Here is a 109,668-nt window from a genome sequence, read left to right on the forward strand (position 1 = left end):
GGTGAGCGGCCAAGTTATGTTAGCCTGTCTGTTATACTTCCCTTTGCCGCATCCTGTTCTGTTCCGTTTCATTTCTTGCCAGTACACTTCGTTGGGCTTGTGACTTTTCGTTTCAAATTTCTCACTTTAATTTGCTTTGATTTTTTACACAAAATGGCAGAAATTTTCATGCCAATTGGCAGTTAAGTTAGACTCCTCCCTTGATAGCAAAGTTAATTTGCTTTTGCTGCCTTCCATCTACATTCGCGTACCTTTATTTATTTTATTTTGACTTCGTTTACTTGTATTTTTATTTTTTTTTTGGTTTTTCCTTTTTTTTTTTTTTTTTTTTTTTTTGTTCGCTGCAAGTCAAGTTTAAACGCGCCTGATTTCCGCTACCGTTTCCGTTTCCTGTCATTTATGTATGTGTATGTATGTACGTATGGCTTGCGGCTGTTATGTATGTATTTGTGTGTTGAAATGTGTTTTTTTTTGTTGTTTTTTATTTAGCTTGTGTGTGTGTTTTCTCCTTGTGCGGCATTTCATTTCATTTGCAATGCGGTTTTCATTTAAATTCATTTCAATTCCATTCAGCTGTCACAGAGCTAACTGCGGGCATGGCACTTTAGTCGGTTGAAAAGTTTGTTAAAGTTATACACACACACACACACACACACACACATATTTAATCATTTAGTCGATGGGGTTATGTGGCCCTTTCCTTTTTTTTCCTTAACTCATATTTCTTCCTCTTGGAATACCATGGAGAGAAATTATTAATGAAGTTATGCCAAGTCTGTAGCACAAATCAATAATTCAAGTCGAGTATGTGTGTGTTTGTGTGTGTGTGTGTGTGTGTGTGCGACATCCAACTAGTACTAATCGAATTTATTAGAAGAGCAGTAGCAGCATAGCCAAAGGCTCTTTTCTTTCTATCTCACTTTCTCTACATAAGCTACACAGCTCTAACAATGACTATAACATCATCGTCAATATTTATGTCCTTCACTTCAGCTTCTATGTCAAGCAATATCCTGCATTGTGCAAAAGACCTTATCGTCCCCGTCCTCATCATCATCGTCATCATCCGCATCATCCTCATCATGAACATCTACAACGTTGGCTCGCATTGATAGGAAATGTGCCTTTGTACTTCACTTTCTACATGCGAAAGCCATTTATAGTATAGTACCTAAATGCCATTCGATTAAAGTTTTCTTGTCCATTTGTTGGCAAAGGTTTTTCCCCATGGCATTAAAGGCTATTTTCTGCTTCAGGCCATTGCCAAATGTTGCTGGATCAGCTCATTATAATTCTAATCAAATTGAAATTGAAATTTTGTATATACCTTTATCATTAACTGCAGTCCCTGGTGCAATTTCTTATACCTACATATATTTCTCATTTAAAGATTGTAAAGATTTTCCATCACCTTGAGACATTAATCAATATTTAATGCCCACGAGGTAAAAAGAATTATGTTGCTTGCCAAGTTACCTTTATAATCAACCTCATGGCCGTTAATTCTCTTTGAAATCGTCTAATTAAAAGGTATATGGCCTTCTTGAGTTGCCAATCCAGAGGACCACTCTTCTTTGTCTAATCCTCAGCTACTTATGGACCAGCTCGGCTTTGTCGCTCGTTTTTGCTGCTGCCTCCTTTCACTTTTAGCGTATTTTAGGGCTTTTATATAAGTATTTCCTCACGAGACGTTTTATGGCCCAAGGCACTTGAAATTAGCGCGCCCGTCAGCAAGGACGCCGTCACCCACATGCCCGTCCTCACCCTCTGTTGCCTTTCTATTGATTTTTGCTCAGTGGGCGCCACGTCCCCCCGCTTCCAGTGCAGACTCATAATTGAGGACGCCTATCTCAGAACCGAGCTGCTAATTAATTTTTATTGCCTTTAAACAGCAAATTTTTTTATTTGTTTTTCTTTTTTGGATTTTTTTTTTTTGACTCTTACATATTTGGGTGTTTTCTTTTCCTGCCTGTTTTTAATTAATTCTCTTTTGCCTTATAAGCATGAAAGCTAAGTGTCTATATAATTGTAGCTTATCTTCCGTCTCTAAACATTTAAGACTGGAAAAAGAGAATGAAAATTTAATTCAACACATTTTGCATGCTAGAGAATGTTTCATCTTTTGGCCAAGATTCATATTGTCTTGCCTGCCGGCCTGTACAATTTGGGCAACGTGTCAAGGACAAGTTTAATTTTACTCTACCAACTGAAAGAGACAAGTTTTTCAACAACTTTGTTGTTAGATTAAAAGCATTTCCCCAGCAAAATGGTAAAAGTTTTCACAGTCTCTTGCTGCTACGTACATACATAAGTGTTTGTGTTTGTGTGTGTGTGGGGGTGTGTGGAGGTGTGTGTGTATTTCTGTGTGTTAAAAGACAGAAAGTCAGAAAATGGAAGTGGTGACTAGATGAAGCCAACCAATGCCTCCGGCAATAAAAATCTATTACATACATTTTGTTGAGACACAACTTTGATTTTACGAACTGTCAAACTATACAAATAAATGTGGACAAATATACGATAAATACAGCTACCTACATAATTATATGTACAAAAAGAAAAAAACATTATCATGGATAAGTACAAATACTTAGAGTGTATATACTTTTAGTTAGAATGAACTAGCCGATAGGCCCAACCTGGTCACCTTAATGGGTAAGAAAGTAAAGTCAATGCTGGAAAGTTTTTTGTCAACTCCCAAGGGAGAGAAAATAACTTTTTCCATCTGCCCAGGTAATTTAATATAATAAATATTTAGCAAGTCGCCAACAAATAAAAACTTATTCTCATTCACTGCTGGCCGGAGGCAACATCACAAAGAAATATTTGAAAACATATCCGAAACATATCATATCAAAAATATGATCTATATCGATCACTTCTTTTAAATATAACTTCTTTAACGTTAGTACTGATACTACTTGAACTACACTTAACTGAAGGAATTAAGAAGCAATTTCATCATCATTATTCTTCGATGATATCTTGAAGTTATGCTAATTTCATCTAAATTGACAATGAGCCTTGCAGAAGTTAATGCAATTAGTTAATTAAATGAAAACTGCAGCTTTTAGAAACATTTCGAACTTTATATATTCTAGTTATTTTGTGGGCAGTGAAGATGTCACTAAAGAAAAATACTTTCTATGCTTGGATTAGCTATTTTGTTGTTGCAAATGGAAGTATCTCGTTTTATTACAATTCAAAAACGGGCAATCTTGAAAGACCACGGCTACTTAAGCTCTACAAAATGCTTCATAACTTTGTAATGTTGATTTTTTTGACTTGTATTGCTAAAGTACAACTAGAAAAATTTCAAAACTATCGGTCTAATTCTTATTACGTGAGAGCTATTTGTGATGGCGCATATTTTTTTATATTAATTGTATCAACGGTTAGTTTCATTGACTGTGTGTGTCGTCGGCAGAGCAAACTCTATAGTATGTTTTATTTTTTGCTAAAACTGGAGAAGGAAATCAACAGAAAAGGCCATTTTCCATCAAAGGCTCAACGGAGTTATATGACATTATTATTGTCTATAAAATTTATTCTGTACTTCCTTAGAGCTGTTATCTTTCTTATTTGCCACTATATAAGCAGAAATTATGACCCCTACTTCACAGTGTACATCTCCATTAACGCGATATTTGCGAACCAAACTATTGTATTTTGTTTAATGCAATTGATATCTCAGTGTTGCGGTTCCCTTCAATCCGAATTGAAATATATTCTTGCTCAGCCCTTGCAGATGAGCTGCCGGGATCAGTTGAATCATCTTCAAAGGATGCAGAGAAATTTTCAACGTTTGATATCATTGACCGACGATATTTCATCTGTTTTTAAGCATGTTCTCTTCGCCTTCATTATGCGAACTATTTGGAATGGCATTCTGAGTACTTTTATGTTATTTCATTGTACTTTTGAAGCCGATTCGGATACCATGATATTCAGTATCGCATTTAATCTGACACTTTTAGAATCTTTTATCATATATACTATGGCAGAGATCATGAGTTCCACGCTTCAGTATACTAAAGTTATCCTGCGGGAATCTTTAAAACACACGCATCTGATCGAACGGAGCGTAAGTATAAAAAGTCATAGAAAATCATTTACTAACCCACATATGCTTACAGAACGAACTTTTTGGGCTTCAATTGAGCCATCAGAATACCCACATTCAGGTCTATGGTGCATTTACCATCAACCGGCGACTGGCTTATCAGAGTGCAGCTGTAATTCTACTTTATTCTATATACTTATTGCAATTTTCCATGTCACAAAAAAAACCAAGTCTTTAAATAATCAAAATCTTCTTTATAAAAGTGCACAAATTGTAGAAAACTAAATCTTTAATCACGAAATGTTTAAAGAAGTTTCATATAAATATGTTTGTGCCATGATCTTTTGAAGTAGAGGTTTTGATTAGTCTTGACTATCTATTCGACTTAGTAATAGTAATTATCATTATTCTTTGTGGATAGCTCACTGTGTTAGTAAATTCATCTAATTTTTCATTAACCCCTAAAAACTAATGCATTCAGTTAATTAAGTAAAGAGTTCAGTTTCAATATAATGCAACAAAAAAAGAACTTTAGAACTTTAGTTCATTAAAAGGAATAGTTAGTGCCGTCATAATGTCGCAAAAGAGAGATACTATTTACGCTTGGATTAGCTATTTTTTTGTCTTAAGTGGAAGTGTCTCGTTTTATTACAATTCTAGAACAGGTATCCTGGAAAGGCCACGACAAATGATGTGGTATAGAGTATTATATCAGTTTGTATTGTTAGTTTTAGCGGTTTTTGCTGCTAAACTAGAACTTGAGAATTTCATTCACCATCAGAGTGAACCTCATTTATTTACGATGAATTTGAATTATAGCCTGTATCACACAGGGAATCTTTTCACACTGATAAGTTCCATCGTGTGTTTATATCATCGGCAGGACGAAATTTATAATATGTTTAATTGTGTGCTACGATTGGAGAATCAAAACAACAATAATGGCAGCTTTGCATCAAAGGCTCAACAGGATTATTTGAAATGGTTGCTAGTTGTGAAATTAAGCCTACGATTTTCGGTACAAATCACCATGATTCTTTTTAATTTGCTGAATCCTGCGGTATCTAATTTGCCCTCCTGTTACCTCACGAGCTCTGTTGTGAATCCGACTGAAACTCTAGTATATTGCTTAATGGGATTGATTTGTCAATGCTGCTGCTCTCTTCAGTCCGAATTGAAACGAATTCTTGCGAAGCCCTTGTCAATGACAGGCCATGATCAGTTCAAGCAACTTCGAAGAATGCAGATAAAGTATTATCGTTTGTTATCCGTAGCCGACGATCTTTCATTCGTTTTTAAGTACATGTTCTTCGCCTTAATTGTTAACAGTGTTTGCCATGGCATAATTACTACATTTTTGTTAATGATGTTTAAGTTTTATACAAATTCAACGCTGTTCGTAGCATTTGGTTTGCTACTCGTTGAATCGTTCATGCTTTTTACCATGGCAGATACCATGAATTGCCTGCTCCAGCATACCAGAACCATATTGCGACAGCTTTCGAGTCAAACGCCTTTGATTCAGCGAAGTGTAAGTGTACCAAGTCCCGTAATATACATAAGTGTTTTGATAACTTACACATATTTCTTTACAGATTGATCTGTTTACTCTTCATCTGAGCCATCGTAACACACAGGTTCATATCTTCGGCGCCTTCTCCTTCAACCGTCGACTAGCTTATCAATGTGCGGCTGTAATTTTGATTCATTCTTTGTACATGTTGCAATACGAAATTTCCGAACAATTGGTTTGAGCTTGGATCACACCTGAGAATAGGAAGAACTAATCGGTCTTTGGTTAGGGTTAATTGTAAAAAAGAAATTACTATCACTTGTTTTAATATTTTTTATTAAATATCGATTTACCTAATACACAGACAACATCCCTAAGGTCAAAACCATAAAAAAAATTGTATAAACATATAAATCGTTTCATAAATTTATGTGCAAGACTTGACTTAAATCTCTCAAAAACTTTCAATTCAACTAAGCTGCTGTCACTCCATCAACAGAAGCCATAAATTATATACTGTATCTGAAGCATTCATGTAATGGACGAAACAAAAATCAAAAGCATGGGAAGTAAAAAATTGTAAAAATCAAGCCATAAGGGAGAAATTTGTAGCCCATTTGAGCATCATCAATTTGGCCGGTTCGTGGATGAAATAAACTTTTTAATTTGCCCATCATGGCGGCAAAACTGAATTATCATTGATGCTGACAGCAGCAGAAGGACAAATGGATAGACTGGCCATAATAATGAGCAGCACAAGCAGCAGCAGGTGGGTTAAGTTCAGTTGGGTTTAGGGGAAGGGGGCGTGACATTGCCGCTTTGCTGTGCAAAAGGCGGAAAATCAAATGGGGGAAGGTTTCTTTTGCAAAAGTTAAGGCGACATTTATGCAAAATTAACGTTAATTAGTTTGATTTTATGCTTCAAGTAAATAATAATTCAGATTGTCAAAACTCATTAAAACTTTGTGTCATCCAAGAGAATTGAACAGATTAACTAATGAGTCAGCTTTGTTGTTTGCCTAACCCTTCCCCCCGGTAATTGGTTCAATCGATTTTACACTAATTGAAATATTATGCTAAACAGATGCTAAGCAGGACAATAGCTTTCATCAATTAACAACAATCCATTTAACATCATTTTATAAAATGGCACAACTTTAATTAATGCCACAAACTTTGACATTTTTGATTGTTCAGATGAATGCCAAAAGTAAATGAATTACATTAAAGAGAATCTTTGGTTATAAGGAATCAGTTTAGTTAAGTTTATATCGATTATAGAGATTCAGTCATTCATATTGAAGAATCATAACAAAATAGTAGCAAATAAACCATATAAGACAACATGGCGTATACGTAATTAAATGCAGAAAAATGTTATAAACTTGGTTTATATTTGTAAAATTCGTAATTCCAATGTGGTAATTGGTTCTTAGACCATCAGCCAAGTGGGAGTAACAATGTCTATTGTTTTTACTTTTGCAAATATGTTTGCCACGCCCAAACATAATCGTATAATTAACCAACACTAGAGCCCAAAATGAAAACTACTTGAAACTACATACGTGATATGTTTAGCAACATGTAATTTTATGTGAGGAAGGAAGGCTAATGTGAATGTTGCCGGAGGGAAGTGGCAAAATGGTCTTTGGCCAAACACAAACCAATATATGTACATACAAACAAATGTTCTACACATATAATAATGCATGTCAGCACTTTGATGTGTGTGGGTGTGCGGTCATTCTTTCAATCCATCAATTCAATAGTTTACTTTGTTGTGCTATGCACATAATTCTCAGTGCTACAATGATGATGACTGTATTTTGATTGTATTGACAAACCGTTGACGCTGTCAACTCATCAAAATTGAAACCGTTGCTGGAGCGACGCAATGCGAAATGGAAGCTGCCTTTATCATTCTCATCCCCCCATTCTTGTCGTCATCATCATCATCATCATCATCATCATCATCATGAGCAGCAACAGCAGCATTTGTCGCCGGGGAACAATTTAAGCAAACTCAACTTCGAACTTCGCAATTCAGCTTCCTTCACTCATCTTGGTAGACTATAAATATTTGTACTTTTACCCTGGAGGGTAAAAATCAATACGTACAGCAAACACATTCACATATTTTCAGACCCAGAAGCATCTCTTAAATAATGTCGCTCCAGTACATACACAATCATATACATACCTACACACTTGTATTTATTTATATACAAACGTATTCATACATTAATGTACAAACGAATTTGACTTCATTTGCATATGCACTGGAAAACTCTGCAGAAAGAGATTACAATTATGGAAATTTTATAGAAATTGTGATTTGTTTCATAATAGTAATAATAATAGCACCTTGACAAATGCTTTCCCTGAACATTTACTTTCATCAACATATATTGTGAGATATCTGATTTGGTTGTCCTTGATGCCTATCAATACTTTGTGGGTAAGTTGAGGATCTTTAAACATCTTTAAGGAAATGCTTTTCAAATGGTAGCAATTAAAATAGATTTAAGGATAAATAGATTTCTTAAAGACGTTTAAGAAAGAATAAATAAAGATTTTGCGTTTATTTTTTGAGTTTTTATTGATTCAAGTTCTTTAAGAATGATTTTATTTTGTTTATTTTCTTTGTAATGATTCACCAAGAAAGCATTTTATTATGAAAATCTCACCTAAGCACTCCCAGCTCAGCTGTCATTGGTCCTACATCTTTCCCAGACACAGATACAAACACAGCCATACACACACACACACACTTACACAAAATGTTCAGAAAATAAACCCAACTCAATTTTTAATACAATACCAAAGGAAAATGTTAGGCGAACAAAAGGCAAAAGTAATTTCAGTAGCACTAAATCTGTAGCATATTACACCAAAACCACAACAATAACCAAGTTGCATGGAACATGTACACAAACACACACACAGACACACAAACAAACACCCACTGAGAAAAGCTGATCCACTTAGTTACAAGGAGAATGGATAGAGGAAAGTAGGGGGACAGGAATAAGAGAAGCCAATAAATTCTTATGAAAACAGTTAAAGCTGAGGGGATATGGCCACCATTTGTTTTTTCATCTTTTCCACCATACACCCTTCGTCGTTTCCCTCCTATTTTTCTCCCTCTCTCGTTCTCTCTGTTTCTAGCCATCTCACTCTTTCAAATTGAATTGAACTTTTGGTCAACGTGTGAAAATTATACCAATATTTTGGTGCCCCCAAGAATCAGTTGGGTCGTCAGGCCTGTCCAACTGATGAGCCTAGAGTTCATGTTGCTGCACGTTTGTTGGAAATTTATGACAGAGAAATTTCACCAAAAGAGAAAATCGCAAAATGCGTGTGTGTTTTTATATGTGAGCATGTTTGTACATAGAATGGTCAAAATGAAAATGAAGTGCAAAACGGCAAAGGCAACATCCCACAAGAACAGTTGACCAAATGGAAAAATATTTTCCCTTTTTTTTTTTTGTGTTTTTCTTCCATTTTTCTTTTTATGTATTTAAGTCCAGACTTTAAAGGAAATTATTTTTGTAGAATTTCGGTCATTCTCTTTGCATTGGTATAGAATTTCAAGTAAGAAGAAGATATATTGTTGGCCAATAGGCCAACAAGTCACTGGCAATGCAAACATATCAAAACCCCAGGGCATGGAAAAAGGTGCACATTAAATTTTCTCAACTTTTCTAAAGTATCTACCACAGGAACCCCATCTAAAGAAAAAAAGGGAAAAGGAAAATGGAAAAGACAAAGGCAGACGGATGAGTTGGGGCCTACTTTTTCATCCAAACACACACATGCTCGCTTTGGCAACCTTTTGTTACTGCCATTGCAATAAAAAGATCCAAAGACGACATGCAAAAAGGATACACGGTGTAAAAAGCGCATAAACTTTGACAAAAGTGACAAACTAAGAGCCCAGGTAAAAAGGTAAAAGGAGCAAAAGGCCTATGTGTCGAGTGTGTGACAAGGCTAAACAAAAGTTAGGCGAAATTGAAGTCGACTTGATGGCCTGGTAAATGGTAAACTTTTCTTGAGGATTTTCCATCAGTGATGTTCAGTAGTTCACCAAAAAACCAAAACGAACGAAGGCAGAAGTAAACGAAATGGAGACCCAAAAATGTTACTTCAAGAGGTATTGTTTTGACAGGACACTTTCTATTAGGCGGTTTTTCACCAACCTTGGATTATTTTGTAATAAAATATTGAATAAATTTCCATTCCGCAGCCAAACGAAATGCTTGAAGCTCCAGATCGCGTGAAAATCTTTGAAAAAGGAACAAGGAACTTTATTTCGCCAACACTATGTCCCGATAAAGCATATGTCTGTGTGTGTGTGCGTGTGTGTGGAGTCTGTGGAGTGGGTTTCCCAAGGTACTAAAACTTTAGTGGCATATGTGAAGGGGAACGTGCTGACAGGCAGAGAACGAGTGCTCTATCTATTGTGGACGCTGCTGTTGTGCCTTATCTTTGCATTTGAATTAGTCTGTTGCACATAAACAAACGTAATTGAATTTCCCCGCAATATTGCCAAAAACTTTTCACATACATCCTTATACATACATACATTTACATCCTTATGTATGTATATATACCCAGCATATATTTATATATCTAGGTGTGGGTGCCTCTTTAGTGTTACTAAGGACTTCAAGTTGAGAGAGTTCCAAGTTCAGAAAATTAAAAATCAAAGTATGTACAAAGAAGGAATTCAAGTCCTTGAAACTTTTGAAACTTTTCTTGTTGCCTGCCGTTTTTATTTTCATAATGTTTTGTTCTTCAATTGAAGTTGGCAAAGGTTGCACCATACCGCATAATGAAAGCCAAGCACAAACTAAACTAAAAAAAAACAAAAAAAGTGTCCTTACAAGAGGGCAAAGTTCTTCAAAAGCTTCAACTGGCCAAGGCTTTTTTAAAGCCATCCCACAAAAACAACAATAAACACAAAAAGCCCTTACAACCATGCCCCAAGAAGTTAAAGGAAATAAGGAAAAATATTTTGGAGGCTGCTTGTGGCATGTAAATGGTTATGGGTATGGCCTACCCGCAGCTATAGCCGTGCAGGATGCCTATGTAGGATGCCTGCAGGACGTTTTAGTTCAGTTCAGTTCAGTTTTGGTTCAGTTTTGCTTCAGTTTGCTACGGTTTAACAGGCACAAACACTTGACATGAACAACAGTGAAAGACAAAAATGCTGATTTTATTTTGTGTGCACATTGTCACATGATAATCAGGGCGATATATGTGATAATATAAGACCCGCACACAGACACAACAGAGACAAATACAAGAGCAAAGCAAGACAAGCTTATTGCCCATGTAAGTTAAGGCTCAGCCAAAGGCGTGACATGGCTTCAGCCAAGAAACAGCAGGAGAAGGTCCCAAATACACACTAAATACACTAGGCAACAGAAAAACGTTGAAACGTTGAAGCTTAAAACAATAAGGATATAATAAATATATCTTTATTTCTATTTTTTGAATTGATTAAATCATTCTTCTTTGGTGGATAAGCCCAAATCCCTTTCACGTTCATCATATATCATCTTTTCCATCATTTTACGCTCATTAGCATTTAATTCGTGAAGTTTTGATGGCTCTGGTTCAATTTTACTTAGGGCAATTTCTGGATCTGTCATCACCAAGCGATCCCACCAAGTGTTTTGATCAACCTTTTGCAATGTAATTAAAACAGTTTTAGTATCTTGCAGCACCCATACACACTCGTCCAGTTTAACTTCAGCGGCAAGTTCACCATTGATGACGGGCTCTTGCCCTCTAAGGCTAACTTCTAATGTCTTCTTGCCAAAGTGCACCTCTAGATTTTCAGTACGCAACTCGAATGAGACCTTAAAAGGGATTTCAATTTCTACTTCCTTTAGAGTTTGAGTCCACATGTACTTGTCTAAAGTACAACCATTGCCAGCATTTGGTAGAAATTTACCAAGATCATCTATATCTGCTATAGCTCTGGCAAGTTCATCACGATGGGCGTAATTTTTCATATTATTATTGTCAGCATCTTTGTCCTTATGCGAGGTGCTGTGAATTTTGTATTCCTTGCGAAAGACATTAAGCAGAAGACCCTCCCATCCTTTTTGCTCGTCTTTGATATAGAAATCGGTTTTACGTCGCAGAAAACTAGCCAAAGTTTCTAGGAATTCGGGCAACCCTCTACTATGCTTAACGGCCAAATTCATAAGAATTTCATCGAAATTTTTTTTCTCGGTAGACATTGTTGTAAACTAAACTGACATATTTTTCAAGTGTCGAATGTTCAAATCCAAATGCACTGCTTGGTTGTCTAGTGTCATAGTTGTAAAGACAGCAACTAAAGAGATGTGTTGTCGCACAAATATTTGCTGCCATTTCGGTTGTCACAAACTTGGACGGCGCCTGTCAGCCCGTCTTCGTCTGTGTGTCCTTGTTTCTATCCAATTTGCATGTGTTGCCAAATCCCTGATGAACCACTAACTACATAAGCTTGGCGCAACTAAGATACCCAGCGAGGACGAATGCTTAATTGAAGACATGGTCGACACCTGAAAATTAAGTTGGTGTTTTGTGTGAAAGGTGTGAATTGTCGCTGTCTAACTAAATGTCAAGAGAACTACTCAAAAATGCAGTTTATTATACAAATTTATGTTTATATTATAAGCAAATTGCATTGCCATGGCCAGACTAATATAGAATGAAACTTTGCCTTAGGAGTCAGGCACTTGGTCTGTCAGTCCGTCAATGGCCAAACCCCACAATATATGGCAAAATATACAAGTTTCTGGGGTGTACATTTTAACACTTGCATGGTAATTACTTTTCACTCGCCTTTGTTTGGGCGTCCCTTACAGTGTGTAGACAATTACAAACTTTTGCTTCTATTCCACGGTAACGCCTACACACAGACACACACACACACACTCACACACAAGCCATGCCAAAACTTTTTCCGTAAAAATTCTTCTCTGTTTAAATAAATGCCTGAACTTTCAGAAACATTCTCCTGAATAAGTTCAGTGTTGATTGAATTTGACACTGCTTGGTTATGTGGAAAAACTAAATACCTAAAGACAAATTTGCAAAAAGTGATTAAAGACTTATTGGCCAAGATATACTGATTTATGATTCAATTAAAAACGATTCAATTTCTATCTCGCAACTGTCAATATTTGGTCAACTCAAATAGCAAAAGATTTAATTTACAGACAAAGCAATTGAAATGTTTTCTCTTTCTCTTTGGTCTTGTGTCTCTATCTGTCTCTATCTGTATTATATGGCAGAGAAAAGAGAATGCGAAGGAGACAACATGAATATGCATATGATGAAGATGAAGATGGCATTTACATATTCACCCCCAACCCCCACCTACATCGGTGTGTATATGTACATTTTACTCTTATGAACACCAACACTTTTGTAGCTTCAAGATGGTGCCAAGCTAAAGCAGCCTGTATGTGTGTGTGTGTGTGTATGTGTGTGTGTAAACATATACCTCCTTCTCCTCCAAGCCACCTTCTAAAGCCAAACAGTAGAAGCAAGGTATTTAAAAATGTTAACTGCTTCAAGGCAGGAATAAGAAGGAGCAAAAGGGTATTCCATACATATACATAGAAATGTGTGTATATACAAATGGGGCGTACCTTTTCTCATATGGAATTTAAATTAAACAGACAGTAGACTGTAGTCAGCTTTTCTTAAATTTAAACCCATTGCAATTTGTCAATTTTCATATAATGGAACTTCCATTGATATTTTGTAGGCAAAGCTTGGCTAAGATGGGATTATAAGCCTAATTAACCATTGGTAAACATGTCCTATTAGTAGAGTAACTTCTAAAACCCCTAGAGAACATCATCCCAATCAATTGTGAATTCTAAAGAACGCCCTAAAGGACATACTTACGCACATAGAGAGACACATGAAAGGTAAGCCTTTGTAGAGTTTCCACAGCTGCCTCCTGCAGTGAGTGGTTTAAGTTGATGCTGCTGCTAATGCCCTAAGTAATCCACTTTTTACATCTGTCGTCGTGGCACTTAGCTTTTATCGATTTTATTTTACAGCAGTCAAAAGAGTTTTTAAAGTCTGCACATATGTAAGCCAAGTTAATTGAGTTGTTTTAAATAGATCTTCCAAAAGCTGTCTTAGTTGCGCATATATAAATCATATATTAGGGAGGCTAATCTGTCTAAATGTGCTCTAATTTTGGTGCCCTTCATCTGTAGTTTGGCCATACATGTATTTATTATTCACATTTGCGGTTTTATCTAGCCCAGAGCTTGCCTATTTAATAGCTATAAAAGCGCATTAATTATTGATATGCCATGTAATAAATTTGACTTGGGTTATTTCTAAATTAGATCAATTTATTCACAAACTAATAGAAAACATCAAATTGCATTTGGGCTTAGTCTTTTGACTAATGCTATGGCTATATATGCACTGCAAGACTTGTGTATTAAAATAAATTATTCACTTGGCAATAATGAGTGTTATGATTATCCTCCATTTATATTTCATCGGCAGTAATGAAGAGAGCAAACAGATATTTAAGAGCAAATTAATTGTTTACAGTAAGAAAAATAAAAAGTTCTTAAGGTCAGGTGAAAGTGATGACGTAGAGCAACAACAATAAAGTTATATACATATATTAAGAGGGAAGAGCTAGAAAGGTCAGACTGATACACAAAGTAAGGAAGTTAGACTCGAAATTTCAAATGTATTTCTTCTGTTCTTGGCGTTAGATTTGCTTCTATATATCAGCTATTCTTTAATCAATTCATATATATTCATAAATGGATGAGAAAAGTTCTATAAAGTTGGCATGGTAATACGTTAACTTGAATTAAATCATTTGATGGTACTTCTACAATCCAACCAAAGTACTCAGCAATCCACAATCACACAGATAATCCATTTTTAATGGACCCTCAACTCTTGTTGAGCCACTTGCGACTTGAAATCACACAACCTGGCGAAGCAAAGAGGCAGAGTGAGCATCTGGTTCATGTTCTATGTAGATACCTACATACCTAGCCCTAGCAACGTTGATGACAACAAGCACCAGGCAGGATCTCCTACGACCCCTTCAACCCGCCGCGGTTATAACTGTTAGCCATTTTAAATTGCTGCCGCTGCTGCTGCTGCTGCTGCTACTGGTAGTTTTAAGAGCCTGAGAGGGGGCCCAGCACTTGGCAGCATTTCAAACCCACACGAGGTCGAGTTGAGTCGAGAAAAAGGATTGTGGCAAAGCATGCTGAGTGCTAATTGCCTAAATCTATCCCACATGGCTCATGGCCGTTTTCCTTCTCCGCCTTTGGGCACAGATGAGCTGACAATTTGTAGGCCGTTTCTTTAATTAGCTGGCTAACAACCTGTCGGCTAATTAATGTAAGCTGCTGCTGCTGCTATTGCTTCTACCTCGGAATTGGTTACAACAACATTTACATAATGTGATGCGTTGCATACTTTGAGGCACACAAGGATCGTCGCAATGCTGCAGTCCTTTGCATTTTTAATCAATCACACTTTCAACAACCGACCCACTCAATCTGCTAGATGGCAGACGATGGCAAGCGCGTGGCATGAATAAATTAAAACGATTTCGTGCTACAGTATTTTTTTTCCACAAGATTTATTACAAAGAAAATTATGCACAGTGGGAAAGAACAACTTTTAATACACATGTTTGGCATTTATTTTGGCCACAATTGCATAAAATCTTTATAATACTCTCAAAACTAAGGAATGTAGATTTTTTAATCACCTAGATAAAGATCAAATTCGGTCAATAAGAACTAAATTTCAAACCACTGTGACTTCACTTCTTGTCTAACTTCTCCTTTGGCTGATGCTGATAATGATGATTATGCCGGTTTCCGTTTTCTTCAAATATTTTTTTTTTGCTGCTTCTGCTGCCAAAGATTGTTGCATATCAAATGGCGCCTAAGTGCTGGGCGTGTGTCTTGATGGGCGTCAGACACACACACACACTCATACAGACACACATGAACGTAGTAAGATGGGAAAAAAAAACAAATCAAATCAGTATTGAAAAACGTGTGCCATCGATTCATGCTCTTTTTTTCGGCTTTTACGACCTTCTCGACTCCATTTATTTAAATTCAATTTTATATTAGCCAGCACTCACATGTGCTAACAAAGTGGATTGAAGGAATGTATATAAAAAATGGGTCCACTATGAGCTTAAGGAATTAGTAGAATTCGAACGAGAAATTTGTTAAAGTTTTCTGTCAGTGCCGTTGATGTGACGTTGCCTGTCGATTTCACTAATAGAAAAGTCCTTGACAATGCCAAAAAATAGAAGAGTGCAACAAGAGAGGGGAGCGAACACTTAGCAAAAGAAACTTGAGGAACTTTTTGTGCACCGTTTAATTGACAGGAAGGCAGGAGTACTTTGCATATGGAAAGGAACTAGTTAAAGAAAATGCAATTTATAAAATATATATGTATATGTAGCATAACTTTTCCTCAAGAGAGAACTTTTTGCAAGGACTGACTACAAAATTTGATTTCCCATTTAATGTTGACTGATTTAGCTAGTTGAAACTTAACTGACATGACTAACACATGAATTATATGAGCAATTTGTATATCCTAAAACTAATGAAATGCCAAAAAACGGTCTCAAAAATCTTGCTTGAGATGGCTTATTCATTATCCAATCATTGAATTGTTCTTGGATTTATTTACAGAAACTCTCTACCGTTAAACATGTAGTTAATTAACGCTTAACATAATCAGTTATAATTATTTCAACTTTTCATTTTGAGCATGTGCCGGGAAAACTGGTGCATTCTCAACTTTAACCTTTGTCAGAAGCTTGCACCAAAGTGGAAATGACGCTGTTTTAATTGAAAATGCTGCAAAAGTTTGTTTTTCCTCAAACGGTTAATTAATTAAAAATGAAAGAAAAACTGAAAAGTAAATAATAACAGGCCAGTTTAATGAAAAACAGAGAGCAAGGCAAGAGGATAAACAGCAAAATCTACCCTAGCAAAAAGGATATAAGACTTTCGTCACGCAGTGGACTAGGAGTATGCTCTTTAGTTTTAGCTTTCTTCTGTTTCCAAATACAATTAAAATTAAATCTTTATATGTCATATCTTAAGTTTTTTAAGGTGGTTTGATTAAGTTAACTTCAGCAAAATGTTTTTAAGTAAGTGTGTAGAAATTGCGGTGTTGTTAGACAGTTGTGAAATCTTAATTACAGACCTAAACTGAAATTGGAACATTGCAAAAGGATTGAAATGAAAGTAAAAGTTTGCCTCAAATGTGGTTGCTGTTTGCGAGAGCAAATCTGCTGTAGTTTGTGAAGTAATATAAACACAAGGCAAACATAATTAGTTCCTTTTAAAAAGCTAAACTAAAATTAAGAAAGAAATTATCACTTTTCACCTGAATAATCGTTGGCCAGCCAATTTAATGAAAGGTTTTCTTTAAATTTCATCTGCTTCCCAACTTGCCTTATGCAAAGTTTTAGACATATTTCGGCAAAAAAGTGAAAATATAACTTGAATTTCAGTTTTTACCAAGTGTCAAATGCAACAAGCCAAGGTTGAAAGTCTTTTGAATTGCTCTGTGTCTGTGTTTGGACTTATTGCCCTTAAGGGAGACTGGACAAAAGTAGCCAAGTCAATTTTGTCTTTTGTATGTGTGAATCAAAGTGCACTCTCATGCAGAAGAAAGCTCTAACACCATAATATTTCACACACACACATGGTGGACCATTCACAGACAGGTGCTAATAATGTACTGCATACTTTTGGGAGCATCTGCTTGAAAAGCGCTTTTCTAGTTTAATTTAAAATAATTACCAATGAAAGCCAGAGAGTGAAGCAAATTTACCAGAGATGCCATAGAGTGTGTGTGTGAGAGGTATGTGAAAATTTATGGTGTGCGTGTGCGGAAAATTTGTTGGCCGCGTCTGCGTCTATGTACATTTATATGTGCATGTCTGTGTCTCTCTGTGTGTGTTTGAGCGCGTTATGTTGAAATTAATGAGCCAGTCCATTGCTCTACTTCATGGCCGCAAAGTGTGAGCTGAAGGTGATGGTGAATAGTGAATGTAAATGCGAATGTGAATGTGACTGCGTATGCTTATGCGACACACTCACACATGCACGTACATACATACGTCGAGAATGTGAAGACAAAAGCGGAAACAGGCACAACCAGCCAGATCCGGACCAATGTAAATATGGCCACTAACCAAAAAACCCCCAAACCCAAAAACCGGAGCCCCAAGATATGCATGATTATACAAACAAAGCACACACAAAGACATACACACTCACACACGCACACACACTAATAGACATTAATACACAGTAAGAAAATTCTACTAGCCATTAATATTGTTTAATCAAAATAAACAGCCCTAAAGCAAAAAGTTTCTGAATAAAAACGTTAAAGGAAATTGAATTCAACTAAGAAACTAAATTAAATGTTTTGCCTTTCTGCCAACAATAATAATATTCAAATGTAAATATAAGTAATTTTATATTATGCATTCCTAGAAAAAATATCTTTTTACTGACAAGTTTCATACACATCAAATTGATTCTTATGGCCAGGCGTAGCTATAACCTTTGCGAGAATATCTTCTGACAGTTGGCATTCAGCTATATTCAGATTTTATATCAAAATGTTCATTTCCGTTGCCATGCCAAGTTATTTTTTATCTCAAAAATCATTTCTTCAGCTGTAAAATTTCACTTAAATTCACGTCATTCACCTTGATGTTCCACTTTTATTTCACTCAATTTCAACAGAAGAGTACAGTCGTTTTGCTTAGTGTCTTAATATGCACTTGAAAGTAAATGCCTTTTGTTTTTCACCATGGATGGCTTTGACTCCAACTCATTTGGCAGGCCAGTCGAATACAATGCTCGGCTTTATCTGAAAGGACATGCGGCATTAAAGGACTCATAATATATAAATACCTCCATATACATATATATGTGAATATATACGTGAATAATATATGCGGCATCGCAGTTGTGTTATTAATGACCCTTGCTTTTGTTTGTTAAATTGTTAATATTCGCACTTTTACGCGCTTGCAATTTACATTTTCTCTTTCAGTTGTTGTTGTTGGTTTTCTTGTGCACTTTAACGCTGGTCAATGGCATAATAATGAATACTTTGTATACCCTTTTTAATGAAGGCCTCCATTTCGTTTGCTCTCAAGTTTGTTGTTTTCTGAGAGAAGCTCAAATGTTACTAAGAAATTAAATATAGTTTCAAGACTCAAATTAAACAGTTTTTTCTGCGACAAAAAGAAAAATCGACAAATACATATACTAATAGATATTTTTTATGAATAATTAATAGGGTTTACGATAATTGAACAGTTTAAGAGTATCGAATCTTCATTGCAGTAAAATTACCTCTTTTTTGTTTTATTTATTTGGTACTTTTTCGTTTAATCCTTTTTCTCTTTTGCTTGTGGGTAGCCAGGACCAGGTTGAAGAGAAGAACGAAACGAAGTGTTCTTGGCAGGCACATTAAGCGAAAATTCTCAACGGGAATTCGTTGAAAAGAACTCAACTATAAGCATTGGCATTTTGTTTGTCCTTACTTTTATTTTTGTTCCTGCCGACCACTGAAGGCACACAGAAGGCAGATGTTGGTGAAGACTCGTTTGAAGAAAAAAACCGACATAAATTATGCAGCTTTAAAATGTAAAGTCATTCAATATGGAATGTAATGGAAAATCACATGAATATTAACTATATGGAGTGCAAAGCCAAGTTTTGGGTCATCTTGTATTAAAGACATTAAATGGAATAGTTAGACAACTCTTACTGATTTCACTAAACTTGTCTAATATAGTATATACAAGTTTGATTTGTTATTTTAGACTCAAGAACCTTATAAATAACTAATAGGATAAAGTCTGTATTAGAGTAGACTATTGGAAATCGTATGAAAAGCCCTAAAAGAGACTAATTAAATGATTAACTAAAAACAAGACCGTATTTAATTTTTTAAAATCCAACTGTTTTCAATCAGCTGTTGAAAAGCTTGTCGGTTAAGCAGTGTATAGCCATTATCCAGTTTTTGCACCACTTAAAAGCTTGAAAGTCAAGTTGTAATGCAACCCTTAGAGTCCTTCGACAAATATTTCTTATGCTCTCTCCCTCTCAGCATCCTTTGCGCAGCTGTTCAAACTGTCAACCGGCATTTGGATGCTGCTGCCCACCCACATCAGCCCAAAACCTTGGCTCAGCAGCCTGCAACAGGATAAAAGAGGGCGAATTAAACGTTGCCTGCTCAGTGGATGTTTCATCCTCGTTGGCAATAGAGAGGACAAAGAAGAGAAATAGTCAAAATATCAGAAAAACCATAAACAAACGTCAGAATTTTGCCGCCTGAGTTAGTTATAAAAATCAAAAATAAATATTAAGCTAGTTCAACTAGCAAATTAATAGAGAAAAAGTCAAGTGTAGTGGCCACAAAAGGCAAATCTCAAAATGATATCAATTGGACGGCATCGATGGCGATTTTTGTTTCTACCGTTGTTCATTTTTCATATTGCCCACATTCCCAGAGAATCTCAGGCCTTACCCGATATTATAAAGATAGGTGAGTAGTCCTCTGAGCCAGTTACTTTCGCATCAATTGCCAAGAATAATGATTATATATCTCGATATTCGTAAAACATCTTCAACCGCATATCGATTTTTTTCCGTCATAATCACAAAATGTATGAGTGTGTTGGTATGCGAGAGGATGCTTTTGCCTGTGTGCGTGTGTGTGTGTGTGTGTGTGTGTATCCATATATTTGTATTGTTTGTTTTCTTTTTTTCCGCCCTCAAAAGTTTAACCACAACATTTAATTATAGTTTGTAGTAGATTGAATATTGTTAAACTTTTACAAGTTATCTTTATTTCAATTCATTCATATTGAATGTTGCAGGTGGCCTATTCCATCCCTCCGACGACCATCAAGAGTTGGCCTTCCGGCAAGCTGTGGACCGCATCAATGCCGACCGGTCAATATTACCGCGCTCCAAGTTGGTGGCCCAAATTGAACGTATTTCACCTTTTGATAGCTTTCATGCCGGTAAACGTGGTAAGTGTATCATTTCGACATAGATCTTTAAAAAATATATTAAATTTAACAACAAAATTATTTGAATTATGGACTTCCATAACTTTTTGAGTACTTATTTTGTGTTTAAAAAACAAAACTAGGCAGACAAATGTCTGTATAAAAGTAAAATTCCCTTAAATGGGTAATAATATTTTAACAAATTTTCAAATTAAGAACTCAGTTGATTTTATCTTGAAGCCAAAACCGGCAATAGTAGAGATTTAAAAATATTTAAAAAGTTCAAAGGATTTCAACTGGATCAATTGGATTTACAAACCGAAAAGAAACCGATAAAGTCTAGTCTATAACTTAATTATACTATATTGTTTATATAAAACATTATCCACAGGAATGGGAATAACTACCTTTATGTATTTGAAAGAGAGTGGTAGATATAAATTGGAACCAGATTTAAGTGGCAAAATTCCTAACAAACGAGAATTGTTTGATTCTTGTGGCATTTTGAATAAATGGCTGATTTCTGATACTTAATCCTTCAAGCATTTGCCTTTATAATCGGTCTTATAAATTCGATCTTTGCCAGTTATAAAAGACATGAGAGTTCTTAAGGTACACAGATTTTAGATTTCATAAAATTGAATTTCACAACAAAGCTTTTCATTTTTCTTTCATCTTTTCGCATACATACATATTTGCATTTCATTTGATTTGCGATTTATGTTATGCTAATAGTCGTCTTGGGATATTGAGCACTTTGCTTTGGTTTGCATATCACTTCGATAGCAATTTGCAATTTTGTTGCACTTTTTCAAAGCGCTCACACACACACACACACTCATACACAATGGAGGGAGGAGGGAGGTAGGAGTTGGTGGGCGACTCGTGTACAATAAATCCGCAAAACCCAAGAGGAGCCTGCAACTGACATTCGTTGACAATGAGTTATGGCCAGTTGCTTTTCAAATATTTCATACAGACATTTGTACAAAGTAAGTTTATACATATATAGATATATTTGTTGCGGAAGTTGAAAGTCACTTCCATTCCTTTGACATGCAGGAACACAAAGGACCAAACATTAATTGCCTTTGAAATGAAGTTACAACAGTCAAAGAAATATAAAACTAATTACTTGAATTTTCCTTTGATGCTCTGAAGACGGAATAGTTTTGCCAAGAAATGGCCAAGACTATTTTTAAAGGAGAGGAGAGGTCAGTCCAGTAGCTGGATTGCCTGACTCTTGATAATCGTTAAAAATGTTAAAGATAATCGTAAAATCTTGCCACTAAATGTCGAACACATTGTGTGATAAATGAGACACAAATGACATCAAAGCAGATGTCGAGAGTAACCACACATATGTACTTACACTTACCTTGTGAAAAGAAAGGAAAGAAAAAGAAAAAATGGCAAAGTAAAACCACTTTTCAGCAGACAGTAACGAGTTGGGTTGAGCATGTCACACACACACACACACACCTACACACTGAGAGGGGATTGCATTATTAACCACATCCACCTGTATGTTCGCCTAACTGCACCAGCACTTAAACGTGCTTAGTGAAATTTGATGAGGCAAAATGGGGATGTGCATGAGCCGAAAAGGCAAAATGGAATTATGTCATACTGAAGTGCATTTTATATATGCGAACGAGGCTGAACTGAACATTACTATGTACCTACCTAGCTACTAGCATCTATTACTGTACTTTAGGTCCTTTTTTTTACATTCCGTCTAGGTCGGGGAGAGAGAAAACCGTATTCTCATCCTCAGATAATCTTTTGCTCGTTGGAAATGGAAAATGGGAATGGGAATGGGACACAAAGCGCATTACAATGATATCAATTTGCAACTTGTTATAGCTTGAGGGACTTACTGAAATCCAAAATCTCAATTACAAAAGTTTTTTTTTTGTTTTTTGTCAGCCAGAAATAACTACCATATTGACTTCAGATATGATCTGGCTTTTAAACCACTGTAAACTGTAAACACTTCAGGGAAAATAGAATATATGTTTGCTCGTCTTTAAAGACATGTTTATGTTGTCGTTGGCGTTGTCGTTGTCATTTCATTTTGGATTCTCAATTCTCTCGATGTGCCCATGAATATACATTCACTACATTTATTTGTTTGTTTTACAGTTTGTGGTTTATTGAACATTGGCGTCGCTGCAATATTTGGTCCACAATCCTCGCATACCGCCAGCCATGTACAGAGCATTTGTGACAACATGGAGGTACGTACACACATACATATGTATATATATACATACATTGAACATAAGTGGAATGTCCTCATCCACAACCCACAAGCCAGAGCCACCGAGAGGCGACAGCTCGGAAAAACAAATAGGGGCAACATGGCAATAAAATCCTTTAAAAATACAACTTTTTATCTTGCACAAATACATTTTTAGATACCACATTTGGAAAACCGCTGGGACTACCGGCTAAGACGAGAAAGTTGCCTAGTAAATCTCTATCCTCACCCAAATACGCTATCCAAGGTACGTCTGACAATGAGTGTGTGTGTCTTGACTTTTGATTTTTGTTTACACGTTTTATATTTAAACTTAGGCTTATGTGGATATTGTGCGGCATTGGGGCTGGAAGACATTCACCATAATCTACGAGAACAATGATGGGATTGTGCGACTACAGGAGCTGCTCAAGGCACATGGCATGACACCGTTTCCCATAACAGTGCGCCAATTGAGCGATAGTGGAGATTATCGGTTTAGTATTTAGGTTTTTTACTCAGCCAAAAAGATTTACTTATAATGTTCTTCCCCCTTGAATAGACCGCTGCTCAAGCAAATCAAAAACTCAGCCGAGGCGCACATTGTTTTGGACTGTTCGACGGAACGCATTCACGAGGTACTCAAGCAGGCCCAACAGATTGGTATGATGAGTGATTACCACAGTTACTTGGTGACATCATTGGATCTGCATACTGTTAATCTGGATGAGTTTCGTTATGGAGGCACAAATATCACAGGTTTTCGTCTGATCAATGACAAGATCGTCTCGGATGTGGTCCGCCAATGGAGCATCGATGAGAAGGGGATGCTGCGTTCAGCGAATTTAACCACTGTCCGTTCGGAAACAGCTCTTATGTATGATGCAGTGCATTTGTTTGCCAAGGCATTGCACGATCTCGATACTTCACAACAAATTGACATACATCCCATCAGTTGCGATGGTCAGAGTACTTGGCAACATGGTTTCAGTCTAATCAACTACATGAAAATCGTGGAAATGAAGGGTCTGACAAATGTTATTAAATTCGATCATCAAGGATTTCGCACAGATTTCATGTTGGACATTGTGGAATTGACACCAGCGGGTATACGTAAAATCGGCACTTGGAATTCCACATTGCCGGATGGCATTAATTTCACACGGACTTTCAGTCAAAAGCAGCAGGAGATCGAGGCCAATTTGAAGAATAAAACATTGGTGGTAACCACCATATTGGTAAGTGGCTAAAACTCACTTTTCAGTACGCCTAATGACTATGTCAACGCTTCTTTCAGAGTAATCCCTATTGCATGCGTAAGGAATCGGCTGTTTCTCTAAGTGGCAATGATCAATTTGAGGGCTATGCAGTGGATCTGATACATGAAATCTCCAAGTCATTGGGTTTTAATTACAAAATTCAACTAGTTCCCGATGGCAGCTACGGTAGTCTCAACAAAATGACTGGGTAAATTTAGACACTACATTCTTCATTGAGATCGCTTTTCAAATGATTGTTCTTATTGGCAGTGAATGGAATGGCATGATACGTGAACTGCTAGAGCAACGAGCCGATCTGGCCATAGCTGACTTAACCATTACCTTTGAGCGAGAACAGGCCGTGGATTTTACCACACCATTCATGAATCTTGGCGTATCGATATTGTATCGCAAACCCATCAAACAGCCACCCAATTTATTCTCTTTCCTTTCGCCTTTATCCTTGGATGTCTGGATCTATATGGCCACTGCCTATTTGGGTGTCTCTGTGTTGCTCTTCATATTAGCAAAGTGAGTTACCCGAAAATGTAATCGAATTTAATAATCCTTTGGCTTTGTCTTGGACAGATTCACGCCTTACGAATGGCCTGCCTATACGGATGCCCATGGCGAGAAGGTGGAGAGTCAATTTACTTTACTCAATTGCATGTGGTTTGCCATTGGCTCACTTATGCAACAGGGCTGTGACTTTTTGCCCAAGTAAGTTAAAACTGCTTTTATTGAGTCTTTTTAAAAGAAAATTCGGTATATTCTAGGGCTCTGTCCACACGAATGGTGGCTGGCATTTGGTGGTTTTTCACCTTGATTATGATCTCTTCGTACACTGCCAACTTGGCTGCTTTTCTAACTGTCGAACGCATGGACTCGCCCATCGAAAGTGCCGAGGATTTGGCCAAGCAGACGAGAATTAAATATGGTGCCCTGAAGGGAGGCAGCACAGCGGCTTTTTTTAGGGTAAATATCAACACAAACTATTAAAAAACGCTTGACAATTATAATAATCTCTTTCCTAGGACTCTAAAATATCGACATATCAACGCATGTGGTCATTCATGGAGTCGGCACGTCCTTCAGTTTTTACAGCCAGCAATGGTGAAGGTGTTGACCGTGTGGCCAAAGGCAAAGGTAAATAGCAATAGCTTCTCCTGATCAATTTGATTTGCTCAGAGTTCAATTAACTTGCAGGTTCTTATGCATTCCTAATGGAATCCACATCCATTGAATATGTCACCGAACGGAATTGCGAGTTAACCCAAGTAGGAGGAATGTTGGATACCAAAAGTTATGGCATAGCCACACCGCCTAGTAAGTAAAATGGATCATTTTAGAAGTGTAAGTGTAAATCTTAATGGTGTTTTATTTTTTGTAGACTCACCTTATCGCACTGCCATCAATAGTGTCATATTAAAGCTGCAGGAGGAGGGTAAATTGCATATACTGAAAACCAAATGGTGGAAGGAGAAACGAGGCGGCGGCAAATGTCGAGTTGAGACCTCAAAATCTTCATCGGCTGCCAATGAATTGGGCCTGGCCAATGTGGGAGGCGTTTTTGTTGTCCTCATGGGCGGCATGGGTGTGGCCTGTGTAATTGCAGTCTGTGAGTTTGTGTGGAAGTCACGCAAAGTAGCTGTGGAGGAGCGTTTAAGTGCCATACTAAATGAATGAGAAAAGTCGTAAACCCATGACGAATGGGTTTAACTAAATAAAGGGCATTCATGGGAATGCGACACCACAATAGACAATGAATCAGATATGCAAAAAAATAGTATCGAAAAATTATAAAAAGAAATCTATAGAGTATATATACAATACATATATCAAAAATACTGGCAAACAATTTTGGGCAAATATTGTAGAGACTAGAACCCATATACAATGAAATACAATATACCTTTCGGAATCCACCAATGAAAGTTCTGCACAATGTTTATATACAATCGTATATATTATATACCTATATATAAATTTATATATATATATAGACAAAACCGATTATACTGCAATACCATTCGTAATTTAATCTAACAGCAAAAATCATATATGAAACACAACTTATACACAAATTTTAGGTGAGCTTACACTTGGATAATATCGTTTTGAATATTCAAAGATGGGAAAATTGGTATAAAGATATTAACTCTAATTCCAGTGTAAGCAGATTGTAAGCAGGAGCATAAAACAACCAAAACAAATCGTATGCATTTATATTTGAAAGCATTTTTGGGAATTGACCTAATAGACATAATTATAGATAATTCAAAAGTAAATAACACGAAAGGATGATACCAATCGAGTATATACCACTGACAACACACAATTTGAATCATAAAACATTTTCAACTTACCATAAACAGAAAATTATTAGCAAGTAAACCTTAACCTAAGTCAAAAACAAACAATTGTAAACTCTTAGTCTAGGTATTCACATCCCGGAAACATTGCGCCCGTTGTGCCCTTTCCTCTCACACCATCTATCTAATTTTTTCTTTTCTATCTATTTCCACTAGAATATAAGATTGTAAAATGTAATTATCGTATATACAGGCAATTTTCACAAAAAACAGAAACAGAACAGAAAACGGAAAGCAGTAAAACCATTTCTTATTAAATACATAGCTACTTATAATTATAAATAAAAACAGAGTTAACAAAAATACAACAGTAGAAAAACAATTGACTTTGTTGGGCTTTGTTGGACCATTGGCCGAAACTGGAATACTCTTAGAAACAATTTAGTTGAATTAAGTAAGTAAATTCAGTTAAAAATCTACGAAAGAAGTATTAACGATTTGTACTATCTAGGAATTACCTTTTTGATTGATTAAAAAACATACAAAAAGGTATCAAAACTTCTATTTTTATTCATCGACCTCGAGCAGGCTAAGGTTTTGATAATTTAATACACTCTTCTTGGGTTAACTTCTTTTAATCAGTTTAGGATCTTAATTCATATTATGTATATGTGAATCTCTCTCCTACTCCATTCGCTTTTCTTAATAGAACTCTCTTTTATGTAAGCTAACTAACCCAAACAAATATGCCTTCGTTTTATACAAGAGTATATAGGGGCCAATAGAACACCTGCATAAGAACACCTGTAAGCAATTTTCCGGCTCGTTCATAACATGACATTTGGTGGGATCTAAGTTGGTCTGGTTGGCCACATTCAATGCCTAACCACAAACTGTCAATCAATGGTTAGCCATATAGACCACCAGCACATGCATCGCATCGATGCGTTTATGGTGCGAAATGAATTTTTTATGGACAACGACTTTAATTGATTTTTGGTAGGGATAAAGTTAACTTCGTTGGTTGATTAAACTTTCGCTTTTCAGTTTCATTTTGGCTGTTAACCATAGAAGAAGACGTAGTTATTATGAGGTTAACATTAGGACTTCTGCTTATTTTTGGCATGCAGTTGAGTTTATTAGTTTCGGTCGATGGCAATGACTTTTCCTCATTTCTAAGCGCAAATGCTTCTCTGGGTAAATGAAAATTGAACTCAAATACTTTGAATTAATAGAGTTGTTTAACTTAAAGCTGTTGTGGTTGATCATGACTATATGACCATGCATGGACAAAACATTATGGCACATTTCGAGAAGATACTAAGCGATATAGTTCGTGAAAATTTAAGAAATGGCGGTATTAATGTACGTTATTTTACCTGGAATTCTGTTCGTTTAAAAAAAGGTAACTATCATGGAAAACTTCAAGTTAAACTCACTAAAGAGACTCTTATATACATACAAAGATTTCCTGGCTGCAATAACGGTAACTGATTGTGAAAATACTTGGAATTTTTATAAGAACACACAGGAAACTTCCGTCTTATTGATTGCCATAACAGACTCGGATTGCCCCAGATTGCCATTAAATCGAGCAATTATGGTAAAAATTTAGAATAAAATAGAGTTTCACGTTAATGCTGTGATCTTAGATTCCCCTGGTGGAGCATGGAGATGAGTTTCCACAAATTATACTTGATGCCAAAGTGCAGCAAGTACTTAAATGGAAAACTGCTGTGGTTTTTGTAGATCAAACCATTTGTGGGTATATTTGTAAACCGTTTATAAGTCTTTAGATTCATTAAAATTGTTTTTTTTTAGTGGACGATAACTCTGTGCTGGTGAAGAGCATAGTTCATGAAAGTACTACTAATCACATAGCTCCCATTTCATTGATACTCTACAAAGTCAATGATTCGTTGCATGGCCAACAGAAGCGAACGGCTCTGAGGCAGGCATTGGGCCAATTCGCCATGCCAAAGCATGAGCAGAAGCATCAACAATTCCTGGTGATATCGAAATTCCATGAGGATATTATTGAAATAGCAGAAACATTGAATATGTTTCATGTGAGCAATCAGTGGATGTTCTTTGTGCTAGAGGAACTGCGTCGCGATTTTGATGCCAGCACTGTGACCATTAATCTCGATGAGGGAGCTAACATTGCATTTGCTTTGAACGAGACATATCCTGATTGCCAGGACACATTGAATTGCACTATAACCGAGGTGAGTATGGCTTTAGTGACATCCATTTCCAAGATGATATCGGAAGAGCAGTCAATATATGGTGAAATATCTGATGAGGAGTGGGAATCCATACGTTTCACTAAGCAAGAGAAACAAGATGAGCTCCTGGAGTATATGAAGGTAGACATTTTTCCTCTTTCAAATTATTTCATAGACAAATGATCTTCTTGAATTCTTGTCAGGATTATCTTAAACTGAACAGCAAATGTGCTAGTTGTGCTAGATGGCGTATTGATACGGCTATTACCTGGGGCAAGACTCAAGAGAGTCGGCAGTTCCGCACTGGTAAGTACGGATTCAATTCGTTCACTCTGATATTTTCTGTTTCCCATTCGAAGCTCCAACACGCGATGCCAAGAATAGAAACTTTGATTTCATTAACATTGGCTACTGGAGCCCCTTGTTGGGATTTGTGGTCCAGGAACTAACCTTTCCCCACATTGAGCATCATTTCCGCAACATTACTTTGGATATTCTGACCGTACATGTGAGTCTTTGAATCAGGAATATATTATCATTATATATTGGTTCGAAATGCTCGTAGAATCCACCATGGCAAATCCTGACCAAAAATAGTCTGGGTCACATAGTCGATGCCAAGGGCATAGTTATGGAGATAGTACGGGAACTGAGTCGTGCCTTAAATTTTACCTATCAACTGCATGAAGCCAAGTCATGGGAGAATGAATACGCAATTAGCCAGACCAAGAACGAAAGTGTAAGTATGCAATAACTAACAGAAGCAATTTGCAATAATTTTTATATTTCTAGGAAACAGAACTTCTAGGCTCAATGACATATCGCATTCCCAGTCGGGTGACTGAACTGGCCCAAGGCAATCAATATTTTCTGGCCGCTGTGGCTGCCACCATTTATGATCCCGAGAAGAGATTCTTTAATTTCACACAGCCCATCAGTGTCCAGAAATACACATTTATTACCCGCCAACCGGATGAGGTGTCTCGCATCTATTTGTTTACGGCTCCATTTACCCAGGAGACCTGGGGATGCCTGGTGGGCATTATTATAGTGACCGCTCCCCTTCTGTATGGCATCAATCGTTTGGCACCGCTGGAAGAACTTCGTATTAGAGGATTATCTACGATCAAGAGCTGCTTCTGGTATGTACTCGGAGCTCTGCTCCAGCAAGGAGGCATGTATCTGCCCAAGGCAGACAGTGGACGCCTCATAGTGGGCTTCTGGTGGATTGTGGTCATTGTCCTGGTCACCACCTACTGTGGCAATCTGGTGGCTTTTCTCACATTTCCCAAATATCAGCCCGGAATCGACTATCTCAGTCAGTTGGGACACCACAAGCATATCTCCCAGTATGGCCTACGAAATGGAACGTTTTTTGAGAAATACACTAAGACCACAACACGGAAAGACTTTAAGCGGTTCATGGAGAAAGCCATTATCTATAGCAATGCAGAGTCCGAGAGAATTGATGCTGTGAAAAGTGGCCAACGGATCAATATAGATTGGCGTATTAATTTGCAATTGATTGTCCAACAACATTTCGAGCAAGATAAGGAATGTCATTTTGCCCTGGGCAAGGAGGACTTTGTCGATGAGCAGATTGGCCTAGTTGTCCCATTAAATAGCGCCTACTTGCATCTTATCAATCTTCACATCGATCGCATGTTTCGCATGGGTTTCATCGAGCGTTGGCATCAGATGAATCTCCCCAATTCGGACAAGTGCAACGGCAAAAGTGTTCTACGTCAGATAACCAATCACAAGGTGAACATGAATGACATGCAAGGATGTTTCCTAGTCCTAATCTTTGGCTTCGTAGCGGCCGTTCTAGTAGCATCCATGGAGTTCTGGTATTATCGCTATCATCTTCACCATCAAAAGCGCAAACAAAGTGTTTTTGTCAACTGAAATGTAAATTCGTATGATCCATTATGAATAAATTCTATTTATTTTCTTTTGCCTTTATTTAATCTGTTTTAAAATTACCGCCAACCCTTACAACTCAGAGCTGCCAACTTGTTTGCTCAACTTAACAGTGCACTGTTAAGCGCAAAATAACTGGTATTTTGAATTTTCAAATTTGTTGATCTATTCTGAATATAGGTTAGTAAATTAAATAAAAACGTGAGCAGGGCCAAGTGTCGATGGGAAACTTATAACTTTTATCAAGCAAAGGAAACCGGTACTAAACCGACCCCTGTACAAATTGTGACCTTAGTTTGTCGTTGCAGCCTGACCTCGACACCCTTCTTCCTTGTTTTACTTAGAATTTTCTGTGTTTAGCTAGGATAAAAACCTGAATTTGGTTTTTTTTTTTTACGTGTGGTTACAGCAAAAGACATACCTGAACAAAAACGTTTATATTGAGGAATTAATTCATTGAAAGAACTTGGAAACTAGATGAAGAATTTGCATTTTGTATGCCCACTTTGTGTAAGGACAAAGAACCAGCCTGGCTGACGCCCCGTTAAGCCCGTTACAGTGCACGATTACCTCAATCTACGTAAAAATGGGAATTACGATAATCCAGGCGGTGTCTAGTCCTCTCACCACTCGACTGTCTTGACCCAGTTTTTGGTATTAGTCGCATGCGCCTGCGCCGAGATGCGTGGGCCCAAAAGAAAGGACACTTACTGTGTTATTCTACGCCATTAGAATAAATATTGCCGCATTGTTTTGACAAACAGGACTAGATTAGTAACATAAACATTCGTTCATTGAATGCAAATCATAAGCCGATTTCACAAATTTACACGAATTATCTGCAACTAATGAGGTGCGGCTTAAGGAATACTGAAAAGCGCCATGGAAATTTTTGAAATGCAGACATTTTAGCTGACAATGAGCATATGCCACAACTACAAGATACTCCAGCCCCTCTGTTGGAAACTTTAATATCACTTTCATTCACATATCCATAAGTGGCCCCTGGTAATCCCATCTTCCTGAACTGGTTGTCCACTTATGGTTCCAGTTCCTGCCCATTCTTGAGGCAGATTAGTTTGGGGGGGGATTAGGATTTGCGTAAACTCTCTAAACTCAAGGATCTTCACATTAACATTAAAACAGTACACAAGAAAGAAAAGCAAACTATGTATTCGGAATTCAAAATTTTCACATTGCCTACCCTCCCCTCCTGCTCAGAATGTCGGCAAATACACAAATAGTTCTTTTTTTTTTTTTGCATTTGTAATCTGATATTTTTGCATGTTTGCCAACAAAAAGGCAGAAGGCGGAAAAACAAATTATTCTTGACCACGAACCGAGCAACAAATTGCAAAATCGGCTTAGCCCTTCTGCCCTCCTACCATCTCATTTTTCTCTGTTGCTGTTTTTTTTTCCGGCACGCGAATTTACGAATTTTCCATTCATACATAGATTTTCCCATATGTGGTATTTGGGGTTCCTTTGATCTTACTCAAGGGTATCTTGTGAAACAAAGTCAACCTTACTATTTCCGCAATGAAATATTGTATTACTTCAATGTTTTGTATATTATTTGCATCAGGTGAAATTAAAGGTAAATGAAGATTGAAAAATGTATCTCTTATAGGTTGTCGGCTTTCATTTTGTTTCTCTGTTGTACCCACTCGTATCTCTGTATGCTTCAGTTTTATTTTATGTTATTTATTTATATGATATTTTATAGTAAGCCAAAAATATCGCTCATTATCTTCTTATTTTTATGGTAAAAGTTCAATTGACATAAATCTTTTAAATCTTTGAAAGAATTTGTAATTACCATGGCTTTAACTCACTCAGTTTATAAACGGATCTAACACTTAATGGGGTTACCAAGTTTAAAATGTAGGACTATTGAATGTTTATAATATGAATCTGAAACGGTGATAAATTGATTGAAAAATTGTCCAAGTTCACATATGTATTTGAGTTTTATATTATGGAATTTATTAAATAATTTTTTCTGATTCTTTTATATTAAATACTTGCACATTAAATAGACTGTAAGATTTGTTACTAAGCTCTTTTAACAATTAAAATTCTATTTCTCTTCTTATCAGGATCAGTTCTTATCATTTAAAGTATTCTAATCTTTGGATTGTGGTTGTTTCAATAGGCAAAGTGTATAGAACAGAATAAAAATTGAATAATTGGTTTAATTATATTTACTTTTCAAAATTTTCCAATATATTTCGAATTTTTCAACATAAGTAATTGAAAATATTAATTCGACTGCTCTTTTCAAGGTAAGTCTTGAATTTGCATAGAGTAAAATCAAAAAAATTTCGATGAATTATTTGCACAATTTATTTGATTATTTTTTTTATATTAAGAATCGCTTATAACTAGTTAAATTATTTGTACATTAAGACACATGGTTTATGTATTTAGTAACAGCCATAAAAGAAAAAGTGATTGTCTTTTCTTTTTCAAATTTTCATCTAAACAATGACAATCATTTCCGGTTCCGGACTGGATGCATTGGATGAGAATGTGGAGTCGCAGCTTTCATCCTTTTCCCGTTTCTCTCGCCGTTCGCGAGCGCGCCGATTTTGAAACCAGATTTTTACTCGCGTATTGGTTAGATCCAAGGACTCGGCCAACTTATTTGCATCTTCGGCACTCAAATAGTTGGAGTCCTTGTAGGCCGATTCCAGAGCCTGCAGCTGAGCGGGTGTAAAGGGTATACGTGGCAGACGTCCAGGAGTTCGTTTGGCAGGTCCTCCAGTTTTCATGGCACGTGGCAACTTGGGCGGATGGTAGCGTGTATATTGTAGCCAATCGTACATGATGGGAAGCTGACCATCCTCGAGCACAGCTGACGAAGGATCAGTATTAGCTGGAACACTAGTTGGTGGTGATCTATCACGCTCATAGTTTGCTGGACGGGCATAGGGATGATGATGATATGGGAAACGGCTAACCCGCTGAAGATGCTGGACTACACCGACGGAAGCATTTGTACCGATATATCTATCGCCGGCACGATTCAGTATATATTCAATGCTAAAATCACACATTTTTTCTGCAGATCCTTTTGCTTGTGAGGTTCAATTGCTACTGTTTGCTGCCGTAAAGATTCATCGGCTATTTAAGGTCCTTCCGCCATTTTCCACAAACGAAATGGCCACACTATATCCATCCCACTCTTACAACCGCTTGACAGGAGACTGCCAGTAAGGATTCGTAGGCGCATCGAAGCGTTTAATAGGCGTTACCCAGGCAGGCTGTCGCAAAACCCTTATCAGAACAAGATTAGGGCAGGCCAGGCAGGCAGGCAAATAATTGAAGTTCCCTTTGGTTGGCCAAAAATCCTTGTTTTGCTTTGTTATGCCATTTGTTTTGTGGTTACTTTTGCCTACCTTCACCACCCCGAGAGTGCTTGGCCTAATGAACTCATCTGATCTGCCTCCGAACGATGTGGATGATGATGGCTCTGATGGGAAAACAAGTTGAGCCTCAGATTTTAATGCGCGTATGTTTTGATTGATTCGTAAATTTGTTTTCATTGCAGTTTCATAACCAGTTTGTTCTTCCTTTTTTGTTGTATTTCCTCATTGTCTTCAATTACTATCCCTTCCCAACTCCCCCTGTTTAGGGGTGGCTCAACAAAGTATCAATTACATTATTAATTGCAGACTCATAAGTAGCTAGTAAAACTTTCCAAAACCATTAAATCATTTCTTCTAAGCAAATGCTTTTTAACTTCAATTGACAACAAAACTCTAAGCCAAATTAGTAGCTTAAAAAAATGTATATGTAATGTAAAGTATTTAAGTCTTTATTGGAAATTTTAACACTAAAATCGCTGAAGTTATAATAAACGCTCCAGAGCCAGAAAAATAAGTTAAAAGCAAAAATTTTTCAAATGAAGAGTTTTTGAGAACTTGTCGGAGTAAATGACGGAAAAGAAACCTTGTTTTGATATCAAAACCATTTTTTAATTCATTTTCAAATATCTGTGAACTCCAAATGATTACAATTAGCACTTAGTGCAATCAGTGCAAAGGAAAGGATTATAATGAATCGCAAATAGAAACACTCCACCCCAGTATTTTTTATGTACGAAACTTTTTCTAATTCCTTTTCTAATGAAAATAGTCTTGCCATACAAGACGATAGACCTACATTTTGTTGTTGAACTTTGTATAATTTAGATTTTGAATATATGGAAGTGTAATTTTTGAGTTTTCTTTGAATCAAGTATGGAAAAAGAGACGTCAAGATGGATACTAATTAAACTATCCTCTGGATGAAATCTTCATTAGTTGCTGATTTTCTTTTTGATTACCAAGTTGTATTCCAACTGGGTCTGTTGTCGACTTCCGATGAATGTGGTATCTGTATTTCTTTGTAATTGATTCTCTGAGTTGAAATTGGCGCATTAAGTTCATTAGTAATTGTTTGACATTATCTTATCTGCAACGGGTCGATTTAAGGGTTTAAGTAATTAAATTTATTTATTTGTCAAATAAAATGAAATGTTCTTTTCTTGTACGTATGTTATATCATATAATGAAAGCGATCATATAATTAATTTGCTAAGGTGTGCTTTCTAAATAATAGGCAATTATATAGAATTAAGTATCAATGATTTGTGGTTATTAATAAAGGATATGAGAATTGCTGGGCAATTCGAATACTTATATAGATTATAACGTTTTAATTTATGACTATTTCTACTGTCTAATATATCTACTTTTAGCTGTTGGTTGTTTTTAACCATAACCAAACTTAACATGCTATAATCTAATCAATTTATGGCAAAAACTAAAATCACATTGTGCGATTATAAATGTTTTTAGTTCAGGTAAAAAGTACTTATGATATGTATCATATATACTCTCACTCGGCCTCTTTCGTGATGTCATCGAATTCAAATCTTATCAGTTAGAAAAAAGTCAATTTATTTGTTATACATTCAGTTCATTCATTATCGATTCTTGGAAAGTCCACTTTATTAAACATGGAACAAATGTCGTTGTTGTTGTTGTTGTTATATGACATGTTATTAGCAATTTTTATTTTGGCTTAGCTCTTGTCAAACATTTGGGCAAAGATTTCTTTATCACACCGCCTCATCACAAAGGATCCAGAGGTCCTACCTATGTATGTATGTATAGCAATTATGTTATTTAAAGGAGAAAAAAAGGAGTTGCTGGCAATTGCTAAACAATTGTCAACTAATTTGTCTCCTAAATTGCTTTGCGGAAGCAACTCACAGATCATTGTGAGATTGGCAGCACGAGATACGGAAGAGACACTGATACAAATGTTGTATATGTATGTACATTTGATACTTATCTTGGTGTATCTCATTGTGGTGGTGATCCTGTGGTTATTTCAGGGTTGATGTTTTTTGGGTTGAGGCCAATTACTGGACGCAGATGCAATACTTTTTGGCCGTCTCATCCTTTATGCATTTCGAATATTCTTTATAGAAATCAAGCCGACTGATATCGTATGCCTTTGTTGAGATTTCCTGAGTGGAATCATTCCACGAGCCCGATGCCTCGAGACGAGCATTTTGGAGACTAACAGTGAATTGCACTCTATATGCTTTCATATCTGCTGACCTATGGGCAGAACGTACTTCGTTCAATTTCAGGTGCTCGCAGAGATTTGACACATTTTTAGATGCCAGAAATGTGTTTATCTTATCGACAAGCTTTTCAGCGATCAATCTGACTGTTGTATCATTTGCTGCTATTTCGGCCATATGTTCACAGGCACACCAATGCTCCTCCAAGCCAGCTTTTTGGCAATCTCTCGCAAATGATACTTCCTCAAAGACGCTGTGGCAAGTGGGACAGCCCTCTGGTCGGGGCAATTGCTCTGATGGTGTGTCCAGCTCAAGAATATGCCTGAGAGTGGCATAGATGTCATAGGGCGAGGTTAAACGATTTTGATTTAGCACCAAATTTGTAACGAATCGCTGGTATTTCTCTCTAAACCATTTTGGAAGTCGTATGTACATGGTGGGTAAACGTTCCTCAAGGAAACCACTTGCTAAATTTCGCAATGGTCCAAAACGCATACCATGATCACTGAAGAATAGAATTATTGAATTCTCGAAGACTCCATTTCTATCCAATTGTCGCATGTATTCCACCATTTTGTCATCCATGGCCGAGGGCATGGAAAAATCATTATGGCTAAACGAATTTGTCCAGAACAAGCCAAATGTCGGCTGATCCTTGTAGACTTGTGTGAACTGCATAGCTGAATTGTATACATACTCGGCCGAGTGTCGCCGTCCCAAGCAGTAGGGTATTCCCGCAGCATAGACTGTCTTTAATTCCTTTTCCAGGGCTAAGATCAAAGGTCTCAGATAGAAGTCCGTCGGAACGTTGCGAAATCCTCTCTTGCGAAAGTCGAATGTCGAATAAGTGGCCCAATCCTCACTGTATGCTGTAGCATAGCCTTTATTTTTAAAGTCCTTCCACAACATGGGACAGGCATCCAAGCCTCCAACTTCCCGAGGGCGGCATTGATCATAGGAACGTGTATTATTCATTCCAGTCAAAACGGCCATTAAATTGGGAAACGTATTGTCAGCCATCTACATGAATGAATGATTAATCGTATTTAAGTGTGTGCAAGTATTAATGTCCCATTTCCTTATTAACCTTATTATATCCCTGAAGTTCGAACCAGTGTTGACCTCTAAGATATTCAAACATGTGCGGCATTGTGCGTTGAAAGTTCATTCGTGATATAGAATCGATACCCCAAAGCAAAACACTTGGCCTTCTCTCTGTTGCTGGCAAACTCTTAACATTGGGATGGACAAAACTGAAGGCATCCTTTTGCCATATATTAGCTTTCTTTTTCTTTCGACACTCGGTAATCATTTCCTCTACATGTCGTGGCACCACAAAATCCTGCTGAAACTCAATACATTTTTTTAATCTGCCAAAATAAAGAAAACCAAATTGAAAAACCCGACGGCTTAAACTTTAGGAATAACTCACTTGTAAGATTGATCGGCCATAGTTCTAGCACCAGCTCGAAGGATTTGCCGGTAGCAGCAAATCGATTTCGGATCATTCTTGTGTAGTTGATAAATTTTCTTAGCTTTATCATAGATCACCGTTATAGAATCGGAACTTTTGTCACATTTGGAGTACGATTTCTTTTCCCAAATCTTAAGAACATCAGCAGTAAAGGGATTTGGAGCGGACATTTTACATTGTGGGCTATCCACAAAATAGTTAGGGTCTCTCACCAGCAAACTGTCGGGTGTTATGCTTATCGTACTTTCATTTAACAAAGAAATTACACTTGAATGGGTAGAATAGACTTCCGTTTCTAGATTTTGTTGTTGTGTTGTGCTTGATATTCGGAATTCTGATGGTCCAGTGGTTGGTATCAGCTCCTCGGATTCTACGATTAAATCGTCTGGTTCACTAATCACATTAACACCCGATATCGTAGTGAGTTTAGCATTTTTAGGGGTCACTAAAATAAGTTCTTCTTCACTATTGGCCGAAGAGTAATATAAAACCACAGTCAGTAGCAATACACAGATTAAAAAGACTTTAACTGACGCATTTTTAGATGTCGTATTCTTTTGATGGGATAACTCTTCATTTGTGGGAATTAATTCATATTTAATACCCATCTTTCTCTCTCTCTCTCTAGAGATGTCTAAGCAGCCACCACCCGCACCATTCGCTATACAAAATTCAACTAATCCATGCAATATTTATCAACAGTTTCCCCGCAAACCGAATGGTCGCTGGCGGAGCAGCAAACACTTATCGCAACAGAACCAATGGACGTAGCAAAGGGATTGAAGTTGACAACCAAATTGCAAAAAATTTATCGGAAATAGACAAGAAAAAAAAGTAGTAGGAGTAGAACAACAGATTTTCTCGAATCTAAAAGTACATTTTACACTTACAATTAGTCAAAAATACTTTAATATTTAATGTAATAATAACGTCTCCATAAATCAGAACTTAAAATCTAAGTGCACCATCCATTTATGTAGTCTCGTTTATTATTACTTGGAGATATTTAGTATGAATATATACATATATATCATACAAATATATACAGTGACGGATTAGTAACATAGCAAATGCTATGGGCAGAATTTCTGCACGAACCGCGCTGCCCTAATCCGACGGCCTTTAATGCATCTTCTTAATCTTTTGTTTAAGTCTTACACAAACATAAACAAATTGTTATCTAAACAAACACTGAATGATATATAAAGTCTATTTAAAAAAAATCTTGGTTTGTGCCTGAAATGATTCTAGGAATTTATATAAATTTAATGTCTGGTTCTAAAAATAAAATAAAACTATAAGTAAAATCTATCAAAATTAGAATGTGGTATTATATATATACATATTTAATATCTACATATCTAAGATAAAACCCAGATATTTGGCTGTTTTTCAAAAAAACTATGCTGCCGTACCGAATACATGTATATATGTCAACCCCCCTTGATCGAATGGAAACTACGTTCATGTTAAATATGATCTTTAGCTTTAAGTTGGCTATGTGCCGATTAGCATATTGCTTGAATGTAAGAAGTGTTTTTGAACAATGCGCATCACGTTTCAAAATCTATTCATGACAAGGGCATTGCTTCATTATATTTTTGCATTGTAGTCGTGATAAACGGAAATATGAATGTAATAACTAAAGTCATTACGTCGACTAAAGTTCATTATTTAAAGAATATATATAAATTACACGGTATACAAAAGTGAGAATCATTTTCTCGTATCATTACAAATGCGTTTTATAGTATTTTATTCCAGTAGTATAGTATCTTAGGCGAGTATAAATTGTTATTAACAAGGTTACAAAACATTTAAACAAGAGATGAATTTAGTCGTCAAATAATTTCATGATTAGTTAAGTTTAGTTGGAAGAAGAAACCAACACAAATTTGGAATTCTACCTATTGATAAGCTTATTTCAATGAGCACATAAACATTATTATTTAATTTTATTTTCTTGTTTTTGTTTTCTTTTGATTATTTTACTAAATAAGCTTTTGTATTACTCATTTGACCTCAACATTATTTTCCCATTATATGAAGATTGATTGCAAAATTTATCACAACATCTTTGAATTAACTTAATGGAATATTCAACAAATCTGACTTATAATTTATGATTTTATCTAACATCAATCTTTCATAAATATTCATGATAGAAATTTGTTTATTTCCATATTATGATCCAGCATAATTAAGAGAGTTATTGCTTTGTCATGGCAAACACAGGCAATAAGTAGTTGAAAACTTTTTTATCCGTTAAGCAATAATTATGTCACAACAATTGGAACCGTTAAAACTGTAGTAAGTACATTCCATTCGGCAGTGCCCTCAAGAGATACTAAGCCCGGTTCATCCATGAACTGAACTCGATAAGTTATCTTATTCCTATTCTAATAGAAATTGACAAGTGGCACACGCTTAGGGTCGAGGCAGTTGCTCTGATGGCGTATCCAGCTCAAGAATATGCCTTAGCGTGGCATAGATATCATAGAGCGATATTAATCGATTTCGATTTACATTGGAGGTAAACGTTCCTCATGACAACCACTTTTTAATTTCAATCCATATACCGTGATCATGCCGAAATTGCCGGATGTAATCCATAAATTGTTCAGCCATGTACGGCATGAAAAAGTTGTTAAGGCTAAAAGAATACGTCCAGAAGAGGCCAAAAGAAGGTTCACCTTTATGAATTTGTGTGAACTGCACAGATGAATCGTACTTGCTTCCGTCCCAAACGGTATTCCAATCCTCTGCTAAGGCAGATAGATAGCCTTGTCGTTTGAAATCCTTCCATTTGAACGGATATACATCCAAGCGATGAACATGTTGGGGTTGATAGATTTACTCAGTTGGTGTTTCATTATTTCAACGAACAGAGCCATCAGATTCGGAAAAGTGATAGAACTTTTGTATCTACAAAATTAATATGTATATAAGTACACAAGGAAATCGACAAATATCTTAAACGTTTATTATACCTTACTGTATCCTTATCGTATCGACTTCTGACGGAAAATTTTATCTGCAAAGGGTAATAATTGCAGAAACATCAGAGGGAACTACCAAATTTCAAAAGAAAAATTTACAGCTCAACAATCTGTAATAAAAAAGTTTAAAGCACTTTCTGACAATAGTCGATTCAATTTTAAAAACTTACTCGATCTGTTGGCTTTATAGGTTTTGACTTATTACTCCTTTTCCTTACTTTTGCTAAAAAGAAGCAATTATAGTCTCTATTCTCTTGATGAAGCGCGTAGATTCTATTAAACATATCATAAATCATAGTGGTTATAAAATGATCCGATTTGCAGGTTATAAGTAGAATGCTTTAACCCTTTCTATATATAGATACATACATCGATACATAAGTAGCTTACCAGTAAAATTTTATGAAAAATTAGCAATGAGAACTGGTTTAACGATATAACGAGACAAAGGTAGATGACTAATTTTGTTAAAACCTTAGACAAACGTTACTTCATTTCTTATATTCCTTAATTCAATGAGTTATTTTTTTTTCCATGGGTTCTGTTTTATTTCAATAATTTAAGTCATTTAAAAATGTACATATACAATAATATACGTATACATAATATCTATCTATGTATGTATGCATGTATAGTATAGTTTAGTAATGTATGTATATAATAGATATACATAAAAACTTCATAATTATTAAAATGTTCAAGAAACGCATTACAAAAAATGCCACTAGAAGGCGTTTTGCTTTCAAAATAACCATTGTTCGGTTTCAGTTTTGGTGCTATACATTAGCATAAATTACATAATACATTATTTACGTTATTCCGATTTGTTTCTTTTTTGCATTTCTTAAAACAGATCAAACTTTTATACTTATTAATTCGATCTGATCTATATTTTATCTAAATTGGTTTTATTCTGTTGCTTAGAATGCTTCTATAGTGGGGTGAATTGGTTTATTTTGCTGTTGTTTAATTGGTAGGTTCTTAGTTTGCTCATCTTTTCCGTCTTCTTCTGTCTGATACAAAAATTCAATGCCTAATACATTAGATGTTGTTACTACTACTACACACACACACATACAAACATATACATACACAAACTATTCATATATATATATATATATATATATATATATATATATGTTGTGTATTTGAAGTGTGTGAGCAAGCAATTGCTCATAACAATTTCTAATACATATTATAATAATTTCATCAACACGACTGTTTACGTCTCTATTCTCGGTATCTACGCATCGATTTATCTGTATAAACGATATTCGACTATTTTACGAGTTAAATATCTCAACATAATTGGCCGGATACAGGCCAACGCGTCCATTCATGCGTCCCTTGCACCAGCCTTGTTCATCCTCATCTTCGAGCTTCTCAAACACCTCACCTGCAAGCAGATATGCAGAGAGAGAGAGAGTTAGATTTACGATATTCAGCAATAATTGTAGTGTTTTCTCTTCACGCACCTTGCTTAAATGTTAGCTCGTCGCTTTCAGCGCCATCGTAGTCGTACAATGCTTTGACTGGTACACCCGGCTCACCATTGTCGACCAGCACATTGTCGCCCTCATCCCACTCCTCCTCCTCTTCGAATGGATTTGCATCGACTTTGCCGTTGCCGTTGCCATTGCTGTGAAACACAAATTGAAATCAATTAGTTCAATGAAAATGAGCGCACTCAACGCGACGTGTCTGTCTCGCCATTTCTACATCTAGATATACACATATATATATGTATAAATATATATGTATGTACATATATCTACATATGTGTGACCGCCGACCACTCTCGGATGTAATCCAAAACAAAACAAACTGTTTCAACTTACGTTACGCTCGAATTGCGATTCGATGATGCCGCTGCCGCTGCCGCCGCTGTTGCTGCTGCTGCTGCCGCTGCCGCCGTACCGGTAGCTGTTGACGCTGATTTGGCTTCAACTGTTGTGGCAGAAGATTGCGTTATTGCTTGTTCACTCTTGCCACTCGCTTTGCTGTTGACGCTGGCGTTGGCATTTGTTTTCTTTAGACTATTTGTTGTGGAATATTCCTAAATGGGAATGGGGATAGATGGGGATGGTTGGTTAATCACAACAAAACTTATGTAACTATCAATGTCTCACATGCACATCCTCGGCCACCGGCCGCTGATTTATTAACGTTATGGGTGCGGCCGGTAATGCTTCTTTTGATTTGTTTCCCTTGGCTATATCACGGAATTCCTCGGTGTATTCCTTTATTAAAAAAGAAAAATACCCCAAACAAATTATTAGTTTAGTTTAAATGGAGGACTTGTTTGTTTACTAACCACAAATGACGGCCAGTTCATGGCCATGTTAATACCATGATTATTTGACCACCATTTCAAGTCCTTTTGTTGGTCCGCATTATTAATTGTATGATAGAATTCCTCATAGATTTGTGGCAGACTATAATTAAAATAAAGAAATTAAAAGAATATATATTGTAAGCTTTTAATCAATCGATTATACCTTTGCACTTTGGTGGGATCGAGACAGGCATGCACATTGAAGAGAATTTCCTTAAAGAATTGCAAACGAGTCTTCTCTATGGTTTGGCACTTTTCAAAAACTGATGTCATATCCTCAATATAAACCGAATTGTATTTGGTTATTTCGGAAATGGCTTGCTCATATTTCTCGCGACATTTTTGCACTTGATCTTTGGTCTTTTGCACGCGATCATGCATTTTCTTTACCTAAACAATACAAAAAAATAATATTATTGGAAAAGATTGAAGATAAATAGTTATATGCATATTCTCACCTGATCCGGTGATAGTGAACTGTCAGCATTGGCATTACGCTCTTGATTGGTGGCACTACGTTCTGTTTTGCATGCAGAATGATAGTCTGCTTTGGCCTTCTCCACTTTGGCTAACAGTTTGGCCCATGGTTTCTGTGCCTTCTTAAACAAATCCTCCAGATCCTTGCGCTCTTTGATCTGCATTAGTGTGTGATGGAAATTATCCTTTTGCCAGGTTTTAATCTGACTGTTAACATCATTGCATAGATTATCTTTGATTTTCATATGCACATCGGAGACGCGTTCCGATTCGGTAAGAACACCCTTCCATGCTGCTTCGGTGGTGCCATATTCGGGGCCTGCAAAATAGATAAGAGATTAGATATCTTACAAATAAATATTTAAAGGCAATTAAATGAAAGATTTATTGTTTCATATTTTTGTGGTTTTGTCGCCCAGGTTTACGTCATTGAGTAGAAGTAGTAGATACCCGCCATATTCGTACTTGTTTGTATTTTTCTTTATCTAATCAGAGCCCCAAAAGCCACCCGAGCCAGTCAAGAAGCGTGCTTGAGTAGCTATGTGACTAGGTATGAGTATCTCTAGATTTCTATACGTAGGTGTGTGTGTGTGTATGTCGCACATTTTTGGCATATTTTATTTAGCGCTAATAAAAAGAACAAATTGTAATAAAACAAAAATATAAATGGTATGCGACCACTCGTCTTATAATTGGAAATTGGGAATGCACGAAACTTGTTTCAAATTATCATTTGACTAACGACGATTCAATAGATAGGTAGGTAGGTGGTAACCCATCTACCTGTTGTGTTCTATCCCTGCCTCCACCCCTTTCCGATATACAGACATACACATACGCATACGTTGAAAATTGAGACGCTTAACATAGAAATAACTCGTTCGTTCTATTTTTCTCGTCGAATTGATTTTTGAAACCATTTCAAGCAACGCTTTGGTGCCGGTTTAGTTTGCTTTGCTTTGCCTCTCTGCTTCTAGCCATCTCGAACTCTGTTTTTCTGTTCGTCTGGTCTAAACTCAACTAGGCAAATTCCATGCGAAAGTAGTTGAAGAAGAAGCCGCTCGTTTTTTGTTTTTTGTTTTTGTACAATTGGTTATTGCTGGGTTACTGTGAAAGTGGATGGACATGACTGACCAGCAGAGACGTCGCGACGGCGGCAACAGTTCGTCAGTCACACCGTCCGTCCGTCATACAAACATAGCAACAGCAATGAGGCAAAGCGGTAACCAACTTTTGCAAAACTCGCACCGCTGTACTCGATTTCATTTCAAACAAACCCCAAAACCAGACCGGACCAGACCCCGCACACTGGGCCGGATGAGATACTATATAAATAACTGCCATTAGATCAAAAGTCAGGAATTCATGATCACTTATTTGGCAGACCAAACAAAAACAAAAAATGAGTGCATTAAAGCAATTAAAAAATAGAAAATTACCTACTCAAAAAGCAACTCACTTTTGAATGCTCAAAAGGAAAAAGAATTTTAATGAATATTATGCATTAGAAGAATATCTTCGCGTTAGTAAACTGATTTGGTTAAAGGTTCTATTCAAGAGTGGCAACATGAAAATAGGGGCCCGAAGAAAACTAATTTACATTTATAATTAGTTGTTTGTGTAGATTAGCACCACAGTGCTCTGCAATGCCTTTGCCTACCTTGGTTGACAGCGGCAGCAGAAGCAGCAGCAGCAGAAGCTGAATGGCTACAACAATGGGGCAGAAGAAGAAAACGAAGAAGAAGAAAAAGCCCATTAATAGCTTAAACCACTTATCGTACAACAATAACAAAAATAAGCAATGCCCAGAATAATGTACACAAACAAAGATATAGCGAATGTTGTAAATAAGAACATCTAAGTCATAAGACGACGACGACGACAAAGACCTGCTAGAGGGGAAACTGCGGGTCACCTGTTCTGTGTGCTCTACTGGCCGGAAAGCCTAGCCGGGCCAGGTCATTTCTCTATCTCTCTTCCTGCCCTCGTTTCTCTCCCCCATCATTCGCATTCGTAATCACACACGATTCACTCACCTTTCTCAATGAGTTCACCCCATTTCTTTGACCAGGTGCGCAAACTTTTTGCATATCCCTTCTCAATATCAGCTCGCTCCTGTATCAGTTGCTGTAGGTCATTGCAGAGTCTGTCAGAAAACAAAAATAAAAAGAAAAACAAGAGGAAACAGAAAAATAAGCAAATCATTTAATATCTAATAAGAATTTAAAACTACTTTTCTATACTCTACGTTTCTTCTATACTCTACATAAGAACTGTCCCATTTTCAACTCAGAATTGTGTTAATAAAATTTTTGTATCTTTGATAATCTCTATGGTTTACTATGGTTGCAGATTTAATGAATTTTACGAATAGAAATAGAAAATTTAACCAAATTTAAAGAACAACCATTAAAAAGTACAAATATTTTAGGAATATTCTCCTAATGTTGATCCAATTTTGTTTATATACATATAGTAATGTTTAATGGGTTATACGATCTACAGATAATACTTGCATTATAAACAATTGGCTAAATCTTAATTCTATTCCGATTTTATGATAGATTTGCAAAGCTAATGTACCTTTAGAGAGGGTATACAAATGTCTTAACCGGTTTCATTGCTCTGGCAATGACCCAACTGCTGAAGATTTTTACAGTTTTTTGTTTTCTTTTATTTCTCCCTCTTCCTCTCTACCTTCCTCTGGAATACCTATCAGATTTTTCCACACACTTACTTGTAACCATCCTCAATGCGCTTAGTAGTTCGTTTATAGTTGCCAGGTTCCCAAAAGGAATCACTTCCAGCCTGCAGAAGTTGATCATCGCTGTGGTGGGACATTTCCTGTACGAGAGCATTATTAATCAAAGAAAAGAGAGAGAGTGAGAAGATATTTCAATTGACAACAAGTGGCACATTGTGGGTGAAAATAAATGTATACATAAATGCTCCAAAGTGTAATAAAAACGAAAACGATATGCAACAACAACAAGGTTCTTTGTTTTGCTTCTCTCAGTCTATTGCAATTTATCAAAAGTTTAAGAGTTCTCTTACCATGTGGTAATTGTTTGTTAAACAATATTTGTATATGCTATACATATGTATATCGGTACAAACAAAAGTTTGCTTTTCATCAACAAATAAACAATCTCTTGCATTTATTTTAATTAAATTATATCATTATTTTAATTTATCAAGAATACTTGCTCATTTCTTTCTATTTTTTTTGTTATGTAAAACTTCCAATTTCAATTCGTTTTATCTTTGCATATGATAAAAGCCATAAGATGGTCTTAGCCTTTTCTTGTTATTTTTTTTTTATTAACTATGCTAATAAATAATGAAGCATTTCTATTTTAAAACTATGATGTTGCACATTTAATTAAAAACATGTACTTTTCTGCGTACACAAAGCACAAACAATCTGAGGCAACCTACGAGAAAACATTTTTAATTACCTATAATCTTTCGCAATAATTAATTGAAAGTGAAATTGTTTTTTTTTTTTTTTTGTTTTTTCTATTTTCCATAGAACACACAACGTTAGTTTTTTCTATGCATAGTTTTAATAATATCATTATTTAAATAAAAAAACGAAATCCTTTTCTCAGATAGATAAAAATTGTATTATTTTTGTGGGCTCGAATCTAGTCCGTTAATCCGAACATTACTAGGACCTAAGGCACCAGGCTTAGTAGTATCATTTTTTAAACGTTTTAAAATCTATTACATTAAGTAAATTTCTTCCTTTGTTTGATCTGTTAATTGTTTATTGTTAGGAGAAAAATGACTGAAATAAAGAACAATTAAAAAGGTATTCGGTAATCAATAATTCAAACAATATTCACCTCTTGACAAAATTATATGAATAGTTGACTCTCTAAATTTCTGACTTATCAATAGTTCAATGATTTGATTTGATTCTTATGATTTATGAGATACTCTCCTACTCTAAGAACAGAGGCGTACAGACCGCGGGACCATGGTCCCGTAAAACCTGAATGGAATTTTACTCTACTAAGGGGGCCTGAAATCCCTGCCACATAATATTCTCACCACTGCCCTGAATATATATATATACATACAGTAGTAGTAGATAGGTAAAAATTGATTCAATTTAGCTTATTTAAAAAACTCTTGCCTGAATTGAGGGGAAAGAACTGTGACTCATCTATAGCGTAGCAATATTATGTGATATTTTAGAATTAATGTAGCGACCTCCTTATGAAACCCCTATATAAATATATGCAACTAATTTGTCTTTCAAAAGATAACCACTTATCGCCGACAATGATAGTCTCTCCAGACATATTTATGGTACAACTTGGACCCAATCAGCTGTTTGTAAACAATGCAACTATTTCAGAGAGCGGGATAATAGAGAGCAAGACAGAGAGAGAGAGAGTGTGTTCTCACTCAGAGGGCCATCAGAAAGATAAGAGGAATGGACACCGGAGCAGAGCGAAGAAATGACTTTAACCATTGATAACTCTATATAATGTGGTTCCTCTTGCTGACTGACATTGAGTTGGCACTCTTGATTTGATTTTGGTTTTGGGCGTCGTCATCATCATCATGATTTTGCCGCTCTCAAAATTGGAAATTGTTGTCATCGTTGCTTACGATCGTTTACTGGTTTTTTTATTTCTCAATCTATGCAATTTATATTTAGCCGTATGCAGTCACAATTAACTACTTATTTAGCATGGGGTCGGTCTACGTTTTCGATTTCGCATCTGTGTGCGAGGTGTTGTAGAAAATTTCCAGCAGAAAGTTTTTTTTACTATATGTACAATCTTTCAAACAGGTTGACGCATACTCCGCATATTTGTCGCCATAGATAAGCAAGAGCCATCACACAAACACACTCATAAACTAACACACGCACACACACTCACACCAACTCGTTTATCTTGAAGATTGAACTTTTTTCCGTCTAGATCTAAAGGTGTTTTAATGCCGTTTTCTTGGCCCATTTTTCGTATTATTAAATTTCTTATTAACCAGTCATTCTACACTCTTATATAAGATGACGTCAAAAATTCCATATTCATTTCACCTTCAACTTTGTTTTGTTTAAATTTTAATGCGCGCCCACAAATTGTTTTCCCCTCTTATTTCTTTTTTTTCGACTTTTTTTTTGCACCAATTTAGCTAGCGAAGCGTAGAATGAAAGAAGAAGAGGAACACTTGCTGGCCACTGGGAATTTCGTTGATGTTCTTGCTGCTGTTCTTGTTGTTATTGTTGTTGCACACCTTCAACTCGATGTAAAAAAAAACAACAAAAGTTCTTGAAATCGGTACACGTATATTCATTCAGCACTCTCGGTTGGAATGTTGTTTTGCATAATTAAACACGACCCATTGTATATTCACGAATTAAAAATCAGGACGTACCAAAATAACAAAAAAACAGCGTAAAAACGTTGCGTCTGGGTGGAAAATCAACTTAAAAAAACATAGAGGTGGGAGAAGACATCGATGTTTTCTTCAATATTCCAATTATTTTTCGATGTATCGCATTTTCTATCGCAAAACGTCTTTAGTGTTGGTAAATTTCCTAGTGTTGTAAAAAAAAATTATTTCTCAGTGCTGGCGATAAATTATGGCCAGTTATCGGCGCTATTATGCGATAACTAATCGTAGCACACGCCGATAAGTTTGGTTGATTGTAGGCGTGAAAATTCAAAATGCATTTGATTTACTCACAAAATCGTGCAGAATCCTTCTAAGTATATATCCCATGTCCTTTTGTGAAACTTAAATTTTAAAATAAATGAAAATTTTCCAGATTTTGTGAAAAATAACATAAACTAGATAGAACTAGATATTTATGATTTTGGCAGAATACTCTCAGAGACTCTCCTCCCTCATCATTACATATGATAGCAAAAACTCAATTTTCTTAATTAACTGTGTCAATTTGGCCCGATTTAACTCGATACTGCCATTGGCCAAGGCGAAAATCTTCTGAAATTGAGCCTCGTCCGTATGGGCACGTTTACCCAACGCTTTGCTCTGCTGCAACAGGTGGAGAACATCACTTAACGCAGCCAATTTGTTGTCCTTTGACGACATTAACTGTCGTGCATCCTGCTGCAATTGCTCACGACTTTCAACCAGGAGATTAGCACCTGCTTCAGCTGAGCTCTTATTGCCTGTGGTAAGGGATTCCATTTCAACCGAGACAATAGCATCCTCGGCATCTTCAAAATTTGTGCCATACTTCAGTGTTGCACTAAGATTAACCAAATGGGCAGCAGCTTCACTTGCATTTGTCGTACGCTGCTCACCGCTGAAGAATCGATCCACACAAGCATAGGCACTTAGAATGTTCCACAGATTATAGTGCAGACACGGAGATGGTTCCTTTTGGCAAATGTCCGAGAATTTGGGAATATTTTTCGCGATTTCAGGCACTTTTGATTTATCATCCGCTGGCGCATTAATGATCACAATTTTGGAATTCTTTGACTTGCTCCACCATGGTTTATAGTCGGGCATGAGTTTCATAATGTCACCGCTGGTTATTAGTTTTTGGAATTCCTGTTGTTCTTCCACTGTCAGACGACTCCAGACCTCGTCAGCATCGTTGATGTCAATTCCCTTAAGGCGCGCGGCTATGTCCTCATCCTCATCGTATTCAGCATCTACATCGTTCTGCTCTTCAAGCACAGGATCTTGTTCTTCATCCTTATCGGCTTCTTCTCTTATATCTTCATCGTCCGAGTCCAGAGGATTGTCAAGTCCATCCGCATCGAAATCCTTGGGATTGAATCCAGCATCTGTTTCCCGCATGCGTTTCAATATATCATATATCTTTCTCATATCCTGTTGACTTTCAGGTGTAGTCGTTGCACTCTCCAATTCATCCTGAATGCAAGACTTGTAGAATGCCTCCGAGCATTTGAGATGCGGCTTTGATTTGTAGCATCCCACGCTGCAGTAGAGTGCATTACACCGGGGACAGGTGTATTTAAAGGGTTCGGCTTGACAACTATTAGCAAGAGACAGATAAATACAACAAACTAATTTAAATCTGTATTACTTACAAATTGCAATTTTCCGTGGCGGCTTCAGTCATTGTTTATCAGCTGTGGTAGGGTTGCAAGCCAATCGATGGCACTATTGATGGCCAAGAAATCGGTTGTTTTTCCCATCGATTGCTTAAAACATCGCCGATCGGACTATCGGACCGGAGGGCAAAAATTTACGGCGAGAGGGCAAAAATTTACGGCGAGAGGGCAAAAAAATACCGCGAAAAAAAAGAAGCTTTAAAAAGAAGAAGAATCACTAAGCGTCACTTTGGCTATATAAATATATAAAAAAATATATATAAATATATAAAGATATATAAATATATATATTTAAAGATGTCTTTCGCATACAAAAACAAGATATTTTATTTGGACGCCCTTCCTGGACTGGGGAATTTGGAGGAAAATGTGAAAAAGAATTTCGTGGCCACCATGGAGGGCCATATAAAAAGGTTGATCTATGGGGCCTATTTTCACCCTGATTTGCTTTGCGAAATGGAGGAATCGGTGCCATACAGCCTCAATATTGATGAGTTCTGGCACCACACCCTCCCCTTTGTCCATAAGGTAAGTCCAAACATTATCCAAGGATGCCAGGCTCCAAACTAATCAATTGTGTCTCACATACATTTGCAGATCTTTGTAGTGTTCCTCACAAATTTGAACACGGGCCACATGAAGCTGTTATACGCTGCCAACTGCTGCCTAAGCGCTGAGCCGGAGACAAAGAGATTTGTAAGTACAATTGACAAAATGTGTATATGTACATACATACATAGATAATATAAAATTTATTAAATTCTTTTTTTTTTTTTTGCTGCAGCTCACTGATTCGGAAGAGGTCGCCGTGACTTTGGTTAATGTCTTGTGTCAGGTCCCACCAAATCGCCTGAAAAATATTGTGGCGCTGGTGTCGGACCGGAATAAGATGAATGTGCGGGCTCTGGAGGACGCAGAGAAAATGTTGGGGCGAAATCTACCTCCTGTCATATTTGATTCGACACATATTGCCAGTAAATTCAACATGGAGAAGGACCCGTTCACTCGGGCCAGTATGGAGGAAATACTGGCGACTCTTTTTAAGAGGGAGTCTTATAAGAGCCAACTGGACGATATAGAGACGATGTGCAATGGTTCAAACTACAAAACCCTACAATTATTATGGGGGTTTAGCACTTCATTGGAAAAAATTTTGAAAAAGGTGTTCGACATTGATGCCAGCATCACCACCTTCAATGTCGGGCATCTTTCAAACGACAAGCTGGAGCCGTATGGAAGAAGTGCTGTCAGCCAGATGCCATTTGTAGAAAAGGAGCTATGTGCCGAAGTGGGCATAGTGCACTTTCTGGTATATGAGGTGGCAATTGGTCTGAGTTGTAAATAGTATATTAGTTCATAATATTTGTGAGTATATACTTTTAATTCATTTTTGTATTTTATATCAATGAAAACTAAATTGATTTTTATGGAAATTTTGATTATTAATGATAATTTGGTTTAACAATATTTGTAATATTCTAATATATGTAAATGTATACTTATATGTAAATTGATTATAATTAACAATTTTAACAGGAAAAAACTATTACATTTAATTTAAATACATACATAAGTTAATATCAAAAAAGAAAATGCCTGGAAAATGGTTGTTTTGGTGTATTTTTCTTTTCCTTTTTTTATTTACTTTTTATTTTTTATAAAATTAATTCTAATGAGTATTCCATTTCTTTCTTTACATTAGCTACAACGCCTCCCAGATGCTGTGACTTCGCTGTTGAATGAAACGTATTTGCGTTTAGTGAATCTTCAGAGATTGGATATATGTAGGTGGCAATGAGTTTACATACATAGCTGATAAGTAGAAGGAAATCAGATTCATCCATTAAAACTAATAGAATCATTTGTTTGCAGCCCCATTGAAGGAACTGTGGATACGACGTATATCTGCAAATATTGCCAAATTGCGGGAATCCTAAGGGTGAGAGTAATAGTTCTAAAGGTGCGAGTAATAGTCCTAAGGGTGCGAGTAATAGTCCTAAGGGTGCGAGTAATAGTCCTAAAGGTGCGAGTAATAGTCCTAAGGGTGCGAGTAATAGTCCTAAGGGAAAAAATTCTCGCCGCGAGAGGGCAAAAAGCTACCGCAAGAGGGCTAAAAACTGCGGCGAGAAAAAACATATGTTTTGAAAAAGAAAGATTCACATCTTGAATCTTCGCTGCGGTATTCGCACGTGTTCGCGTGTCCGGTCGTCTGTTTGAATTGTGAAAATGTCAACATCAAGCGCTGCTGTTAATGGCAATCATTACGAGCAATTGCATCAAGGACGGACTAAAATGTATAAATCAAAAGTTGATGTCGTCCTAGGAGCCCAGTGGGGCGATGAGGGCAAGGGCAAAGTGGTGGACATGTTGGCGTCCGAGGTGGACATTGTGTGCAGGTGCCAGGTGAGAGAAGAAAACAAATGAAAATGAAATAAATAAAGTCACATCATCAGCGCAGACACTGTGATAAGCGTTAAGAGTTATCCTTGCGCCAAGGACATTAGTTGAATGAATTCAAGTGCGTTTATTATTTTTGGACGGTTGCCGCCGCATGCTTTTTTTTCTTTTTCATGGGAATTTTTATCAATTTCAATCGCCAGACCCCGCGAGCTCACACTACCGCGTGCTGGCGTCGGCGTTCATGTCTGTGTATGTGTGTGTGTACATATGTTTGCTTAAGTGTTTTTGAGCGGCGCATGTGTGTGACGAACCATGTGTGTGTGTGTGTGTGTGTTCAGTCAGCGGGTCTGGGTCTCTAAAATTCGTCACTCATTCTCTCTCTCATTGCTGACGTTAATTCCTTTCCTCGTTTCTACACACACACATACACTCATGTATGCACAACTTTGCTAGCTCAGCGAAAAAAGACAACATCGTCTCTCCTAAGGCTTACATAATAATTATCTTCATCATCAAGTCACCCACTCATACATATGTACATTGACCAGCTCCATCTTCTATTACATTTTAGTTAATTCAAAATTCCTTAGAACAAACAACTTGTTGATATCAAAAAACAATGAAAATAAACTCATTTCAGTTCATTGAACACTATTTCATCTGACAGACTTGTTATTTCGTTGCTCTTATCTGGGTTTATATAATTTTGCTTCACTGACTCATATACAAAATCAGAGACACGCCTCCAAAATCCTTATCACTTACTGCGCAGTGACAATCGAGAAACCTTGTCTATTTCCTGGCTATCATATCATCTCTGGTATTGGGGCCCCTGGTCAATCGTAATTAATTGTAATTATTTTAGTTGTTTTGCATTAGAGAAATTTTCAAATTTCATTCCAGAATATTCCTATCATACTCATTTGATGGTGTGAGTTTATTTCATAATTTTGTATATAGAATGCATCATAATATATAGCTGCTTGATTAGCGAACAAGCTAACAATAAATTGTACAGTTGCCAAAAAAGTAAAAACAATATTATGACAGCAAATAAGAACAAGCAAGAAAAGCTAGAAAATGTTGTCTTAAACTTTTGATCCATTTTAAAATCTTTGTCATAGAAACTTGTTCCTTCTTCCTTTTAGTAACATTCAATGTCTTGGTTTAAATTAAGCTTTTAAAGGATATAGCCAAAGTGATTTTCGTCCTATTTAATAACTAATTTGGATAAGATAATTCAATATAAAGTCTTTTCATAAACTAAACCATAAAAAATGATCAAATATTGGCAATTGAAACTCATTCTTCGCATACTTATTCGGTTTCTAAGGACATGGAATTTAATTTTAGATTCCATCAAAATAAAAGAAACATTTACTTACGATCAGAAATTGAAAACGTTCAAATATGTGATTCACAAATATGAAAAATAATTTTAGATTAATCACATTTCTCTTTGTCATACAAATAATATATATTAATGATGGAGATATCGTTAACTTGTTATCTAAAAAACCCCCTGGATATTTCCCAATGTTTATATGTTACTCATTTTGTCAGCTTCCTCAATACAAGGTCAATGACCTTTTATATCAGATCTTTTAGAATTTATTCCCTTATCTATTGTCTCCTATAAGTCTGTTGGGAAAAAAAGTAGAAGATATTAGTTTCTTGGGACCCCAACTGTACATTTTTAGCATATTTAATTGCCTTTTAGATATGTATATACATTCATTTGAAGATATAGGCACGTGAAATCGGCCAACAAAAATTGTCACATTGTATGGTCGGTCTCGACTGTGTTATTTAATACAAAACAAATACAAATACTAAAGAATTCTATATATTATATATAGTATGTATATCTATTTATTTATTTTTCACATAGCGTTCGGTTTTCACGCAATAATAAACAAAAACAGAAGCGAAACAGAATATAAAACAATGCTAATTTTGTATATACTAAACACATACATATAAATGTATATATCTATGTTTTCTTTCTGATATATAAAGTCTCTTTTTGTTCTCTTTCTCTCTGCAGGGAGGCAATAATGCTGGACACACTGTGGTAGCGAATGGCACGGAATTTGATTTCCATCTTTTGCCTAGTGGCGTAGTGAACGAGAAATGCATCTCGGTCATTGGTAAGTCCTGGCCAATCAATTTTCCCCCTTCTCAATCAATGATGGACAGAATGGCAAAAAGCAAGCACCAGAGAAACGAGAGAAAGGTCCCCTACCATAAACACAAAAAACAGAATTCCAAGTTCAAACAGCAAGCAAGAATAAATTCAAAATATATTTAAAAATCAAAGCAAGCAAAGCGAATGAAAAACTTTTCAATGAAAGTAAGCAGCTATTTTTCTTTTCACTTTTCATTTCGCTTTTAAAAGATTTCTTTCTATATATATATTATATACACGTCCCATATGTATTTAGAACTATTATATGTTTGGGGGATTGAGCGAACACAGACAATAATATATAAAAACAGGGACGGATCTATAAGCTTAGCCATAGCGTTTCAGTTTATCTGAAAATCTTATGAATTCTCTAGCAGTCTATCATTGATTTGTGAGTTAAATACAAATATTAGACAGTTGCTTGAGGTGGAAATTTTTCTTTGGATTTTTCCAATATTTCGGTATTTAATTAAACACTCCACCCAATTAGAGACCAATCCTAATTATTCCACACCCTTAAATGGAAAATTTTCTAAAGGAAAAATTAAAGTAAATAAAATTTATAGACCCCAATCGATTGTAAAGCAAGACAAGCCCTTTAAATTATCATGAAGTAATAAATATCGAATCAGATTTGTTTTCCTTAGCTATCTTAATCCGGCCCTGTACGTTCCTACAAAACAGATATGTATATATACTTGTTTATTTCGCCAAGATTTTAGTGCATCATTGACATTGGCTTTTGACTTTGACAGTTTTCCCTCGACTATGTGCCCCTGACAGAGACAGCGAGGGAGAGATAGAGAACGATATATAACAACATTAAGAAATAAGAAAGGCTTTCTATTTTCGTAAATTACAAATTAACATAATCAAATCAAAGACCAAGAGAAGTTTTCGTGCCAGGCAATGTTCAAAAGTTAAATCGATGTTAAGGCTTCTGGCCAGGCAGGCAGACGGGCTCTGCTCTGCTCTGTTCTGTTCTGTTTTTGTGGCTTTTTTACCAAGCAAAAGTAACTATGTATATTTATATATAATAAATTCTACACTGTCATCGCTTGTCACAAGACTCATTTAGCTCTACAACAACGAGTTGAGGTATATATGAGATAATCACAATCTCTCACCCATACTGTAGGAAAGACTTATGGGGCAATGGATAGATTGTTGTGTTTGTGCGCGAGAGCTTTTTTTGCAATTAAGATATCGTTTATAACACGCACACACTACACACACACACACACACACAACTGCAAAATACACAAAAAAAAAAAACACAACAAATCCCAGTCAGTCTTTGTATGTGTAAAAAGTTATTGAAATCAAGTAATTAACTTATTATATTTAATTTGCGACTGTTTCTATACATATGTATGTATGTGTGTATATCCCCCCTCAGTCCTTGAGTTCGACTCGCGTGCCGGTTGAGGAGAGGGTCTATTATGAATTCGGAAATGTTATTTTAATACTTTTGTTTGTTGTTGATTATGCAATATTGTTATTGTTAGATAAAAATCAAACAGTTACAAAGTTTGCAAACTCAAATAAACTCGTGCAATATATAAAATTGCCTTCCTTAACTAACTACCTTTGCTTAAATATTCTGATTGCCTAACTAAGTGGTTATACAAACACATATGGCAATCAGTCAGTTTCAACTTGTAGAGGAAATGATATAACAACAATGTCAGCCAGCTTATGAGGATTAAATGCAATCATACTTAATGCAATCAGTCAGTAATAAATGTTCTCAATTCGGAAAATAAGTTGTTATAGATAAAATTGATTGTCTTCACTTGCGAGGAAAAGATTTCAATCTTTATAATCTAAAGAGCAAGTTTTTTAAAAAGCGATTACTTTAAATGAATTATAAGAAGTATAACGTTGATTACGCATACGACTAGTACCCATATATAGCTACTCGTATACTAGTCGTATGCGTAATCATATAAAACTTTACATATTCTGTTTATTGTAAAATTCAAAGAAGTTTTTTGTAATTAACACACTTGACTATAAGATATCTGAATTATGACCAATACGAATAACCACTGACAGTGTATATAGAAATTAAGGACTTATAAAGTATTGTTAAAGAAAGCTGCTTTTTCAAACTTATTAACTTTTATTCCATTTTTGGAAAGTTATTTCAAAAATAACTGCCACCCCAAAAATTTTGCTTTTATTGTAAATGCATTGCTACGTTTTAGTTGTTTGACATTAAATTGCCATAAAGATTCTTATAAATCATTTAGATGAACTCAACTTGCTCGGTAGTTCGACATGTTTAAAATAATTACCCAAACATACTTGGGCATATGAATGATGGTGCATCCAAGTCACGAGAACGAGAAGTATATATGTATGAGTAATAAACTTAGCCAACAAGATGAAAGTAAAACAGTTTATAGTATAGACATGTGATTGAAATTCGTGCCAAGTATTATATATAGTATATTAGTACGATTTGAATTATAGATTGAAGTAATTTGTGTAGACCGGAAAAAAATCAATTAGAAGAGTGCAATAATTTAGCTAAAATATTTGAAATCTCATTTTCAGGCAATGGTGTCGTCATTCATCTGCCGTCTTTGTTTGACGAGTTGTTGAAAAACCAAGCCAAGGGATTGTCGCATTTGGAAAATCGTTTAATCATTTCGGATCGTGCCCATTTGGTGTTTGATTTTCATCAGCATGTGGATGGCATGCAAGAGGCTGAGAAGGGAGGCAAATCCCTAGGCACCACCAAGAAGGGCATTGGTCCGGCCTACTCTAGCAAGGCAACACGCAATGGCATTCGTGTGGGTGAGCTGCTTGGTGACTTTAATCTCTTCAGTGATAAGTAAGTGCAGGATTCGAGAGAGTCAGAGAGAAGATAAAAATATTAAAATATTAATGCTAATTTTAATAATTTCTCTTAGGTTCAAGTCTATTGTGGCTACACATGTACGCCTGTTCCCATCGATCAATGTGGATGTGGATGCTGAATTGGCTCGGTACAAGGACTATGCGGAAAAGGTGCGACCCTATGTCAAGGACACAATTTGCTTCTTGCACACAGCTCTACGCAATGGCAAAACCATCCTGGTGGAGGGAGCCAATGCGGCCATGTTGGATATTGATTTCGGCACATATCCCTATGTGACCAGCAGCAATTGCAGCATTGGAGGTGTCCTAACTGGTCTGGGTCTGCCACCACAGACAATTGGTGAGGTTATTGGTGTGGTAAAGGCCTACACGACGCGAGTGGGTGACGGACCCTTCCCCACTGAACAATTGAATGTGAGTTGAGATTAATTTTAAACATTCCTACAGCTTTCTGATTATTACTTTGTTGCCTTGCAGGAAGTTGGTGATCTGCTGCAGACGCGTGGTTTTGAAGTGGGTGTGACCACCAAGCGAAAGCGACGATGCGGTTGGCTCGATATTCCCCTGTTGAAGTACACCTCTCTGGTGAATGGCTATACATGCATCTGCATCACTAAGCTAGACATTTTGGATACAATGGCCGAAATTAAAGTGGCAGTGGGATACAAGAGGAGTAATGGCGAGAAACTTGATCATTTCCCCGGCACTATTGCCGAACTGGGATCCATTGAGGTGGAGTACGCTAATCTGCCCGGTTGGCAGACATCCACCGAGCACATACGCAATTTTAAGGAATTGCCAGAGAATGCACAAAACTATGTTCGTTTCCTTGAGAGCGAATTAAGCGTGCCCGTGCGCTGGGTGGGCGTGGGCAAGGGTCGCGAATCAATAATAAATGTCCATTAGCCATTATCCACTAACACCACCCCATCCCCTTCCCACCCAGGGACATAAAACTATTTTACATGCATAACCCTTTTGTGTGTTATGTATAAATTAGACGAAAGAACGCTTTAATACCCTTTTTAGCCATGAATTCGGCGTTTTGACTATTGTAACTAACTAAACCAAATTCAAGCAACTATTTCTACCCACAACAGAATGATACTTACCTTACAACTAACATTATATATCGACACACACAAATTTGTTAGCTTATTGCTTCTTCATTAAGGCTTTAATTTCATATTTTATCTTACTATTACTTCTTTCAAGTTCATAATATCTCTTCTTGTATTTTTTTTAGTAAGCGCATACATACTTTAGAATATTTTGTTCTTATTTCGTTTTGTTGAGGCCGTACTTAGTTTTTAAGATCATCAGGTGCAGTTTAACAACAACAAGAAGAACATATACAAAATGAGAAGCAAATATTTTTTATTGTACAATAACGAAATAATGTTGTTTTAATATTTAAATACAACAATAGCATGGAGCATAATTGTACTCTTGTGTCTGTGTAAACAAATCATAATAATTTTGTCGCAAGAAAATACATTTTAAAAGTAAATACATAAACAAAACAAAAAATAAATGAAAAATTCATTTGTGGTTTTTCTCAAATAACACGGGGAATGAATTATTCAACCTTTAAGTGTATTTTAAATAAGAAACTGAGAAGTTATAGAACTATATTTTTGTATTTTGATGTATGCCTTGTTTATCGTATTAACGGTATTCCCGCTGATCGTAAGCAGTTCAAATTTTTGGCGATGGGCGGTCTGTCTATCAAAAAAATACCAGAAAATTGTTTACCTGCTTAGTGTGACCGTTTGTTTGGGCCACCGCCACACACACACACACACCTGTTTTCGTATCGTCGCTCGTTTATTTTATTTATTTTTGTTTAATTTATTGCTTTTCTTATTTAGTTTGTCTATTTACACATTATTTTGTTGCAATTTAGAGATCTTTTATATCAAAATGGTAAGTACAAAAGAGAGTGAAAAATGCGTAAAAATGTTCTTGTTCCAATTGTTACTTTCCCCAATACTTTCCACTTGACTGGCCTCAATAGCCATATAAATTTACCATTTTTAATGAAAACTTTTACGTTCTTTCTAATTACAGGCTCGCTATTTCAAAGAACAGGATATTGATGGTATTACTCATTTGTCTATTGATGACTTCATACGAAATCTATAAATGTTGCCTCTTATCTCTATTCCACAGAGTTCCGTGAGTGTTTTTATCTTTTTGCGCGTTCGGGTCAAATTAACAACTTGGACGAACTAACTGTAAGTTTTGTAAGTTGGCCTTTAACAGGTAGAGAAATTAATTGTTTACCATGGACAGGTTATCATGCGGTCTCTTGGTCTATCGCCAACCATTCAAGAACTGGTTTCGTATCTTAAGCAGAAGAATGGTAAAATGAGTTTTGCCGACTTCTTGGACATTATGCATCAGCATTCAAAGGTGGAGAGTCTACCGGATGAGGTGATAGCTGCATTTAAGGCCGCCGATCCCCATAACAAGGGAACCATATCGGCCAGGCAATTGAGAAATTTGCTTCAGAATTGGGGCGAGGGCTTGTCCATGCGGGAAGTTGATAACATTTTCCGTGAGGCCAATGTAAACAACAATAGTACAGTGCGCTATGCTGACTTTGTCAAGATCGCCTGTGCTCCAGTGCCTGACTACTACTAATTATAAATTTCATTCCAAGAAAAAAAAATCACTTAAATAGTGCACAATAAATCAATGCTAAGACACATTTTTTCTTTTGTAAAATTTGTTTCTGCGTTTTATTGAGAACTTCTTCTCGATGAAAAGTGTCCATTTAGTTGGCAATGGTAACCTCAACCTCTACACCGGGCTCGATGTTGATGGAAGTGATCTTCTTAACAATCTCCGAGGGAGAGTGCAAATCGATGATACGCTTGTGGATTCTCATCTAAAATGTGGAAGAAGAAACAAGGGTTTAAATGCAAATTCCATCATCAGATGAAGATAAAGTTTTGTCGAATTCGGAGAGCCAAATTGTGAAAATTATCAGAAACGATAAACTAACAAAGTGGACTATGAGAACACGTTTAATCTGGGCAAATCATGTAGATACTGTATAGCGGCAAGCACTTTTGGGCCAAAACACGATATCAGATCTGTCCATATATACGACACATATTCATTAAACTAACCTGGAAACGATCCCATGTCTTTGAACCCTCACCGCAAGGTGTCTTACGGGTGGTGATGCGTAGGGTCTTGGTTGGCATGCGTACGGGGCCCTGCAACAAGGATTAAGATCAGAATTACTTAAACAATTCAAATAAATCAGTTATTTTTGGGGTGTGTTGCTTAAATCATGTAGATTTTCACATTGAGACAATTTCAGTAGTGAAAATAATGTCCACTCAAGCATTTTCTTATAGCATTTATTAATGACTAGGTTAAGCATCTGGCAGCCATGCGAAACCTCCAGGTAAATGCAGAAGCAATTATGTTTAAGGGATGATTACCTTGACACGCAGGTTCTGGTTCTTGGCACCGTTGATCAAATCACGGCACACATTCTCCAAGGAGCGAACATTCCTGGAGGTCAGAGTGATGCGAATGCGGTGCACAGAGGTAGAATCTCCGGCATGGGGCTTCTCAATATCCTTGGGTGCAGCAGCCTGAATGAAATGGAAGAAAAACGCGGGGTTTATTAGATTGAGGTTAGGTCGTAGTGGGTGACACGTGTGAGATGAAAATTGGTTGGACACAAGGAAAAGTGCAAATCTCTAAGTTCCTTGAGCGCGCAGTTGGCCATAAAGGCAATAACTTACCATTTCTTAGCAAATTCTCTGGTCGAGGTATTCAAATCTTTTTATTTTGAGCAGCGCTGAACCAGTCAACTTGCTTCTTTGCGGTTTGTTGTTAGAAAGAGAGATTCATTGCGCTCAGTGTTGGGTAATGCATTCGCCACTAGTGTTGGTAAACGAACAAATTAATCGATAAATGTTATCGACATCTTGCGATATTTGGTCGCGAAAGGCGCCACCGTGCAACCACCAAGTGTGACCACATTTTTGCTTTAAAGTGTGGCCACACTTTAGGTATTTTTATGCTTTACTCACTCTGGTCGCACGAATTACCTGTGCAGTGGATTTGTGTACGTGTGTTTTCGTAGTCTGCGACGTGGTGATTACATTTAGATTATCTCCTGTTTTAGAGATAATCCCCTCCAGCTTATCCATCTAGATGCATTCCCCAAATCAGAGCCGAGCTGTGCAGCTACTGCTGCTGTTCCTCGTCTATGCGAGTGCTCAGCGAGTGGCGCCCGGTGTGAATCCCCAGCATTATGTGAGTTGGAATATTTATTTTTGTCTACCAGCTGGCAATTGAATTTTCTATTTTCCAAATCTTTATATAGCAACAAGCACCTCCTCAGCAAGTTCATCAGCAACATCCACCTCCTCCTCAATACCAGCAACAGGTTCATGTTGCTCCCGGAGTTCCACCACAACAATATGTAAGAGACAAATTTGAGTAGTCAAGGTTACCGCTATTTGGAGCATACCAACTAACAGCTCTAATTCCCCATCCCCCCACAACACCAGCAATATGAACAGGTGCCCGTTCAACAACAACAGCAATATCAGCAGGTTCCTGTCCAACAGCAGGTTCCCATCCAGCAGCAGCAGCAGCAAGTTCCTGTCCAACAGCAGCAACAAGTGCATCAGCAGCAGCATGCTGCTGGACACCATCATGGCCAACCCCAACAAGTCTTGAATACGGGCAACATTCAGCAGGAAAGAGCGTAAGTTGCCAAAAATTGTTTGCTACTCGTTTATGTATCTTATCAGTGCTATTTTCCCATCACAATTAATCAAAACAGGCTTAGTTATGTAAAGCATTGTTATCTTATCAACAAGAACTGACAGTTTGCTCACTTATTTATGACAACAATGTCAACAATTTTTTTATTAATGAGTTCGTTAAAAAGATAGTGTAATGTTTAATTGAGCTATGCAATTTAAAGTTAACCTTTTTAGGATTTTTTTTTCTATGAGACATATTTTGATAACTTTTTACATATGTAGACCCTTAAAAATCGATAAATAAGTAGTAAAGATGCTGAAGAAAGTTATTCAGTGAGCCTAGGATAGGGCTGACCTTCAGGGAAAGTTTTGATTTCAATTCGATTAAGCCTATATATAAATATTAATTGTTCTACATTATTTACAGTCATATCCAGGAACACATGCAGGTTCCCATCGATACAAGCAAAATGTCTGAGGCAGAACTTCAATTCCATTACTTTAAAATGCACGATTCCGATAATAACAATAAATTGGATGGTTGTGAACTGATCAAATCTTTAATCCATTGGCATGGTAAGCAGACTCAATCTCTTTATCATTATTATTAGTTGGAAGTCGTCTTAAATTTCTTGCGTATGACTCATGTGTTTTGTTTTATCCTCTTTTTGCATATGTCTAACATTTTGATTGGTTACCGGTTTGTTCTGGTTGTGGTGGTCATCATTTCGAAACAAACAAACAAAACAAAACAAAAAAACCGCATCTAAAAAAACATTCTGCTTAAATGCCATACAAAAATAATTCCATAATGCCTAGAGCAAGGCAGTAAAGAGCAACCTAACGGCGAGAAGCCGCATGTGGAGGAGAAAGTGTTCTCCGATGAGGAATTGGTGGCTCTAATTGATCCCATTTTGCAAATGGATGATACATCTCGTGATGGGTACATCGATTATCCAGAATTCATCAAGGCTCAGCAAAAGGCAGCCGAAAAGCAGCAGCAACAACAACATCAGGACCAGCAGCAGCAACAGCAACCTGTTCATTAACACTTAGCTTGATCATAGTTACATACATACATTCACACACACACACACACATGTCCTTGTCTAAGTCCTATTGACGAACACACACATAGTTACATACATACACACAGCCGAGATGTTCACATACTCCTTTTTGTATCCTGTCCAAAACATTTTGAAATTACGTCAATCTACTTTCCAAATTATCTCATAATCAGTTATGCTGCAAGCATTCCAATTGGTTAAAGGCTTTCATTGAACAAATTGTATGATCCTTCCGTTCAAATCAAATTCGAATAGATCGCACGAATCTCTGTGCAATTTGTTTTTAGTTATTATTATTATTATTTTTTTGTTTTTGATTATTATTTAACTTGAGAGCAGCAACAACTTCATCATAAAAACCAACAAACTGACTGATTGTGTAACGTTTGTTTTGTACAAAAAAAGAAAGAAAAAACCCCAAAAAAAATATAAGTAAGGGAGTCAAAAAGAAAAGCAAAAATTGAACTTTTTTTGAAAACTGAAACTGAAGAATTCACTTAAAAAGACGCATGCAATGACTTAGTAATAATAAAACGAAAAGAAAACAAATATAAGAAATTTACGAATATTTTCCAACAACTTCTCATCTAAACTTATGCCAAAGATTGGCCAAAAATGGTTTCAATGGCTTGCGGTGAGAGTTCTTTAAATTATGATTGAAAAAATAAAACAATTACTTTATAAGATATATACATACGTCTTACCATTTCAGTTGAGAAACCCTCAGCAGATCTCAATGAGGGAGAAACGGAGAAGCCAGCTGAACACAAATCGGGCAGTGTATATACGGACAAAGCTCTTGAGGATACCATTGACTATGTCCTCAAGAATATGGATTTGAACAATGATGGTTTTGTGGATTGGGCAGAATATCGCAAGACTGAGGGAAATATTGGCAAGGATTAATTCCAGCTACCGCCTCCCCCCCACCCACACACACACTTTTACATGACACAAACTAAGGGAAGTTCTAGGCAATTTAAACAATTTTTTTGATACGTTTTTCTTTAAATAAAATGAATATGAACAAAATATGTATATTAAGTATGTGCCAGAATACATTAATTAAACCCAGAGGGTCGGGGCTAACTTCGACCGCGATTTGATATACACACACTCATTATCAGATTTATTAATATATATATATATATATATATATATATATATATAGTCACCCGATCTTGATCAAATTTGGCACAGTCGTTTAAAAGTGTAATAAACTCTCGAATATTAAGTTTTAAGACAATAGCTCAGAAAATAACTAAGTTATTGAGAAAAGTCACTGCTCGTGACTTTGGCGTTTCTTTGTTTGAGCTATATGATATAGTGGTACGATCCGGCTGAATCCGAGATATACAACCCCTGCGTTATATATAAGACTACATGTGAAATTTCAAAATTTCTCTGTATCTCTAACAGTCTAACAGGGAGCGAAGCGAATTCAAGTTTGAATTCGTATTTTGAATTTCGCCCTGTCTGAGTTAACAGAATGTTCTGTTGGGAGCGAAGCGAATTCAAGTTTTATGGACAGTGCAGACAATAAGAAAATAAATTCAATTTTAATAAGTGCAACATAGCCCGGATATACATATACGAGAATACGTCTGGTTTGCTCAAGAATATTAAGTGCGAAAATATGTAAGAAAAAATAAACCAAAACTGTAATTATGCATGCCGAGGTCGGCCTCCCATTGCCTCGCTTTCGTGTTGATAGGCATCGCCCGTTTGCGGTCGTCTTGTTGTTGCCCCGGGAAATATTAAGTAGATTCTGTTGTTTACTGAAAATAAACAGCCGGGATATAGCAAAATGACCTCCCCCCGGCCACCCACGACATAAGCACGTGTTTGCGTGCAGCCAGGAATTAAGCTGTGTAAAAATATTTCTCGTTGCATAAATGATAAGTGCGCCGACTGCGGTGGCAAGGATTGGGGGTTGGGGGATGGTGAAGAAGATATCGATTTTACTAGCCCAATGGCATGTGGATGACTACCGGCCGGCATGTGCCGTGAGAATTTGAGATTTCTTAGTTATGTTTCTGAGTGGCTTGCAAACTGATGAGGTGCTCCTTTCGTGATTTTTTATTGCCTGTGTAACAGGAAATTAGGACATTGAACTTTTAAGTGTCAAGAAAAACGAAGAGACCCTTTCTTTTTGCATCTTTCTCTGGTAGTTATTAGTTAGTGCAAATGGCGCAGCATAGAAGTCATTGGTTTGTTTTCAATCTATTTTTATATATCTATATTTATATTTATGTACATTTTTAATATTTTGCATCTTTAGGGCTGCCCTGCAGTCATCTAGCAGTCGTCCAAGGGAACGTCTTCTTTATGCCTTTCGCGGTTGGATAGCTTTTGTTGCATTTATGGATCTAGGAACTGCCTTTCGCAGTTACATCGAACGGCGAAGTTTTCTCGGCGATCACAGTGAAACACAGTTTATAGAGGGTAAGATATTCAAAAATTAAATATTTCAAACTAGAAAAATACTGAATAACATATATATTTCAGGTGACTACACTATATCGCGCATAATTGGCATGTATTGTCTTTTGAAGGCAATTGCTTTGGTCCATTGCACTCTTTATATACACTACAGACCGTAAGTATTTGAAATTTCATAAGGTTTAAATAAGGTTTACTCCTGTGTGTGTGTGTGGGTGTGTGGGAGTGTGTAGTTGGCACATTTCATGACACAAAGGAATGTCGTTTGTTATTTTCGATATGGTTGTTATGGCAAATAATTATATTTACCTATGTAGGTATATTAATTTGTAATTAGAACACTTCAGTTTCTTACAATATTAATCTCTTTTCTAGTTGTTTTTGGACTAATTTCTCTTCCTGTATTTCAGCGTTGTCAGCATGGGTGGCTGCTCTTTGGCTCTTACCATGGTTTTCTATGCCACTGAGGCCTTATATTTTCGCTCTAGCACATTGAATTTTTATGTGATTTTTCCGTGCGTGTTGAACTGTGAGTCAAATAACTTTATATGTATATTACAAATTATAGTATTAAACGTATCCTTTCTTTTTTTAGCCATCACTTTATTGGGTTTGATATACATACCGAAACGCTTAAGGCTGTGGGAACCAAATATGGATTTGGATGATGAAAATTCTCAATTATTAAAGCAAATGGGTGGATTTAAGAGGCGTCGAGCGAAAAAAACCTAAGCAGTTTGAGTGTATTGAAGAGAAAACAGTATTGTTATTGTGTAGAACGACTGCGATTGGTGTGATATATACGACAAGAACAGTAAGAGAAAAAAATCATCAGAATTAATAGCAATATTGAAAACAACAACGCCAAATTAGTGATTTTCTAAATAATTAAGTCGCAAACAAGAGGTCAATTCCTGACATAATCATCTAATCAAATCAAAGATAACATTTTGTACTTCCTTCTTTTTAGCAGTTATCTATAAATTATATATATACAAACATAAAATGAAAACGTTATAGGCACTCAAGTTGATTTAGTTAAAAAATGGCTTTAAATTTATTCAAATGTAACCATGTGCAATATAATATTCGTTTTCCAAAAAAAACTAGCGCCAAATGAATACATTAGAATACATAACTCAATTAAAGGCCGAAAATTCTAGTCGAAAACGAATTGATGACTGGAAAATTGTTGCATGGTGTTATTTATAACTAATTATATACTCTTTGGAAATTGCTTCCAGTTAACCCATTTAAGCAAGCACATAAGTAGTATTTACAAGTTTTATATCAACCACATACAATATTAAAATATACTCAATAGATTCAAAAGCAATATAGTTAAAAATATAAATAAATAAAAGTTTGAATTCCTGTACCCACAATTTAAACGTTGAATTGGTGTTGGACAACGTAAATGTGTTGTTTCAAATTTAAATGTTTATTTTGTGTTGAACAACGCAAATGTGTGGTATTTTTTATAAAAGGTGGCACGGTCACACTGTTGCCACGGTCACACTGTTGGCGCCTTTATAGCTGCGTTTTTGTTTTTTGTTTATTTATGTATAATATTTAATCATGTATCGCAACCGCAAAAGGCGAAATCAAAAGCCATTAAATGCCATCGATGAAAATGACACCATAAAGATTCCGGTGAGTATTGTTGCAGCGTGATTCTCCAATTGTAAAATTGAAATCTTCTCTTTTACGGCAACAGCGTCATGAGGACACCAATAAACAGGAGGAGAAAACAGAAGTTTCTATTGAATCCATAAGCAGTGAGGAGAATATACCAGCATCCCAGGAGCACACTCAGCGTTTCCTTTCGCAGCACAGCACAATTTTGGCAGCCACCTTGGGTCGCACACAATCGTCAGGGAGAAATGGCTTGGGAACTTCTCGTCAGCCTAATAGCTTTTTTGAGCTTGTCCTAATTAGATCTGGCGTGCAATTGGATCAAGGTGATACCTTCGTTCTCTCTTGTGACCATGTTTCCATTGTCTCTAAGCTTCGGGATATTTTTCTACGCGCCCCGGGATATGCCGACAAAGTGGAAACATTTAAAACTGGCCTCAATTTGGCGCTGTCTCCCAAATCAAAAATGGCACAGAAGCTGCTCAGTGGCTGCACGGTGGATGCCGCAGGCGAGGAGCAAATCTATCAGTCACAAAACAGCATTTTTATGAACTTTCTAATGATTGATTTCTTGAGAGAGCCTTGCCTCGAAGTGTTACTAAACAAAATCGAAGAGATGGCCACATCAGAAGATCTTCTAAGTGGACAGACAGTTGGAGCAGGCATTTCATTATTGCCACTTATGCTTGCTCAATTGCGTTACATGACCCTCTCGCATAGCGAAGAAATCTACAAACGCATAGAACGGGTCTTTAACAATGCTAATCAATCTGCCCGATTGGACATTATAAATAATGCCGAATTTGTACTTGATGCCACCAAGCATGATGAGTTTGTAGACTTGCTTATGTAAGTAATTTAGTTAGAAGTGCAGAAGCCTTATTTATTTTATGTCTTCTTGCAGTATAAACTACTCATCCAATGAAGAACTCTTTCATATGACCACTGTGCAAACGTTGAGCAATTTATCTTTGAGTCCAGGAGTTCAGAGTAGATTATGTGGACGCATTTTGGAATTCATAACCAGTGGCTTTTGTCCAGAGACGGTAGTTTTGTCTTATATTTCTTCTTTCATCTACTTATTTACTATATAAATTTCATTTAGACAATGCCACATTGCATTAGGCTCTTGTTAAATTTACTTAAAACGGACACAGATGAAAGTGTGCGTCAGGTAAATATTAGACATGTTTCAATTGATTTGGAGAAAGTCTATAACTATTAATTATTATTCCAGTTAATCGTAACTCTGAGAGAAATTTTTAGCTGGTATCAAAGTGCTAACTCAAATTTGGCTAATGATAAGAAATCACAACTTGAGCTCTTCGAATTCCTAAAATTGGGCCTTATACGATCGCAACGATTCTATCAGTTATGGCAAAGATCTATATCTGGGTTACGTTCGAACGCATTCAAGTGAGATGATATTAAATCGATTGATTAATGCCAATTTAGTGGTTTGATGATCTTTACTTTCAGATCATTTGATTTGATTATGTTGCTTTTGCTGATAGATGTCAATGAGGACAATTCTATGTACATAGAAAATATAGTAAGTTCTTAAAACCCTATATATGAACATAGATATCTATTTCAAGTGTTTTTATTTAATAGCTTCGTCGACGCATAAAATTGGAATACATTACGGTGGAGATACTTGAGGAAGTCAAAATGCACTATCCATATATATTAGAGCAGAATATTAGCATATTGATGCATCTTCTTCATGGTTTTATGCGTGAAAAGAATCGTGCTGTATCGGATTTTGCAAAATCAGCTTATAGCATGCTTTTCAAAATATTCGATACCATACAGAAGAGTATACTGAAAAAACTCCTTGAATTAACGTGTGACAAGTCAGCGAATCATTTAACTACAACGGCTTTAAATCTACTACGAGAGCTTCAATGTAAAAATCCAAAGGGTGTTCAGAATTGTGCCATGCTCTTGATACCATTGCTCGATCGGTTGAGTGACCTGACATTATCACAAACGCGACTGGCCATGGATCTGCTTTGTCATGTGGCATTTCCAGATCCTAAACTAACGGAATGTGTCCAATTGCAAGAGCAAATCGATATGGTGGTCAAAAAGCAGCTAATCAATCGGGATGATTCTGTGAAGAAGCAGGGAATCATTGGTTGTGTCCAGCTTGTAGATGCAGTTGGACGCATTGAGCCACATGAAATACAGCCAGAAGATTTTGTGTCGCGTGTGGATAATATAGATATGCTGAAGGGGCGTGGCAAAATGGCAAGCAATTTGATCAGTGAGTACTAACAGATGTTAAATTATTAACTTATTAACATATTATTTTCTCTAGTCATTACTCAATCCTCAATAATTAATAATGCTGAATTAATGGCTCTATTCTTTGAGGAGTTGGCAAGTGTTTTCTACGATCGCTGCACCAATAATGATAATTCATGTCATCTAGACAAGGATTTAGTTATATGGCTGTGTGAGGTGATGACTTTCCGTTTTCAGAGCATCTTTGTGACGGAAGATGTGCCAGACACAATTAAGTGAGCAAAGAGTGAAAACATTTACTACTTTCTTTAACTAAAAGTATTCTTGCAGAGGTATACAGCTGGAATATCAAAAAAATATTAACGAATTGGATGATTCAAATATCGAAACTGAAACTGAGGTACTCAAGATTGGCATTAACATATCTAAGCTGGTCTTGGCCCCAACCAATCAGTGAGTTATGGTTAATTCCCTGTTGATAGACGAAAATGTTCATAATTAACCTTTACAGAGCCTCTGATTCTATATATGTGATGGCACCGCTATTTAATTTGGTCAGTGTACTCCATAATTTACGCTATCAGTATAGTTTGGAATCGATAAACGCTTTGCTCGGATGTGCCATTGTGCTGCCCAAATTCATTGATGATGGCAACTATTTGGCCATCTATGATAACTTTAGCGAGGATCAGCAGAAAGCAGTGCTAACTATCTATTTTCATACCATCAACTGGATGAGGGTTACTATCAGTGCATTCACATCACAAAAACATCCTGCAACCAGGAGTCGTGTGCTCCTTCGATTGGATGAACTAATACACATAGAACAGAAAGTGAAAACGCTTCTAAAACATGCCCCACTGGATTTTGTACCGCCACCATATCAGTTTTTAAGTAATGCCAAACAAATGGGAGCAAAGCAGACAAATGCAGGTGCAAGGACATTGCCCGCTGGTCAAGGTGAACACAATGAAACAGCCTTGGCCAATCAGTCTACATTGCCCGACATGACCATGAGGCTGGGTCCTTGCAAGACCATAAAGAACAAAATTGATTTCGAGCATCTTTATAGCCATCAAGAGAAATATAGACCGATGGGTGCTGGCATTATTATTTTGTTGGTTGAACAAAAATTCACCCTTAATTATCCCTTGGAGTCGGATCAAGTGGGACACTTTTTGGGTCTGTCAGAGTTTCGATTCCTTCTAGTGGACCTAGTGCAAAAACTGGAAGCTGCCGTTCTTGGACAGCGCACGGATACCACAGATGTTGATTGCCAATTGCTTCATGTTAGCAAACCGGAGTATCTCATTAATGATCTTCATACTTGTCTGCCAGAAGTTAATAAGAATTTAATTATCCTGGCTAAGGCAATCGATGAGCAGATGGCTCAGGTCAATAATGTATATAGCAATTTGGATTTGTTCAAGGAGAAATTTAATTATGTGAAAGCCTGCTTTGGTCTGTGTATACGTCTGTTTGCCTTATACTTTGCCTGGAACGAATGGACCGAGAAATCGCATGCAGATTTGCTGCACAGTGAGTTCACTACGCTACGTACTTCTATGACAAAATTAACTAAACTATGTTATATTTACTTGTAGAATCTTTATATACGCTCATGCCTGCAGACCAGTGGAAGACTCTGAGGAAACAAACTGTTTCAAAAGTCGCAACACAAATCTTTGACTATTTCATCAAGTATGAAAAGTCTGTGCTTACCTTGAGTACGACCGTTCAACTCCATCGACTTGTATGCAGTTTGCGTAAATTGAGCGATTCTGATGAGTCCAGTCAACCTAGATTTCAGCAAGCCGAAGAAACGCGTAAGTCTATAATGTAGGATGAAATCAAATGCATTTCATTTGAGTGTTTGTTTTTTATTTGACCCATTTAGGCGATCTTTGTGAAAAGTTTCTGCGTCGGAAGTGGTTCGATTTCACAGGACATTTGGAAAAGGGGAGTCAATGTAACATTTATTTGGATGAGCTGGTCAAAGGTTTCCTTAAAAGCTCTTTGTATGACCGCCAGAAGAACCTCTTACATGCCCTAAAACAAGAGTGCATGCTGCTTAATACAAAGGACAAGTCATTGAATTCATATCCCAACTTTAAAAAGTGAGTATGAATGTTTTGTGTGTAAGGAAATTAATTGATAATTGCATTTTTTAGAGCCAACTTTCCCATACTATTTCGCGGCGTGTGTGAGGTTCTTATTAACACTTTTAGTGCCCAATTGGGTGTGGATACTGATGGAGATCGCTTTAAACTCTGGGAATCAACAGTTGACCTCCTGAATGGCCTACTAAATATTGTCCAAAAAGTGGAACAACCTCGAAACTTTTCATTATTCCTCAAGCATTCGTTGATGTTTCTAAAGCAATTGCTCCAACATGGAATGCCATTGCTGGAGACCATTGTACGTGAAGATCCCACGCGCCTAACCAAATTTCTGCATGAACTACAGAATGTCACGAGATTCCTGCATCAACTTTGTTGCCATTCCAAGGTTATTAAGAACACCGCCATTATATCATATATACCCTCGCTGCGTGAAACTATCGAAGTATTGGTATTTCGAGTGAAGGCTCTATTGGCTGCTAATAATTGCCATTCGGCTTTCCACATGGGCAACATGATCAATAGAGATTTGCATGGAGATGCCATTACCACTCCGGTCGGCTCAATTATCAGCGAGGAGAACAGTGATGAGGAAATACCCGAAGATGATGCCAGTGTGGATGAGACTATAATGACCGATGAAATGGCTGGCATTACCACAGCAGACATTAGTTCCAGTTCCGTCAGACCAAGCACAAGCGGCGGCAGTCGCAGCAAATCTTCGTCGCGCAGTAAATGTTTCTAGAAACAATCTAACGTAATTTGTTAAATTTTCAATAAAAACAATGCAAATATTTGTTGAATCCCACACAATGTTCAAAATCTTTGATCGTTTTTTTCTCATTTTGTTATTTCTTTTTATTATTTGGATGCAATTTAATTTATTTAATTTTTCGTATTACAAATAATAACAAATGTATGTATATCAAATATTTGTTTAGTACAATATGCTTCATCTTCATCTATTTTCATCACTCCTCACACTTTTGTTCTCTTCGTTAACAATAATTGTTTTTTGTTTTTGTTTTTATTTTTGTTTTGTATTTAGACGTAAAAGTTTCTCCTCATTTTACAGATTTGTTGTTGTTGAAAAATTGTTTATTAAGTTGTTTTTGTTGTTGTTGGTTTTAATTGGCGACGTTACGTTACACGGCACATGAATCCCTATTCGAAATGTTTTTGTGATGTAATTGTGATTACAAAAAATCATTATAATATATCCTAAATAAAAGTAAAGGAAATACACACACACACACACACACACACATATAGAACACCTGCACACTCTCTCATGACAAACTAAATATATTTTGTAAAGAGAAACTTGTTAAAATTCAACTAAATTGTGTGTGCACTTAAACACTGGAAAAGTTAAAGATAGAAATAACAAATTGGAGATTCCATATAAATAGATTTCAGAACTTGAATCAATAATTCATGCCGATATGTTGTCAGACAAGTTCAAAACTTTCCTTTACTTTTGGTCTTTAAACAACTGCTACACAAAAATGTGGCCAATTGGTTTATAAGTCTTGAAATATAGCTGGAAAAAAAACTAAAAATTTGGAAAAGAATTCGATCTATGTATGTATATGTAGTATAATTGATTCAATTTGTTTTTTGATTTATTAATTTTTATTGTTTTCTTTATTTGCCAATTTCTCAAAACTTAAAACATTTTACACAATTTTTTTAATTTTAAAAATTTTTAATACGTACGCAGTCTGTTTAAAAGTAAAGTTAGATTATACACGCCTACATCCTACTACATCATATACAATATATATATATATATATACTCATATAGATAGAAAGTTATATATTTGTATATATATTTGTTATTTGTATATATAGATTTAGTAATTATGATTAAATCTTGCCTTTGCATCATCACAATTCATGTAAAGTATCTTTTATATCTCATTTTAATAACTCCGATTTTTCTGTTTCTGATGTTTCTCTGATGTTGTTGTTGAAGTTGTTGTTAATATTGAATTGATTTTTATAGTTTCCCTTTTCTGTCGATTGTTAAAATTGAAATGTAACACACGTATAGTTAATATTAGTTGAAAAATCAAAACGAAAACCAAACGGATTAATAATTTTTTTTGCTTTCTTTTACAAAGTACACTCGGGGTGAGGTGAGTTGGGGGAGGCGGAAGGGGCAAAAAAAACAATTAATAATGAAATATCATTGAAACGAATTAAAGAGCTAAGAGTTATTAGTTCGGTAAGTAAAATGGTTTAACATTAGATTCATTAATAGTTAAAGCATAAAAATATTTCACTAATAATTAATATTCATCTGGGTTTAAAATGTATATATATATATATGTATATATATATTTATGTATTATAATTCATATTTATAATCAAAAATTAAAAACTAATTTTGCCAAACGTTTTTGCTTTCCCGAAAAAAATTAATTAAACAAACAAAAAAATTACAATATTTAACACAATTAAATCAAGAAGAAGAAGAAGAAAGGAAAGTAAGAGTAAGAGTTAAAAAGAAAGCTAGAGAAATTTTAGTAGGTTTATTAGTTAGTTAATGAAACTTTCGTTAGGAAAAAACGGATGATTAAGAAAAGGGATAGGCGGCACTTTGTTTAACTTGTCGATTAATTTGATTTTTTTTCGTTTTTTCTTTTGTAACGGAGTGTAACAAGTTGCCAATTAATTTTTTTTGCTTTTGGTTGTTTTTTTTTTTTTTTTTTTAGTTTACAATTAAGACAAAAAACAGAGACATTAACAATTACAAAAAAACTTACAAATTAAATTACAAATTGAAAACAATATTTAAAATCAGTACAGTATCGAGAATTAAACAAAAAACTTTTAAAATTAATGTATTGTATAATATGTATATATTTGCATTTGTTTTTCTCTTCTTTTTCGATTTTCGGTTCACACAAAAAGTCACCAAAACAAAAAAATAAAAAAATTCACTTTAAAAATTTAATCAAAGAATGGAGTGGAAATAACAAATAAAAAAATAAAATATGTATAATTTAGCATGCGGCTTTTAAAACATTGTAACTTATATAAATTACTTTAATTATTGTGTGTGTGTGTGAGTTTGTTAAAAAAATTTCATAAAAAAAGAAGTAAAATAATAATTGAAATTTGGTTAAAAGATTTTCAATCAAATCTTAGAAAATGGCGTACTCTGCACTTTCTTTTCGACAGCAGTTTACTTGTGTTTGTATCTGTGTGTGTGTGTGTGTGTGTGTGTGAGTGTGGGTGTGTGTGTACTAATTTTAAGCTTAACTATGGTCATTTAGAATTTCTTTTTGTGTATATGGTTTTTGTTATTAAATTTGTTTTTTTTTTCTTCACTTATTGTTTGTGGCTAATAATTAAGTATTAAAGTTTTTTGCTGGTTTGCAAAATTTTGCGCAAGTTTTTTTTTTATATAAAGTTGAAATTGTTTAATATATTTGTTTTTCTTTTTGTTGTTTTTTTTTTTTGTGTTTTTAGGCAACTGCTTGGTGTGTATGTGTTTCTGGGTTTGTCTGTGTGTGTGTGTGTAACATAAAAAAATTATAATATTTGCTTTTGTTGCTTTGTTTTTTTGTTTGTTTTTTGCATCTAGGCTTTAGTGGTTAACAATAGTCATAGATACGTTTCTCATTTCTTTTACACACTTTTTGCTTACTTTTCAATTTTTTGTTTTTTTGTTTTTAATTTTAATTGCCAACAGTTTTTGTTTTAATATTATAGCTTGGAAGTAGGATTTTTCATTATTTTTTTTAGTTTAAAACTAATTTTTGTTTCTTTTTATACATTTTTTTTTTGTGTTTTGCTCTATATTTTGAGATCTAGATCAAGAAAACGGAAACGGAAATGAATTTAGGCAAGTAACTTTTTGCTTCCTGTTTTTTTTTTTTTTTTGTTTGAGTGTGACCAGATGTGTTTTTTATGAGCGTGTATAAGTATTTCTATGTGTATTAGGCATGGAGTTACAATTACAGTTCTTTACAGTACAGTTATGCTTTGAAATGATGGCCACCACCCTTGTCTCTAGTTCTGGTTCTCTTCTAGGCGAAACTGGCCAATCTTTCCCGTATATAAAAAGATTATTATGTGCGCCTTGTAGCAGTAATTTCTTAAATAAGGCAAAGAATTGCATGTAATTTATGTATTTTACTCTTCTTAAAGGGGGCGTAACTTGCATTATTATGGGTTTTTAGGGGGTTAGGGGTTTAGGGGGAGGTGTTTAAAAGAGCGCTTTAGCTACATAAGTGTGAATTCATAAGTTCTTCTGAATTGAATTTTTGTTTAAGACCTAAGCGGATTATATAAATCGTCATAGTATTTTTTCATTTTAGTTAAGTGTAAATATTGATTATTATTATTATCAATTTCGTTTATTTTTTTTGTTTTTAGTTGTTATTATTATGAAACTTTATAATCTGCTGATTTTGTGATGTCTGCGTTTAACTGTATCTAGGTTCTTTTTAATTGTAAGTAATTCGTTGTTAAGAATAATTTTTTTCTTTCTTTATTGTTTGTATGTTCGTCCGTCCGTCTGTCTGTCTGCCTGTCTCTGTGTGCAATCTTACTTAGCTCCCTACATATATACTCTCTATTTTGTTGTTGTTGTTAAAGTTGCCTAAATTTTAGTTGATTTTTAAAAAATAGTTTATATATCTGGTTTACTCAATGTTTGGTTTTTTATTTTTTGTTTTATATGTTTGCAGAAAGTCTTGCCATTTGCTTACGCTAGGGCATTATATAATAATGCCCTCAAAGCGCATATCTAGAATTTATATCTTTTTTTTTTTTTTGTTACTACTTGTTCTTTCTAATTTTAATGGTTTTTTTTGTTTTTGTTTTTGTAATCAGTCAATTTTTACTTAATGAAGCTTTGCTTTTTTATTTCAATTTGAATTGTTTTCTTAATTTTGTGTTTTTCTTTCAGTTTCTCGTTTTCTTTCAATCATCTGAGCTTTATATTTTTCGTATATATGAATTGTAAGTTATATTTGCTTCAGCATTTTTCTTTTTTTTGCCTTTTCCAATTTATATATATATATATATGTATGTGTGTGTGTATATGTATGTATGTATGCTTAGATGTATACAATAGCTTTTCCTTCTTGTCGTATTTGATTTCAAATTGTAAATATGGTAAAAGTTTTCCCCAATTTAATGCACTCCCCTCCTCTTCTTCTTATCCTCCTATCTGAGACACATATACACTTGATTTTTGCATATGTATATGTATGTATGCTTGCTTAAGTTTTAAAATCTTTTTTTAATCTTTATATAGGTTTACGATATACATATATATATTTGTTATTCACTTTTGCTATATTCGCTCAATTATTGTTTCGATTACAAGTTAAAAACGTTTCCTTCTCTCTTCTTAGCTTGTGTTTAAGTTAATAAATTTTAAAAATTGTTTACTTTTGAGGCTTTTTCTTTTCAAATTTACTCTTAAAAAAGTTTTGTGAAAAATACGTTAAAAATGTTGTTTTACTGCTATTGCTGCTGCTGCTGCTGCTGCTTCTGTTTGCAAGGCTTTTTCTTTTACTACTTGAGGTTGAGATTACATACATACATATTCCATATAACATATATATAGAACACACCTACATAATATATATATATATGCCGCCACCTTTTTCTTTTTAGAGGGGAGGACTGTGATGATGATAAAGATTATGTGTGTGTGTGTGTCTCCTCTTTTTCTTTCTTTCGTTTTGTGTGATAAGTAGAAAACGTTTGCTAATTTTGGAATTGATTAATAGAGGATTATTATCCTAAGTCATACGTTTTTCTTACTATACATATATAATATAAAAGAAAGTGGAAAAGGTAAAGGGGGGCGGGGAGTAGAAGAATTGCGGTGATTGCTGCATAATTATTGTTGAGGAAAATATATTGTTATAGTTGTTTATTGTTGTTGTTGTTGCTGCTGCTGCTGTTTGTGTCTGTGTTTTATTGTTGTTGTTGCTTTAACTGTGTGTTGCTGTTGTTGGTTTTTAACTCCATGCCGAAAACGTATCCATGTACCACTGTTCACCATTTGTGCCTAGAGGTTGCTGTGGTAGCGGTAAACTGCCCCAACTGCCGCCATTTCCTATTAAACCGCTTGGGTAACGTCGCTTAACATCTGCCGGATTTTGGTGACCTCCATCGAACTTACGTTTACCGACTACTGCAGATTTTGTTTTGTTTAACGGATCGAGAGTTGTGTGTGCGATGGGTGTGTGTTGGGTGTGTTTTTTTTTTTTTGGTTGGTTGGTTGGTTGTGTGCAGCATTTTCAAAAGAGAAAAAAGAGAAAAAGAATTAAAAATATTGTTAATACAAAAATGGTTCAATGTTGTTGCTATTTTGGTTTTGTTGTTGTTGTTGTTTTTTTTTTTTTTTTTTTAGACCGGGCTATGGTTAAAATGAGGATTTGTTGTTGTTGTAGAGGGTAGGCAGATATAGAGAGAGATAGAAATAATATTTATTTTTTTTTTTTTTTTTTTTTTTTTATTGATTTTATTTTTTATTTAAGGCATATTTTGGATTGTTTTTGCTTTCGTTTAATTTTCGCTTCTTTATTTGTTTGTTACAGATCGAAAATCAGAAATGTGTTTCAATTGACATAACGTTAGGGGACTTGGACATATAAGTTTGTCTGTTATTTTTTTTTTTTTTGTTTACATTGTTAGACGAAAAAGTAAATTAAAACAAAAAAAAAAACGAATTATATATGTGTAGTCAAGAATGAATGAATGTGAGGGGGCTGGTGAGGCGTGAGGAGAGGGTAGCTCTGTATGCTTGTGTGTGTGTGTGTGAGTGTGTCCTGTGTGTAACAATTCAGAATTCTTTCTGTTTGATGTCTGTGTGGGTAAAATATTGTATCTTTTAGATTAAACATCGTCAAGGACGATTGGTTGATGGGTAGAGATGAGAGGGAGGAGATGGGTTTTATATATATATATGATGATCCAAGTCGGTAAGATGAACTTGACATAGTCTTAAGCTTTCTGCATTGTCAAATCAGTAGAATCCAGGATATTTGAACTGAACTGATCTGATCTAATCTGCTTGTCCTTGGATAGGGTGTCACACTCTGTTTGCGTGAGGGTGTGTGTGTGTGTGGGACATACATATATAGATAGTGTATTACAAATTTCAATCGTTGCGAAAACAAAGACATTTTTTTTTTTTTTTGATAGGGGACAAAGAAAAAAAGTGAAAATGTAACTAAACTTGGCAACGACTGACTGTGAGTGTGATTGTGTGTGTGTATGTGTGTCTGTGATAGTGTGGTTATGGGCTTTTCTTTTGCATTTGAACTAGAGCTGCTCGTTTAGTATCTGTGAGATCGACGTGACTTGGATTTATGTGAGTGCTTCTTGGTTTTACGCGACTTGATTGACTTGTGTAATTTACGCTTTTTTCTTGACGGTCGAATCAATTCACTATCCAAGGAACTGCTGGCCGTAGATGCGCTACGTTTAGTGGCCCTCCATGAATGTCTTGAGTGCAGATCCAGCTAGAAACAGATTTGGTAGGTAGTTTTCTTTTCTTTGTTTTTCATTGGGGAGAAATTGATAAAAAAAAAGGCGCGTATGTGTGTGTATATTGTAAGGCGTAATCTAAACGGAAAATCAAAAAAAAAATCCACTACAATAATGAGAGAGAGAAGAGATAAAACAGACATAGACAAAGGGAAGAAGAAATACAAATAAAGCATTTGTGTAGAGTGTAAAAGCAAGAGTAAAATGGCGAAACAATACAGGACATCATGTACGGATCGCATATATATATGTATACATATATGTGTGTGTGTGTGCGTGTAGGTGTGCATAAGGTGTTCGTCTCACGCCTTTGCATTTGACAGGAAAAGCGTGCTACGACTTTATGCAAAGAAATCTTTTCTTCTGGCTGCATAAGGACGAATTGCATCATGGATAACAAATTATATGGCCAATAATATATATATATGTGTGTGTGTTTTGTGTTTGTGAGCATGTGTGTGTAGTAAACATAATACACGAATCGATTAGTATTTGTATAGTTTTGTTTTTTTAAATTATAATGGTAAAAACGATATTGAGTTGATAAAATGTGTTGATTTTGGTTATATACCGTATGTACATGGAAGGGGAGATTATATATTATAAGTGTATATATATAAAATGGATATACCTGGGTGGTGGAGGGAGGTAGGGTGAATTTTTTTCTTGGCATGATGATGAAATTTTCAATATACAAATCAATATCAAAAAAATAGTTATCGATTGATATAAATGAAATGCACATAAAGATTTTTATAGGTATATAAACATATATATGTATATGTATGTATGTATAGTTAATTGATTAATTTAGTTTATAGGTAGGTTATAAAATGGCGGTAAACATATCTATATACATATATTTATCTTTGTGCAATCGCAACTTTATCAATTTGGATGGATAAGTATATTATTATTATTATTTTCATTATTATTATCATTACTTAAGCGTTTTTGTTTACCCAAAAAACATAAAAAATTTGAAAACACAAAATCCGTTTTTAGGAAAAGAACAAAAAAAAAACAACAAAAAATTATATACACGTACGTCAAAAATTTAAGGTTTTTGGTTGAAGTTAATCTGTGATTTGAGAAGGGCATTGTGCGGGTTGATATGACGCAGGAAGGAGGCAGAGAAAGAGAGAGAGAGAGAGCGAAAAAGGGAAGGAAAATAAAAGGTTACAAACGAATCGTCGCCTTCATCTTTGAATCTCTCCTTATATCACATTCTGACGACTCTCTATGACGCTGGCGCTTACAAATTTTCTTTTTCTTTTTAGTTAGTAGTAATCTTAGTTACACTCTAGATGGTATAAAAGTAAGGATTAAGATAGGTGACAATTAAGTGTGAATATAAATACTAATCGATTCATAAAACGTTTACACAATGAGAGCAAGGAGAACTGACGACACATACAAAAAACACTATCGCGTATGTATATATAATATATTGGTATAATTTGTTATATGCTGCTGACTGTCCAAATACATATAAATAGGTGTTTGGGTAGTGTGTGTGTGTGTGCGTTTGTGTTTAAGAAGAGTTTGCGGTTGATTTTGCTGCTTACAGTGGTCATGCATAAAAAATGTAGCATACATTTGAGCGCAAAATTATATTGTGTAAGAACAAAACATTAATTCCATTTTATATATATATTTGTACAAAAGTTATTAAAAATCCCCACAATTTGTAAGCAGCAAGACCAGAACTACTACATTAATCAGGACACATTAAGAGATTTTATTTTAAAAACAAACTTGTTGCAGAGCAATGGAGAAAATAAAAAAGGTCAAAAAAAAAACACACAGGAAGGGTAGGGTCGGAGGAGATTATAGGAAGGGCAAATTAAAAGATTTACAACATTTAAGGTAATTACAAATTTTACGAGACACACACGACATAAAATTATGAGAGAGAGAGAGAGAGAAGAATTAGTGACTTTTTCTGAATCTTAATAAGAGAAAACTCTCGCGTTGTGTGTGTTTGGATGGATTATTGTCCTTGTGCGCTTCTTGAATACATATGCGTTTGTCTGGGTGTTTGTGTGTGTGTGTGTGTGTGTGAATAGGTGGTGTGGTGTGGGTGTTTTGGGGGGTGAAAAAGTGTAAGATTACAAAATTTGTTGTTGGCTTTTACATTTAAAGATTCATTTTTTGTTTTTTTTATACATGTATATGAAGAATTTTGTATTTTTCTTTGGGGGGTTCTTTCGCTTTGCTGTTTGCTTTTGTTGCAGTTTTTCTCGTTGGTTGTAATTTTTCTTTGGTGTTTGGTTTTGTTTTCTTTTTTCAGTTTTATTTGGTTTGATTGGTTTGTTTTTGGTTTTTTTTTTTTTTTTCATAAGCTCACCTGGTAAAGTTTGTAGCGGCTTAACGTGATGGGTGCCACGAGCGCTTGCACGCGTTGGTACCACCCCACGGACCCCCCGGTTGCTGCCGGCGCCCCCTGAACGGTGGCCCCCCGCTGAGCTACTGCCGCCACCACCTGTCCCGCCGCCGCTGCCACCGCCTGTGACGTTGTTTGGGCCCCCAGACGACTGATGCTGCCACGCTGGCCAACGACTCGGCCACGCTGCACTGTGATTCCATGCCCACGACCAACCCCCTAGGTTATTGTCAATATATATCATCGTTATCATCATCGTCGTCGTTGTAGTCATCGTAATCATCATCATTATGGCATCATCATCATCATCATTGCATGCATACATTTGTGTTTGTGTTGTGTGAGTGTTGTCGGTGTTGAGGCGTGTGTGTGTGTGGTGTGGTGTGAATGTGTGTGTTTGGCGGTGGTGATTATTCATTATTCATTCGACGTTCAATGTTTGTGGGCAATTCGATTTTCATTATCCATCATTATCCATCGGTGTTGATCATATATATCAGTTCATTTTTGGCCATTTTCGAATTCAGATTTTACAATTTTTCGTGGTGGTTTTTCGCATTACAAATAAATTGATAAATTTATATATATATATTTATATATATATATATATATATATGGATCGCCAAGATAATTGTCAAATTTTGTATAATTTTGGAGGTTTCAAAGACGAGTCGAATGCAGAAATTCAGAATATAACAAAGGATAGAAACGGGGTTCCCGGTTTTAGAATCGAACGTTTATAGTTTTTTGTTTTTTTTTTTTTTCGAGATGATGTCGGAGAGAGCGAGACAGAGAGAGAGAGAGACAGAGTGTGTTTGATATAATTTTTAAATTTTTTTTGTGGGTTTTTTGTTTGTAATTTTGGGGGTTTTGGTTTTTTGACGAACATATATATAAAATTTTGTTGTGGTTTTTTGTTTTTGTTTTTTGACCGAAAAACGAATGAATTGTTTGCATAATATATATATATAAGGTTATTTTTATATATATAATGTTGATATATATATATATATAAGTATATAACAAGAACACATAAAAAGAAAAGAAAGAAAAGAAAAAAATCGAAACAAACGCGTTAGATTCTTGGTGTAAAAAACTGCTGTTGTTGTTGTTTGGTTTACTTTTGTATTACATATGTATGTATATAGATATTTGTATTAAATATAGAAAATTACATTCTGATATTGCTAATATATTTTATGTATGTATGTATATATACTGTCTGTCTGTGTGTGTTGCTGCTGTGTTTCTTTCTCGTGGAAAATGAAAATAAATGTATGTATTTATATATATATTTATAGCTCAAATTCGAATTCAACTAGCATTTATTTGATATTTGATATTGAGATTTGTGTTTTCTTTCGATAATATACTTATTATGATGATATGAATAAAATTATAGTTTCTCCTCTTGCGATTGACACAAAATTAAAATTTAAATTAAATCATAAAATGATGTAATCATTTTCGATAACAAAGTTAAGCCAATACATATTATATAATAATAAAAAGCGAAATTAATTATTAGTAAAATTTAAAGCGTGGGATAATACATAAAATAAATGGTAAAGCAAAGCCTTAGAAACTAAAAGCGTAAGCCTCAGTTGGCTATCAAACATCAAATTGATCTGTCTGGATATGTCAACTATATCTTAATACCCTGTAGGCAAATGGATGGATTGCATAAGTCAAGTGAATTGTATATTGTTTGATATGTTTGGTGATGAAGTAGTACAAAAATATTGCAACGCTGATCAGAAATGTAAATAGTCGTACTTCTTTGTTGTCTGTAGCTGATCATGAATCTATAGTCGAGGCATTCCAATCAAAAGTCTTGCTGATCTGTAATCTATGGTAAAGCTAAAGCAAACAAAGCCTTAAAAACTAAAAGCGTATTTGAATTGGCTTAAAAACTAAATAAAAAGCAATTTAAAAATAAATCTAAGAAGCTTTTTTTTGGCGTAGACATTTGCCAATTTGGCTTGCCACACGCACACAACGAAATATAATAAGCATAGATTAATATAGGTATCCATTGTAAGGTGTGCAGCGTTTCGTGTGTGTGTATGTGTGTGGGTGAGTTTATTATGTGGATGTAGGTGGGTGGGCGTGGTGGCTTGGTGCGCTGTTGGTTGGGCGTGCAAAAATTTTGAAAACACCAAAAGAAGAAAAAAAGAACAAGACACAAAATTAATTTTGATCAAAAAGCGAAACGCGAGAATCAAAACAAAAAAAAAAAAAAAATCAAGGAATTATATCTAAAACTAAATGCAATTACTTTTCAGATGCAGCAACATTACAAGGAAATACTACAAGAGGCAAAATGAAATTTAAATAACATAATTTCGGGCAATGTTTCTCATGTGTTTCTGTGTGCGTGTGTTGTATTTGAGAAACTGTATATGTATCCGTATCTTGTGGTTATGGTGGTGGTGGTTAAGGGTGTAATTGACGCAATTCGATGGTTTGATTTTGTGTTATAGTAACCCACCATAACGCCTGGAGAACTGGCCGGATTATTGATTGGTTGATTGGGTGGTGCTCGTGCCAGACGTTGCGTACCCCCGACCAAGGGTGAATTGACCGTTGCCGGCAGACTGACCACCGATGGAGTGGCCACGCCCAGGCCATTACCGCCACCGCCCATAGCACTGGCGGCAACTCCACCCACATTGGTCGTATAATCATAGTAAGTGTAATCATTCTCATACTGCCGATAGACATCATCATAGAAGGAGGTCTCAGCAGCGGTATAGCCGCCGGTGGTAGTCGGCGGCCGGAAATCCGTGAAACCGAAATAGTCATAATCATATTCTAAACACACATCATATATATGCATCGGTTTAAAACGGGTTGAGGAACAGGATTGAGCAGGAAATGAGGATAATGAGATTAGTCAAAGAGTTAAAAAACAAATTAAAGGTTAATAATATTTGGAATATGAGTGTGGTTAGTGGTGTTATTGGAGGAGGCAAGGGGTGTGGAGGAGGCGGAACCTATCAACGTATCCCAATCTTTCTCGCGTTGCCAATTAATTCAATTGTCTTGTTCTTGCCAATATTAAATGGACCAATTGCTTCAATTATGAGAAGATGATGACGTTTCAACAAAGGATGTTATTGTTGTTGTTGTTTTTGAGGTTACTTACCGGTGATATAACATCAAACAGTATACAGGGTGCTTAACATTCGCTACACAGAGAACACAATTGCAACATTTAATTATCGATAAACAAACTATGTAAACTATAACTATTAAAGTAAACACAAAATAAAGACTTGAAGGAACTAACTAAAATTAGTTATTATTATTAATAAGTTGCTGATTTCGCACTTGGAGCGACATAGAGAGTTGTTGTTGTTTTACATTTTTCATATTGTTTTTGTTTTTTTGGAAATGGGGTAAAGGTAAAAGGGGGAGCAACAAGGAGCAGAGTCGAAGATAAAGACGAAGAGAGAAAAAAAGCATGCAAAACAAAAATTAAACATATGAAAGAGTGAGAGAGAGAGAGAGAGGGAGCAGGGGGTCGAAGGAACTTAAACTAACAAACAAACCAACAACATTTACAATTATGAATTAAAAATAAATTAAGATCGTAAGGATTATGCATTTTTATGTTATCCAATAGTATTTTTTTGTATTTCGATTAGTGGGTTATTTTTTTTTGGTTTTTTTTCTCCATTCTAGCTGGATTTACATTTCATTTTTATTTGGTTTAGTACTTTCTCAGTTAAAAGGGGCCTAAGGGTGGGGGGTGAGAGGGTGTGTTGGGTGTGGTCTAAAAGGGGTCAAGTGCTAAGCATGATTAGTAGTGAGTTGAGTGTGTGTGTGGGTGTGTGTGTGTTATGTGTGTTAGTTAAAGATTTCTTTTCTTTTTTTCGATGGTGAAGGATGACGAATGGGTTCAGCGGCGCTTTTTCTAATATTAACTTAACTCAGTAAAATGATAATACATGAAATAAATTAAATTTAAAACAATAAAGAGAACACAAAATAATTAGGCAGCTGGCCAATTAATAATCATACAAAGAGCCTTCTCGACAAAGAGAATGTAAGAGACACACAAATCGAGAAGGACAATAGAGTTAGAGTTGGTTAATTACTATGTTTAAATGATGTGTGTGTGTAACTAGAAAAAACACAAACCTAGCACAACAAAAACATATACGGAACAAGTATAACCAGATTTGATTTTCATTTGCTTTTGTGTGTGTGTGTGTGTTAATGTATGTATATAGTTTGTGTGTGTGTGTGTGTTTGTGGTATGTGCCTAACACAACTTGGCTAACTTGACCGCTACAAAAACTAAACCAAATTAACAGAGAGAATTCGTTTGCTTCTTTTTATAAATATTAACAATATTTTCAATTAATAAATGTACTAATTATATGTATACACAGAGAATTGCAATATGGCAAAACTCTATTTCATCCTTGAACTCGTCTTAACCTACACATAGTACATGTTTATTCTTTGGCCCATGGGCCAAGTTAGTAAACACATCTCTATGTATGATGATTGTATGTGTCATGTCAAATGTCACTTGGCGAATTTGCGAAACTTACCGTATTCACGTGGCATCGGTGTACGCAGCGGCATGCGAGCACCTGGAAGGCGCATTGGCGGCATTGACATCATGCTGGGATGTGTCGGCGATAGATTTCTGTATGGAGACAATGTTTCAAATCTAAATTTACAAAATAGGCCAAAAACCAGTAGAGAAGGTTGGTTAGGAAGTTGTTTCGATTACGCATTGTTGCGTTTTGCGGACATTTGTGTGTGAGTGTGTATGTTTGTGTGTGTGTGTTGGTTTAAACGGAGTGAGCGAGTTGGGCGAGCAAAGAAAGAAAATACAAAATAAAAATTAATTATGATGTTACATGTGAGCGAGAGAGATATGGCGACTTTGAAGGTAAATCAAATCAAATATTGCCGAAATCAAAGTTTAATTATATGCCCAATATAAATATTTCGCTGTTACTTTTAGAATTTTGCGCCAATTTGAATTAGAATTTTAGAATTTTGGAGGTTTATCTTAGTTAGCCTAATAATTGGTTTAGTCATCCACTTACCCCACTAAACCGGGACGCGTCTGCATCATTTGCATCATACGACGTTCACGTGCACGCAGAATTTCCTCTTTTTTCTTTTTATCTGAGGGAGGTTTGGCGAGAGAGACCTGTAAAATTAAAGGGAAAATTCATTAATTAACAATGGAAAATGAGAGTTAGGGCATTTTTTTGCTCACCTCAATATTCGAGGCGCCGATCTCCTTGCCATTAAGGCCACGCATAGCTTCGACGGCGCTATCACGATCCTCAAAGTGTATAAAGGCATAGTCTTTAATCTTCTTAACGCGTTCTACTTTGCCATATTGCTCGAATTGTTCCTGCAATTGAAAGAAACATAACCAAATTAAAGATCTCTGCATCAGAAAAGGACTTTTTCCTTTTTAATACCTTCAGTTTGTCTTCAGAGACATCCTGTGTTAGATTTCGTACATATAGCACTTTAACCTTGGACATAGTTTGTTCATCTGGCTCCTCCTGTGGATCGGCCCAGTCGACTATTATATCACATCCCCATACCTAAAAACACACAAAAGTCAAATAAACATGAATACCTCCCTAAATGTTTATATAGTAATCCTCTCTCGTTTTACTTACCTTAATTCTACCAGTGCCAAGTCTTCGTTTGGCCAAAGAAGCCGCCTTATGTGAGTCATATTCAAGAAAACAGAAACCGCGATTCTTTTTCTTATCATCTGGAGAACTGTATATGATTACCTCGTAGAGACCAGCTACATGAGCATTTTCGAAACGGAGGAAGGTGTTTTTTTTTTTTTTTTTTTAAACAAATGTAAAAGAAAATTGATATATAAGTACAGCAAATCGAAATTGTAGCATATACAAAATTTGAGTGAATAATTTTTATTGTTTGGTTAGTAATGCAATTTTTTTTTTTTTTAAGAATTTTGTTATTTAGCACTAAGAGTTGAATTTGCTTGCAAAACGACAAACAAAAACAAAGTAAAAAACATGAAATACAACAAAAAAGTATTTGTATTTGTATTATTAGGCCTGTGTGTATGTGAGTGTGTGTGTTTGTTCTGTTGGTGTGTGTGTGTGTTAACACATATACAAATATATTGTATGAACTATAGCGAACGGTTGAGAGAGACAGAGAGAGAGGGGAGCGAGAATAGTATAAAATATTTAAAAGATGAAAAGTTATTTGAATATTTTTCCAGGAAAATGTTATTGAAACTAATTTTGAATTAATTTCCCTTGATAGCTATGTAAAATTGCCAAAATAGGATGATTTTGAAAACCAATGCCAACAATTTTTGCATATTTTCAAATATTTTTGAATATTTCAATAGGCGCTAAAAGGTATTTCTTTGTGTGTGTAGGTGTGTGTGTGTGGTAGTGTATGGGAAGAAAAGGATTAGATAGAGATTTTGAAAAGGAGGTTGAGAATACAGAGAGATTCATGTGGTGGGTAGGTGGGTTTATATATATATATATATATATATGTATATATATTGTATTACAAAAACACATTAACGAGTAGGTGTGGGTAGTAGTAATTGTTGTAATCATACGAAACACACTTAGAAAACATTTAGAAAATAAACTGTGTTTGTTTTCGTAATTAAAATATTTAAAATATAGAGCACACATTGAAAAATATTAAAATTGGAATTTCTTGTTTGCTGTTTGCGGCTTTTGCTTTTTTTTTTTGTATAACACAAAACACAAGATACATACATATGTATATGGTACGAGTATATAGATTTTACACACTGAGGGGGGCGGGACAGAGGGAGAGAGCGAGAGACACAGATATAAAGAAAGTTAAGATAGATAGATAGAGATAGACACACAGATATAGAGAAATATGTAGATAATAGAGAGATAGAGGGAGAGAGAGACTAATTGTTTCTGCTTTCGATATTGAATTGAATTTTGGCTTTTGGTTTTGAATTAAATTGATTTTTGGTTTTAAATTTTTATTTGTTTGTATACATATAGAAATTTATATAACGGAAAAGGAAAGATAGAGAGGGGGGGAAGTGGCTGTTTGGTTTACACATTAATTATTTAAAATTGTGTATTTTCTCCAGTCATTAGCATATATACATATATATTTCAAATGGCATATATTTGTATATATATAAATCGGGCCAGAATCAATATCCATTTCATTTGACAAATTAGTTTCATCGATTATGGGGGAAACTTTCTACACAATTATATATATAGATTGTATCCTTTTTGCTTTTTGGGTTTTGTGTGTGCGCATTTTTGTTGTCTTGTCTAATAAAGGTTATATATGTATGTATGTATATAAGATATCTGCACTAAAATCAAAAAAATATATATATATTTAATGAGATTTTGTTTTTCAAAAATATTCAAAATGTGTCATTGTTTCTTTGTTTTCTTTTTGCAAATTGTTTAGCTACAGGTTTTCAATGTCAAAAAATTGGACACATTTAATAATAATAAAAAATTGATAAAGAAATAAGCGAGTTTCATATAGTATATGTTTGTTGTGTGTGTTTTGTGTGTGTGTGTGACAATTAATTTTTTGTTGTATTTATTTAGATAGAAAGAAAATGCGAGTGATTTAATATAGAGAAGGTGGAGGAAGGTTTAAAATTATTGAGATTAAGAGAGAGAGCAAGAGAATGTTTAAAAGTGAAGAAGTGAAATTTCAATTCTTCAACTTTAAACTTCCTCTTACATATTAATGGGCGGGGCGGGGAGAGTAGTGTTTTTCTTTTTCGACAATTTTTTATTGTTGTTGTTATAGTTGTTTTAAAAGCGAATATTGCAAAACAAAAATCCAATTAGTTACTTCAATACTTCATCATCATTATCCTTTTTTTCACATTCTGCAAATATCGCCCCTAAAAACCATTAATGGCCAATTTGTTACCAATTCGCGTTGTGCTGATGGATTTTTGACTGGACTGGACTGGGTTGGCTGGGTTGTTTTTTTGTTGGTTATATTTTTCTATAGATTTTGGGTTTTTTTTTATTTTTTTGGATTTTGGATTCTTTTGCTTTGGTTTGTTTTTTTCCTTTTTTTGTTTTGTTTTTGGATCACTTACGTGCATGTTTAGAAAATTCCTCAATTAATTCGTCGCGATCTCTATTCTTAGGTATATTGCCGACAAATAGCCGGTGATTGTTAAATGATATCGTAACACCAATCTTTTTGCCTTTCCGAATTTCAAAATCATTTAGCTGCAATTGTTTGTAAAAGTTCACACAAAACAAAAGAAAAATTTTGATTTGCTATGAAAAATTTGTTGATTTTTGTCCTTTTGGTGATACTGCAATTTTCATTTGGTTTTTGTTTTTGTTTTTGGGATGAATGTTTTTGGTTTGGTTTGGTATGGTATGTGTGTGTGTGTGTAAGATTGTGTGTGTAAGATTGTGTGCATAAGTTGTAGTCGAGTGAGGGGGAAACTATATTGCTAATAAAAAAAACTGGACTTAGTTTAGGTTTATCATAAGTTTAGGTTTCTTACGTGCCAAATAAAATTTAGTTAATACTTCGATTTGCATCTAGTTAAAGTTCTGTTACTAAAAATTTACATTTTATTACTTAAGACACTTTCAAATTTTATTCAGAATCATGAATTGTCGAATACACTTTAAAAGTGCCTGTAAATTCTAAAAGTGGCAATCAAAATAAACCAAAATTTTTTGAATGAGAAGTTTTCAAATGAAACAAAGAAAGAAATCAGTTACGTTCCCTAATGCCATATATATGTATAGCAGAAATATCTTTCGAATTGAACAAGAACCTCTATATATAATGACCTCAAATAGTCAATAATTTGCTCTTTCGAGTCATTTTGAAACGGTTTCTACTGCCTCTTTGTAAATTGTTTATAAAAATAATTTGCAGTATATATATTTATATTGTATTATATGTAAGAAATAATAGTAAATAACAAGAGATTTTGTTGTATGCATAATAATTTTGTAATAATTTTAAATAATTTTCTTTTGAGTTGCTTTTTTTCAAGTTAATGACTGGAGATATTATTTATATATATATATATATATGTATATAGTAAAAATAAGTAGATAGATCAGAGAAACAGAAAAAAAACATATTCTTAATAATACAAGCGTATGACGAAAAAAAATGGCAATGGCAATGGCGACGTCGACTTTTGGATGGTCTGTATGCCTCAGTGTGTGTGTGAGTGTGTGTCTGTGTGTGTGGTGTCATTGTCAGTCTGTGTGTGTGTGTGTGCTATAAGTTAAGGTGTTGTCTTTCGCTGATTTGTGTTATCTAATTTGATTGCATTTGAAAAGAGTCTCGAGATTGGAATCGCTTTTCAATGATTTTTCAATGTGGCATGGCATGGATGGTTGGATATGGTATATAGATAGATATAAGGAATGGCATGAGTGGCATGGTGGTGGTGAATTTGGTGATTAATGTATAAAAATAATAATAAGTTATAATAAAACAAAAAAAACCATAAACGAATAACCAGCATAAATAGAGAAACGGAAAATTATAATCCCCCGCTTGGTCTGATAACGAGATTTACTAAACTCCTTTCTTATTTTAGTTCCCTAAAGTTGTTTAGCTCCCACAATTAGCCAATTTAATTGTTCCATTGTGTATATTTAGCCAATTGGATTCTTGTTTTTCAATTTAATGCCGATTATTGAAGTTGATATAGAATCAATATTTCGCTTGATAACATCTCAACTTCAATTGTGGATTGAGTTTTCAATTTAAAATAAATTTGTTTTGTCAATTTTGTGTATCAATTTACCTGTAAGTTTACCAAATTCCTCTAAAATTTCATCTTTGCCCTTAGATTTGGGTATATTGCCTACAAAAAGGCGCAGATTCGGTACGCTTATATTTATTTTGAGACACTTGCCGGGTTTTATTTCGTGATTATCGAGCTAAAGAAAACAAAAAATATTGTGGGCGGGAAGGGGAAAACATTGTTGATTTCAGTTTTAATACCAATTCGCACATTAAGTTAAATAATCAAAAATAATAATATAAATAATAAATTCAAATAAATGGAATAATTTGTAATAAATCAAACAAGGGCGGGTGGGCGTTGGGCAAGGTTGAGGGTGGGGCTGCCGATGGTGGTTTAAACAAAACAACAAAATTAAAAAGAAAAACAAATAAAGACTTTTGTAAATAAATTTCACCAAAATATGTTTCATTACCAATTTGGAATATCAGTTTTAAAGTGGGCAGATAAGCGCATCAGGCCGCATTTTTAGAATTTCAGTATTTTGGAAATGTTAGAGGAAAAGGAATTAGTTCAATTGTTAGTGAGTAGTAGTAAATGGTTATAAGTAAAATTTTGATTTGGGTTTCATCACGTTGAGGTTTAGAAATATTTCACATGCTCGTTGTTTCAAATAATAAAACCAGACAGTGAAGAATCGTACGCTGCTTAGATGACACTATAGATTATATAGAAAGTACTAATTGCTACAGATCTAAAAAGTTGATTCTCTAAAAAGTCAGTCTATTGCAAGAAATGTTCAAATAAATAAAGATAAGATATAGTTGTTATATATGGTGCGTGTGTGTGTGTGTGGTATTCAAGGAGTGGGAAAATCAGCCAAATTGTTCGAGAGAGAGAGAGAGAACTCTTTTCAAATTTCATAGATCGATTTCAATTTTCCATTTTTGTATCTTCTTTTTTTTTTTTGTTGAAGAGTCAAAATTATAAACTAGAAAGAACGGGACATGCATAACAAGTTACAAATAGAAGTAAGAATAGCTTAAGGATATATATATATGCATATATGTATATATATATTAAAAAACAGAGAGAGAGACATAGAAAGAGCAAGTGAGAAAGAGAGAGAGAGACAGCGACAGATAGCGTTATAGCAGAGTAAAAAGGCATTTAAAAGCAGCATACTTTAAAAACTAAAATTGTAATTTTTCCTTTTTCTTTTCTTCTTTTTGTTTTGTTTGTTATTTTTTTTAGAAAGCACCGAATAAGAGGGAGATATATAGCAATATATATATATATATATTTATCATTTATATATATACATATATATTATTAATTTGGTTTGCTGTTGATGTAGTTGCTGTTGTCGATTTTTTTTTTTTTTTTTTGTGGGGGTGTTGATTTTTTTCATTTGCTCAATTTTGAGATGGCCGTGGGATTGTTCCTACATCACAATTATTGTTGTAAAAACAGAATATTGAAAATAGTTTATATATCAAATATATATATCATAATAGTTAATGTATAATATACGTAAAAACATTTAAGCAATTTTATATAATGGTTTGTTTTCCGTTTATGGGTTTGATTTTCTAGAGGGTCTGGGCTGGTGTTTGGGTGAAGAGGGGAGAGGGTTGGTAAAAGGAATATGTGTGTTTGACGTAGCTAGACTGAGGCTGAGTCAGTGGCTATGCAGGAGGAGTTTCATCGTCTATGGTTGGCATAAATACCTGTCGCACTGCATTGATGGCCGCATCGCGATTTGTGAAGGTGACAAATGCATAACCACGATTTGTGCCCGTCATCGGGTCCATCATGAGGCGTAGGTCCCAAATTGTGCCGCAGTTCTCGAATAGGGGTATGAGCTCATCTTCGAACATGTCTTTGGGTATTTTTCCGCAGAAAACTTCGCAGCCATTTCCCGGGACATTACCTTCCCAGTTTGGCGGCGGACCACCGTATTTGCGTTGACCTGCAGGGCGGATTTGGCGGAAAATTAGAAATCGAGAGTAAGTACCTCATCACACAAGAACTTACCTGTCGTCACATCCAATGTGTAGCCGGTACGTTCAAGAATTTTTTTGATTTTATCCTCATCCGGACCCTTGACTTGAACAGCAGGAGCAGGCGTCGGAACACCCTGCTGACTGGCTCGACTCTTTTGGCGGTAGGTCTTCATTACACCACATAAGTAGGCAGACTTATTTGATACATGTTCCAGATTCGATTCAAGGAACTGACCCAGCACATTCAAGGCACCATCAACGGGAAACTCCTTGAGCGCGTCCAAGGCGCGCTCATCAAGCTCGGCATGAGCAAGTTTGCCGGTTTTGTAGATTTCATCCAGTTTTCCAGCGACCTTTTTGTATATAGACGAATGCAATTTTCAATAAGCTAAGTGTAATAAGGTAGATATTTGAGAGCACACAATTACCTTTTTGTCCAGGCCGTACTCCAATAATTTTGGATAATCCTCTGTACGTTCGCCATCACCACGGTCATCGGCTTTCTGATTAATGTCATCTAGTAGTTCGCCATTACCTTCCGCCATTTCTGTAAACAATTTAAAGAATAAGATATTCGATTAAATCAAATGAAACCAAGATATAGTCTATGTAAAGAGAACGCACATTTTCACCTCCAAGTGAGGTCAATGAACGTTCCACAAAAATGGGTCGACAAAAAGTTTTTGGCGAATTTAAAATTTCGCAACTTACGCACTGGCGGCACGCATCTAGCGTTACCGAGAGAAGGAGAATACGTGAGAGAGTGGCCCTAACTAGACAACAAAGAGAGAGCGCAATGTATTGCCAAAAAGTTCAATGACTCCAAACAAAACATAAAGCGTCGACACGATCTAGAGAAGTGGGTGAGTACAAACGCACAATGTGCGTGAGAATGGAATAGAGAGAGAATACCCAAAACATAAACAATCAGAGAGGCGTGCGAATTACAAATTTCGCGATGCGTGCCGTGCCTACTACGCATAGTGCGTATACGCCGCGTTGTTCGCTTAATTGGCACAAAGATAAGCAAGTTGATGACGACACACACAAACACACACACACACAGATAGATAACGTATTCGATTCTCTAAATTACTTGCAAAACTGTGTGATTTAGGATTTTGTTTTCTGTATTAGACTTTGACATTGCTGCTGCTGAGTCGCTTTTAAACCAAAGTATATAAAAATAGAACTTATTATCTGCAACTTTATGACGAATGAGTAATAACTTTAAACTTTCGAAAGTAAATTTCCAAGAAATATGCAATTCAACAGGTTTTTTTTTCTTTTGATTGCAATCATATTAACAATTGGCCAAATACATATGTGAATTGAGAGGCACGAATGTATACCTACAATGAAATATGTATGTATATACACACAAGTGTTCTAAGATAAGCGCAGTCACCTCAAGCGAATGGGCGCCTCATAATGAAAATGCAAATTTTCCACTGTTGCCAAGACGCACACACACATACACATGTGTTTGTATACATTATATATGTTGGAATTATAGAAAATCGCAACTGCACTTGGAAATACACGTCGAATGAGTAATATGTAGATATCTGCTTGGAATTGAAGGAAATATCAATTTTGAAAAGTAAAACATTCCAATTCTTTAATGTACACATTAAGAAAGCGTCAACTGAGTCTTATTATCAGTAACAAATGTTGGAATTTGGTTTTGTTAGCTTATACATACAACTGACTAACACATACCTCCACATATATGTGCAGATTGTTCATCCATCTATATATATATATAGAAGTAAATATGTATGTAGGGTGATATTCATCAAACAAAAGTGAAATGAAAACGAAGCTGCAGAGCAATCAAAGCAAAAAATGAACAAAATTTTAAATTTCGACTGATTGATACCCTCCTTTGTATTTTGATCACGTATACGCACATGTGCACATGCACAGCATTCAGTCGTCGAAAATACCCACTCCTCCCTGCTTCGGTTCAACCGTTTTCTCTGTAGGGTACTATTCAGAACCAAAAGCAAAAGGCAAACGCAAACCGAAAGCGATAATTGCGTAACGTCAATAGAGCGGTCGGTCGGTCGAGTGGTGGTGGAGGTGGAGAGAGCATTGAAGAGAGCGCACAAAGAGATGGCGGTGGGGGCCCAGCTGAATTTATGGGCTGAGCGAGTCGCGCAGCACACATTGCTAAGATATTTTAGCGCTGCTTTTTGTTTGTTGCTGCGTTGCGAATTTTTACCTCTCTCTTCTTTCTGCCTCTCTAGCGAGCGCGTACGCTCACCCGCAATTCTCTTTTTTGCTGACATTGAAATACTTCTTAGGATGTGTGTGCGTGTGTGAGTATTTTGGCATTTTTGTTTTACATTATATTTCACTCACTAAATTCCCGGGTCAAAGGATACTTCTTATAGAAATTTGAAGCAGCTGTTGTTGATGAAGCCACTGCTGCTGCTGCCGCCGCTGCTGCTTTTGATCCATTGCCCAAAAAATTGGCAAGCATTGTTAGAAACGAATAAACAAACCGAAACCGAAATATTATAACTAAAAAGAACAAAAAATTCCAAAATTTCCTCGTCGACTTGAAATTTGAAAGCGTTTTAGTCAGTTATTTTGTTTATTTTCTTTATTCTGCTGGGTGTTCGTTGGTAATTTTTTTTATCCACTCTTTTTCTCTTCTTTCCGGATCCAAAATATAAGGGTATTCTTTGTTTTGCTGCTTTTTTTCCCCAAAATTTTTTGTAGTTCCGAAAATGTTACGAACGGACGATTAAAATTTACACAATTAGTTTAGAAACAAAATTTTATTGCTGCCTACACAACCGAACATACGAACGCCTAGACGACACGTAGGAAATGATGTGGAATAATGCCCAGTTAGAGAATTTGACATTAGGCATATAGTTTACTTGGATTTCGATAAGTTCGTAATAAAATTTTGTTGTCAAAAATTATATCGATAAAGTGACAGCAGGTGAAAATTATTATGGCAAGCAAACACTGAAACAAAGTCTCCTTCACTGTACTAGTAGGCGTGAAAATGTAATCACTCGAGGAAACAAACAAAACCTGGCAGAGGTGAGAGGACGGGAGCCAAGAGATACATCTTGCGGATGGCTGTTTGTTGTAGCAACAGCAATGAAAATCGAGTCAGGATACTTAATGCAGAGAGGTGTAATGCAGGGAGTAGCTGCAAGTTCCGGACAATTCTGTGGCCACTCAAGGGCCATTATTACTATTTTATGGAGAGAAATTTGAAATTTATCGATAGCTTCTATGTAAGTATATTTAATGTCAATTTCGTTTATTACAGCATTTGCATACCACATAGTCATATACATATACATGTATGTATGATGTTGGCAACATCATCAACTGTTTGCATATGGCAAATTATCAGCCCTTACGATAACAAAAAATACAGACCAACCCATATTTTATGCATGTTTGTTGTGGCAACATAGAATATTGGCGCTGCACTGTTTACTTTAACCATATTGACTATGACGCCCACTTTATGCCCTTTGGATGGTTGTGTTGTTATTGTAATAATATTTCCCCTTTAGAGTATACAAACTTCGTTGCTATTAAAAGAAACAGCTACATATAAGTGGGTATTTTATTTTTTTATGCAGGTTAAAAAACTTTGCCTCTCTACAGCAAGCAAACAGGCCCAGCAACCGAACGCTTGTTGGTAACTACACTACCTCAATAAATTTTATGTTGACGGCGGCGATATGCACACACGGCAAACATTCTATGTATGTATGTATCTACATATCCTTGGACCTGTGCCGGTTTAAGTTGCACCCTCTCACACAAACCATACTAATAATAACAACAACAACAAAAGCAACAGTAAGAGAATGTGTCCTGTTGGCCCACCCCTCAATGTTGCAATAACTGGAAATGAGGGTGGGTTTCGTTGTTCTTTGCCAAGAGATAATGCCTGGTGTAGGGTTAGTAAATCAGCGATATGACAAATCGTCCAAAAGCATTCAAAAAGAAGGGGAAAAGAGGAACAACTGCAGCGTAAAACGAAAAGAAAATCAAAAATTTGCTGATAAAGTCAAATAAATCGTTTTTCCACCAACAGACAAAGCGTCGCCATTTCAAAAGTCTGAGGGCTAGAATTACAATGACTTTGTATGTGTGTGTGTGTCCCAGACGAAGCCAGACAGGAACAGAAACTAAAGTTTGGCTTTAGCTTTTTTGGGGAGTTTGGGTTAGGTCGGTGAACGGGCATTTGGTCTAGGGTTGATTTTCCTGTCACTAAAGTTGTCGGACTGTTTAAAGGGACTTTTTTTTTGTTCCTTTCAAGAAGCTAAAATATGTAAAGGTGCAACAGAAGGGTTACACTACCTTTTGTGGGAAGAAATAGGTGTGGAATATGGGGAGAAATATTTAAATGTTATTGCCACGGACAACAAACGACAACAATGTGAGGCGGCAAAGTGGTTGACTGCTGCTGCCGCTTGTGCTATTATTGATTTTCTTGAATCCGTCCGGACGCCAACTTCAACTGGAGACCAAAAGAGAGAAAGAGAGAAAGAGTGCTATAAGCCGATTTAAGGCACAAAAATAACTATAAGAAACTGCAGACATGCCACATACTCGACAACGACTGCATACCCAAGGGCAGTGTTCGGGAGGGGGACGAAGGACGAAACGGACAAACGGTACGGCCAAAGCGGAAGTGTGGCAAATGCTTGTTGTAATTTATAGCCAAAGAAGAAATGGAGCGGCATGTGGGTTTGGATTGGGTGGTCCTGCTGTTTGCCAGGAAGGACCAGAGGGTCTAGCAGCAGTAGTTTGGACGCATAAGTTCGAGAATTTATGGCGTTGCGACAACGTACAAATTCTCGGTAAAGTGCAAGCCAAAAAAAAAAAAAAAAAAAGATTTCCCCAAAAAGCAAATTAGAAAAGGCAGTCAGACAAAAGCATTAGGCGAGAGGGGCGGAGCATCTAAGAGAATTTTAAATAAATGAAATTTATTGTGATTTATGATAACCAAAAGGCATTTTGCTTTCAGACGAATTACTTAACCGAAACCATTGAGTCTTGGCCAGAGAATCATACTGATGCTATGTAAATAGGAAAGAATTTAAATTGATTGTGTTGATTAAAATGTAATCAAAACCTAAAATACAAAAAATTTTTATCTAAAATATGTATTGACAGATATGTAAGTTCTAGGAATTATGATGATTTTTTTTTTAGAGTCTGCATCAGCCTTTAGATAACATTGTCAACTTCTATTAGTAAGTATTATAAGAACTTTTGTAATTTCAGTGAATGTCTGACTTCAAAGACAACGAAATACTTGAGACTTGAAGGATGAAATAAGACAAATAAAAAAAGAAACATAGTTTCCTTGCCAAAAAACCAATCAAGCGTCTGGACTTGTGTGTTTGTATGGACCACGTCAACCAGGCAACCGTAAAAAAGTTTTCAATATTTGATGCTGCTCACATTTTGTGGCCGCAAAAGTGCAGGGACATGCTCAACGTACTCGACCGGCATCAACAAATGAAAATGGCGGCCGGCCCCCCACCCCAGTAAGTAACAGGACGAACGGGCAGCAGCACTTGAATGGCATGGGCAGGGGCAGTCACGTGTTTGGCCCTATGAAATTCAACTGCAATGCGGCACAGGACGGACCCAGAGAGTTGAGATGTATGTACAAAAACATTGTCTGTTTGTAGTGTTTGGTTGTGCCAAAAAATACAACGTGCCCTGCTGCAAGTACCCCAACCGATCCAATGTAAGAAAAAACACACGCGACAAGAGCAAAGCGCAAAAGTAAAAGAACAAAAATAGAGAGAGAGAGGAATGAAAATTACACAAAACTTCCCGCCGTTGGGTCCCACACCAGTGCCAAGAGTAGTCAACACAACATGGCGTGCTATGCCATTCGGTTTAATGGCTGCCAACAAGGATGCCCTGGAGCAGGAGAGATTGGGCCAAAAACAGCAGCAGGGTGCTTCTTTTAGCTGCTGCAGGCGAAGGAAGCGGATGATATGCGCTTTTGTGTGCGCAACGCGCGCGGGCCCCATTACCAGAGCCTGAATAGTAGAAAAGTCCTTTTCCCCATACATGTATATGTATCTGATGTGTATGTAGTTTTGGCATTCAAGCCGAATTAGAAAAGTGTCGGGTACAGGCGCCGCTCAAATGCATGTGGGCTTGGGATCTAGTTGAGTGCGAATATCCGACATTTTTATTTAGCATATTATATTATTTGCGAAATTAGGCTCCTTCTTCTGCCCTGCTATCCCGCCGAGGCTAGCTGAATATCCTAGTGGATGCCTCCGGCTGGCACGGCCCATGCTGTGAAGCGGATGGAGAGAAGCAAAGTGCCCTGAATGATGCATAAATTTGTGTGCATTGTCTTTGTTGTATATAATATATAAAGTGGAATGTTTATGATGTTTATGATTAAGATATCAATGAAGGGATGAAGTATGATATCAACAAATTCAGATTTAGATGTCTTTTGGAGCCCTTAGAAAAAAGGTTCTGACTTTTACCAGAGGGCTTATTTATGTTTATGGTCTATAGATAATTTCATTAGTATTTAATCAAACATGAAATGCAGCAGCAAATTACTGTAGAAGCAAAGTTCAAAAAGCAAAATTTTCCCTCAATTTTAAAGTTGATTATACCCCAGAGAGTTTTTGCATTATTTTCTTCTGTCAACTTTCCAAAAATAAAAAGTGATAAAATGAAAATTACTTAACAGCAGCAGAAGCAGCAAAAGGCTAAAACGTGTTTGATGGCAAAGTAAAGAGACCCAAACCCCTGCCTACTCCTTTCGCTGTGCACTCGCCAAGTCATGCATCATGCAACACCCAACTGGATACTCAAAATCTGTGAAGGGGTGAAAACGGGGCAACATAGCAGAGCGAAACAAAAGAAGGAGGCATAAAAAGAAAACGGCGAAAGAAGAAAACATGGCGAAGAGCCAAATTATGCGCACATGCCCCAAGTATAGGATGGCCAAGAGAAAAAAAAAAAAACAGATAGAGAGGCAAAATGGAGAGGATGAGACAGACACAAGAAACGGAAGCAAGACAACAACTGCAAATAATTGCAGCCATCTCTTCTCTCCCTCTATCTCTCTCTTCTTTCTATGCTTTTCGCACTCTCTCTGCCTAGCTATTTGCGACTGAAAGAGAACATTGCACTCAAAAGCTTTAGCTATTGCAGCCGAAGCTTTTCAAAGTGTGTGTGTGTGTGTGTTCTTCTGTGGTGGGGCAGAAGGGGGATTTGGGGACAGGCTTTGGTCATCTCTCCTGTTCTCTCGCAATATATGCATGTTACTTGCCGGCCGGTTTTCAACTTGTTTCTGTGTGTGGACGCCATTTGGTTGACACGTGGCCGTTCATTTTGGAGCCCAGAAATAAGGACAAGCATTTCGCAAGGATATTTGAATATTTGCAGACAGTAGAGAGTGCAATATCTACATTTTACCCAGTAGCCAAAAGCAAGGCAACAAACAAACTGAATACAAAAAAATTGTTTTTTTTTTTTTTGCCTTAGTCGTTGTCAGATCCCCAGACAGAAATCGAGTCCGAACAAACTGGTTTTGCCAATCGCAAGCACATGCAGAAAGCGGTACACACGAAGTTTGTCTGGACTTTTTCTTAATTTTTTTTCTTTTAGTTTTTAAGTTCACTTTTCAATGATTTAAGCGGCAGCAACAGCAAAAGTGGCGGCGGCGGCGGCGGCCGCAGAGGAGTAGGAGTACAAGGGGGGCCTGACAAAGGCAAAAGGGGGCACAAAATCAAAATGGTGGACAGAGGCGGCAGAATGCGGCGCGGACGACGACCGAAGACGAAAAAATGACGATGATGTTGTACTATGTATGGAAGAGGCAAAAGAACCAAAAGGGGGGGACGACCCAACAACCACAACGACAGCGCCAGCGACAGCGACGCGACTTTTAATGCGATTGTGACGATGTTAAATGCAATGGCACACACACACACACATAGACACGAGCAGAAACACACATTGGCACAGACAAGCAGCAAAGCGTCGCGCAATATAAAAAAAAGAAGAAATTCAAGCGTACTTGCATGTTCATGAGTTTGTGTGAGTTGGGGGCGCTTTTGTTATGGGTAGGCGGGGGGCTGCTGGCTGGCTGATTGTCTGTCTGTGTGCGTGCGTGCATGTGTGTGCAGCAGTGTTGAACAACGCAGACTGTGGGCGTTGTTGTTGCTGCTGTCGCCACTTGGTCGCTGTTTTTTCTCCTTTTAAAATATATATTTTATGTTTTTGCAGTACAAAGTATATTTCTTTTTAGAAATATCACATCATAATTACAGAGAGATCAGTCACACACACACACCAACACACACTCATGCATAGAATGAAATGCCTTTGCGTTCCTTTTGATTATCTCTCTTTCTCTCTCACTAATTCACTCACTCACACTTGCACAGACACATCTAATTTACAATCTACATATGTTTGTATGTATGTACGTTTTGCAAAAAGTATCTCAAAGATACATTACCTTTAAATTATGTATGTATGGATATATTATAGCTATATATGCTTCTTTTTAATTTTCCTTATTTAAAATTAGCTTGCACTAAGAAATTCACAATATTATTTCGTTGCTTGTTGTTGTTTAAATTTAACTATTGTTTTGCACAAAAATTGGTTAGCTAGATTGATATTTTGATTTTATGTATTATGTATTATTATTATTGAATTCTTCTTGTTTGCATTATTATATTTATAAAATATTTCTATGATTTTATTTAATTCCTTAATTTGTTGCTGTTTTGTTTTATATGAGATCACATTGGCGTTGCCGTGTTGCCGCTGCCGTACCATTGACGTTACGTTTCGTTTTGCATGCCCGCGCGCGCGTTCTCTTTGTTGTTTGTTTTTTTTTTTTTTTATTATTGTTAGCCAAGTGTATATAACAATTTATTAATATACTACAATCATTTTATACTTTTTGGCAAGCTTTCGAGAAGATTTATGGATTATTATTTTGATTTTGCTAAAAAATTGCAACACTGCACTTTGCCAATTTATTTATTTATTATTTTTAAGTTGTATTGGATTGCGTGTGACTATGTATGTGTATTTGTGTGGGGTTCAGGCCGCGTTGTTTCAATGGCGGACGGCTGGATACGTCACCGGTTCTCGGTTCGGTTCTTCGCACACGTCTGACTGTGGCTGTGGCTGTGGCTCTGACTGTTCTCTGTGTGTGTGTTACTGGTCTTCACCTCGTCACTGGCGTCGCGCAACAAAACCCACAAACAACTCTGGGAGTCGCAAACGCTGTGTCGCAGCCAAGAAAGCTGCAGCAGCGGGCGACAAAAGTGCACACACAGGCAAAACGAGAGAGAAAGAGAGACGACAGCGTCGCATGCATACTCACACAGATACAATGCACACACATACTGCGATAACCAGACATTCAGGCAGGCAAAAAGTTTTGCAAAGCGTGCAAAAAAAAACCAAACAGCATCGAGAGAAAGAGCGTAAGCTCCTCTCTCTGAGAGCAGAGAGAACTATGGAGAGAGCTAAGATAAGCGAAGTAGCGGCAGAATTTGCACAACAAAACGCATGGCGAAAAAACATCATGTTTTCTCTCTTTTTATTTGCTTATACAAGCAAGCTCGCTCTCTCTTTCTCTCTCTCTTGAATGATCATTTTTTTTGTGTGGGCATTAAATAAAAAGTGTATAAAAAAACATCTATGGACAAAATTTTGTGGCGTGTGGAATTCAAGTTTCATTTTTCCCCAATCGTCAAAGTATGTATAAAAGCCAAATGCAAACAAAAGTGAAAATTGCTAAGAAATATGCTAAGCTTAAAAGACGAACAAAATAAGCAAAAGAGACTAATAAAAAGTATCTGTTGTTAGAACGTTTTCGTTGACGTTCCACACACAATGCCATCCACACATTTACATTCACACAAACACAAACACACACTCTGAAACTCACAATTCTAGGCGAAAAAAAATTGCTCAACATTCCTTCGAAGGGGTTAAATGAGCGAAATAACTAAAAACCCAAATGCCGCAAGGGCTGGTATGTGTAAAAAACTGAAACTGAGCTGTCTGTAAATTTTTATACAACTCTTTGAAATGAAACCAAATCGTCGAAATCGGTAAATAAAAACTGCACGCATACAGAACTTTTGAGAGAATCGCACAGCTAGAGTGTGAGCGAAATAGAGAGCAAGGGTAAACCATGGCGAGAGAGTAAATGTCTGAAATGACCGAACGAGTAACTGATGTTTTGTTTTGCAGTGGTAGGTGGAGGTTTAGGAGAGGGGCCCTGCCTTTGGGGGCGGCGGGTGTAATGCAGCGCCCACGCTATCTTCTGCATGGCTAGTGGGCTCGACATCATCGTCGGCTTTTTGGTCATGAACTTGTGGGTTTTAGTCGTCGCCCCCGTCGTCATGTCTTCTGTCTGGCTGGCTGGCGGCCTGTTTTTCCTTTTTTTTTGTAGTTTGTTTTTTGTGTGGTGGTCAGTCCTCATCCGTGGTTAGAACTGCTTGACATAAGGATGGGCTTTTGCATGAACTATGTATGCACATTTAAGTGCAAAACAAATCGAATTAGATGAATACAAAATTTGATCGAAAAATTGGATACAAAAGTTATTTATTTTTAATAAGCAAAAGTCGGTAAAAGTTAAAAGAATCTCAGGTTACCATAAAATATGGAAATATAAACCATGGGAATGCTGACAACAGTAAACTGGATTATGCAGGACAGTGTTGCGTGGGAGTGTCCTTTAACAGTAAAAGAAAACCAGATAAGGTAACCTTAGATGCGCTGTCAGAAATGTTTAAAGGCATTCCAGGAACATAAGTAATTCTCTCCATGTATGGTCTATATATTGGCGATCAAGTTTAAAGGCTTTTTGGTGCAAGATTTAAGAAAGTTAATTTGAAATAAAATTCTGCAACTCATTATTTGTGGAATATTCTGTCCAGCCTAATGTCATGGACATGGAATCAAAGGATCCTTCTAGTTAATAAACGCTGATCTATACGGAATAAATACTACATACGTTATATATTTCATTTACGAAATTTGCTTTAAAATAAGAAACTCCTTTTGAAGAAACCTTTGAAAGCTCTAAAAGTCATTAAAAAGATTGTATTCCAGTAATTTAGACCCCTAAAGAATCCATGCAATCTATGTACCTACATATTTAATCAATTTACAAGATTTTTAAATAGTGTGGTTCAGAAACTTACTCAAACTAATTGTGACCGTGACTTAGTTGCTGCGTATCCAAACGTGTTGGGTATCCAAATTGGTGCTGAAGAGGTTTTAATCCAAGAATGTACTAAACTATATGTACTAGAAGATATATTTAATGTATTTTACTGAAAAGCGTTTATATTTTTCTTTTTTTGTCGTTTTTCTTTTTGTTTGCACTATTTAAAACTTCACTTTGATATGGGACTGCACTTATTAAAACAACAAATTTTGCTTTTTAATATCTATTACGTTTCTCGTGTTGTTTTTTTATTTTTATTAAAAGACATTTGCTATTCTCACAGATACACACATCTATAAATATATGTACATATACAATATATTTTGCAACAAATCGGTTTATTTTTTCGTATTTTTCGCGCTTTTCCGACACGTTGCGCGATCCCTTGGAGAGTGACACTGCACGCGATGCCGAGATGCTGTGAGTGTGAGTGAGTTGATGATGATGATCAGACACCGCTATCTTAACGTGGCTCTTTCTCTCTGTCTCTCCCTCGCTCTCTTGGTTTTTCACTTTTTGGCAAAGAATGCAGCTGATGCCCAGTGACCGACCGATCGTCGCTTGCAGTAATTGCAATCAGCGTTGCATTCACCAACAAACTGATCGTTGACGATCTTGTTGCCCTGTTGCTGGGGGCTGGGGCTGTTGCTTCTGCTGTGCGAATCAGCAGTCGGCGCAGGAAGTGCACGAAGCTTCGGATGCGATGGAGAACAAGTTACGACGATCGTATGATCGTGCTTTTCGATTCGGTATCTTTGCTGCAGTTCCCTGCCGCCTCCTCGGCTCTTTTGTATGAGTGTGTCTCTCTCTTTCTTTCCTAATTGCAGTGCGTTGCTCTCGCTTGTGTTTTCACTGGGGCGTGTTCCGCCGTCGTCGTCACTCTTGTTGGCTGGAGCTTTAGAGCGTTGATCGATTCACTCGTATATATGCACTAGTATTGGTCCAGCTTAGTATTTTTCAAGCTTTGACTGCACTTTCCTTGGTAATTGCATATAGTTGCAATGTATTGAATATGTCCAAGTTACGTAAATGCTTTGGAGTTAGTGTTTTCTTCTATTCTTTTTTATATTTAGAGGCACGTTTACTATACAAATATATAGTATCAGTTTAAATTAAATTTTGATTTAAATTTCCATTAACTATAAAAATTTAGATTTAATTTGACTCTCTGCCGACTGTGTTTGATCGTAGCTGCTTAATCTCCTCCTTCTCTCAGTTAAATCCAAATTATAATGCCAATCCAGGTAAAGCTTAGCGTGTTGTAAAAGTGAATGTAAACGCAGTCGTTGGAAAAGTTGTTTTTTTTTTTTGTTAACTGGATATTATATAATAATTTGTCTTTTATCCTTTCACTTGATGATCATAGTTTGCACCAAAAAACACAATAATTTCATATAGTATATATTTAATTGGATATTTTAGTTATTTATTTTGTTTCTTCCGTTTTGTTTAGGTTGTATTTGTTTCACTTGTTAGCAATTTATAAATTTTACATTTAATTTTAATGCATTTCCAAACATGGCGCTGCATTTTGTGTTTGCTTTTAAGGTTTGGCCATAGATGATGATGATGGTAATATTAAGATCCGTTAGATAGTTTATCTTATAGTTAATTGTTTATTATTGTTATATGACTGCGTAGTAGTAGTTGTATTTTTATTGATTATTATTCATGGATTATATATTATTACAAACATATATGTATAAGCGTATGAGCTTTTCTTTAAACACTACTTTATGAATTTTTATATTATTATAGATTTACCGTTTCGTTTATGGTTGCAAATAAAGAAAAAACTTAAACAAAAACTGATTTAAGTTGCATAAAATCCTTAAAAACACTAACAAAACTTTCAAGTCGCATATAAACTTTTGTTGACTGGATGGTTATATGTATCTCTATGAAGTTGTATAGAATTGTTGTAATTTTTCAATTTTGTTGAGCTATTGTTTTGTTGTAATTTAGTTATTTTCTTGTTGTTTTTTAATAGGTTTATATAATCCAATTGTGTGTGTGTGTATAGGGACGTTGTATGCGCGGACTCCTTTCTTTGCCTTTTATGTGGGGGAATTTTAATAATATTGCAGCCAAAAAATTGTGTGTTGCCAAATATAAATTGTTGATAAAATTTCGTTAAAATTTTTGTGATGTTTCTGTATTTAACCGTTTGTGTAAAAAGTTCCAAATTGATTGTGACGATATTTTCGCATGGTCGTTAGCGCGTCCGCGATACTTTCTTGTGGAGTGGCAATGCGATACAGATACAAATTTTTTAAAATATTTCAGATACAGATTACCCGGCAGGGTAAGTCAGTCAGGGCTACAGCCACAAAAACACTCACGAAAAAAGCTTGCAGCAAACGAGAGAGAGAGAGAGAGAGTGACCAGGAGAGAGTGCCAGAGAGAGACGCTCACCACACACAGCCGGCAAAAGGTGAAGCCAAAGCTACACACACAAGCGTACTAAGAGATTCCTTTTTGTTTTGTTTTTGCCGTTCGCTTTGCCAATTGCATTTGTATTGCACTCTCTCGAACTCATACACACACACACACACCCAAGCAAGGGAGAGTCATATTGTAGTCGCTTTCGTGTTCTTTCCAATTTTTTTTTTCATTCTTTCTTGTAGTTTTTGCACACGTTGTTGACCAGACTAGACCCCAGCTAGCAACCACCCAGCGGAATTTTGTAGTCAAACACATTTTGTAGTCAAGCTTACTCTCTTCTCTCCAAAAGGCACGCTCTCTCACTCTGTGGTCGTTTTTGCTTTGTCTCTGCTCCCTTGCTCCGGTTTTTTTCTTCGAATGACCCCTCAAAGATGCAGCATTTTGTCGCCATGGGATCCGTATATCGGGTTAGAATGTCTCTCTGTGTTTGTCTGTGTGTGTGTGTGTGTGTGTGTGTGTGTGTGTGTGTGTTATGCTTGAGGAACATTTCAATTAACTGCAATTCTTTTGATCCACTCTCTCGCTCATTGCCGGTTGCCTGATTGCCTGCGACATATGTATTCACGTCCAAGTTTAATTAACTTCAAGTCTTATGACAATGCTCGAGCGACAAGTAAAACGTATCTAGATACGCCGATAAGATCTATGTGAGCGTTTGTATCTTCTTCTCTCGATTTGCTAACTCAATTTGTTGAGGCAACAGAGCAGCACAGCATTTGACAGGTGCTCAACAACTCAAATGCGAGTGGGCGTAAGGCCAAGAAATTTTTAAAAATTATGTCAGATCAATAGGATTATCGGATTAAGTTAAGTGGGTTGATCCTTTCAAGTCACTTTACTTTAATGGGATTAGCAAGGGCTGCGCATTTCACAAACTTCGCTGTCATTCCTTATTTAAGGAGCAGTTCTAGATACATACATATAAGGTATATATATTATTTTCCCTTTTTTATCTAGTGATAATTCTATATTTAAAAACGACAAAAACCCAAAATGAATTGAAATTTACATCGGTTTCGGTCAGGATTGTGCTAGGACCATGTTAAAACTAACTATTTTAGTTGTTATAAGTAATATCTGACCACATTTGAAACGAGGATACCAACAAGGATAACGACTAGTGCCACAAATGATCACGATGTTGACCATCATCAGCCGCATCATCAAAAAAAAAAACATATAAAAAAAATTGGAGGCATCATCAAAAAAAGTGAAGAGCAACAACAACCACAATGTTCGTAGTATCTGTGGCGATAACGCAAAGTCTTTTTTTTTTTTGGAACCGAATCCTGTTTTTATTCCCACAGTCTTGCGCTTGCGAGGGCTTTACATCTGTGCGCCGTCCCTGACGGGGGACGGTTTACGGGTAACGGGGAAAGACAGCCTCTCTAGGGGCAACAGCACAGGCGCATGGTCATCATCAAGACGATCGCCTCTGCCTCTGGTCTGTCTCTGTCTCTCTCTCTCTTTCTCCCTCTCTCAAGGAAAATAATAAGATGACATCCAACACTTCTTTTGCCAGGAGCAGGCACAAAAAGCCCAGCCATGGGTTGCTTGGGCTCTAACCTTACCCCCATATACATACATATGTATGAACATATACAAATGTGGTGGTGACTATGCCGATGCCGATGCCAATGATGATGCCCTCAACCCCTCACCCTTTTTAGCCGCAGTTCGTTCTAAATATTTTTATATAAAAAAACTCTCGCTCGCAAAATACAAAACTTTTCCTTTTTTTTTGTCCATTTCCTCTGAGCCGGTAATGGCTCTGGCAGAGGCAGAGACAGCGGCGACAGCGACGGCGCACTTGGCCACACAAAGGATGATCGAAGACGACGCAAGGACTTGTCTGCATTCAAATAAATGTAGGTACTCGTCGTCGTCGTCGCACTCGCAATGTACCTGAACCCTCAGCAACACTCATGATGTTCAAAAAGGATGGACAATGTCCAGGGTCCGAAACTTATTGAGCACTGCGCGCTGATATTTTTAGCATTTTGTTGTAGTTGTG

General features: G+C 36.0%; 15 protein-coding genes across 20 annotated transcripts; 8 read left to right on the forward strand and 7 right to left on the reverse strand.

The window, feature by feature from the left end:
- Window positions 1-11,086: 11,086 nt before the first annotated feature.
- Window positions 11,087-11,830, reverse strand: LOC137583778 (nuclear migration protein nudC-like). The gene has a single exon (XM_068298897.1). It carries the CDS (start codon window positions 11,828-11,830, stop codon window positions 11,087-11,089), a length of 744 nt encoding a protein of 247 aa, XP_068154998.1.
- Window positions 11,831-19,918: 8,088 nt separating this feature from the next.
- KaiR1D (Kainate-type ionotropic glutamate receptor subunit 1D) lies at window positions 19,919-25,965 on the forward strand. The gene is made up of 13 exons (XM_068299823.1): window positions 19,919-20,198; window positions 20,533-20,688; window positions 22,813-22,907; window positions 23,088-23,177; window positions 23,248-23,405; window positions 23,472-24,147; window positions 24,207-24,376; window positions 24,439-24,699; window positions 24,757-24,888; window positions 24,945-25,143; window positions 25,203-25,314; window positions 25,375-25,494; window positions 25,559-25,965. Exons 1-13 carry the CDS (start codon window positions 20,087-20,089, stop codon window positions 25,852-25,854), a joined length of 2,577 nt encoding a protein of 858 aa, XP_068155924.1. The 5' UTR covers window positions 19,919-20,086; the 3' UTR covers window positions 25,855-25,965.
- Window positions 25,966-27,568: 1,603 nt separating this feature from the next.
- Window positions 27,569-30,616, forward strand: Ir93a (Ionotropic receptor 93a). Its single transcript, XM_068298898.1, has 9 exons — window positions 27,569-27,677; window positions 27,733-27,885; window positions 27,947-28,083; window positions 28,133-28,241; window positions 28,302-28,849; window positions 28,912-29,014; window positions 29,068-29,216; window positions 29,274-29,447; window positions 29,501-30,616. The coding sequence occupies exons 1-9, from the start codon at window positions 27,569-27,571 to the stop codon at window positions 30,614-30,616; spliced, it is 2,598 nt and encodes an 865-aa protein (XP_068154999.1).
- A 2,400-nt stretch (window positions 30,617-33,016) lies between these two features.
- On the reverse strand, window positions 33,017-33,877 carry LOC137584432 (homeobox protein Hox-B1). Its single transcript, XM_068299824.1, has 2 exons — window positions 33,511-33,877; window positions 33,017-33,477 (listed from the first exon to the last, which is right to left on the reverse strand). Exons 1-2 carry the CDS (start codon window positions 33,688-33,690, stop codon window positions 33,112-33,114), a joined length of 546 nt encoding a protein of 181 aa, XP_068155925.1. The 5' UTR covers window positions 33,691-33,877; the 3' UTR covers window positions 33,017-33,111.
- Window positions 33,878-35,103: 1,226 nt separating this feature from the next.
- On the reverse strand, window positions 35,104-38,323 carry LOC137584856 (uncharacterized). Its single transcript, XM_068300438.1, has 3 exons — window positions 37,645-38,323; window positions 37,300-37,582; window positions 35,104-37,232 (listed from the first exon to the last, which is right to left on the reverse strand). Exons 1-3 carry the CDS (start codon window positions 38,292-38,294, stop codon window positions 36,045-36,047), a joined length of 2,121 nt encoding a protein of 706 aa, XP_068156539.1. The 5' UTR covers window positions 38,295-38,323; the 3' UTR covers window positions 35,104-36,044.
- A 3,253-nt stretch (window positions 38,324-41,576) lies between these two features.
- On the reverse strand, window positions 41,577-49,323 carry Synd (protein kinase C and casein kinase substrate in neurons protein Synd). 2 transcript variants are annotated; one of them, XM_068300440.1, is made up of 10 exons: window positions 49,207-49,323; window positions 46,235-46,341; window positions 45,534-45,643; window positions 43,479-43,816; window positions 43,184-43,410; window positions 43,000-43,120; window positions 42,815-42,925; window positions 42,524-42,741; window positions 42,161-42,324; window positions 41,577-42,081 (listed from the first exon to the last, which is right to left on the reverse strand). In XM_068300440.1, the coding sequence occupies exons 1-10, from the start codon at window positions 49,240-49,242 to the stop codon at window positions 41,969-41,971; spliced, it is 1,545 nt and encodes a 514-aa protein (XP_068156541.1). In that variant the 5' UTR covers window positions 49,243-49,323; the 3' UTR covers window positions 41,577-41,968. The 2 variants fall into 2 exon arrangements, with proteins under 2 accessions (XP_068156541.1, XP_068156542.1); XM_068300441.1 differs by lacking the exon at window positions 49,207-49,323 and adding an exon at window positions 48,895-49,024.
- On the reverse strand, window positions 49,290-50,685 carry LOC137584860 (zinc finger HIT domain-containing protein 2). Its single transcript, XM_068300442.1, has 2 exons — window positions 50,550-50,685; window positions 49,290-50,494 (listed from the first exon to the last, which is right to left on the reverse strand). The coding sequence occupies exons 1-2, from the start codon at window positions 50,579-50,581 to the stop codon at window positions 49,351-49,353; spliced, it is 1,176 nt and encodes a 391-aa protein (XP_068156543.1). The 5' UTR covers window positions 50,582-50,685; the 3' UTR covers window positions 49,290-49,350.
- Window positions 50,686-50,789: 104 nt separating this feature from the next.
- On the forward strand, window positions 50,790-52,166 carry LOC137584974 (uncharacterized). Its single transcript, XM_068300590.1, has 3 exons — window positions 50,790-51,101; window positions 51,171-51,269; window positions 51,358-52,166. Exons 1-3 carry the CDS (start codon window positions 50,871-50,873, stop codon window positions 51,916-51,918), a joined length of 891 nt encoding a protein of 296 aa, XP_068156691.1. The 5' UTR covers window positions 50,790-50,870; the 3' UTR covers window positions 51,919-52,166.
- Window positions 52,167-52,731: 565 nt separating this feature from the next.
- Window positions 52,732-59,570, forward strand: Adss (adenylosuccinate synthetase). The gene is made up of 5 exons (XM_068300751.1): window positions 52,732-52,976; window positions 55,021-55,123; window positions 57,724-58,003; window positions 58,083-58,443; window positions 58,507-59,570. Exons 1-5 carry the CDS (start codon window positions 52,800-52,802, stop codon window positions 58,933-58,935), a joined length of 1,350 nt encoding a protein of 449 aa, XP_068156852.1. The 5' UTR covers window positions 52,732-52,799; the 3' UTR covers window positions 58,936-59,570.
- A 234-nt stretch (window positions 59,571-59,804) lies between these two features.
- Window positions 59,805-60,759, forward strand: LOC137584765 (calmodulin-like protein 4). Its single transcript, XM_068300320.1, has 4 exons — window positions 59,805-59,955; window positions 60,100-60,130; window positions 60,202-60,266; window positions 60,325-60,759. The coding sequence occupies exons 1-4, from the start codon at window positions 59,953-59,955 to the stop codon at window positions 60,673-60,675; spliced, it is 450 nt and encodes a 149-aa protein (XP_068156421.1). The 5' UTR covers window positions 59,805-59,952; the 3' UTR covers window positions 60,676-60,759.
- On the reverse strand, window positions 60,743-61,938 carry RpS20 (ribosomal protein S20). The gene is made up of 4 exons (XM_068300321.1): window positions 61,797-61,938; window positions 61,488-61,643; window positions 61,167-61,256; window positions 60,743-60,922 (listed from the first exon to the last, which is right to left on the reverse strand). The coding sequence occupies exons 1-4, from the start codon at window positions 61,797-61,799 to the stop codon at window positions 60,809-60,811; spliced, it is 363 nt and encodes a 120-aa protein (XP_068156422.1). The 5' UTR covers window positions 61,800-61,938; the 3' UTR covers window positions 60,743-60,808.
- A 144-nt stretch (window positions 61,939-62,082) lies between these two features.
- On the forward strand, window positions 62,083-64,885 carry LOC137584764 (lymphotoxin beta receptor inhibitor). Of its 2 annotated transcripts, none has more exons than XM_068300319.1 (5): window positions 62,083-62,313; window positions 62,384-62,482; window positions 62,571-62,770; window positions 63,199-63,347; window positions 64,554-64,885. In XM_068300319.1, the coding sequence occupies exons 1-5, from the start codon at window positions 62,212-62,214 to the stop codon at window positions 64,745-64,747; spliced, it is 744 nt and encodes a 247-aa protein (XP_068156420.1). In that variant the 5' UTR covers window positions 62,083-62,211; the 3' UTR covers window positions 64,748-64,885. The 2 variants fall into 2 exon arrangements, with proteins under 2 accessions (XP_068156420.1, XP_068156419.1); XM_068300318.1 differs by lacking the exon at window positions 64,554-64,885 and adding an exon at window positions 63,591-64,407 and having other exon boundaries at window positions 62,087-62,313.
- Window positions 64,886-65,320: 435 nt separating this feature from the next.
- On the forward strand, window positions 65,321-67,668 carry LOC137584834 (uncharacterized). Of its 3 annotated transcripts, none has more exons than XM_068300404.1 (5): window positions 65,321-65,479; window positions 66,123-66,286; window positions 66,350-66,440; window positions 66,694-66,812; window positions 66,879-67,668. In XM_068300404.1, coding segments are annotated over exons 1-5 (513 nt in total). In that variant the 5' UTR covers window positions 65,321-65,477; the 3' UTR covers window positions 67,016-67,668. The 3 variants fall into 3 exon arrangements, with proteins under 3 accessions (XP_068156505.1, XP_068156506.1, XP_068156504.1); XM_068300405.1 differs by having other exon boundaries at window positions 65,349-65,467; XM_068300403.1 differs by lacking the exon at window positions 65,321-65,479 and adding an exon at window positions 65,732-66,051.
- Window positions 67,669-67,774: 106 nt separating this feature from the next.
- Fancd2 lies at window positions 67,775-73,101 on the forward strand. 2 transcript variants are annotated; one of them, XM_068301549.1, is made up of 13 exons: window positions 67,775-67,936; window positions 68,001-68,767; window positions 68,823-68,964; window positions 69,024-69,092; window positions 69,156-69,334; window positions 69,374-69,470; window positions 69,533-70,187; window positions 70,242-70,443; window positions 70,499-70,621; window positions 70,680-71,707; window positions 71,773-71,994; window positions 72,066-72,285; window positions 72,340-73,101. In XM_068301549.1, the coding sequence occupies exons 1-13, from the start codon at window positions 67,862-67,864 to the stop codon at window positions 73,031-73,033; spliced, it is 4,473 nt and encodes a 1,490-aa protein (XP_068157650.1). In that variant the 5' UTR covers window positions 67,775-67,861; the 3' UTR covers window positions 73,034-73,101. The 2 variants fall into 2 exon arrangements, with proteins under 2 accessions (XP_068157650.1, XP_068157652.1); XM_068301551.1 differs by having other exon boundaries at window positions 69,398-69,470.
- A 152-nt stretch (window positions 73,102-73,253) lies between these two features.
- On the reverse strand, window positions 73,254-96,787 carry Syp (Syncrip). The gene is given in 14 exon segments (XM_068301552.1): window positions 73,254-78,454; window positions 82,163-82,234; window positions 82,237-82,417; window positions 84,690-85,012; window positions 86,764-86,885; window positions 87,271-87,377; window positions 87,447-87,587; window positions 87,658-87,786; window positions 87,865-87,998; window positions 92,013-92,148; window positions 93,683-93,924; window positions 93,990-94,311; window positions 94,387-94,505; window positions 96,326-96,787. Coding segments are annotated over 14 exon segments (2,325 nt in total). The 5' UTR covers window positions 96,447-96,787; the 3' UTR covers window positions 73,254-78,278.
- Window positions 96,788-109,668: the final 12,881 nt, after the last annotated feature.

Source organism: Drosophila tropicalis, unplaced genomic scaffold (genome assembly GCF_018151085.1).
Source record: "Drosophila tropicalis isolate 14030-0801.00 unplaced genomic scaffold, ASM1815108v1 contig_878, whole genome shotgun sequence".
Lineage (NCBI taxonomy): Eukaryota > Metazoa > Arthropoda > Insecta > Diptera > Drosophilidae > Drosophila > Drosophila tropicalis.

What these genes read in the sequence shown, in the direction of transcription:
- LOC137584432 (XM_068299824.1), bottom strand. Translation starts at nt 33,690, where the DNA reads ATGTGTGATTTTAGCATTGAATATATACTGAATCGTGCCGGCGATAGA. An exon ending in CACCACCAACTAGTGTTCCA is followed by an intron (nt 33,478 to 33,510) that starts GCTAATACTGAT and finishes GCTGTGCTCGAG; the next exon opens with GATGGTCAGCTTCCCATCAT.
- LOC137584860 (XM_068300442.1), bottom strand. Translation starts at nt 50,581, where the DNA reads ATGACTGAAGCCGCCACGGAAAATTGCAATTT. An exon ending in GCCACGGAAAATTGCAATTT is followed by an intron (nt 50,495 to 50,549) that starts GTAAGTAATACA and finishes TCTTGCTAATAG; the next exon opens with TTGTCAAGCCGAACCCTTTA.
- KaiR1D (XM_068299823.1), top strand. Translation starts at nt 20,087, where the DNA reads ATGATATCAATTGGACGGCATCGATGGCGATTTTTGTTTCTACCGTTG. An exon ending in CTTTCATGCCGGTAAACGTG is followed by an intron (nt 20,689 to 22,812) that starts GTAAGTGTATCA and finishes TTTGTTTTACAG; the next exon opens with TTTGTGGTTTATTGAACATT. An exon ending in CCGTGTGGCCAAAGGCAAAG is followed by an intron (nt 25,315 to 25,374) that starts GTAAATAGCAAT and finishes ATTAACTTGCAG; the next exon opens with GTTCTTATGCATTCCTAATG.
- LOC137584856 (XM_068300438.1), bottom strand. Translation starts at nt 38,294, where the DNA reads ATGGGTATTAAATATGAATTAATTCCCACAAATGAAGAGTTATCCCAT. An exon ending in ATGGCCGATCAATCTTACAA is followed by an intron (nt 37,583 to 37,644) that starts GTGAGTTATTCC and finishes TTATTTTGGCAG; the next exon opens with ATTAAAAAAATGTATTGAGT. An exon ending in AACTTCAGGGATATAATAAG is followed by an intron (nt 37,233 to 37,299) that starts GTTAATAAGGAA and finishes TCATTCATGTAG; the next exon opens with ATGGCTGACAATACGTTTCC.
- Ir93a (XM_068298898.1), top strand. Translation starts at nt 27,569, where the DNA reads ATGAGGTTAACATTAGGACTTCTGCTTATTTTTGGCATGCAGTTGAGT. An exon ending in AGCTCCTGGAGTATATGAAG is followed by an intron (nt 28,850 to 28,911) that starts GTAGACATTTTT and finishes AATTCTTGTCAG; the next exon opens with GATTATCTTAAACTGAACAG. An exon ending in GAGTCGGCAGTTCCGCACTG is followed by an intron (nt 29,015 to 29,067) that starts GTAAGTACGGAT and finishes TCCCATTCGAAG; the next exon opens with CTCCAACACGCGATGCCAAG.
- Fancd2 (XM_068301549.1), top strand. Translation starts at nt 67,862, where the DNA reads ATGTATCGCAACCGCAAAAGGCGAAATCAAAAGCCATTAAATGCCATC. An exon ending in GAGTTTGTAGACTTGCTTAT is followed by an intron (nt 68,768 to 68,822) that starts GTAAGTAATTTA and finishes GTCTTCTTGCAG; the next exon opens with TATAAACTACTCATCCAATG. An exon ending in GTCTTGGCCCCAACCAATCA is followed by an intron (nt 70,622 to 70,679) that starts GTGAGTTATGGT and finishes TAACCTTTACAG; the next exon opens with AGCCTCTGATTCTATATATG.
- LOC137584764 (XM_068300318.1), top strand. Translation starts at nt 62,212, where the DNA reads ATGCATTCCCCAAATCAGAGCCGAGCTGTGCAGCTACTGCTGCTGTTC. An exon ending in GTGTGAATCCCCAGCATTAT is followed by an intron (nt 62,314 to 62,383) that starts GTGAGTTGGAAT and finishes ATCTTTATATAG; the next exon opens with CAACAAGCACCTCCTCAGCA. An exon ending in AACATTCAGCAGGAAAGAGC is followed by an intron (nt 62,771 to 63,198) that starts GTAAGTTGCCAA and finishes CATTATTTACAG; the next exon opens with TCATATCCAGGAACACATGC.
- LOC137584974 (XM_068300590.1), top strand. Translation starts at nt 50,871, where the DNA reads ATGTCTTTCGCATACAAAAACAAGATATTTTATTTGGACGCCCTTCCT. An exon ending in CCCTCCCCTTTGTCCATAAG is followed by an intron (nt 51,102 to 51,170) that starts GTAAGTCCAAAC and finishes ATACATTTGCAG; the next exon opens with ATCTTTGTAGTGTTCCTCAC. An exon ending in AGCCGGAGACAAAGAGATTT is followed by an intron (nt 51,270 to 51,357) that starts GTAAGTACAATT and finishes TTTTTGCTGCAG; the next exon opens with CTCACTGATTCGGAAGAGGT.
- Synd (XM_068300440.1), bottom strand. Translation starts at nt 49,242, where the DNA reads ATGGGATATATACTTAGAAGGATTCTGCACGATTTT. An exon ending in GAAGGATTCTGCACGATTTT is followed by an intron (nt 46,342 to 49,206) that starts GTGAGTAAATCA and finishes GCTCTCGTACAG; the next exon opens with GAAATGTCCCACCACAGCGA. An exon ending in GATCCCACCAAAGTGCAAAG is followed by an intron (nt 43,121 to 43,183) that starts GTATAATCGATT and finishes TTTTAATTATAG; the next exon opens with TCTGCCACAAATCTATGAGG.
- LOC137583778 (XM_068298897.1), bottom strand. Translation starts at nt 11,830, where the DNA reads ATGTCTACCGAGAAAAAAAATTTCGATGAAATTCTTATGAATTTGGCC.
- LOC137584765 (XM_068300320.1), top strand. An exon ending in CAAAGAACAGGATATTGATG is followed by an intron (nt 60,131 to 60,201) that starts GTATTACTCATT and finishes TCTATTCCACAG; the next exon opens with AGTTCCGTGAGTGTTTTTAT. An exon ending in ACAACTTGGACGAACTAACT is followed by an intron (nt 60,267 to 60,324) that starts GTAAGTTTTGTA and finishes TACCATGGACAG; the next exon opens with GTTATCATGCGGTCTCTTGG.
- Adss (XM_068300751.1), top strand. Translation starts at nt 52,800, where the DNA reads ATGTCAACATCAAGCGCTGCTGTTAATGGCAATCATTACGAGCAATTG. An exon ending in ACATTGTGTGCAGGTGCCAG is followed by an intron (nt 52,977 to 55,020) that starts GTGAGAGAAGAA and finishes TTCTCTCTGCAG; the next exon opens with GGAGGCAATAATGCTGGACA. An exon ending in GAAATGCATCTCGGTCATTG is followed by an intron (nt 55,124 to 57,723) that starts GTAAGTCCTGGC and finishes TCTCATTTTCAG; the next exon opens with GCAATGGTGTCGTCATTCAT.
- RpS20 (XM_068300321.1), bottom strand. An exon ending in ACCAGAACCTGCGTGTCAAG is followed by an intron (nt 61,257 to 61,487) that starts GTAATCATCCCT and finishes TCCTTGTTGCAG; the next exon opens with GGCCCCGTACGCATGCCAAC. An exon ending in AGACATGGGATCGTTTCCAG is followed by an intron (nt 60,923 to 61,166) that starts GTTAGTTTAATG and finishes TCCACATTTTAG; the next exon opens with ATGAGAATCCACAAGCGTAT.
- LOC137584834 (XM_068300403.1), top strand. Translation starts at nt 66,029, where the DNA reads ATGGCGCAGCATAGAAGTCATTG. An exon ending in TGAAACACAGTTTATAGAGG is followed by an intron (nt 66,287 to 66,349) that starts GTAAGATATTCA and finishes TATATATTTCAG; the next exon opens with GTGACTACACTATATCGCGC. An exon ending in TTTTCCGTGCGTGTTGAACT is followed by an intron (nt 66,813 to 66,878) that starts GTGAGTCAAATA and finishes TTCTTTTTTTAG; the next exon opens with CCATCACTTTATTGGGTTTG.